Raw genomic sequence first — 144,179 nt, 5'->3', positions numbered from 1 at the left:
GTAACAAACTGTTATGTCTAGACTATTCCACAAAGACTGGCAATAGACTGGATTTTTAGCTCTTTTATTACGTGTCCTGGAATAAAACGTAACCGACATGAAAATGAACACTAAGGAAAAAAATCCCTCAGAAGATGTTGCAGTTTTAAGGAAGAATGATAAAAACATTTTAAATAGGAATCAAGAGAGAAGCCAAACTGACAGAACAGGATGAAAAAAAACCCTTCAGCTTAGAAAATTTGCAAAAAGTCAAAAACTGAGAAAATTATCTGAAATGCTTTCGCAGTAGAAAAAAAATTAAATAAAAAACATTTAGCGAGGTAACAGCGAATAGCAGCTCTATGAGTTAGCAATTGAGCTTGGCAGTAAAAATAAAAAGCTGAAGTGATATACACTTGTATACACTGAGATTCCAACTGAGGTTTTTCATTATGAGAAAGATTTAAATTAATGACAGCAGATTTATGGAAGAATAATAAAACTTGTAAGTGAACTGATACAAATGAAAGACCACCAGAACTTTGAAAAAAACCTCAGATATAGACACCATAGTTTAACACAATTATGAATAAATCGGGGGGAAACAAGTACTGCCTACATATTTTTAAATGGTATAAATATTAGTGTTGAAATTGCTGTATTTAACTCAATGGGAGTTTTGCCATAGTCTTTATGGGGGCAATGAGTTGACCTAGAGAGAAGTATGAAGAAATGTAAGATACAATCAGAAACTAGCTTCAAGTTAGACTTGTTAAATTTGTTGAAAATAGGGCATTTTGAACTGAGAAAGCTACTTAAAAGAAATTATGGAAGCTTCAGCACATGTGGTACTTAAAATAGCCTGAAAAACAGCCTGGAAAACACATAGCAGGTATAGTCCTATACTGTCAACTGAATTAAATGTTCTCAGTAAATTTCTGTGGCATGCAAATTCACCAATACTGCTGCAATAATTTAAAAAGTCAATAGAGAGACTGTCCAGAGACAAAGAAAGTTCATATCCACAAGCACTAATTCTAATAATAATCATAGTCCCATAATAGGCTCTGCGCTTGTGTCAGTCCTTATTCTATATTCCTCGGACTCTGAGTCACCATCAGATTCTGTTTCTATATCCTCCTGCTTAACTTGGATGTAGATTGAGCTGGTATTAGACAGCAACACATGGTACAACCTAGTGGAAACTCTTAAATGCTTGTTAGTTCTGCAACAGACTTCTGTAAGATCTTGGTCTTGTATTACGGCATGTCTACACATCACAACAAAGCACGGTGCACAGGCATTCAAGTTAATATTGACCGAACTACTGTCACAGCTTGAATTTGGGCCGCTAAAGCAACACAACTGCATCCTCAGAGGGATCTGTTCAAGCTGAAATGCTCTACGAGAGCCTCTTGCTACGAAGGCATGAAGACATAGCTTCCAACACTGGAGCTAACTCAAGTGGGACTCAGGGCCTCACCATACCCTACTCTTGAGAACAGATGTGCTCTAATTACTCTTTTTCAACAGAGAAATAAAATTAGACTCTGAGATGTCTATGATGATGTTTGTATCACTGCGCTTTCACCCTAAAATTGGCAACAAGAAAATTCATAAAATAGCAGTCCAGAAGCTCTATGCAAATAATTTACAAGTCCTCCCCTCCCACCCAAAAGAGGATGTGTCAGTGCGAGTAGAGGGAAACAAGCTATCTGCAGAAGCAAACTTGAGGAAAGTGGCAGGTTTTAAGAAGTCTCACGCACTTAACAGAACACAGAAGAAAAGCTGTAACAATTACACTTACAAATGTACACGGAGCTAAATTCACCACAAGTTGAACCCTGCAGAGCTACGTTATTGTTTTTATAGGTAAAGGATGCCAATGTCCTTTCTAGGATGCACAACAATTTATGTCTCGTGTCACTACTGTCAGTGGATCAAGTCTGGGCATTTCAAGGACTACAGAGAAGCAGACAGTAATTGAGCTCAATGCGGGATTTTTATACTTAAAGTAGAATTACATGTACTTACATCACCTCTTCACCTGAACCAGGCTCATATTTACAATCATGGTGTGAAAGACACCCTGCCATCTGTGATTTTTATTGAAAGAAAATACCAAGCCATAAGAAGCAGCTAATACTAACTGCAGCAGCTGTGCACTGTCTCCAAAGAGAATTATGGGACATGCATTGAATGCATGGCATTGCTTTGTAAGGATTTGATTAGATACAGTTTGGTAAGAAAAAAATGTTATCCATCAAATAAACAGTCTGCTATTTTAGAAGTTAACTTCTGTATGTAGAGCCTAACACATTTTCTTTCCTATATTTCAAATGTAGGGTAATTCCTAAATCTACTTCACTAGTTATAGAAGTAATTAATTCTGTCTATAGAATAGAGAGTGAAGCTAATTACAGATAAAAAGTATCTATAAAATGAATTAAAACTCACAGGAAAACATTACTAAAGGCAGTTGACCATTTATTTTTAATGCTTTTAGGAGCATCTGCTCTTGAAATGAAGAGCATAACAGCATCTAGCAAAAAATTGTTTTGAAGAATATAATTTTTAAATGTGGAATACACATTGTAACTGCATTTAAGATGTTATCCTACAAGTTCTCAAGCTACTACTGACACATATGGTACAAATTCTGCTGTCTTTGAAGTCATAAGCTGCCTATAACACAGTGGAAGTATACAGAGGATTTAGTTAAATTTTAGCTGTACCTACATAAAATACTAGAAAATACTGGTTACTTCTGACTTTTGTTAATTATTTATATCTACTTAAGGTGTTTTAACAGAAAATAAATAAATGATTGTGCCACGGGAATAAAATTCTCATCTACTACAAGCACTACACTTAATTCCTACACAACTATTGCAACTGTATATTAGGGAAAATCATGTTACACCCCTTATGATGTAGTTGAAAACTCAGCCCCATTTACTTAAGAGCTGACAGTGATACAATCTCTCATTCTGACTTTCCATCATCTACAAAACCTTTTCTGATGCAATATTTCATGCACCTGTAAAACTTAATGAAGGAACACAAAATAATGTGCATACATTTTCATTGCTTTCATTGAGGTCTACCATCCACGTCTTTTTCTTCTGTTAATAAAGGGAAAAGATTATTCTGCGAGATTGATTCTGCAAGTTTTTGAGAACTGTCCTGTTCTAACAGACATACCATAACTTGTAAGAATCAAGGATGCGGAGCTTTGTTGTTTTGTTTAATCACAATATAAAAGGGAAGAATAACAGTCATTCTAATTTACATATGCAACCATAATTTTTTGGTACGTGAGAATGCATGACGCTCACTAATTATCTTGAATGGTAATTTTTGTTCACATGACAATTTTCTAAAATATAGGAATAAACAAATGTGAGAAAACAACACGCAATAAACAAATAGCTGTTCTTTTCTTACAAAGATTTTATACATCAGTGGCTTGAAATAATATGGATGCTATTTCCATCCATGTAAAAATAACTCATAGTGTAGTATTTTCTTGTTACTATTGGGGGTGGGAGCAAAAATAGCTTTTGAAAAGAATATTTGGCATAGGAATAGTGTGCTATATTTTTTTAAATAAAATATCTCATGACACCCAGGCATTTGCAACTCAAGAACATGAAAAAATCAGCTGGAACTCTCACACCAGTGAACATTACAAAATGCACCTTATATTCTCCCAAATTGTTGATATGCAAAGATGCGGGATTGTAAATATTAAACATACTGCAACAAGCTGATTTATAATAGCAAATAAAAACATACTATCGGGCAATTATCATATTATTAAGTGTAGGTTTACTATCACGAGGCATCCATCAGTGGAAATAAACTTCTTCCATTAGGTCTTTATTGGGCCCCACCAGTACGCTTCTACTTCAAGCCCTCTTAACTGAAGGACATTGTTAGATCCTCACCTGGTGCAAAATGAAAGAGCTCCCCCACGGTACTTCTTTCTAGCAAACTCATAGCATTAGAAGGAAAACAAACTGTACTGGCAGCAGTTTATTAGTTGATGATCAATCCTGACTGAAGCACTTTCTGCCACACTTCATTCTCATCCCACTACTGGATTCTTCCCAAGTATGTGAGCAAATCACCTGCACCCTCTGATACACCATAAAGCTAAAAACGTTGTCTTGGGTTATCAAAATGACTCAAACTAGTGCAGCAAAGCACCGTAAACAGCTGTCACGTGGCTACACACAGCGACCCAGGAGGTCGTTCTGTAAGGACAGTGTGAGCTTAAAAAAGATCTAGAAAGAAATAGGAAACTGAACCAATAACCAAAATGCTCCTATGATCTCATCCTTCATTTTAAGAGATACTGTAGTGGCAGTAAAGAGAATATTAGGACTATTTTGGCTTCAGCTATGCACGGAGGATTGGTTAGCTGTCTACAGGGAAATACTGTTCTTTAAAAATGGTCACACAGCTTTTGAAGTGAAACTGTATCGTGGTAAGCAAATAACAGCACTCATTCAGGACCCCAGTTTCAGACAGTCGACATGATCATCTCCTGATGATCTTACCTGGAACTCAGAGCAACGAAAACACAAAAATCTTTCAACAAATGTAAAAAAGCAGCTATGTCCGTAGTTCCTCAGTCTCCCCCATACACAAACATACACTATTTGTCATTTAAAAATATCATTAGCTAACATTTTTCATGGAAGTAGTGCATTCACCAGCTACAGTTTATTACAAAAACTGTTAAGTATTTTATTTGGACCTATGGTGTGGGCTTGGCGTAGCTCTGAGGTACGGAGCTAGGACAGTGAATGGACACCTGGCTAACTGTACCTCTCTTACCCTGCTGAAGGCAAATCCCAGCCCAACACTGACTCAGGTGTACTGTAACATACGCAAGTTGCACAAAGTATTTACTGCACCTATATGCAGGGATCCATGGGGTACGGACCCTCTGTCCTCCTTTCATTCCTTCTATGACCAGGATGGATGGAGGTGCAAAACTTGGGTCCATGTCCCTCACTCACGAACTCCTTTCACACTTTAAGAAATCATCCCTCAAAGGCAACTGGAATAACGCAGCATCAGTAAAGTATTATTTTTATAGTCATATTATCTGTTCTCAAGTTCTAGCTATAACCCCAGAAAGGACTGGCCAGTTCTAAAATGAAATGAAACAAACCATCCACAATATCAAGTATTCGATGCAAAGCCAAGACTTGGGAATTGCAGCAAAGATGTTCAGATGGTTCCTCACATTTATGTCAATACTCAAGAATGCAAAGGAACACCACCTGCATTTTAATTATTTCATATTCCTCCTCCTCCGCTAGATTTCTGTAGGGCAACAGTTTCCATTTCTCAGTTACTCATGTAAATGTCTTCTCACTTTGTTCCATATCTCCATTGCTACACATAAAATACCTTACTTCTAACCCGGAAGGCATTTTTTCTTCAAATTTGCCCTTAAATCCCACCTCTATCTCTGATGCCCACAAGAAACTGCCAGCTGATAATGCTTAGATAGCTCAGAGGATGGGGGATTTGGGGGTCTACTGAGTTCATGGGCATTTTGTACGACACAAAGGAAAACTAGTTTTGTATGAGGAAGTGTAGAAAAACGAAATATCCCAATGGAGCTCAGAGAATCCTGCTTCTGGCAACTGGTCACTTTTTTGTTTGTTTGTTTAACATACTGACAACAGATTATAGATATTATCAACTGCAAAACAGGGTCCATATGGCAAAAGTTCACCCTATTTTGTAATTGACACCTCAGAAAATATTCATAGCTGCATGGCCATGACTAGAGTTTTTGTTGACTATAATGGGATTTCCAAACTCTACACATTTAGGAAATCTAAATGCGAGTACCTGCCACGCTGCTACTAACTCAGTATGTTGTAAGGCACGTCACAACAAGTACATTTTCCTTAAATCTGCAAATCCTAGAGTCATGAGATTAAGAGAGAATTTGAGATGAAAAGAGAAATTTGAGATGAAAAGAGACTTTATGTTTCCAAAGCATTTTTTTCCAAAGTAAATAGCTCAGGAAACAAGGGGGGGGGGGGGGGGGGGGAAGATTAAAATACTTGGTCATTAATACAAGGTAAATTTCCTTCAGCCACACCCAGTGCATTGGCATGCACTGCACATACTGAGAGCTGCTCCTCTTCAGCGATGTTTCCTGTGCCAACAGTGACAACGGTTCATGGTGGGAAAGGTACAGGACAGCCTGATCTGCTTTGAGTCCTTCACATAACATTTTTTTTGCCCCTTGCTTAAACTGTGAACTCTTTCTACAGATGTAGTCTTTCAAATGCCTGTGATATTTAACACAAAATGAAACCCAAGATCAAATGACACTTTTGTAAAGCACTCAACAGGCAGCAGCTTCTGCACGAGTACTTCAATTTTCCCTTTGCAGATCCTTCCTTCCCAATGAAGGTGGAATACTGATTAATTTCTACAGTAACTATAACTGTGTATAGTGGACTCATGAAAAATGTTCTTACGGAAGGTTAACTTTATCAAAACAGAAAAAGCCACAATAAAAAGAAAAACTTTGTTACATGGTTATAGCAGAATTTATCTGCCATTTTCTAAGCGTTACTGACAGATGTAGAGTTGCACAGTACTCATAATTAAATCTAATGGAAGAAAAGAAGAGAAGAGAAGGCTGAGGGGAGACCTTATTACGGCCTACAAGTATCTCAAGGGTGGGTTGAAGGAGGATGGAGCCAGGCTCTTTTCAGGGGTTCCCAGTGACAGGACGAGGGGTAATGGGCACAAGTTAGAACACAGGAAGTTCCGTTCAAATACACGGAAACACTTCTTTACGGTGAAGGTGACAGTGGAACAGGCTGCCCAGGGAGGGGGGGGGAGTCCCCTTCCCTGGAGATTTTCAAGACCCGCCTGGATGCAGTCCTGAGTCATGTGCTCTGGGCAATCCTGCTTTGGCAGGGGAGTGGGGCTGGATGATCTCTAGAGGTCCCTTCCAACTCTGAAAATTCTGTGATTCTGTGAAAAAAAGTAATGCTGTGGACTTAAATTTTCTTCTTATAAGACAGCTCTGACTTCATATTCTATTCTTAATCCTTAATTAATAATTAAAAATAATTATATTATTAAATAATAATTCATAATAATGATGCTAATTCTCAATGATTCAAAGACATTTTCTTATTTAACTATTTGCATCCTGTACCTAGTAAGAATCGATTTTAGTGACCCTAAAAGTGACTGGTGCGATTGACACGCCTGAGGGATGGGATGCCATCCAGAGGGACCCGGACAGGCTTGAGAAGTGGGCCTGTGTGAACCTTATGAGATTCAACAAGGCCAAGTGCAGGGTCCTGCACCTGGCTTGGGGCAACCCTGGTATCAACACAGGCTGGGGAATGAATGGATGGAGAATGGCTCTGCTGAGAAGGGCTTGGGAGTACTGATGGATGAAAAGCTGGGCACGAGCTGACAATGTGCACTGGCAGCCCAGAAAGCCACCTGCATCCCGGGCTGCATCCCCAGCAGCGTGGCCAGCAGGGCGAGGGGAGGATTGTGCCCTCTGCTCCACTCTGGGGAGACCCCCCCGCAGTGCTGCCTCCAGCTCCGGGGGTCCCAACAGCAGAAGGACATGGACCTGGTGGAGCAGGGCCAGAGGAGGCCCCGGAGATGCTGGGAGGGCTGGAGCCCCTCTGCTGGGAGGACAGGCTGGGAGAGGTGGGGAGGTTCAGCCTGGAGAAGAGAAGGCTCCGGGGAGACCTAATTGCAGGTTCCAGTACTTAAAGTGGGCTTATAAGAAAGATAGGGACAAACTTTTTAGCAGGGCCTGTTGCGATAGGACAAGGGGGAATGGCTTTAAATTTAAAGAGGTGAGATTTAGACTAGATATAAGGAAGAAATTGTTTACACTGAAGGTGGTGAAACCCTGGCCCAGGTTGCCCAGAGAGGTGGTAGATGTCCCATCCCTGGAAACATTCAAGGTCGGGTTGGGCGGGGCTCTGAGAAACCTGATCTAGTTGAAGATGTCCCTACTCATTGCAGGGGAGGTGGATTAGATGACCTTTTAAGGTCCCTTCCAACACAAACTAGTCTATGAGTCTAAATTCCTCATTAAAAAAGCTAGACAGGACTTGCAAGGAAGAGAATATACGTTACATCAACTGATATAATTGACAAAAGAGACGGATTTGGGGGCACAAAGCCCTTCTTCAGGTCAGGAGAAAAACTGCCATAGAACTTTTTATATAGCTAAAAGCAAATTTTTCTGATTTATTCCTGGACCAGCTCTTGGAATCTGTTCTCCACTGATCAACAAAACTTCGCATTTTAAGACCTCATGAGAAAGACAGTGGACCACTAGTCCAAATATAAGGTCACAAATTTTCTTCTGAATTTTAGAAAAATGAAACTTAATTTCTTCCAAAGAAGCAAAGAGAGGGCGTTTTTAGTCTGACTAATTGTTTGATGCAACTCTTTCTAAAAAAACCAGCAGGCTAGTCAATTAGGATTGGCAGCAAAAGCCATATCATAAGCCTAGAGATATACCAAAACCTCAGCTCAAAAGCAGACTTTTTAATCCTGATTTATAGGATGTTTTGAGGCACAAAGCTTTGATCATTTTTTTAATATCACAAAAAATGGTGAGGTCTTGTGAAATACTTGTGATACATTATGCGAGCCGTATATCAACAAAGCAAACACAAGTTCAGCCACCTCTAACCTACAAGACTTCTTGCTGTCACAAACACACAGACACAAGAAAGAAACCAGTGCATATACAAACACTATGCAAATGTTTCCACCAATCTATCGTTACCCTTAAGGATGTCAATCGCAACATCAGAGGCACTATCAAAACCAACATAAAAATACTAAATTTTCCCCAATTTAAAAAAGAAAACCACTGAAAACATTATATAATATTTAGGCATAATACCTTTTGAATAGTAATCAGGGGCGCGAGAGAGCTTACGAATGACTAAATTCTCACCAACTAAGCAATGGCAAACTTCAGCATTGCTACACGTATCAAGAAAGTACCCCAATAACTTCAAGTACGGCAAAACCTCAGTTTGAACTGCCACGGACTATTACACAACTGCTGTGCTCAATGCCAAAGGTGGCTGCATTTCAGCAACGAGAGAGTGAGTCATAGTTTGCACAATCGGCAAAACTCTTGGGATGAAAAGTACTGTACAAGTCATTCATAGTATCACTAGTGTTCCAGCACTGAAATTGGCTACACGCAAGAAAACACTCCCACTTACTGAAAAAAACAAAGCATGACTGCCAAGTGTTTGGCTATACATCCTATAGCTACTTACACCTGTTATCTTTGTTATTTTTGGCAACAGTGGTGGAGGAGTCCAGTTTAAGTGTAGATTTCACTACAGCTACAGCACACTCTTCAACCTGTTGGCAAATTCAATCAAGCGGGGTTCTCTGTGCTTGCTGTCGCAGACAGAAAAGTGCAATACAAAAGAACACATGAAAATTGGAGGGGTAAGCCCCCGTTATGATGCTCCCCACCAGGATGATGTGCAACTGTAACAGAAGTAATCAACGGGTTGAATTCTGCAGCGCGCCCATGCTATTTGTATTCTCCAATCGGTCCCAATTCTGCTGCTCCTTTGGAGTCATTTTCCTCTGGCTATGTTTAAGTAGACAAAGAAGAGCTTAAATGAAGAATAAAAACACTGAGCTGAAGACCAAGGACTTTGGGTAGATTTTTACAATACGGAGTGGTAGCAACAAAATTCAATTTTTTTAATGTTTTTAGTGATGCAAGCAAAGATAAACCATAAAAATATTATATTGCTGATGGACAGCCATTTGAGTCTGAATAATGTTCATCTAACACATTACCTGGCTCCGGGTGTCACCAAGGCCCATAACACCTCTGTCTCCTGCAATGAGCCATTTAGGATCTTCCTGAACGGGAGTCTGTACCCTGAAGAGTTATTTTGTGTGTTTTTTTAGGGTTTTTGTTTCACTTCAATAGCCACTGATGGCAATTTAAAAATCTATTCATGCTTTTGGCCTCCACAATCTCCTGTAGCAGCGCATTCCAAAATTTAATTCTGTGCTATTTAAGAACACTTCACATTTGTATACTGCCTATTTCTTGTATTACGAAAAATGATGAAAAATTATGTTCTGTGCACCTTTCCCACACTATTTGTGAATTCCTAGGCCCCCTCCATAACTCTCCATTTAGTGTTCTCTTTGCAAAGTGGAAAAATCCTAAACAATTCAATCTCTCTTCGCAGAGCAGTTGTTTCACAATTTTGATCACTCTATCTCCTCGCTGTGCCTTCTCAGGTTACTGTCTAATCTTCGTCAGATCACGGTGCTGTTTTCAATAAACCATTGTTTCGCTAGTCACAGTTAAAAATCACAGTAATAGTTAAAAAACAAATCATAAACACAGCTAAAAACCACAGTTAAAAGTTCTCTCATTCATAAATGTAGGGAAAAATGAGCACTCGCAAGTGACTACCAGCACTATATCATTCACATGCGATACATTGGTCCAAAGATCTCTCGCATAAAAGTTTTAAACCTTGGGGTACTGCCTTAAAATAAAAAATCATAACTGATGTTGAGCAGAAAATATGTTTCCTAACCTATACAAAGATTTCAACGTTAAATTTGCAGCCATCAACCTTGCCGTGAAACTTCCCCGTTAACCCCAAGTCAGCATTGGAGCTTTGTGACTGGAAACTGATGATTTCTTGGTAGCTACCAAGTAGGTTTCCTACTGCATGACAGAGAGGAAGTAAAAATACTGTTCTGGCTGCCTCATAATTCTCTTCTCTAGTCCTCTCGGAGTACCCAAGAGGGGCAGAATGAAAACTCTTACCATCACCACCAACGAGGAGCAGAGAATCTAACAGTTATAAAAAGGCAGATTCTATCTGTCACACAGAGACTGTATGAGAATGATGCTGACCATGTCTAGAATTAGAGAAAAGCAGCAGTTATATACAGGTAAACCCTCAGCAGTATAAGGTTGTCACTCTGGGTAGATATACACTGTGGAGAAATACCAAAGAGAGCATATGGGGCAGTAAATCAGGCACTGGGCCTAAGAAGATCTCAGACAGGCAAAAAACCACAGCAAGCTGAAACAGCTGTGCCCCAGGAAACAGCAGAACTAATGGATTTACTGCCTCCTGACTACAGCGATACCAATACCTCTGTAGAGAACAGCAGGGCAAATAAGGGAAACCGAAAACTGTAAGTTAATTTATTTGATAAACAAGTTATAAATATCCAAAACGCTGCTTCATTTCAGTACATAAGATTGTGTTTTGCTCAGAAAGGAAAATATAGATGACTAACGTTAACAGGATAATGCTGATATCAGACATTGAAAATTGGGTGCTATGTTTCACACAAGCTAATGTTACACAGTACTCACCAGTTACAGGAAAGACAAAAGTATCTGCCTTTCTGTAGTTCTAGTTACGCTAAACAATGCAGTGCAACTCTGAGATACATGACAAACTCTGAATGAGGTCGTACTTTTACGTGGCCAAGAGCATCGCTGTGCATAGATAGCAGGGCAGGTCTTTAAGGTAGTACAGCTGCTTCATTGTAACTCAAGCCAGTTCATGAGAAACACGATAACCCTAATGCAGCTATACTGCTTTCAGTTCGAGAGAGAAGTTTCGCATTGATCTGGGTAGCTCAACTTGGCACTGCATTGCACACAATGAGCGTACCATGACAGATCCTCTCTTCTTAGTAATTTCTGTGCTATAAAATAGATAGGATGGTCCTGTATCACGGAATTTGAAGGTGAGAGGTGCTGAGGCAGAACGGCTTTCCCCCAGAACAATTAACTGAACATGGCCAGCGCACACCCCGTAACGCTCTCGGCAAATTCAGTGTGGAACTGTGCAATAAGCAGAACTGGGGTCTCAATTCAGACCAACTGTACAAATCCATAGCCTATAATGAGATATATTTTGGATTCAGATGACTGGGTTAAAAGATCACTGCCCCTGGCTGGAGGCATCTACATTACCATCTTTATTCTCCCTGAAGGACGTTACCACCTCTCCCATCACCTACACGAGTGCATAGGCAAATGTCCTCTGATTCACCTGTATAAAAAAAGATTCCATCTACCATAAAGTACACCGTATGTTAATAGTTCAATTGAACCTCAGCCATTTTGACAGAACTGGATTAAGAAACTACTCTATGTGCAGTTTTGTCAGCAGCTTTACTAGCTTCTGGCATAAATGGAGGGATGAAGTGTGGAAGTACCTTTTAGTAAGTCTCAGTTGCAGCTTGAACAGTTCATCTGGCCACAGCAGTACATTTTTGCTGCTTTTACAAAAGTAAAAGAAAATTAAGTAGAGCTTGATTTACAGTTTATCCACCCAAATTCATTACTGGATTCTACGTTTCTGTGTGCTGTAGGAGAGGTATTTCATTCTAGGCATCACCTTGTTACCGTGAACATTTGGTGAAGACATCTGATTAGGTTTTAATTAATTCTTCCAGACTTTTTGACAAAGGCCTGGCCTACAGAATGATTATAATACTGAGACTTGTTGGTATGAGGTGAGAATATTTATACTATTTTATTTCTGTAAGAGGAAATAAAGTAACAGATTAACTTTAGCTTTTAAAAACATACATGAAAACCCTAAAAAATGGGGAACAAGAAAAAAAAAAAGAGAACAAAAGAGGCTGTAATAATGATCTAAAGCTGCTTACTACAAAAATAGACAAGACGCCATCCAGTATATTTCAAAAACCTGTTATTAACAACTGTGCAATTTTCAGTTGTTAATGACATTGGGTTACTGTGTCCCTACCTATAACTCAAGGCCCAAACTGTCATATTTTTGCTAAATTAGAACTTCTTTCATTCCAAAGAAGATTTTTCCTGAAAAACTACTGAGAGAGAAAAGCTTTCTTACAGTTGGAAAAATATAAAATGGTATTTTGAAACCATGACACCAAAGACTCAAAAGACCTGAAACAAACAGTTCAAATTAATAAACTGAACTTAATTTTGAAAAAGCACACAGGGATTTATTCCAGATTGGCATATGCATTACAGGAAACTAAGATTTATTTAAAATAATGAAACTCATCTGACAAGCATTTCTTCTGAAAAAATAAACTAGAGGAAAAAAAAAAGAAAATTAGTACTAAGGACTAAGTTTACTAACATATTAGCATTCTGTGGCACATAAAAAGAAAATTGCATCTCCCATGAATTTTGTTCCCAGAACTGTTTATTAACAACAAACAAAGAAATTCAAGTTAAAAAAGGAATGCTATCTTCTCTGCCACCATCTGCAGTGGGAAACCATCCACCAAAAATATTCCCCTGAAAAATATCTAACTAGTATTGGATATCATTCTCAGAAAAATTCCAAATCCTGCTGAACACCATCAAACGCTCTCGTTTTCATTAGCTGAATTAGTAACGCTGCACAAATCCCTCGATTGGCCCATGACAAGTCAAACCAAATCAGACCTACAGTCCTCGAGAGCCATTACCATCCAATTAAACGCCTTATGGCCTGTGTGAAAGAAAAGGCAGGTGTCCTAACAAAAACTGGTAACACAACTGGCTCGTGACTGCTCTCAAAAAGGAGGTAGAAACTGAACTGAGGTGAATATTACAACTGTCTCACCTCTCCAATTCAAGGCAGAAACACACTCACCACTTTATATATTTTTTTTCTATTTTAAAGATGTTTTCTGTTGGGGAGGTATAGCTACACAGTAAAGCAGTGATATTCAACAGATCGTCTATGCTTTATAAGGCTTGGGATGTGGTCGAACAAGGTTGATCAGCAACATGAGCACATGTGCCCCAGAACTAGCGAAGAACAAGCACAGACAGTAATAGCGATGGCATTAATTATAATGTAGTTTTCGAATAAAAGTGCTTAGTTTTACCCTGAAAAGAATAAACTGCTGCCTATTTTTTTTGATCCACATCTATAAATGATATACTGTTCCCTTATTAAGCATGATCCTAATATTGAAGGCAAAAAATAGCCATTATTTCACCTATTCAACATTCTCTAACAGAGACCCTCAAGTTTCAATCAATTGCACTGAAACTGACCTCATGAAGGATATTTAATGACTGTAACTATGTTTAGACACAAAAAAATACTTCCATATTTATCAAAAACAACATTAAGGATTTAACAGGTCTCCAAGATACTGTGGAGAGTCAGTTACACATTAAGATTGATCATAAAATGTTTAAAAAAAGTTTATTCATTTGCAGTTATCATTGGGAAAAGGGATTCAAATGAATCAGCTTAAATAAATTTCAAATTCTTCTCCAGCCCAACCATTAAAAAAATGTTTTAATGCACCTAAAAGATTGTAAGTATTAATATATGGCAAAAGAAATTCAAACTGAGTATTTCTGTATACCAAGACTGCATATTTCAGAACTGAAAATTTCCTCCACTGTTCTATTAATCCATTTCAAGCAGAAAACACAGTTGAAAATAACTAAGTCAAATATAAGAAATGATCCTCCATGTATATTTTATTTGGTCTGTAATGAGTGTTTTTGAATGCTTAACTGAACGTTCATGATAAGGTACAATGTAATTAGACTTTGGATTTTCAAGTTGATTTTTCAATATTTATGTGAATCACATGACATTATCTTTTATATCAGGTGCTGACTATCAAAAATGACTAAGAAAGATTAGCAACACAGCAGGCTTTCTGTTGCTGTGTCTTTTGAATTCAGGTGAGGCTGAATCCTTAAATGTTATCAAAGCACTCCCAGTTTACTTTGAAATCTAAGCAACCTAAAAATAAGCTGAAAGAGTTTCTGTAAGAAGAAAAGTGTATATTAAACTTATTTTAAAACAGAAACTTCATAGCAGAACAAATAATCTCTTAGGCAGGAGATGATGGATGTGAAAAAGAATGATCCGCCATTAGAAAAGCTTCACTTTAAAGTATGTATCTTTTAGAAATATGTAAAAATATCTTTTTTCTTATTTAGAAGAAAAAGGGATTAAAAATAGTCTGTTCTGCCGATGATAACCTATTTTAAAACTAAATTCTATTTACTTCCTGTGTATGCTATCATTGTTTACTTTAAGTGGCTTACAAAGATGCATAACAAAAAATAGCATTATAACATTAAATTAGTAATTGTTCAGTAGATGCACTGCATTTTCTTTTCCTCAAATTACCATTGACTTTTAACAAGATCCAGTTGTACTACTGGATTTTTTACAGGAAAGACTGTGGGAACTTTGAGGTCCCAAGAGCCTTCCAAAATGATGGGAGAGGAGGAAAAAGTGGAGTTCTGTTTCACCGTGCACCAGAGCCAGCTGGGTGCAGAAGAGGAAGTATGTTGTGTTTCTAAAGGATGCATTCTCCTCCGTGCCGGTTAATTCAATGGGAGACTGAGATGTGAATGGGAGACTGTGGCACCATCCTATTAATTTCACTATCTGATTTCTCATTTCTTGGGGTGAGGATTATTGCTACGCTTTCCCAGCTAGTGATAATAGTCCCTTCCTAAATAATACCACAGAGGCAGATGAAGAAAAGAGAAGCAGCATTAATAAGAGTGTTTCAGATGAAATGAGTAGAATTAGCGCAAAATAGTCCAAAATAGAAAAGCAGTAGACCACAAGATGAGACTTGTTTCATTATCTATAAGTAGCACGATGTGTAGGAGCATATAAAGTGTGGCTACATTTCAAATATAAAAATATTACCATGAGGCTTCTCCCTCCCACTCTATTATACTCTCCAAGAGAAAAGAGAGTAGGTAGACAATGAAATTCTTAGTTCACTGCCAAGAATTCCAGTGCAAACAAATTATCAAGAGAATCAGATAAGAATAATGATGTGATATTGATAGAGAAAGCAGAAGCTCGGTATAAATTAAAGTTTAAAATAAACTGTAGGAGTGACAGAAGGAAAAGGTAAAAAGGCAGGCAGAGAAAAAGATCTGTATTTTGATAAAGAAAAGGGTATGTACATCCTGAACATACTACCGGTAACAGCATGAACGAACAGATCTCGCATTGTAGGCAGTCTCCTCCTTAGATAACAAGAGCATCAGCAACGCAAGACACTGCTTATGTAAAAGAGCAGTATGCAGAAAATAGTTCCTAATTGCCACCGTTAGTCACTTGGAAAATAACCTGCACTAGACTGTACTAGTATCTGTACTAAACAATGAAGAGCAAATAGGTTTATTCTACTGTTTCAAAGTAAGTTTGAGATTTTAGTAGCTCCGGCCATTTTGCTTAGCTTGTGGGAATATTACCATAGTCTCCTGAATTGCAACACACAAGTAGAAGTATTTTTACCCTGCCTGACTTACTTTCCAAGGTTATCAAGTCTGAAGTGATCAGGTATGAAATCAGAATTCTCCTTCACGGGTCTTCTTGAACAGTCTCAGTGATCATTTCAATTGACCTAGTTTTCCTCCTTCTAGATACTCATGCTTCATGGTATCTTACTCTGATGTATTTGATACAATTCTGCAGGGAATTCCCAGGAAGATACATCCCCACTCAAGGACACAGATTTACTTAATCTGCCATAAACGTACGTATCAAGAAATGTTGATCACTCCACCAAAGACAGAGATAAAAAAAAGTATATGGAAATCTGCAAAATTATAAATTATGATATGATTATTTTGTTTGGTTGCAAGTCAAATTTAATCAGTTCAATGAATTGGCAACAGTATTGTGCGTAATCACAGAATCAGCATTAAAAGAAAATTGTATCAGAAGACCCAAGGGAATTCAAATGAATGACTGTTGAAAGGTGGAGTAACTTTAAAAAAAAATGAAAAAAACAAGGGAGAATAGGATGCTTTATCAACACATGGGAATGCCTAAAAACTTACAAAATGGAAACACTACAGTAAAAGGCAAAAGAGCTCACCAGCAGACAGTCGTGCAGCCATTTACCGAGGCAGTCAAATGCTGATTCAGCTGACTATCACCTAGAGAACTGGCCATACACACGCTCGGTTTTAAGAAGGAACAAATCACACCTAGTAAAGAACAGTTATATTGAACTTGCTCCAACTTAAAGATGCTCCAAAATGAAAAGTCAAGGACTTAAATAAAAAATATCTCCCAAACTCCTGAAAATAGGAACAGTACTGATTAAAACATTCTTTTTCCATACAAAAGAAAGTTCTGCCTATAGAAATGATGTGCTTTCCAGCTCTATAGCTGGTTTATTATATGGAGAAAAGTTAAATGGCAGTATAGCTTTGACCTTCATTCCTAACCAAGACAAATGATTGGAACTGAAATTAAGCCATTAACATGGATACTTTTGAATGTTGCCTTAAAACAAAAAATGGGGCAAATTAAAAAAAAAAAAAAAAAGTTTTGCTTTGTATATAGTAATGAATCCTAAAGGAAAAAAATCCATTCTAACTGGAGAAAAAAATATTTTAAAATGATGATGACTCTTTCATATTTTACACACCTTAACACACAAAAAAAAAGCATGACATGAAGAAATTAGTAACTCACAAAGGCAAAATTTCTGTTACTCAAAGAAGACATGAACTAGATTTCATAAAGCCGGGAAGGTCTTTGCTACCATTTATTTCTCTATGCTTTATTTTATATATACTGTTTTATTGTATATAAGGGGTAGTATATGCTTTGAGATACAATGATAAGGTGCATATATGCATGCAAGTTGAAGTTTACTATGGATTTAAGTATTTGAACAAAGAGAAGCCTTAGAAAGTGACTTGTCCAGCTCTGCAGCCTTTCTAAAGGCTGAAAATACGTACACCACCTTTCATACTTCTTCCTCCTCTTTGCTGGACTGCCTGTAATGCTTATACATTTTAACAAGCCTTATTACTATCTGGGATGATTCTCAGTGCTTACTGAACGTTGAAAATTAGATTTTTTTTATCTGTAATGGCCGATAGATCCATGATACTTCTGAACAGGACACTGCTTCTCAGGCCCAAACTAAATATAACAATATTCATAAAAGTATTTGTTTTAAATCATCTGGATTGCTACCATTGCAAACTCATGCTTATGTTTATTGTACCATATCCTCACAGCCATTCACCTTTGTCTCATTTGCAACTTCTCGTTAATACGAAGTATTGTAGAATATCCTCGAATAAACCCCAAATAAAGTTATTTGTTGATACTTTCATCGAAAATGTATTGATTTTCCCTGTCTACATCAAATACTACAAAATGAGCGAACATAGTCACCATCCTCTACCACAGCATAACAAGTTAATTGTAGAGCGGTTGAATCTTTACCATGGTCATAGCCATAAATAAAACCTTCCTGAAAATATTAAATATATATGCTCTAATTTTCTTTGCACATGCTTGTGTTTCACAGACAACAACAAACAAACAAACAAAAAGACAAAAAGAATGATGCTGAAGCATTTTAGAGTTTTTGGTTCTCCTATGCTAATTTGACCTGACTTGAAATCTAATTATTTAATAGGTATAATGGTGGAGAACTACACAGGCAAACATTAACACTCTTATTTATTTTGATAAGCAGGTCTACTGGGGTCTTTCTGGGAAACGCTTGAATAAAGTATGTGTGCACCAGGTAGGTCACAGTTTGGCTTCTGAATTCATACTGAGGAATCATTTTACAAAACCTCCTACAGATACTCAACAAAACTTGAAATTAAGGGAATAGTAGATTTACATATCAGTCATAGATTATTTTCTTTAAAGAAGTAGTAACTGTAAGATCAGGAAACACAAAGGACTTTGAAGTGAAGTCTTATGTCCACAGAGCAAGTGGGTGAAGAACATGGCTAACAGTCCAAAGTCCTCAGGTGTGCTAGTAACGATATAGTTACAATTGTTTTCTATGAGCCAGTCCATAGAAAGAACATATTGAAAAGCACCTTATTTATGTAAAGTATTTGTCATTATTGTATAAATGGAAATTCTTGGAGCTACATGAGTTGGGTGTCAAGTCCTGTTCTGTTGCAATAGGGTCAGTCTACAAGTATCACCAGACAGGGTACCTGTGTTAAAGTTCATGGAATTCCACATGTCTATCTTGGCCCATGCTTGTGTCTAGTTTTAGCTGAAGTATTCAGCAATTGCATTTACCCACATAATGCAATTAAATCTGAATAACCTAGGTACAGTCAAATGGCCACAGAAGGTAAAGATTTTATGTTAGCTGTTTCTCAAAAAAAAAAAAAAAAAAAAAAAAAGACAAAAAGGTCTGAATCAGCTGTGTCAGCTGTCATCAATGTCAATAAAGTTTGACATAAATGTCTTGGAACTCACGGAAACTAATGCTCTAAACAGTCTTACTAAGAAGAACTATAGACGCTGCCTCATGCAAATGTTACATGTATTTATAAAAATAGTACTCAAATACTATTACACTTTTAAAAATAAGAATGTAACATACCACTAATGTTTTACACCTATATGCTACTTAAACACAGAAGTTATTATACAATTAGAGAGTAGTACTGAAAGTAGGATAGTAGTATAAAACTTTGACTCTTTCTATCTAATGGCACCAGAAATGCGAATTGTTCTTCAGAAGTGTCCACATTAAATTAAAGGGTGTTTAGGCCAAGTTTTTAAGCATTGTGTTTATTACATAATTTGTTTTGAAGGACTATACTTTTCTGATTCTTTAAGCTCTTTATAACTCCCCCATCTCATTTGCACGGCTGGAGATCTTTAAACCCACTCTCTTCATAGTTAAAAACAACGTAACAAGATTAGGCTGAGAGCCAACAAAATCAACTGTGTGCCAACCAGTCTTCTGAATTCTAATTACAACATCATTTGTATTAACCTCCATTTTTCCAACATAAGGACAATACTATTATTTCTATGATTACATCAGTGAAGTAATTATCTATTCCAGGAATATATTGCAAGATAGAAACAATAAAATGTAATTCTAATAAGGCAACTTGTAGAAAGTTATTAATAGGCAATTATTGCAGAATGCTATATATTAATGTAAAAATGTTTAATATAAATGCAATAAGGAGATAGCCCTTCATAGTCAAGAAGAATTTGATAAACAAGAGTACACACAAGAGTATTTATGTTCTAATCTACTGAAAAATCTCTCTAGCTAGGCAAGCTGTTACTATGCTTTCTATTCACCTTTTCTAACTACCTTTACCATCTATATCAACTTACTCTAAAGACAAATAGCTTTTTCAGTCGGCCTTGAAAAATATTTTATTTTTTGACTTAAGAATGCCCTTTTTTTATTCATTGCTCTTTTTTTATTCAATTGTTAGCACGAATCAGGTTAGCTAGTCTTCATGTGTTAACTATGCGCACGTACAAATAAAATAAATGATCACAACTATTCTATATATAACAGAAATATGTATAGCCTCCTATTATTTTTGTTTAAATAAGACATTAAATATCTCTCATTAACAAAATAAAATTTTAAAAATTTTCATTAAAAATCCACTCACATAGATTGGAAATGTGGTCTAGAAATGGAATTAAGAGCTTGTTACATATACGTTGTATATAAACCCTGTATACCCCAAAAATCTAGTTAGCCACTGACTAAACACATTCAAAGCTTAAAAATGCTTTCCTTACGTTAGATCAAGTATGCAACGTCTATTCCAAATGTTGGTAATGCTGCTCTCTCCTGTCACTTTGCACATCATCCCATGAAGTGTTCTTTTCCTAATATTTCATGATCAATCTAGGTGTCAGACAGATGTCTGCTCGTCTCTAACCTCTGTCTCCCATTCACAGAGATCTCCAGAGGACCTTTCCAACCTCAACCGTTCTGTACAATTCTGATTCCCTCCTCCTGCCTACATGTACCTCTCCAAATTCCTCCTACATTTTTGCTATTGTACTTTTTGGGTTAATCTTATAAAATGTATTGAGACTGCTTACCCAATACATTTGCGATGAATTTGGCTTGGAACAGACCAATTTGTCAGATTTTAGGTATTTCATATTACTATGTGATCCATAACACTGAGACATCAAGTAAAGCATTTTTAGTACAAGGTAAACTTTGTAGAAGGATATTATTTGGTGAGTGATCTCTTCAAAATCCAACAAAAGCCTCTAGAATACCAGCCAGACCACTTTTTCATATAAAAGAATAAATTTTAAAAACAAAACCAAAGCATAGATTTTAATGCAAAAATTGCAATATCCTAATGAACGCACAAGAAAACACTGTGACTTAAATCACGGATACTGTTATCGCTCTCTTGTATCAAAGAGACCTTGAAAATCATGCATTGAAATAAATATTAAAAATACACTTACAGCAATAATTCACCTTATTACAACTGGTGAAATTAAAATAATATTCATATTTTCAACAGAAAATAACTTAAGTATGTGTATTACCAATGGGTATATATACTCATTGAAACCTATGGCACTCTGTGCAAAATAAAACTAACACAAACCCAACAAAATTTGGGGATGTATGGAATGCATATATTTATCATAATACATATACCATAGTTGAATCACATATTAACATGGATTTCAAAGTGTGAAAACACTTATGGTGCATTTTTTAGCAGTTGTTTTTCAATGTACATGCTATTTTTGCACCTATATGAAGACAAACAAAAAAAATGAAATTATAAAAATCCTGCTAGATCCAATATTTTAGAACAAATGAGCTAAACTTCTAACAAGACAGGTCAAAACTTTCAAGAGATTACTAACTGTGCCTCAAATTATGGGTGTACAGTTTGGATATTTCCACATGGCTTTGATCAATACTGCCTGAAAAAAAATTAAGTTCTTCACAGGACATCTCAAGCTGAGCACCAGAATCATTTATCATGTCTGAGAATATAAGTACATATTTTGTTTGCAGACAGAGCAGATAAAAGTACTTTGTGCAAGGAAAGATTTCCTGTAAAAACAGTCATGAAAATATCTTTGAGTATTATATAAACTAATTTCTCTACCACATAATTTATTATATAACATAAACTCATTTATATAATAATAATTGCACTACGCAATTGTCTATACAAAAGTACAAGAATATCATACCTGAAAAACTAAAATACAAAAATTGGTTTCACAATCTCAATGCCTGATCTGCCAATAAAACTATAACATACTTCATGATTTTGATCTCGGATATTGAAAATATTCCCCATCTATTTTCAAGGAAACATCACTTCATAGCATAAACACAGAATATCAGCTCTATCCAGGAGCAGGATCAACAGAAGCAATGAGAGCAAAAGGATGACAAATTTTTACTTAAAAAAAAAAAAAAACACGAATAGAATTTTACAGTTAGCAAAGTAAGGCTGAAATGCAGTTCCTTTATTCTAATACCACGAAAGACATGATTACCGAATATTGTTACAGAATCACCTCTTTATGTTTAAGGATTGGTGGGTATTACCTCATATTCAATATTAGAGTCCTATACTTTAAAAAGTTACTTTGTTGTCTTTGGAAATGAGTACCACAAGACAAGATGTACTGTAATAAATATGCCGAGACAGGTACTGAAATCATTCTCTCCTAGCACTGGTCCTCACACACTTCAGTGAGAAATGAGAAGTCACGGAGTAAGGAGCAGCCACCTGCAGTACTACAAGCAAATCGAAGCAATTTCAGCATTTCCAACGGGCCTCGGCAATTTTGCCGGTTCTTGCTGAAGGCCTGTCTCCTACATTTACACACAGCGTGAGAGGTCAAGAAGCAACAACTACCTCTGATATATCTAAGACTCTCAGAGACTTGTTTGGGAATCAATCTAGTAGAAAATTCTCAGTTTCTTTATCTTGCTCCTCCGTTTTGCAGAAGATTTTATTTCCTTGGGAATTTTTCATGAGTTAGGAGAACAGACACTGGAAAGACACAATGAGGGAAGAAAGAAGGGTAGGGAAAAGAAAGGTTAGGAAAACAAAGACTACAAGTTGCAGGCTTAATAAGACTGAAAGAAGAGGCTGCAAGGAAGAAAAGTGGGAGGATGCTATAGCAGACAAACCAATCCTCTTCTACAGATTGCTGTGGGGAACCCCAGAGATTGCGTCAGCCAAGTGGTAAATGCATATGGGAACTTTTTGCTTATGGTTTAATCAAGCCCAGCTGTAACAAAAACTTTTTCAATTATTTTTAAAGCCTTTCAGAATTTATAATGCTTTGGTTGGTGTTTTACAAGTCACTGGGCTCAATTTCATTTAAGAAGTTAATTTCTATTTTTGAATAGACTTAAAAACAACCATATGACTGGAACTTCCACTTGATTCTCCCCAAAAGTATATTGCCTCTGCAGCTTATTTTAACACTGAGCAGAGCAATCTTACATTTTAATGCATTCAGAGCTAGGTAAAGTTCCTTCCACAAGAAAATATGATTGATTGTTACAATGACAGTAATTGCATTTTAGTAAAAGTAACCATTATGGTAATTTTCCTCTAGAAAGAGACATTTAACTAACTTAAGTAACTTGTTACTTTTCAACACATTAACTTTGGCAAATTTAACATTACAAACGTACAGAGTTCACAGACACAACAACGTGCATCACTTAGGGAGTGTGCACACTTTTTTCATTCTATAGATCAAGTAGTGTTTCCAAATAGTATATGCTAAAAAAATGTGCATACATAACACAGCATTAATTAAACTGTTAAGAGCAGATACAGTACATCTATTGCCAAGTCTCCTGTTTAAAAATTCTGACTTCAAAGTAGCAAATGTCAGCTCATTATGAGATATTAATTCCTAAGCATCTACAAAGATAAAATGCCAACTCTGAGAAAACCGTAATAAAAGATCCTGGTAAAGCACAGCAGATCAACAGTAACTCATGACACACCACTAAGAGAAGTAGGCGGGTGAATGACAGACACAGAAAAGCATTCATAGTACAAGAAAACCTGTACAGAACCCTATAGCTATAGATCGCAACACACAGGGAGCACAATTTCTGTGATAGACTACCTGCTACATCACAGTAATATCTGTAAGTTACTAAAAAATAATATTAGCATTCAAGTTCAGGTATTGCTTCCAAGCACCACTTGTATACGAGTTAGAAACTAACCCCTAAGAAGTTGGTAGCACTGCATGCATGGAAGAGGTGTATTATTTTTTCCAACCTGCTATTTACAAACATATCATGCGACAGGTTGTAGTACCTTCTTCTAAAAATCATGGTTTCTGATAATTAAGAACTATATCATAAAATAATTTAAGCATCCAGTTTTTGTTTCATACTACTTCACACAAGTTAAAATAAAAAAACCTCCAGCTTTACTTTAAAGTTGCTTATGATAATAATCATTCCTTCTGCTTGAAAAGGCTTCCAAACTGGAGCTGGTTGAATTTCCATACTACTGAACATTTTTACACTAGAAAAGAACTGAAATTAGTCTTTCTTTAAATGGAAATATTACAAATCTTAATAAATTAGATCTAAAATTTTCAATTCAACTTTCCTTTTTTCTCTGCAGAAAGAGCTTTTGTATCTCTGGCTCCTTCTACCCCTATACTCTCTTTGAATTGCATAGAATGTTTACAGTGCAGAATTGTGTGTTTGCAACGTGAGTTTTCATATATGATGTTGCAAGGAGAAGTAAATCCTTAGTCTTTCCAATAATTTTTCCTCAGTCCAGTACCCTGTTGGAAAACTAATCTTCTCCTCTAGTTTTTCAAACCTTGCAAATGAAATATCATTAGCTAACTCAACATAAGAAGGCACTTTTTTTTTTATGTTGTTTTTTTCCCCCCCTATCAAAGGAATACTATTATAGCAGAGGCTCCACTTCCACGCTCGCACGCTGGCAGGGCTAGACTAACAGGTCCCCTCTATCATCAGCAGTGGTACACACTCCTCGGCTTCTGAAAACTGCTGACCTTTCAGGTATGTTAATTCAACTATTTCAATTTGAAATACTCTATTCTATATTTTAAGAGTATTCCTTTAAATTGATTTAGATTAAGGAGCTCCAGTTTAAACTGATTTAAGTATTTAGCTGGAACGATCAGTGGTTTTTACCCTTCTCTTATTTAAAGATCCCAGTTATACTTTTAAGATAAAATAACATAGATGCTATAAGGAGAAACTAGAGAAAATTACAGAGAAGAGGGCTAAGAAATAAAAAGTTAGAGTATTAATCTGCTGAACGGCTTTTTCAGCAGCAGCTTTCCAGATAATTTAAGAGAAAACCTTATTTTTTCTTTTTTTTTTTTGTAATTTTTTAAGGAATTACATCTGTAAACTGGTGAATTATTTTTTTTCATCTTCATAATTGAAAACAACTATTAGGTTGCAAACTCTTCATGAAAGAAAAGTCAAAATCCTTAAATAATCAGAATGAATTGGAAATTCACACAGTTCAAGAATTCCTTCTTTTACATATTTTCAAGATTAAAATCTTTCCACTACTGTTCATCTTCTACTACATTACAATGAAAGAACATTTAAGAAAATTTCAAAAAATAGATTGGTGGTTCAAAGATAAAGTGAAATTAGAAATAAATCAGTGACTGACACACAAATGGCAATAACCTAGGGCACATGTTAAGAGCTTACTAACACCCATTCCACCATGGAATTTTGTAAGACTATTTTTATAACACAGCGTCCTAGTTACTTGTGAGAAGAGAAGGAAACTTACAGTTTAGACAGAATTGGTAGTTGACCTCTATAATCTGTCCTTTATCTTTTCCATATCTTCTAAATTTCACGTGCCAAGCTACATTCCTGAATTTTGCTTTGTAGAATGTAGGAGTTAATTCTTCAATACTAGCTGAAGAAACTAATGATTTTGTAGTGTCTTCGTACACCCAGAGGTTATGTGCTTTAGTCGATGCAACTCAGAATAATGTCTTGACCTTTGACCAGATGTTTAGGTTAACTGTTAAAAAGAAACACAAACAAAAACCCCAATCAGTGGCATAGTGCAACTTTTCCATGCCCATGCCCACACAGTGCCTATGACAGAACCACTGCCCTTTTCCTGGAAAGAAAGGTGTATGCTGGTCAGGTCACCTTAGAGGATCTCCAAAGAGAGAATGCAGGTGGGAAGAGAAACCTTCCAGTGGAGCTCCACTGAGCAAAGGGACACCTTTTACAGCTACGGCAGACTGCTATGCAGCATCACAGTGTCTTTCCATCCTTTGCTTCAAGCATCTGAGGTCAGAAAGAAGCAGCAGCTGTGGTTCAGGCTCACAATGTATTAGATAAAAGTGCCAAGCAGGCAAATACAAATTGGGACTTATGTGAATAACTCTTGCACATAATGCATTAAATTTGGCAGGCTTACGGGGAAAGATGGGGAAAAAAATAACATAACTAGTATTTGCATTGTACTAAAAGATTATTTAAATTAAGGAGAATTTTTCTCAAAAAAAAGGCATTTAATTTTTATTGAACTAGCTGTAATTGTCTCAGAAATTACAAGAAATACAGAAGTATGCATAAGTACTACATAAGACCTGTAAGACTAACGAAAGGAGTTGATGCAACTAACCATGATCCATAATTTTATTCTGATGTCCAACAATGTAATAAATGAGATGTGAATGTGTTTTCTAGTATGTAATTTGCGATGAGCGAAACTCTGTAATTCTTTGTAATCCAAACATAAAACACTTATGAAACACACAAATTATCTTAGCACAGTTTTTGAGAAAAGGAATGAGCTACTTAAACTGTCAGATTATAATACTGACAAGCACAATTCATCTGAGTCCAGTACTTTTCTCCAGTTGTTTTGTTGCATAAATACTAAATGTAACTACCTAATCTAGAAAATATCTGTTGCAAGAGGTTGTTAGAGGGTAGAAAAATATTTTAGTGGGTGTGGAAACGTGTTTTGGTTAGACACAGTTTGGATCACAGAAGATACAACTTGAAGTTCTTTAGACAAAAATGGTTAAAGGTGATAAAGACAGAATTGGTCCAAGGCCACACCCTGGTTTATATCCGAGGTGTGTCTTGGGAGTCAGGGCGTAAAAAGATGACCATTAAACCTCCTTTCACATATCTGGCTGTTTAGCAAGGAGCACCAATTTAAACTACAATTCCACAAACCCTTTAAAGCTGCCCTTGCATCCCAGAAGCAGCTCCTGTTTTTCTTCACACTTGTGGTCTTAACACCAGGAAAGTGAAGACCTTCAAGCCAGCATAAATATTTGTGAGGCTAGGAATGAAGTGAGTTCAGAAACTAGTATAAAGCTAATGTTTTGTTTTCATTTGTTTGCTGGGCTAGTTTTAACCCAAATCAGTTCCCCAATCAATTAAGTGTGCAGCTGCAAGAACATTTGTGCAGGGCAGGGCAGCATCTCTTGGCTTATGCTGGCTTAAAGTGTTTGTGGAAGTACAGCTTGAGTGTAACTAAAGATCTGCTATAGTCTAACACTGCTAATAATCCACAAATGCCATTCCAGAATACAGGAATAGTTAAAGCTTATAAATGGCCTTGCCATGTGCCTTGCATAGGGGCCTAACAGAGGAAAGCTTAGAAATTGCTCTAACAGCTTGAAAAATATGTAAGGTTTAAGGTAACTGTATGTTCCAATAGCAAGGACAAAAATCTGATTCCCAACTCACTTTCATCACAGTATGATTGATGATAACATGATAAATGTACTGACCAGACCTCTCACAATGCAGCTTCTGTCAGAAAGCTGATGACACACTTCTTGCATTCTTCCCACCTCTCTAACCCGAACCTGTCCTGCCATCATTTCAGCCTCTTCAAGCCTCTCTGTAGTATGCAACTTTCCTTCTCTAGAATAAGGCCACTTTTAAGCCTTTCAGCCTCTACTTAAAATTTCCAGTAACGCTCCAAAGGTAACAGAACCAAACTGAAAACTTACTGCATCAGTATATCCTACAGTGCCTGGTCTGTTTGAACAGTTTATCTTCATTGCTATATTGACAGAGCAATTCCACCAAAAGTATTAGCTATTCCAAGTATTAGAAGCTCTCTAGCAGAACCAGTATAAAAAATTATTTCATGCTGACTGATTTGCCACCATTTACACATAATATTCTCATTTTATCTACCTATTTTTAAGAAATTCTTGATAAAAAGGTTATAATTACATTCCAGTTAAAAAAAAAATCTCCACCAAAAAAGCATATCTTTATCTGGTACAAATCTGAAATAGAATTTAAGCAAAGCTAACCTGCTAACATATGTACATGGACATACATTTTATATTTTGCATATTTTACGAAGTTTTTCTCAGGTGCAAATCAGCTATTAGGGCTTAAAGATAGTAGCATGCTATTATTTAAAAATAATAGCTAAAAAAGGGTTCTTTCAATATTTTAGAACTTGTTTGCTAAGTATTTGACAATAAGTCTTCACTACAGTCTAGAAAGCAAATCTTGTGCATGAGAATAGTTTTTCAACTCATATGTAACTGATGTTAGGCTGCTAGAAGATGTGCAATGCTGATGATCCTAAGAAGACCCACAAGTAAAGCAGTTATTTATACAATTCCTAAATACAGCTGGATAATTTCCATTATGAAAGTATGAAAAGCCACAGCAAACAATCAATTGATAGCATACTATGTACTATATATGGCATTGAAAAATGCTCCAACAGTTGCATGAAGTTACTGCAGTTCAGTTACGTTAACTTCATTAAACCTGCTTCAGAAACTATGATTAACTGAATGCTTCCATATTATTTATTTGGAAAATGAGAGGGAGAGAGTCTGTTCTTACATTCTAATTTGGTTTCTCCCATCACTGCTACAAGAGGCAACATGGTTCTATAAAATTCTTCCATGCTAGCTAATACAGACGAAACATCTGACCACATTTTAGCTGTTCCCTCCAATAGCACAGCTGGTTAGAGGACTCAGTGAATTGCCTGATACCTTAATGATAATAAAACTTAACCAGTATAGATTGGGACTATTAGTTGTAGCAGATCATTAAAAGAAAAACATGAACCAAACAAGAAAAAAACCTGCCTCTTCCCTTTCACATGCCTTAGCCAGTGCCTGAAAACTTCCATGGCAATGTCCATTAAACTTGGCAAGAAGTGTTATCTGAGCTTTCTCAAACGTGAAGCACTCAGCATGACCTGAACATTCAAACTTTGAGTATGCTTAATAAAAAAAGTAAAACTAGGTAGTGCCATGCACAATTGCAGGAGAAAAAAACCCCGATCTTTCAACCCAAATTGCAGCCAAGCAACTGTTCCAGTGGAATAAGCCTTCAAAACCATGGGAATCTCTCTCCTGCGAGCTGTTTAAGCTTGCTTAATGCTCTTAATCCACCTTGATATTGAAATGCTAGACACAGTGGCACCCACCTTCCAACTTCCAAATAGCTGGTCAAGTGTCTGAGAGTTTCTTTTGTCTCAGTGCAGATCCTGACAGTCTTTAGGACATGGGCTAACTGAAGTCTTGCACAACTGTGCTTGTGGCCTTCAAGATACACCTTACTGGAAGTGAAAACCTCTCACAAACTTTGAGAAAAAACAGACGATGATAATGGTGAAAGAACTAAATAAACCTCTCTGGAAAAGAAAGACATTATTTAGGAAATGGAACAGAAGGAAGGGCCTCTAAACTATACTGCCAGCTCTACTGGCTATGCCATTAATTAATTCATCAGTAATCATGGTAAAAAGAGGAATGATGGTCTTCGGGCTGAGGCAATCCCTGTCTGTGTATGAATCCTAGGCCAAAAAGGCCCCACTTTCACTTCACACCTTTAGAAATGTCATTGTCATACCAACAAATGTTTAATAACTACTAAACCACCAGTATACTCATTATCAGAAGTGGCTAATAGTTTCAAAATGGTGGTGTTCAAAGGGAATAATTCTAATGTTTTGGGGCAAGTATGTAAAAAAAAAAATCTAGTATCCATGTGTGTGCACTTCAGCTTCCCTACCTCTCCACATAAAAATACTTTCTTCTCTGCAGTTTTATGAGAGTTAATTACTTGATGTTCCTAAAACAGGGTACATGCACTACCTATCACTAAAAAACAACCTTAGAAGTATCCTTTCATTGCCTAAAGAATTTGAAAGCAAAAAACGAGCCTTTATATTAGAAAGGTTGACTGTTATGTACAATACTTTCTAGTTAAATGGAAAAAATGTGTTTATTCATTTTAAAATAGCCTGAACTGAAAGAACTTCTCACTATAGGGGTTAAATGGAATTTTGTCATTTCAGACATTAAAATATTATTTGTTCAATGTCTGCATTGTATATATTATAAATGAATTTGTAACTGCATCTATGCCACAACTATTCAGCAGTAGAAGCTGGAGAAGGATTTAGCAACCCTGGCCAACGAGTTGCATATGTAACTGCAGTAGTCTGGGATCTTCTGCTGGTTGTAGAAGCATGGTAATAGGGTTTAACTTACAGAACTTCCCATGGCCTCGGATTGGCTCACCCCATCCATCTTGCCAAAGGCACAATCACCAGAAAGAAATGTTACAGTTGGATTATCTTCTTTATAAAAAAAGAAGTGGACAGCTAGTAGGTGTTCCTTAAGAGACTTCTAAGGCTATAAACATGCTCTGTCCTTCTTTAGATCTGAAATAGGTCAAATTTGGGAATCTTCCACACTCTTTACAAGGAAACCTGCAACGTGCCAGATTTTCAGGAATTGCAGCACTTGGGGAGAGGTATGCTTTTTGTAACAGTGAACAGGAACAAAGGGGTGTCTGCAGGCTGAGCTCCTGTTGGCAGGATTATTTTAATGCTACTTAAATTCTGTGCAGAAATTATGAAATCCCTAAATCACTGATTATGGGCTGAAAACAAAACACGTTAACTTACACCAATTCATATCTATTAGGCAGCACTGTCCCAGTCACACTTCAGACTTCCTCAGGATTCCTGCTACATTTCTACACAACTACCTTTAATAAAAAGTGGTGCTTTTTACTTGGTAGGTCAGAGAAGTGAGGCACCACTGTGGGCCTGAGGAAGATGCAGTTTAAGATGAAGCACTGAGAGGCAATAGCAGCTCTCACCTTTAATGTCAGATCTCATTTCTTGGGCACTGATGTAATAGATTTTTCTGCTACCCATCATTTAGAAATATTTCACTGTGCTACAAAAAATGCAACCCACAATAAGTACAACAGAAACACTGGAAGCTCCCCTTCCCTCTGTAATTTTACTCTATATCAATATTTATTAGATGTAGCTGTTCCTCTTTCACAACAGGAATTGTAACCATCACTATTTGCTACTTGAGTCAAGTATGCAGCTAACAACAGGAGCTTCAGACACTACGTTTCTTTCAAGGAAGTGAGTCTCAAATCATATTCCATTTTCCTTTGCAGGAAGGCTTTATTAGCCTAAACTGCTGCCTCTAGAAGCAGTTCAACCTCTTCTGCCATATATTTGTAAGGGTTAATTCTACATTCTTCAGTTATTAGCCACAATAAAACACACAATTATTAGTAGGTTGTTCATGACCATGGATTTTCACATTTCTTTTCTAAAATTCCAAATGACCAATTTGCAAAACTACTATCTGCAGATTTTTTGATAGATACTTGACTCCCAGGTGCCATGTCTTTCTGAAACCAGTTAATTACATTTTGGAACCTCAACTTCTTAGCGTTTTAGCAAAAACAGTAACTAACGTTTGAGCTCCAGTATCCTTCAATCCACCTGAATCCTCAAAAAGTCCACCTCCTGTTACTGTAACAATATCATTGGGAATTTATTAAGGTATCTGTTGAACCAAAAACTGGCACTCATTCATCTTCCCCAGCACTCACCTTGTCTGATGTTGAACTGAATCAAATAATACTCCCAGCAATGCCATATTTACTGAGGTTTTAAATTACTGAAGTGTGATGACAGGAGCTCTCTGATGGTCAGACTCAGAAACAACTGTAAACATGTAGTCTTACCCAAGGCCTCTCACTCCTCTTCCTCCAGGCAGCTAACTTCCATTCAGACCTGCAAACCTTTGATTCGCTTCTCAAAGCGTTTCTTCAGCTAACTATCACTAGTCATCTCTGCTAGAAAACTCTAAAATTCATTAATACATATTTCAAGGGTCCTCTATTTCCTGAAAACCTGACTTGTGACAGTTCAGCTACTTGTAAGCTGGCTCATCTGATCATTCCTAACTCAAATTCTCCCAATAGAATTTACTAACCTATCGAGACCTTCTAATTTGTTCTTCCAAGAGAGAATTCCATAAGACATATTTTTTAAGATTTCCAGCTCCATCGTTGGAACTTTGTTCTTCTTTCTAATTTAAGTTGGTTGACTGTTAACGACCTATAAACTTTCCTGCTACAAAAGAACTCACATTTTAACACTCAGGGCTGAAATGAAAGGGCAAAGGACAAGCTCCATTGTCAGTTCTTTTAACAAATACTATGCATGTATGCAGTTTGTTGCTAAACCTTGAACGCAAACTGCACATCACAGCTCTGATAACTAGCCCACTCTCCTAAAGTTCTCCACCCTCACCCCTGAGGGCACTTTTCTATGTGTTTCATTTTGATTCAATGAGCAAACCAGATCTAATTTTCTCTAGAACCTAGGCTGCATACTTGCCACTTGTACTACGCATTTCATCAGGCTCCCATAAATTGTTTCTGATACCAAGAAATAGATGCAGACTTCGGGTACACTTTTGGTAAAATGTCTTTGGTGTATGAAAAACATATGTGCATTGTATTTACTCGCAGCATTGCCTGTGATGGTGTACTTGACTTTCTTGTGCTCCTCTAATACTGTTAACAAAAATAATATATATCTACAATTTGTGATTAAACTCTGAATTTAGACCACACATCACAGCTTCGAAAACTCTCCTGATCCCACTCTTCAGTCATTACAGAAACTTCTAGTATATTTTGAATGACATTATAAGTAATTACATCTATTCAAGTACTTTCCTTATTTCAAAAGGACCAAAAGTCATATTAACAAAATAATTCTAAAGAGTACACAATTTCTTACTCTAAATATCTGACAATCTCTCCGCATTTGACCCCTTTGCCCTCCTATTTCTTACGACTATTTAATTACAAATTGCCAGCCTAAAATATGTAATTCTTTATCAACCAATGTATATACATCTAAAGACTTGCTAAGTAAGTGTGAAAGATATATTCTTTAAAATCTACTATCATTGTCAGGAGACTGTAGCAGAAGAAAACACTCGTCACACATTTTAAGAATTCATCGAAAATAACGGTGAAAACATACCGGTTTTGCTTTCTGTGACAAACACAGAGTTTGTTTGTAAAGGGGTAAATAAATTACTGTACTATATTCTGAGAACAAAAATGTCTACACAGACCTGAAGAACCATAATGAAGATTAGGGTTTTAAGAATTCATCTTGGACTCTTCATGCCACTTCAAAAAAAGGATTGCATAGCATAAATGAGAACCATAGTACAATATTTAGAAAAATTAGTTTTACTATGAAATATGTATGAAATCATATGCAATAAATGCCACAGTAAGAAAAAACTGTGACACAACAAAGTGCCTCTAAGAGACAATGTAGTGTCTGAAAGCAACAGGAAGCTCTAGTCGGATGATCTTTATTGACAACACAGTGCAAATCCTAGAATGAAACATCACTCTGTCTTCCAAGGAAATAGGTTAGATATTTTTTAATCTCTGCACAAGAAACAGAAGTCTGGACAGCAGATCAAGAAAGAAAAGTAACCACTGATATAAAACTAGCCTTTAATGGAAATGACTCGCTGGAGATTGCATTTGTGGTAATTTCTGTAAAATTGTGTACCTACCTATGTGTTTGTTTTCAAACTTGAAGCAGGGAAACATTCTTCTTAGTGTGGGTCTACAGGCTCCATCTGATTACATTAAAAAGGAATTTGTCACACAAACTCGCTATAGAAATAGCTTTATATAACACGATACAGGCCAAATCCTATTAATTTGTAGTTATTAGTGCTGCTCACATGAATAAAATGAGCACGCTTTAGCCAAACACCAAAATACCTGAATCAACAATACAGCTATGATTTCAGCATGTATTTTACTTTGTCTTTCTGGATATCAGCGTGATTCAACAACTGCATGGAAAATTTATAAGTTTGATTACAAGCATAAAAGGAGAAAATTCTCATGGACATGTATACTGACCCAATCCAAAAGCTTTTAATTTCATTTCAGTTAATCAACATTTAAAAGGAAGATTAATTCTACATGTTCTCATGCTTTATAGCTGTGTTATCCATATAACTGTATAGTACCTCAATAGATTTGGAACAGAGGAAAAAATGCAAAATAATGAATAATTTGTAGTAACTTTATTGATCTGTCCAGTACACTAAAACTGAAAATTTGTATTAAAACTCTTTTAAAATATTCTGAATTTTTCCTAAGTTATGCATACTCTTATGAAATTAAAGATAACTTTAATGCACTTATTTTCCAATTAAAAAATAAAATTAGGATGTCCTCCAGTATTTGCACTTTCTCCCACAGCATGGAAATCTAAGCTGGCTGGTAAAGAGAAGATCCAAGACAGAGATTAATTTGTTGCTGGTTTGGTCATTTTTCTTTTGGGTATGTATGGTCAGTGTCTGAAACCTGGTTCTCTTCCTTCAGAGTTTCACGTGAGAATTGCTTAGAGCGTGAAGGAAGATTAATGAGATTATGACAAGGGTTATATCTGTCACTCCTGATATTATAAACCCCATGTTTCCCACTCTACATTTTAAAAAAGCTTGTATAGACAGTATGAATGAGTCTTGCACAATAGCTTCTTACCTATAATGCTGTTTCTGAGTAAACAGTATTGATTCAGTGGTAAGTGTGGAAATAGCAAAGGCACAGCTGAAATCCTCTATTCCTAGCAGGGCTCTGAAGAGAAAAATGAGACATTGCTGGTTTTTAATTCTTCTCATTATTCCCTAGAAGGAAAGTTATATTTGTGCTCTAGGCAAAGTACCATCCCACATGAACGAAAGAATGACACTAAGATCACATCCATTTCATCTTGCTGCTGCTACTCCTGCACAGAAGCTCTCCGCAGATGCCTAAGTCCCTGATACTGTATCTTCAGTGCTCATATGTCACAGTAAATGATTCATTAAAAATGCATAGACAGATTGATCTTAGAAGAGGGAAAAAAGATCTGGAGTTTAAGGCGACAGGAAAATAGAAATGAAAAGCAGAAAGGTAGAAAAGGGAAACACCCCCAAAATTCACACAAGAAAGGCTCGCAAAAAGACATTTAAAAATAAAGAGGAGACAGCAACTGTGTTGACATTTAATATGTCTACTTGGGATAAAACTCATCCTTTTGCTACCAATAAAAGCAACAGCCTAGAGAAAGCCCAAAGTCCTTAAAGTGTTTTGCATCAAGTACCTCACGGAAACAGTAGGCAATTTCTGCTAAGGTCTGTATAATATTTGGACCAAACTATCTAATTTAGTTTTTAAAACTGTAATTAAATGGGAGCAACTCCCTAATGCAGCTATAGCTCTATTGATATTGTGCTCATAATGACATAACTGAACCAATATTAAGGTGCTGCATCCATGCAACAAAACAATTTTTTACTGTTTGCATACCAAAAATGAGGGTATTTGTACCTCTCCTTATTTTTTTTCTTTTCACATGCTACATTAGGTAGCTCTGCAAAGGATGCAGGGCTTACACGCAGCACCAGTGGGGTTGAAAGCAGACTGACTCCTATAATAATGCTGATGCTTCTGGAGTGGAATGAATGTCTGTGTGGGCTCCCTGTTCCTAGTCACCAATAGTCATCCTAATTTGTATACCGTTTGCCGTGGTCCCATTAGGCCTCAAAACTGGGACGGAAACGAGAGAAAGAAAAGCTTCATTCGTGATTCCTTTGGTCCTGATAAACACGTGATTGCCAAGACTAACCCTATACTGTTACTGTTTTTGTAATATTTCCTGGATGGCCAGAAGGCTTTACCCTGCTCAAGGGATCCTGCAAGCAAAAAAACAGCCATGCTTAAGAATAATAAGCTACTTGAGTAAGAGACACCTCCTTACTATGACATTCATCCAAATGGTGCTATATAGATGACATATATGTTCTATTTTTATTAAAAATAATCGGTAAAATAAAAATATGGACCATAATTTACATTCTGTCAGAAAAAAAAAAGCCAAATACCTACAATGGGAAGTATATATATATATTCACTCTCACGCGTACAATAGCAATATTTTTAGCTATAATTTCCTACTCATGTGGCAACATGACGAGCATTTTGAAGAAGCTGAGCCAAGTGAAAATACAACCTGCAGAACAGGTCACGTTTAAATATTCTGCTATTGAAGAATATTAAAAACTACAGATTAAGTAGGAGTGTTGTAATACTTGCATTAATTAATGCTTGTAAATCATTCTGAAATACTTGGATAAAAGATGGCATAAAAAGTGTTGCCACATGTCTTGATGCTTCTAGATGTGCCTAATCCCATACATCTTGTTTTGCTTTTTGGATGTTTCAAATCATCAAAAATATCATCAGTGGGTGAATTTTGTGTTGGTAAGTGTTTGAACATGGCAGAGAAACACCAAGGATGCACGAATCCTGATTAAGAACTCTAGGAGACACCTCAATATAAATAGGCTGAAATAACTACGTTTCTTCATGTCTGAATCCAAGTGCTAGTGGTGGCTCACCAGGTCTAGTTACTGAATGCCTCTGTTGATAGTGAATTAGTACGGCTCAGACAGCTTGGCAATGTTACTCAGCCTTGACTTGGCTGTATATTCACATATGTGAAATATCTTCTACACAATATTCCTTCTAATCTAGTACCACCTAGTACTCACATCACCAAAAAAACTTAGACCACACCATCAAGCAGTCTGAAAAGGAAGGTATCTGGAATCACTCAATACGTGTCTATGGTTAGTGAACAACATAACCAGTTTTCAGAGAACTTGGTACTTCTTGCCTATGAAACACAGCCCTTTATAAAAACACAGAAATCAAAGGCGAGCATTAAGACCCTTATGGTTTCCTGCATTGATCTCCAGATCTAAGAAACATCTCCCACTACATTCAGATATAGGTAACCTATTTTTTGGCATCCATTTAAAAATAAAAAAAGTGTAGGGAGTGTCACTAAACGCATGAAGGAGCAGAACTGCTGTCCTTAAGGGGGATAATTTAGTGCAGAAGTATTTTATCTAGAGGGACACAAAGGACCACTAATATACACATCTTCCCAGAAAGGTGAGAACACTAGAAACCATTCATCTTTCCTGCTCTCTCCCTCCTCCGCTCCAAACCACGCACATGTGCTGCTTCATACCCGCATTCTGGCGCACGGACCGTTTGTTCTGCTCTTGCACAGCACGTAAAACAATGCAGTGTTGTGCCCGTCCCGGGAACTTCTAAAGGCTATCTCACGACAAATAAATACTGCAAGCTGCTGGCCTGCATCAGCCAAAGGACAAACAATGATAGGAAACAGAAGTTTGCTATGATTCGGAAGGAGGCCAAGCAAGCCGCCAGAGGCAGGAAGCACGGCCACCATGAGAGCAGAGCACCCTGTTCTTCAGGGCCACCAGCGCAAACGTAATTAATTGCACGCGATAACGCTGCATAGGTACAACCACCTATTAACATCGCATCTCGGCGTGGCAGCGGCGCCCTGAAAGCAAAGGCAGGAAAACACACTCTGGATCCTGCAGCAGCAGCAGCCGTTGCCCTGAGGAGCGTGCCCGCCATGGGGCCCACCACCACACGCCCCATCCCCGACCAGGGAGCGGGTACTGCTCTACCCACTCCTGTCAGGGAGCAACAGTGGCCTTTCAGGCCTGAGGGCGAGGCAGAGGCCTCACAGCGGTTTTTACGTCATTTTATTTTTCCTCACAGCCCTCCATCACCTGAAAAGGGCCGCGGCCGTGCCCCCGAACACCCAGCACAAGCCCCCGTGAAGGTGAATTAATAATACCGAGGGGGCTGTGTGTGGAACAGGGAGGCGCCAGCTCTCCTCCCCCGGCGCCGGTAGGCCCGGGCGCAGCCAGCAGGTGCCGGCGCGGGCCCGTCCCTCACACCTGCCGGCCGGCCGTGGCACGGCCGGCCGGCCTCCTCAGGGCGGGCGCCAGCAGCGTTACCGAGGCGAGGAGGCGACAGAACCCGGCGCCCCCCCTCTCCTTCCCCACCGACCTTCGCTCCGGAGAGCGGGCAGGACGGCAGCGGGGCGGAGCGGAGCGGGGCGGGGGCCGAGCGCGGTAGCGACGAGGCGGAGCGGAGCGGGGCGGAGGGGCGCGTGTGCGCGCCTGTGAGGCGGCGCGCGGGGCAGGTAGGGGCGGAGCCGGCGGGGTGGGGTGGGCAGGAAGGCGGGGCCAAGCGGCGGGTGCTGGGCGGTGAGTGGGCAGGGCGGCTGTCAATCCGGGGCGGTGCGCGGCCGCCGTGCTTGTGGGAAAGGAGGGGAGGGTGGGGGAGGGGGGAGGAGGAGAGGAAACAAAAACAATCGTCCGGGCGCCGCCATCTTGGGTCCGTTCTCCACGCCACACAAGTGAATGGGTAGATATGAAATTACCACAGGGGAGCAGCAGCAGCAGCAGGGTACGGAGGGCTGTTCCGAGCTGCCGGTTGGACTCGGGAGACTCTAGAGACGGCTCCTGCCGCCGCCGCCGCCCTGAGAAAACCCCCGGGCTCGGCCTTTTCTCCTCGCCAACCCTTAAACTGCACTCCTGGAGGGACAAAGTTGGTCTCAGCCGCGCTGCCTCCGCCGCCAGGGAGACGAGAGAGTTGGGTTCGGCAGCGGCTTCTTCGGAGCCGGGAGTGAGCCGGGGTCAGAGTTAAGGGAGAGGGGGACGAGGGGATCGCTCCCTCCTCCGCCCTCCGGCCGGGGCTGGCCCGGTGCGCTGTGTGGGAGGCGCGGGGAGGAGGCAGCCGGAGCCCGGCAGGCTTCTCCTTTCCACCCCTGCTACCGCTTATTCCTTTCTCCTAAAAGGAAAAAAAAAAAAAAACCCAACAGCAAAAACCCCAACTGGATCGGAGGTGTGTGGGGGGTGCGTGTGTGTGTGTAGAGGACTGTCGGGGGTCTCGGTTTGATCGGCGGAGGTGCGGCGCGGGAGCCATGTGTGGGTGAGGGAAGTCGGGAGAGGCGCCAGCCGGCTTCAGGGGAGGCAGAAGGCGACCTGCCGCCGGCCCGGCCACCGCCGCATCCTCCCCGCGGAACCCCCCCCCAGCCTTCCCGAGGAGCCCGAACTCTCCTGCAAGCGCGGCAGTCAAGGAAGGAAGAAGGATTTGCCACAAAGAATATATCACCCTCCTCCCCAGCGGCTGGATACTGCATTCATTTTTTTTTTTTAATTTTTTTTTTTCCAGTCACTCTTTTGTGTTTAAATACCAAATATAGCCTCTTGGGGGGGGGGGTTGGGGGGATGGGGAGGGGATGGAAATCTCTTAGAAGATTTTGAAATCTTGCTGGGATTCGGGAGTGCTGGTGTTGGGCGGACGGGGGAGAGGAGATGTGCGGCTCTCCCTGACTGGCGGCAGGACTAGAGATTTGCCACTTTTTCGGGAAGCCCGAAGGTTGGTTTGTTACCAAACTGTTGTTTCTCCCCTTTTCCTCGTCTGGGTCACGCTAAATCCTTCAGCATTATTAAAGAAAACCGAAGCGTTGCCCACGTGTAGCTAGCTGGTGGCTTGCTTTTTTTTTAAGGTAGTTTTCATCAAGAAACTGACAAAACTCCCTCCCTTCAGCCGGAGGATTTTGAGGTTTGAAACTGAAATGGAGCTGCTTTTCTCCCAAACACTACATGTTGTATAAGGGGAGCCAGGACGAAAACATCGTGTTTACCGATTTCGATACGACTCCCCGACTCTCAGCACCCACGGGGGATGCTTCACCGAGCTTGATGTAGAAAAGCAGACTTGGAGCGTGCTCAAGAGACTTCGTCGTGTCCAGCAGCTTAATCGTTGACTTTTTTAAAGTGAATTCGTAGCATACTTTTATGAATTAAATTTTGCCACCGTTTGTACAGAAGCCAAATGACACGTGTGTTTTGAAACACGGTTCCAAATATATCCATCCCTCGACCCGGATCCTCGCTAGAAAGAACCGGAGGGAGATCGTCAGTGTCTAAAGAAATCTGATTTTACTGTTTTACGGACGTTATCTGCTGCAGAAATGTTGCTATAGATTGCTTTATAACGGTTCGGCAAGAAGGGAGATTTTCCAGCTTGCAGGACCTAGGAAACTGGATACTTAAAGTCACTTAAATGTTTTAACAGCATTGGAAAATGGGAGCTGCTACTAAGTTGGCGTTCGCTGTTTTTCTTATCTCTTGTTCTTCAGGTAAGTGGATGTTCTTGTTTTTGTTGCTTCAAACGTAAGGCTTAGGGGTCAGCACTTGAAAGCTTGAGGTAACTTTGTTGATGAGTGTGGCTGAGGAGAAATCTTTACTTTTTTTCAAATGGCAAATGTTTGGCCGTGGCAGTGATTGTGAAGGCAGAGGCTGTTTTCATCGTTATTCTTAAAAATGTATAATGTGAGCACTTCAAACGCGTGCAGCGCTTGGATTTCAGATCAGTTGTGTGGAACAAATGTGAAGACACAACCGCCTAGTGTCATGTACAGTAACCTGGCAATGCAATTACTAGTGTTTCATGGTGTGTTTTGTTTGTTTGTTTTTAAATGAGAATAACCCAGATGAAATATTCTTAACTTCAATTAGATCTCTTATTCTGGAGAATTCACTGGTGAATGGCAACATTCATTAATGCTTCATTAGCTTAGAATAGGCACTGCTCTGAAGGCATTAGCTCGTCCTTTAACGATAGCGAGGGGTGTGCGCATGTATAGATGTATGCACAGAATTAGGTTGAAAAGGCAAACTTTCAGTTTCTGAGCAATAATTTGTAATGCTTTGTATTTTGCTACTCGACACCTCACTGCTGCTCAGTGCAAAAAAAATCTACTACTTTTCTCTTCAAAACAGCAGAAGTTGGTTTTCAAATGCCAGCTCAGAGTCCTGAGAAGCCAGTGGGGCGTGAGGACTTCCCCACGCTTCTTTAGGAGGAAAATGGTAATGGTAGCAACCAGTGGTTGGAGGAACTGATGGAGCTTGAAGCAGAAATGTACCATCAGTTTCTCAAAAAACCTATTATGAGCTGTGTAACTGATCTAATATGTGTTTACATGGTAAGCCTGGCACTTTCTGCTTATGCTTTGAATGGGTATATAGTCCTGTGTGTGGGTTTAGGTATGCTTTTTAGCGGTCTTGCACTGTGTGCAAAGAAAAGCTATCAGACAAACACTCAGCTTTTCAGTGTAACTGGTGTAAGGTAGTAATGAGATCTGTATAACAATGCCTTTTAAAATTTCAGTGTTATAATGTACAGGATTTTGCTGAACAGGACATTTTCTTGTGGTTAGTAAATGGATAGTCTAGTCTTATGTCTGTAGCAGTATTGATCAATTCCGTGTGTGCTAAATGTGCTGTGAAAAGGCGAGCGCTGCCAGAAATAAACCAAAAAAAAATCCTTTCTGTTTTAACCAGATAAATAACAGAGCAGGTTAAAGCCAGACAGAGGTTTGGGTTTTTGTTTGGTTTTTTTTTTTTTGGTTTTTTTTTTTTTATTAAGGTATACCATCTATTCATTTCTTGAAATAAAACAATTTCTTCTGACAGTTTTGTCTTGTGGTAGAAGACATGTTTTTCATCTTTTCCTAATACCTTGTTATTAAGTTACTTGAGCAACATAATTGATTGAGGAATATTTTCTGTAGGGAAACTTCCCCCCGCCTCTCACTGACAGTTTCTGAAATACTCAGTGCCATCTGCTCTTCATGACTGTCTCTCCCTTCCATGTCCTATTAAGATCTTTTTGCCTAGAGCACAGAATAGTGATCTTGTTGACGTTACCAATCCTACTTATTACAAAGAATGGTTAAGCAACAAAAGCTGTCTTTTCTTTACCATTTCTTACTCAGGTTGATATTGGTAAGGCAAAATGAATGTTTCTCTTGCCTGTGAAGATGGAATTAATCTTAGCTAAATGAGCAGGAAACTGGCTACAATTTGGACTGCGTCTCATGTTAATTACATTGTTTTGGTGGTTATTCCAGTATTACACATTAAGTGTTCCGGTATTTAACAATTATTAAACTGTTTTCTATTCACCTAAAATTTTGGGGTATCTGCTGTCCTGGTGTAGGTCTAAAAATAATTAAATTCAACAGCAAGCTTTTTTTTTTTTTTTTACGATCAAAATGATAAGATTATGTAAGCTTTTAGCAAAGAGTACAGGCATTTGGATAAGTAGCATTTCTTCTCTTCACTGTGACTTGTTTCGGTTAAAATCATACCTGATCAATTGAGTCTAACATCATCGTCACAAGTAGTAGCTTCTTTTCCACTCTTTAGTCTAAAAAAGTCTGCCCAGGCTATGTATTTAAGAATATTGGCAAAGGCTGAAGAAATCCTAGAGTTAAGGTGTAAAGAGGTCTCGTTTGTCTTCAGTATGCAGTCTTCAGCTACTCTGAGTGTGTCAGGAGTGGGGGTGTTGGTTTTCTGTGTTTATTTTTGTATGCAACTATTTTCTGCAGTTGTTTTTCATAGCCAATTAATACTAGTGTTCTTTAAATAGGTGAAGATGTTGTAGGTCTCTTTCCGTGTGGTGGGTGTGGAAAGTAGTCTTTAGGCTGAAGGCATTTTATTTTACTATCTATAAACTGCTGTATGAAATCCTGTAAATGTACTTCAAATGGATAGGAATTTCCAGTGAATCTAAAAATCGTTGCTAAAGGAGTGAAAATTTTTTGCCTTTCTGACTAAGGCATTTGAAAAAGAGCATCTGTGTTATGTTATTAGGCTTTAAAATATTTGTAGATGCTTGGATAAAAGTGGGTGTAGGTTTGCACCCATTTGTACTAATTCAAGAGAATGAGATGAATGCCTGTTAACTAAACATGAAAACAGAGTGCCCGGGTCAAGGTTCTCCTTGTACTGTCTAATATAGTTTATATAAAAACTTGTGTGTATTTTGATTTGATAAAGAACAGAAGATCCTGAGGTAATAATGAAATACTTAGGAAGAATTGAATATACTTCCTATGCCTCTGCCTATGAGGCAGATTGTAGGTGAGCTTAAAAAAGAAAAATAGTGAAATAGCTCGTTCATCAAAGAACACTTCTCTTTAGATATTATCTATGTTCTCCCCTCCCCCAAGGAAGTGTCTTTCTGTGTCCTCTAGTTTTTGTGATTGCTGAGTTATACTTTATGAACTGTCAGGAACAGAGAATGCATACTTTCATAATTTTCTTCGGTGCCCTATGCAGCTGAAAATGTGAGAGGTGTTGAAGCAGCGGATTGTCTTTAACCAAAATCTTATGTTGTGGGGTCTATAGTTTTTAACACCTCATGGTTCCTTTTGTTACTTTTACACTCCATATCTCCTAAACCATCATTTCTTCTCTGAGCTACGTGCTCTGTCTTTGCTGCCTGGGCAGTCGGTCATCAAAGTAGTTCTGCAGCTTTAAGTCTCTTACAGGGGACAAGACCCATACTTGTTAAAACTCACTTAAGCTCCATTCATGATAAAAATCACCTAAGCAAAAGGAAGCAGATCAGAAAACTCTTGGTCCTTTCTTTTTCCTAATGCTTAGATCGTTCTCAAGCCACTCAGAAGATCTTGAGTAATTTTGCTAAAGGAAATGCATGTCAAAGATACCTTTGAAGTTGAAGTAGAATTGTGAAAATGCATGGGGAACATTTTATTCTTTGATTTTTTTTTTTTATTTTATTCTTCTCCTGTCTCACACCAATTATTATGTTTTTTTTTTTATTTTTTTTTTCCCTGAAGAAAATCCAGATAGAACTGTAAAGCCCAAGACACTGCTATTGCTTCAGAAGCTGAATGGTTAGGTGTTCTATAGGAATTGAGGGGTGGGAGTGAGACTTTTTCTTTAATTCTAGTAGTGTAATGGGTTTTTGACTGTGCTTTCGTTGTTAATTTGATAGCACTTGAAAATCCTGCCAAAGGTTTAGGAGCATTGTTTGTGAAATTGTTTCTGCCGGTATGTTCTCTGCAAGCTGTCCATGATTGTGCTTGGACTCTTAATTGCTTTATTGCACAGGTAGAGCAATAAACCACTTCAGACTTAGTACTTCTTTTGAAGTAAAATCCTGCTCAAGATTCCTTTTTTATAAGTCTATGCTTTTTTGTGTTAAGTGTGTTATTGTTGGGCAATACCCTAGCACTTTTGATGTATCTGTTGAGAGCAGGACTTGTAAACCTACTTAATACTGTTTTCAAGCACAGATATATGTTTACATAGATGTAAATGTTACATAGTTTACAAAGTTTGTGGCTCCAGGTTGATAACTTTGATTACAGATCAAAATTCTGTTGCTATTTCTATGTAATCTGTTAATACTTAACAAAAGTTACAGACCCTATACCTTCTGGGTTGTGAAAAATTGCTGTACTTGTGCTAATGCAATATTAGAACATGTAAGTGTAGTTCTAGTAAAACTCTGCTTGGTGAATCTTTCCAGAGAGATGCTGCTGTCATGGGTTTATTTGCAAATGAGGACAGACAAATACTTTCTCCCCACCCCCCCCACCCGCCCCCCGTTTAACTATGGAAGTTTATTTTTGTCATATCATTAGTTTTAGGTAGGGGAGGAAAAATAACAGTGACTCCGCTGTTGTTCATTCTTACTGATTCTACCTTCTCTTCCAACTTCCATAGCTTATTTCTCTTTGGAATTGGAATGCAGTTTTATTTCAGTTCATCATTATGAAGTTTATCTGTATAGCGTCTGGATCTCTTAAAAGATGGTAGTAACATTTGCTTTATTCACAGGCAAATGTGGTGGACAGTATGCAAAAGTAGTCTTTTGGAGACCTATATGATTTGGAGCTAAGATATAGCAAGTCCTGGGTACTTATCCTTGGGAAATCACTTGGAGAATAATCATTATAACATGGGCTGTAAAAAGATAGAGGTTGACAAGGAATCTGATTGTGGAAGAGATTTCTTGGTGAAGGGGAGATGCATTTCCACCACTTAATTAACAGAAAGCAGATTAATGCAAATGTCTGCTATAGCTGGTTGGTAGAATACATGGTCTGTTAGCTATCTGATGTTCCTGAAAATGAGAACTCTTTAAAAAGATCAAGAAAATTACGAATTTTACAGCCAAGTTCTTGTGTGATGAAATCTTAATGTGTTTTTGTTGCCTTGGTGCTTAAAATTCAGCACATCTTATTTCCTGTTATTTCCATATGGAAATTGAAGTGTTATTGGATGCCAGTGACTTTATGTGGCATCTCTTATCTTTTCTCCCCTACGCTGTCTGTGTGGTGGTGGAGGTTTTTTTTTCTCAGAAACAGTTTGTGACTACGGTGCCAAACAGCAGAGCATATTTAGGCTTATCCCACAGAAAATGAATATTTACTGCCATATTGTTTACATTGGATATCTTTGTGGCTAAGAATCCCAAACGTACGTTAGATGCATCAAATAGTTCAATTGTTGGTGGAAAGAGAGCAGAGAAGGTTTATCCACTGCAGTAATTATAGCTAAAGCACCATTCCTCATTTGTTTCGCAGTAAAGTAACCCTTGAAGAGAAAGGTCAACATTCATGGATTTTTGTCTGAATTTCCTAGTCAAAGCTGTAACTGGAAGCAAGTAGTCTGGTTAAAAAAAAAAAAAAATAGACAATTCACTTAGTAACTGGAGGCATAAATCTTTGGTTATGCGGTTAGAGGTATTTGAAAAACACTTGGAAATGAGGGAACTGTTTGTGGGAAGACTACCTGTTCCTGCAGCCAGAAGCAGCTGGAGGTAGCAGTAGTGGTGGTGTTAGGATGGGATCTACTGAGGCTGGGTATTGGAGGCGTGAAATACTTCTTTGTACCCACCTCCAAATTAATCCCATTTTCAGACTTACAGTCAAAGAAGGATGAGCAGGATGGTAGCCTTTACCTCTCTGTCTTTGGAACTTTCTTTGTGATGGCCCTCCTAATGAACTGTGTTGCCCTTGCTTTCAGGCGGGAACTTCATTATGGAGAAAATGAGCAGGTGACATACTTAAAATGGTATTGATGCCAGCAGAGGTCCAAGTGACGGCTGTGTAACCTAAAATCTTGGTGACTTGACAATGTAGCAGTGGAAGACCAGGAATGTTCGTGTATATTGCCAACGCAATGTTTCATTTATTTATTTATTTTTGAGGGTAGATTATGTATTGCTGAATTCTAAAAACTTTGCTTGTAAAAGTACCGGTATTCTTGTATTCTTCTGGTATTTCTAGTTAAATTGGTGCAAGATAATCTATTTCAATCAGGACGCAGAACCAGTCCAAAATTGTAATTAATTTCAGTGTAATTCTTGAGTTACTCACTAAGAAGTCTTGTTAGTAACTGTTAAACTACATGGACTTGGCTTTCATATGATGTTGAGTACCTCTAGTTGGCAAGAAGGCTAAGTGTTGTTGAAGTAATTTAAATGGCTAGATATCCCCTTCTGAGGCTCCTTATTTTGTTAAGATATAATTCCTATTTTTAAGGATTTATATGAAGCTGTAATTAGGTGGTAATTCAAAATGCTGAAACCTGAATGTAATTAAAAACAAACCCCTGTATACTCTTAACTGTGGTGGGTAGGTAAGAAATGCCAAAATACATGTTGGTTTTTTTTTTCTTTTATAACACTTTTATTACATGAGGGAAACATTGCCTATAGTTAGTGAATTGAACTGACTGAAAGGCAAGGTACTCGGGAAGAATCAATGTTTTATAAATGCTAGATCTTAGCTAAAATGAAAAACGAGGCTATTTCTCAAATTCTTTTGTTTTCCGAACCTCGAGATAGTTATCAACTAAACTGAAATTAGTAAAATGAACATTGTATTTTGCATTTACAAACAATAGGTATAGCTTCCTAATCTAGTTTTGTTGTGCACCTAAATGAGGCTGTTCTCACAGTTGGGAAGATTCTGCTGTCTCTGTAATGGTGGCAGCAAATGAGTTAAGTTTTACGGTTTTAATTGTTAACATTGACACAGTTTAAAGCTAATACCTGAAAGGTTACTTAAGACATCTAATTTCATCTAAAGGTTTTGTTTTCAGAAGGTGTTTGTATAGTTATTTTTAAAACTGGGAATAAGAGTCGGTACTGCCCAGAATTTTGTTGCTTGTCTACAGCTATAACTCTGCATCTTCCATTCCTAAATGGAGTGAGTTCACTGTATTGTCACTTCACCAGAAAATAGTTTTTTATAACTGAAGTTGCAAAGCTTCTTGTGGCAGACCGACTGTTTAAGTTGGATGGTGTGTCTGTCCTTTTTAGAAATGGAGAAGGGAGAAAGTGGTCAAAACTGTTTAGGATATTGTTTCTGTATTTTCTGAAAGATACCAAACTTTTCATGAGCTAAGTCAACATGGAGCTTTTACTGTGGAAAAAATGGAAAGGGATAAAGCAACTCAGTGATTTTATTTTATTTTTTTTTTAAGAAACAATAATTACATGATTGACTGTAGGTTTGAAGAATGTTTTAGAGATGATCTGTGGCTTGTCTCTTTTGACTGTTTCTAAACTTCTCAGTGAAAGGAGATTGCAGAGTGAACGCAAATACTGTTTAACTACTAGTGCAGTCCTGATAGTGTTTTAGCGTGTGCCAACTGGTGTCTAATGAGGCGACATGCAAGCAGAGTTTGAGGGATAGCTCAGGCAGGGGGCCAGTGCCAGGAGGCAGCACAGACAAGACAGTAGCAGAATTCCTGCACCTTCAGCACTTCAATATGCCCTCATCTTGTATCTGAGGGGGTGGAGTATATACCGTCAGTATGCCATGAAAACATTGTGATGATTTACGCTGGGTTAGAGCTTAGCTTTTGCATTATTTTGGATGTTCAAACTAAAAAACTGTCCCATTTACAAAAAAAAAAAAGAAAAAAAACCAAACAAACAACAAACTCCAAATAAACTAAAACAGCAAACCAACCCATAACCTGCTTTAAGGCCTGAAGAACATCACATCGAGCCATGAGGAGGAGCTCCATGGTCAAGTGCGAAGTGCTCTATGGAATGGACGTGCTTAAGTCTATGACACGTTGCCTAAGGGCTAGTGAGCAGTTTCTGTACCTGTTGTGATCTGCAGTATAGATACACGCTTTGAATAAAAAAACGTGTGCTTTGAGTTTAAAGATTATTTCTATTTTAGATGAGTATTTGAAGTTTTGATGGAGCAACAGTGCCATTGGTGGTTACTATAATCTTGTAGTCTACCCATTTCTTGATGCCATTTCATAATAAAGGCTCTGAATAGAAATGGTGGTTTTGTATTTGAAAGTACTTTTTAAAATTGTAGGAGCATACTTTCATTTGGATTATCAGACAGTCTTTTCTAACATCACACTCAAAGCAGTGTATTGTCCACCAAACCTCCAGGCCCTTTTCAGCAGACCTGCTACCTAGTCTGACAGTCGCCACTTGTACTGCTGCAGAGGGTGGTCTGCCCATAAGCACAGGGCTTCATATTTGTTCTTGTTGAATTTCATGGGGTTCCTGGTGGCCCACCCCCTAGTCTGTCTAAGTCCTCCTGAGTGACATCCCTGCCATTGAACACCCCACCCTCTGGCATTGTAACGAGGAGTAATGGGTACAGGTTATTCCTGGAGATATTCTGATTGGACACAAGAGGAAAAAAAATTCATAATAAGAACAATCAGCCATTGGAATAACCTCCCCAGGGAAGTGGTGGATTCCCCAAAATTGGACACTTTTGAGATTCAGCTGGACAGGGTGCTGGGCCATCTTGTCTAGACCATGCTTTTGGCAAGAAAGGTTGGGCAAGATGATCCTTGAGGTGCCTTCCAACCTGTTTGTGTGTGAACTCAGTAAGGTGCCTAACACCACCTCCTCCAGCCTTCAATAAAGATATGAAATGGGGTGGGCCCTTGGGGGACTCCGCTTGTGACACTTCGCATCCCACTATGGATGGACGTGTTCCTTACAGGAGTGGTTCTGTGCCAATTGCATGCCGGCTGTATCTCAACCTGTATTTGCTAGCTCGCGTAGTTGATTTTAACTTTGTTTCAGCAGCTTCCTTCCTTTTGGTGGCTTACAAACTTGTGATTCAGAGTTTTTTTTGTAACTGAAGCTGTAATAGCATGACCTTATTTTTTCAGGTTCAGAGTTCTTCTCTCATCTAGATAATGCTAATCTCTAGTCTTTAAATACTGTCTAAACGATCATACTGATCTTCATTCTGTCAGCTGTATTTTGAATACTTGGATTTCAATATCAACGTGTAAGTTGAAATTTAATCTGTTTTTAAAAGCTATTTTTAAGTATAACCAATCATTTTATCAAGCCTTCTAACATGAAAAACTTTCCTTCTAGGAATTTGGTGAAAGATCCACATAAACAGGGAAGTGGTTTAATTTTGTTGTTCAGTTATAGTGTTAAGTGTATGAGACAAAATTAAACTTTGCAGTAACTGTTAATTTTAGAAATTTTTGGTAGTGTTTGTCAGGAGAGGGTACAGATAGTTCTCTTTAGCTCATAGCAATTACATGATGGAAGAGTTTTCTTTAAATATTTCCATGTTTCAGGGTTGAAAAGCATTTAGGCTGTGAAAGTTGCAAAAATTTTAAATTGCACACAATTGTTTGAATTACTGTATGTTGTATAATAAATCAGATTGTCTATTTTTCATCATTTATAAAGCTACTTTTAAAGTGGCTTTACAGAAGACCGCTGGTCAAATATTTTCATTTTAATTCTCTGATCTTTAATTTTGGAAAGGGTCTCTTTTGCAAGTTATCCCTATCCTAAATTTTGTCAAATTTAAAAAAAAAAAAAAAAAAAAAAAAAAACCCAAAAAACAAACAACTGCCAAAAAGGTTTTCTTAAGTGGCTCTTAAACATATTATGGTTTGATTACATTTTGTTTAACTGGGGGGGACAGACCACTACAAATTAAACCTCATCTAACGTTGCCCATTTAGAATAATACAAATCAGTACTGAGATCTTAATTAGTTCTTATGTGCCATATATGTACTAAGAGCAAGACTTGGAACTGTGAATAATTTGTGAGAAGGTTATTTAAAACCACAAGATGGTTTTGCTCCCATTCCTGTCCCCAAATAAATTCCCCTCTCCCTAAATAAAACAACAGCCCCAAACTCACTAGTGAAGGGTGACTTACCAACACTCTGGAAAAGCCTGTATGGGGAAAAAAAGCTGAACTTGACAGTTCGCTGAAAGTCTTCTGTTTCTGTTCACTTGAAAAAATACTGAATCTCATCCCATTAAGTTAGAGGCTTTCATAGAAGCCAAGAGTGCTCAGGTCCCACTTCTTATACCAGTGGAAATGGAGTGGATCCCTCATGAAAACTCTTGATGCTCCAGTGTGCAGCTGTACTTTTCCAGTGACTTAAAAAGGTTCTGATGGATGGCAAATAAAGCAAAACTATTTTCGGTTGGCTTTTGTCCCCTCTAAATGAGGGAACTGTACTTTTGACAAATGGAACTTAAATCCCCTTTTGTCTCCCCCAAATGATGTGTAATTATTTCTGTAAAGTATTATTTTAAAAAAAAAATTTTTTTTTTTTTCTTAGTAAGATAGTTGGAATGATTCAGAAAATATATTTGAATGCTTTTTGGACCTATGGCAACAGGTGCTCTGGAGGTCTTGTTTGAGGAAGGGGCAAGTTTTCTCCTATCCCTTAACCTGTTGTGTCCTGCCAGACTGTGCGAGGGCAGAAACTTTTGTTCTTTCCTAGCACTTCTTAATATACTGACTATGTTTTCAAGAAAACCTACACAGAGGCTGTATAGTAGATGATTTGCAAAAAAAACATCAGTAATCTAGCTCTTCAAATTAGGAAGAATTATGATTGGAAGAAGAATCTTCTACGGCACATCCTAAGGAGAACCATTTTCATGAGGATTCAGTCATAAAACAAATTCAGTTTTTGTTGTTGGGTGGATTTGGTTTTGTTGGTTAGGGTTTTTTTTTGTTAATCTTGAGTCTAAAGAGTGATGGGAATATGTACCAAAAAGTGATGGTAGTGATATTACTTGAACTATGTGTGAGAACAGAAAAGGAATAATCCTGGATTTTCTGTAATCAATGATGAGTAAAGTTTAGAGTTGGGTGAAACATGTTGTCTTACAATTTTGGAAGGAGGATGGTGCCTGATACAGTGGGATGAGCTTTTTAGTTGGTGATTGATGAAGATTTTCTAGAACCTTGCTTTGCCAAAATATTTCTTCTGAAATTTCGTAACCCCAGAAGTGTTTTTGTCACCATTGTTATAAATGTTTTGGTGCTGGAAGCTCTTTCATTCAAAGTGAAGGTGAGGAATGGGATCTGTGTAGAAAACCTGTCTGCATTTTTTTACTTCAGCATAATCATGTTGAAAGCTTCATACTTTCACCAATAAGTACTGTATAGCACATCAACTCAGGCAGTTAAAATCTTCCCAGCTGAGTGCTAGCAGACTTCAGTATGTGAGAGAAGAGGCCAATGACAAGCTCATGTTTCTTCATATGTAAGACTTAAGATGTGTGTTTGAGGTTGGTTTTGTAGACTTTCAGGATATTTACATGCTGCCAAATATGTTCTGGGGGAGCTTCAGTTGACCATCTGAACTCTTCTCCCCACTCTCTTCCTTCTAGCCAAAGTCAGTCTAACATTTTTCTAAGAGAGGAGCTTGTTTGTGGCCTCAATGCTTGTTTGAGAAATCTATTATTCAAGCATGGATTGATACATTCACCATGCAGTAGGTCGTAGACTTTGGTAGAAAGTCTTGGAACGTAACTAATAAACTGCAAAATCCTTGTTGCAGATAACAAATGGGTTGAATGTCTAGCATGTATCAGAATTTGCTTGGTTGATGTTATCATTAGACAGGATATTTGAACAGAGAAAGTAATTTTGAAACAGAGGTTCAGTAGTGAAATAAAGTTTTAAAAGTAACGCAACAAAGTGCATGCATTTTAATTGTTCCTCCAGTAGTTTAGGCAGCTTCATAAAACAGTTAATTAGCTTCTACTTGTCCAAAAGGGTTATTTCAGTTGCACCTATTGTTAAAGGTGACAGCCAGTATCTCTTAATGTAGCTGTTCAGGGCAGCTTGTCCTTCTTTAATCAAAACCGGGGGGAGGGGGGGGTTCCTTCCGTTGAGAAGTCACTGGTATTCTCCATGTGGCAGAAAGTTATGTATGGTAGGAAGTTGAGTCTTTCCCCAGGCATCTTTGAAGTGTCACTACTTAAAATTTCTATTGTATGGCACTTTTAGATTACATTTCTATCTTTAAGCTAGCTTCTCTATTTGACACAGTGTGAAGAAGACTTTACAAATTATATGTAATGAAAAATATTACATTATAGAGTCCTTTTGGTGTTGGTATCTTATAGTACTGTCAGCTTTGATTTATGTAGGGTATTTAAGAAAAACTGATTGGAGAACTGGGAGATTGACAGTTCCTCTCCTCTGTATCCTCTTCCTTATTAACATAGCAACTTCATGGTGAAGTTACACTTTGCTGTTGGTTCAGTCCTCTCATATACCAGTCCTCATGGCTGTCTGACATTGTGCTGGGCTGATTCAATTCAAATGAAATAAGGGTTGGGTTGAAAGATAATAGGACTAAGGAAAGAGATGGGTGGAATAAGGGCTGGCACTGACTCTGCGTTGAATTGACCTAGGAAATGAATTATCAAGGGAAAATAACACAGTCGGTGAATAGAGCTGTTCTGTGTACATATTGGGTCAGAAAGGAAAAATGATTAAACTAGCGATCATTTTTAATAACCTCTATCTTCAAAAAGAACTTGCTTCTCTCTTTCAGAGCAGTTCTGAGGATCTCAGTGCATGCCTGTTGTCACAGGATTCTTTTCTCTTCCCTTGTTTTATAAATATCCTTGTGTCACATTATTCTCTAGGGGCCCTAGGTTAAACGTTTCCAGGCAGAACAGTGGGCCACTGCCTGTTGCAGCATTGCTCTAGTCAGTACCTTTGCTCATCCTCCATTTCACTGGTACAGAACTACTGGGTTTTTTTGTATGGATGCATGAGGCTTGCATATGAGAGAGAGCAGGAATCTAGCACTGAAAAGCCTTCATTGTCATCATTCACTTGAGCGACACCCTCTTCCGTTGCACTTGTGGATATTTCACAGGTAGTAGAAGGCAGAGTTCCCATACTTAGGGAGAGCATGTCACAAACTGCTAGAGCTGGAACCTGTGTCTGTGGAACCCGATTGAAAGGAATAGGTGAAAAAAATTTACTTTTATTTCCCAGGTTCATCCAATTACATCCCAAGTTTAAGAGAACAGTTTGGAAAGACTTTGCAACATAATCTTAGTAGTGTCTAATTTGTGATACTTGCATTTTAGCACCAAGTTGTCCTAGAAACTTATTCTGAGCAGGTAGGCATAAAAATTTATGCAAAAACTCTGGAAAAAATTCAGATCCAAGCAGAGAATAGACAGCACTCACGGCTCTAGGAATGATGCGGGAAGAATGTAGGAGAGGTTCTTAAAATAATGAACCTCATTTGGTAATGCCTGAACGTACTGAATTCAAAACACTAAACACAGCATCAGTAAACACGTTTACAGAAAATAGCTGATCTGATGATTTTTACATATCAGCTAAACAGCCATGTAGCAGTTATGTCCAGGATCCCCATCTCCCCCAGTCTGAGAGCACTCCATCTCGTGAGTATCTCCCAGTTTCTAGGGGAGCATGTAAGAACAGGGCTATTTGTCAGGAGCTTGTCATGTTGTTACCATTACAAATATGAGTGTCTCTAAGCCATGAGCAGGCCTGTGGAACCAAGGCAGTCAGGAATGCAGAGCAATTATACAGTGTCATTGAGTTGACAAAAGCCATAAACCAGGGAAATCTTCCAGGCAGCAGGGTACGAAAGAAAAGGTGTGGCTCTGACAAGTCAGGATGAGATTTGGTACTTGCAGTTCAGTTGCTAACCAAGTGTTTAGGGCACCTACCTAAACTCATCAGCCTTTTGTTATACTCTAGGGTGAAGTGAGCCCCAGGCTTTTCTTAGGCTTTGTTCAGACATCGTGTTGCTGTTAACCTTCCCTGAAACTCTATGCGACGACTTCTGTATTAAAATCCACGCATGGGCAGCAAAAGTGAGAGATATATTAGTCTCCAGTAGCAGTATTCTGAAATTCTGAAGAAAACATAACAAGAAGTCCAGATCAGTTTCAAAACCATGGAGGAATCTCAACTGAGGTGTTATGTGAAACCTGTCATCTTTCTATTTCTTCCAGGCCATGGTCTTCTCCAGCTCAAAACCTGCTTTCCTTTTAGGGAAGAAAGAAACTACTGTTCCAGGCTGCTGTTTCCAGCATCCAGTTCCTTTGTCTGCTTCCAGTTAATGATGATGTTTAAATTGCTTTGTGTTTAAATCTTGAGGTGATGGCTTCTGCTGAGGGCATCTAGGTTAATGCAATGACGTACTGCCACCAGAAAGCAGAGGCCTAAATCTATGTTAATTCTCTTTTCTGTCCACCTTCCCTCTAGTGTGACCGTTCTTCTCCTGGGAGCATAGTGTTCCTTTCTTATTTATCTTTGCCAGCACACCTTTCTGTTAAACTCCACAAAATCTCCACCCCATCCCCCAGTCCTCCTAAAGTGTTTTGTTTATTTGTTGCTGGAGTAATTTTCTGCAGTTTTAGGAACTAAAATGTCTCATGGAGAAGTCTGGTAAGTTCTGGAGGAAGGACAAGATAATGGCAGTGGAAGCAGAGAGACCGATAAGGTGCTAGCGAGACCTCTGGCTCTCACACTTTTCGTATCCTTTTCCAAGCAGATTCAAAATACTACAGACAGAAAGCTCTCTGCCTTTTTGTTAGACTAGTCTTCAGCCAGCTTGGCACATTGGAACAGTTTATTTGTACCAGAAAGGAGACAGGGCCCTGGTGGGATTGATGTGGGCTGCTGTGGAACTGCAGCCGCAGGGAGGCTGAGGCAAATGGAGGTGAATGACTAAAATTCCCTGGTCAGATGATCTTCAGCCCATCATGGAATCTAACTCCTCTGAGGCTTATAAGGTCATTGAAGCCTGGGCCCCCTCCTCTGAACTGCTGAGCTTTTACACAAAAAGCTTTTATGCAGAAGTTCCAGTAGCTGCCTTATTCTGGAGAGTGAGCTCTTCTCTAGTACGTGCATTCCTTTTAAAAAAAAAAAAAAAAAAAAAAAAATACTGGTAATCTAAGTGGATGGCCTCAAGCCTGGGAAGGATGGACAGGGTGGAGGCATCAAATCTAGAAGTTTAACTTCTGTGAGCAGGAACTTCTGTTCATGTTCTGGGTCACCTGCTGGTTTGCTTAGGGCAACTCTCCGTTCTATGGTTAGGAGTCCCATATTTCTCCACTGACTGTACAGGGAACTTGGGTACCTAAGTTCGTGGGGTTATCAGTCTTTGTATCTCTGCATAAATAATGATATAGTCAAATAGACAGTGTAAGAGAAGAAACAAAGGCAGCTGGAATGTTACATCTACCTTAACTATAGAACATTACTCTTAAGTATATTCAAGATGAAGGTTGGTTTCAGTTTCTTGTTCAATTTGTTTTTCAGGGAAGCTTTTGTAATGGAAAAGTAGCTGAGAAAAGCCTAGGATTCCCCGTATTGTCTCTAAAACACCAGTCTTGATGCTCCTGATAGGACAGAATAAACCACTTATAAGAGTGCTACACAGAAAAGTTGAGTCATTGTTACTGTTTGGCCACTGATTTGCCAAATATATTGGCTCTGGTGACTACCTGTAGGTAATCATTGTCCTGAAAAAAAACCTCAAAAATAGAAAGCAAACAATTTTTCTTCTCATTTGAAAAGGCTATTCTCCTGTTGATCTTAGTGATACTGCTTTTTATGTGCTAATTTAAATATTCACTGACTACTGCAGAAGAAGCACCTTGAACAGGCAAAACATCAGAATTCTTCCATAGCTGGTTGGTTGGTTGGTTTTTTTTTGTTTGTTTGGTTTTTTTTTTGGCAATTGTGAAGCTCTGGTGTTCTTCTGGACTGCCAGGAGAATTTATTGTGGAATGAATTCCTCACTTGTGACCACAAACACCTGTGGCTGCCTGAGCAGAAGCACTCCCCCATCAAAGACAACATCTGGCAGTAGAAGCCCTTAAACTTCTGTTTAAGACTTCCCTTTAGAAGTTCTCTTGAGAAAGTAAGCACCAGCATAGTGGGGATTGCTGGCTGTCTTAAGGAAAATACAGCACATCATCATTCTGTCCTTTACCTTAATACCTGAAGAGGCTTTATTTTACTATTAGAAATTAATTCTTTTGGATGTTGATTTTTCTTTTTTCAATAACTAGGAATAGAGAGTTACCTAGGAGCGCATCTAAACTAAATGTAAACAACTCAAAATTTGCTTAGTTGTTTTCTGTTCTCTTGGTGTCCTGAGAATTCCAGGCATCAGACTGGAGGATTCAGCTTTTAAGCATCACTCTCTTAAATCAGCTTGGGAATTTGAAGTTTATACCCTAGATGCAAGTACCTGGCAGTAACTTCTCCATCCCAATCCACGCCAACATGCTACCTCTGTCTGGTAACTACAGAAATGCATTTAGGTGTGCTTTTGGGGCTGAGTACCCTGGTAACTTGTCTTTTCTTCCTCTTCAGCCTGCTGGCCAGTTGCTTCACATCAAATGCAGTGAAGTGATTGATGAAGGTACTTTAAACAGAAAAAGTACATTTAGTAATGATGAGTAATTAAACTGTAGAACTCACTGTTTCAGAACATGTGCAAATGAAAAATGGTCTCTCAGATGGACAAATTCAAGGAGGATGATTTGTTCAGAGGTGCTTAAATGTGGTCTGGATGGAAGCTCCAGATCAAATAATGCCTGATTGCTGAATACTCTTGCCATAGGCCTTTAGTTAAACCTACAGTTAATGTTGTCTGATGCTTTTGAAACATTGTCCTCAAAAGGGTGTTTCTGATGAAAACTAGGTAAACCTGCTGTTTTTTCCTGCGTGTGTTCTTTTACTGATGTGGCATCTTATTACCAAAATGCTTTACAACAGTTCATGAGCGATAGCTACTGTAGGAACACATCACATTTGTTTTCTCCTCTCTTTGAAACAAAAGAGTTTTAGCCTCAGTGCTTGCACTTAAGAATATTTCTAAGTATGTGTCTTTGAGAGGGTGACATTAAAGAAGTGTTCCTTGCACTCGTGATGCCCTTTCGCCTCACAGCTGATCTTGTGTAACTATTGACTCCTGCTGAAAAGGGAGTGGTGTGTCCCCTCCCTCGGCCAGGTTTTCACCGCCTGCCTCGTGCTGGACCCAGCAGTCATCTGGCACAAGGCAGGGAGTTGAATCAGCAGTTAGTCTTGAGCAAAGTTCACTTTGCTTCCATTCACCATATGTTTTTGAAAAGTTAAATTGTAGCTCATGTTGTAGTTGTGATTCTGGAGTTTTCTTTTGTATAGTCCAGAGAGAGTATTCTTTAGGGCATGAAGGGCATCAGAGGGTGCAAGTAAGGCAGTTTCTGAGCAGTTCAGTCTGTGGTGGTAGGTTCGTAGGCAGTGCTAGGTAGTTGGTATGCCTCTGAGTTTGTGTTATCGATCATCCTAGGCGGGGTTAATATCTGAAATCTCTTCAGTCTCCGCATGTTTGAAGCATACAGGGTCAGTGTGTTCAGTATAATGTGCTGCTTGCTTTAAACTTGCTTATTCTGGGTGGCTTTAGTCATAGTGGCAATGAAGACCAAGGCCAGGCTGGACAGGACTTTGAGCACCCTGGTCTAGTGGGAGGTGTCCCTGCCTGGGGCAGGGGGTTTGGAACTAGATGATCTTCAGGGTCCCTTCCAACCCAAATCATTCTATGATTCTGTGAAGTCATTGCAAATGATATAGGCTAATACAAAGTAAGTATCCCAGGTTCTTTTTAAGTTGCCTTGATGTGTTGAATCCTCTGCAGCATCAATGTTGCTTGAGCAAAATGGATCAAAACTAGTTTGTGTATAATATAATAATACAGTCTCTGACTTACACTCCTGATTCAAGTACAGATATCTTTTTTCCTTGTCCCAAGAATCACACATTTTCAAACTTTTTTTGGTTAAAAAATCTGGTTTTCTAGTTAACTCGCCGAGATCCTTGACAGTCTGAAAAGGTTCTTCATCCTTTCTACTGTGTGCAGCTATTCAGGTGGATATTGAAGGAGTTCTGTTGCCAGCTTTGTCAAAGCCTTAGTTGCTGCAGGGTAGTCTAGGCTGGCCTTATTTTCCAAAATACTATGAAACCAGAAACTTAGCATTAGCCCATGTTACAGTCCATGAGGAGATAATTTTTTCCCACTTACTTATGTGCCTTCATGTGCAGTGGGTGGAATGCTCTCGCTAAAGAATCTTGTGAGAAACTGGCATTACTGTAAGCAACCATCTAACTTCTACCATGGCTTAAGGTATAGATTGGGAAATTCTGTTGAATTTGTGCTTGCTAGAGAACAACATTAATAGGCACAATTATAACTTAAACTTCTTTGTTGTCATCTTTTGTACAGCATAACTGAAAAATTGTCATTTTCCTCTCCTACTGAAAGTGTCTGATATTCTGGTAATTTCTTAGGAGTGTTTTTGAAGACATCTTAGCAGATAACCTGTCCGCTAAGTGCTCTCAGAAATAGACTAGTGGAGTATACCTACAGTCTTCTCTGTCCTCATGTTTGGTAGGCGGGAGAGGTTGGTACTGTTGCCTCTGGGTAAGGGGAATATCTATGGAAAACATGTTTAAGGAATCCCACTTGAGACTTTTATTAATATGGAATTTGGTGTTTTAATCATCAAATTTAAGACTGTTACTTTCTCAAAGTGTGGAGAGGCTTTTTAATATAGCAACAGCATTCATGTTCTGGCTTTCACTCTGTTCTTGAATAAGAAGAATAAGGTCAAAATCATATCTTATAGTGCTTTCAGGATTTCAGGTCAATAGATGTAATTTTCTTAATTGTTACCTAAATTTAGAAGACAAATTAACTTCTAGTAGCAAGTGCAGTACTTTCACTTGGAAGCTTTTGTTTGTGTTGTTGTTTTCTTCTATCACATACCTCCCTGATTCATCCATGGACTTCTGGATTTCTTTTTTCCACTCACAGCTTGATGATGAGAAGCATCAAAACCCGAGTTGTCTTTATATAGCCACACTGATACTTCTTCTAGGCAAGTGGTTGATTCCTTATTACACAAAAAAAGCAGAACAGTAATTCTTACCTGTCAGTGAGGCTACCTTTGCTGGGTGAATTTGTAATACAAAATGTGTGTCCGTGAGATTCTTTTAGTAAATGTAAGAATGTAGTTCCTTCATGTCATGTTACTTAGATAGAAGGGGCATGTACTCCGCGTTAGGTGTCTGCAGACTGTGAGAGTTTCTGAACAGCAAAGCTTGTCTTCTGAAGTGAACAGCAATTCCCATTGCCAAGAAGTCACATGGGTCTGGGGGAAGAAGCCGGAATGACAGCTCTGAGCATGTTATGGCCAAGGCAGCAGGTATCTCTGTAAGTTACATGGGCTGTTGGGTACAATTACTACCAAATATGCTGGAGTTGATAAGTACTTTACATAAACAGATCACCATGCAGTTGCACTCCAGAAGAGTGAGCTTTTCCTTCTTTTCAGAAACTTTCAAAGGTTAAAGTGTTTTTGAGATTTCTGGGGGTACATGTTAATGGCGTAGCTGTATTTTTGTTCTGACAGGAAAAAAAAAAGTCAACCAGATAAGAAAAATTGAAGTTTATATAGCTGAAGTATGATAGAAACTAAATTTTGTTTACTAGGGACAAACCAAAAGTAGTCTGTCTAGTTTTAGTTATGTCAAATTTACTTAATGAAAATTAAACACAGCAAAAACTTTTGCAGCCAAAACCAATCCCATGTTTTTGAAGATAAATAGCCAAGCTCCAAGAAAACCTCTGCATGATCTTTCAATACTTTTAAATTTCTTGCTCTACTTAATTTTTTTTTTTTTTAACTTACAATATTGTGGTGGAATACATCAGATAAGCAAATTGAACAACTGGCCAAAAAATAGATTGTGTTGCTGTGGCAATATGAGGTGACCCAGTTAAATAACAAAATTTATACGCTTTATATTATTGCACACTCACTGCATATGCCAGTCTAATCTGGTTTGTTTGATGCTTTCTGCCACCAGCCCATTGCCCTGGCAGCTTTGCAGAACTCTCCTGCTAACTCTTGCCTTCTCTTCCTGAGGAAGCAATGAACTTAAACCACAATGTATTAGGATATTTTTCAGAGCACTCTGTTTTCCACGGGTGTAGGAGTTTCAAATGGTGTGCAGAATATCCCTCTGTTAAACTGCATTTTTTAGGAGGTTTAAGTTAGTGTCAGGAAAAAAAAAAACTGTTGTCAGTAGGACTAAAGATAGGTAATTCTTTAAATAGATCAGAGGCAAATGAACTACAGCACCACAGAAATACCGCAGAGCTTTAGGATGCTACTGCTGCATGTGCAAGAAGAACAAAACACAGGTGCTTGCCATATTCACTTCAACGAAATGTTAACTGCTTTATGCAAGATGGTATTACTATGGCATTGGAGAGAGATTATTGCTAAAAAATATCCAGTTTTGAAGTTTCGAATTGAAAAGTGAAGTTGGAAAATTGGAAAGGATTCAGAAAAAAAGACCTTCAAGAATAATATTTTTGTCTACAAAGCTTGTGTTATTGAGTGGCTAAGAAATCTCAATCATTTAATTTAAGAAATAGTATGATGACTGACAATTACCTACAATGAGAAGGGATAAAGGTCAGAAAAAAAATTGATTAAAAATCAATATTTTCAGTGAGTCCTGATGAAGGTGAGACTGCATACAGCATCCATTTTTAACGGAGAAATTTAATGCTGAAATTTTGAATAAGGCTCATAAATTTTGAATTTGCTGCTGCATTTCATTAGATTTCCTGAGGGATGTGGGGTTGTTTAAAAAGTTGCGAGCTTGATGCAGAAGTTATCAGTGGCAGTTCTGTGCTCCTATGGGTTTAAAATGTTATAAATTGTCTCAGCTGTTGCCTTAGGTTTATAAGATGATGGATTTTTTTGTGGGTATGTCTCTCCCAGGCTCTTGCTGAAGGGTAGGTCATATAAAAGCTTTGGGAGGAGGGAAAACTTTAATGCAAGACACTTTTAATAAAAGAAATTAAATGAATGCTAGTGAGTATACAAAATCATAAGCAAGAACAGACCAGAACTTAAGCAGAATAAACAAATGTGCATAAGGAATAGATTATTTTTGTATTAAAGGGCATGTATTAAATCACATAAATGTTCCTTATGCGTATGTGCAATGCCTCTCCAATTTTTAATTCCCCTAAAAAAATAGGAGCAAGATATTTTTTTTTATAGAAAGAAAATTAAAAGGAAGTTGATTATTTATGTTCTCAAGTCATTTCCCAAAGCTAGTTTAAGAAAACTGTGTATAGAAAATATCTTTCACTTTATTGCTGCCTGCTGAGTTATAGTCTTAAATGCAGAAAAGCAAATCAGAACTTAATTCAATATTTAGAGAATTCCCATTTTATACCAGCAGTGGAAAAATAATTCTGTTGTTGTTCAGTAGGTTTCCTTAGCAATACTTCCTTCTGGTCCTATATGTCCCCAAATCCTTTATCCAGGGAACTGTGTGAGTGTATTTAAAATTACATTAGCTTTTTTCAAAGTCAATATAATAGCTTTGTAATCAGTGATAAATATCTAATTTAAAGATAATTAAAAATGCTTGTCATATATAAGCATACGATTTTTAAGTAAAAGTTGTTTCTGCTTGCTTAGGAGGCGATAAGATTGTAGACTAAATGTGATTAATGTTCTTTGCAGATGTTGCTTTATATGCTTAGGCTTTCAGAAGTAAAGTAGTCTAGACTGTCTGTCTGCATTCTCCTATAGCTTTGATCTTGATTAAAACTCGTTGTGTTACATTTATCATCTTCCTTCCTTGAATGCCAGAAAGTGTCTTAACTGGGTTTTTTATGTATATGTGTTTATATAGAAAGATACTGAGTATCTTCTTTGAGTACTGTAGAAATTACACATTTGGATCTGTTCAACAAGTAGCAAAAATTGTTATTTTGTATCTTGAAAGCCATCAGGCTATCACTTGGCTTATTTCAGATACAGCAAATGTTATTCCAAATGTTAGTTAAATTCATAGGGAGTGAATGGGGTTAACGTTTTTAAGTGGTTTTTTTCCCCTCCTGCTGGATATACATCTAAAGATAGGTGGTGGCTTCTTTGATCTTCTTGCTGCAGTCATCTGTATTTCTGTTGGGTCTGATATTAGTGATCTGCTAATATCTATTTCATTTTACTAAACGAAGATTTTTCTTCCCAACCATCACCTTCACAACTCAGGATGATTGAACCGGAGTGCTTCAAGCCCTGAAAAACGGTCAAATGCAGCAGTGACATGTAGAGTACCTGAATAGAATAAAATTCATCAGGGACTGGTATGTGGCCACTACATGGCAGAGCAAAAGGTCTGAAATCAGTGAGTTTCTTAAATGTTTGTTTTGGTATTAAATCTTTCAGTGCCTTGGGAGATCATCAGTGCCTTATTTGTGCTGACCAAGTACAACTAGAACAATTTTTCAAGATTTGGAATAATCAGATTTTCTGTTTATTTGCTTATTTATATCAACTGAAGATTGTATAGGACTGATCTTAGAACTTGATGCATTTTATGGGGAAGTTTTAAGTGAAGGGAATCCTTTTAATACTAATAAACTATCTGATGGTCACTCAGTAAAACATATTGGGTAGCTCCATTAAATATTAAAGTAGATGGGGTTTATTTTCTATTATAACTTTTGTTGTTGCCGCCACTGAGTGCTTTTATGTAAGTCTGTTGGTTAGAGTTGTTTATGAAATGTTTGAAGCTTCTGGACCACAGTGGTGTCTTAAATCCAAGTTTGGGAACATGGGTCCGTGTACTCATTAAGTATACAAAACGGATGGAGAGGTAACTAGTTAATAAGTTAAATAATACTTAGCTGTCATTAAACACTTGTAAATCCATTATAGTAGGCAGTGAGTTGTACGTTACTTTGTACTCTACCATTACCCAATTTTTTTCTGATCCTTAACTATACAGTGCTAAAATTGTTTTGGTTTTGTTGTGTCTTGGCAATGATGTGTGATTTTTATTTATTTATTTATTTCTGTAACAAAATTTAGTATTTTTGTATTAGAGCATGGTTATCATTATGGAGGTCTATAATCTTGCCTGAACGTTAACATAGCAATCAGGGGAAAATTAATTAAAATATTTTAATACAAGTCTCACTCAGCAAATCTGGATTCCCCCTGTTTTAAAAGCATTACCCAGTCCGTAATTAATGTGCTGGCTCAACCGGAGTTGCCGTTCTAAATGTAAATACTATTGTAGTTGAGAACTGTGTAGGGCTTGCATACAGACCTGGGCTTCCTGAGAGTAATTTCTTAATAAAATTCTGGTAAGTTATCTTAATACCTTGAATTAGCATATTGAAAACTTAACACTAAAATTTTTATACAACGTTTTGTAACAAATGGATTTTTAAGGCCGCCTTGCAAAGTTAAATGAAGCAAAACTGGCTTGATTGAACATCTCAAGGCAATTTTTTCATAGATTTGCATGCTATAAACTTTAAATAGTTTTGGATTATTGTACTGTGTCAGATGTGGGCTATATCAGGGTATGTAGTACCAAAATTCAGCTTGATCATGTGTTATCAAACATGTGATTTGCTAAAAACAAAAAATCCAGTAGCAGTAAGTGTTTTAGTGTGGATTTGAATACTTTTCTGAACAAACATACAGTGAAGGGTTATCCTGTTGACTTCAGTTTTACTAAGCATATGTGCATGCTTCTTAAATGAGAATTTAATTTGATATATTAATTGTCAGATGTTTAGATGTTTAAAGCTTTTAAAACATGCCTTCAGTATCTTCACACTTGGAGATAATTACAGCAATAATTTTGAGTTTTGTACTTTTTTCATAGCTTTTTTGTACTTTTTAAGTGACCCGTTGTAGACTGACATCAAATTTTTGTTATACATAACCACAAATAAGAATATTCTGTTGTGGTTTTTTTTTTCCCTTAGTTGGATTTTTTCCTAAATTACTTGATGTTGGTAGACTATAGATGTAATCTTCCAAATATTTTTACTTGTGCGTTTTGGGGAATAGGGTGATGATTTACAGGTTACTAGAATTGAACTGGTATTCACTCTAATAAGGGAAAAGAGGAGTGATTCCCTACTGTTCTTCTAACTTTTCCAGTGTATGGGTTAAGTTATAGCAATTCAGAAGCATTTTTCTGGTGGAAGAATAACAGCGATTTTCATCTACTTCAGAATTTCTTTTGAGAAGACTTTCTGGAGAGATTAATATATTTTTTGCCACTTTATCAGGGCCAGACTCGAGGAGCATATGTGTAGTTACCTTTTTGTACGCAAGAAACTGTTGTAGCATTTATTTTGAGTTAGCTCATGTATCATTGAGTGCTCATATTTTCAAATATCTGTTGGCTTTGCTTCATACGGGACATCAAACAGCCTTAGAAAAGGCTTTTTTTGATTCTCATGTTAGATCAGTACTGGTTTCATTAAGGCAGCTGTTGCAGCAGTCACTGCATTTAACTGTTCTAGTGACAATAAATGTACTGATTGTGCAATGTGTAGCATATTCTAAAAGTCACTACTACAGAGTTATCCTCTAGAACACTGATAAGAGTTTTATGAATATATTTTTTAAATTACTTCCTTCTCCAGTCAGTTATTCTTAAAAGTCTGACAACAAATACAAAATTATTTAAGTTTTAGTATGTAAAATCCTGACTTTAATAACCTCCTTTCAGTTTTGAAACACCTTTTTGGATTTGTTCTTAGAGTTGTTGATCTTACTCTTCTGGATGCAATTAGTAATAGTATCTAAAAAAAATGACCAGTGGATAGCAAAATCTGCTCCATGAGAATCCATAAAGATTTAAAAAAAAAATGGAGCAGAAGAGTAGTCTAATAGTGAGATACATGAGAAAATTGCTTTGTTGTTTGATTGCTTTTTTTCATCTTATTGTGAATCTTAAATACTTGACATTTTTGGCAGTTTACCAGTCGCTTATATCAGAATTTATTCTACATAAGGACTGGCATAATAATGATTTCTAGTGAAGTTCTGTCAGTTCTCACTTCCTTAGAGAAAGCTCACTTTGATGTAGTATCTTCAGAGTACAGGAACGTGCTGATGGGGGTTAAAAGTAATGAGAGTATTGAAATCATGAGCATTACACATGGTGAAAATGTTTACTTACTGAGGACTCCATAAGATAGTTGGACTCTGGATTTCCCTGATCTTCTGTAGAAAATAAGTCCAGAACTAGGTACTTCAAACAAAAAATCTTAGTACTCTTCCCTTCCTTCCTTCAGACAGGACCCAGATCATCTTTGTTGAAGATGAGTGTTGGGGTTGACAAAAAAATTGAGCTGCAGCTGAGGTGGTGTGTAGCTGGAACTGCTCATCGTGGTGTTTGGAGCTTGAGAATGAGAGTTGACTTCAGAGCTTGAGAGCAGCGTTCTTCTTGTCCATAACAATATAGGTTGTTTCAAGCGATGTGAGTGGGATTTTTAACATAATCTTCAGATTACAGTCTGGTACAGTGAGCAAAATAAGGCAGCCTGAGAAGCGGACAAATAGAAACCCATTTCAAGTGACAGCCAGTTTAGCCAGAGGTAGAGAGGCAGTTTTGCTGGATTTTTTTTTTTTTAATATAATCAATACAGATTTTAGAACAGAAAGACACAAATTTTAAAATTCTTTCAATGTAGAAAAGGTTTGGAATTTACATAAATCAGACTGGACAGTAGAAATGGAATTAAACAGATACAGTAAAGTTTGAGGTCATGCAGAATTCATTTTTTTTTTTTTTTTGCTTTAGGAAGAGGGTTCAACAGTCAAAAACATATTAGTGTTTTTATGATGATAGGCATTTACTCCAATGTGTAATGCTGCAGTCTGACATTTATTTAAGTTTAGTGGCTGAAGGAAGGAATTACTTCCCCTTGCTTGTGCCAGTTCAGCTGTTTGTGAGGCTGTACAGCAGGGTCTGCTTTTCTGATTGCACTACAACTTAAAAATGTATTTCAAACTCTAGTATTGCATTATAATAGATACCATGAGCTACTAATGTGATTTGGCTGTGATGCATCCGATCCTAAAATGCTTCTGGAGGAGTATTTCCTAGCGAACAAAAGCAATATTGATACCAGACAAGTCTTTGGAAATGTCTTAAGTACTGACTGTGGTTCTGGCCAACCTGTGTAAGAAAGATGAACTTGGAAAGGCCTGCTGTTGTGTTGAGGCAGTGAGATGAAAAGGGGAATGAAAACAAAAATACAAAAAAGCTCCTGGATCATTGTGTGGAATCAAGACTGAAGTTAAACTTGGTGATTTTCCATAAATATGTTGGTGAGTTAAAATAAAGGAAAGGTAAAGAAGGGTTTCTGGCTCAGTTGAATGGGTGAACCTTTAAAGTCTTGAATTTTTCAGTACTGGATCCCACCTTTTCTCCACCATGTTATTCCATTGTCATGCATGTCCAAGGTAATCCCTCTCTCTGTTTACACAAATCTGGAAACTGTCTTTCATACTGTTTAGCAGCCATCTGGACGAGGGCAGCTGTGGCTTGTCTGGATCCGCTGGTCAGGGTGCGTGTACTCATCAGCCGGTCAGCAGGCCAGACAAATACCTTAGCAGTTTACAAGTTTTCTGGTCCAGTTTTAAGCAAAAGAATACAACTGATGCTTTAAAAAAAAATAAATAAAGGAGTAAAAACAGGTTGTAAGTATGTTTAGGTTGGGATCTTGGTTGTAACCACAGAAAAAATTGAAGTACAGCAATGGCAAAAGAATTTGAATTGAAATAAGACGATTGATCAGCATAGGGAAGATAACTGTGTAGTGTTTTTGCTTGCAATAGCACAGAGTGGGACACAACACCCACAGAGAGACTTGCTTGAGATCTGAGTTTAAGACAGAATCGCACTGGTCCTGTTGTCTTTTAAGTAGTTATATAAGGTCCTGGAAGGCAGAAAAAGAAGTGAGGGTAGGATGCATCACATGGAGGAGACATCAAATGTGAAGCTGGATGCTTTGCCTCAGAAGTCTTGACTACGTTTCTGTTAGACTTGGTGTGTGGTTCTGTTTTCCTTGCAGTCAAACTGTTAAAAATTTACATTGAACTTGACTGATTTGGAAAGCAAAAGGTATAATAAATTTTTGTAATTAGCCTGATTTAGTGCTTTGCATATTTTTTGAGAGGTCAGAAGGGATTCTCCTTGGAGGGAAGAGGAGACACTCCTTATTTCTCATTATATTTACTGGTGAAACGTTGATGTTGGTCATACTCAGCAGGATTCTGGAAGATGCGTGAAATAGTACAGGTAAAGAGTTGGAGAAGACTTCATTTACTGATCTTGTCTGTCTTACAATCTAATCAGATAAGGAAACTTAAAGACAAATAGAATTCCTGTGAAGCTGTTCTTAGAGTTTTTCATTAAGTGATTAATACGTTAGAATTTCCCATCTCCATGAGGTTGCAGGGATTTCAGACTTTTATTTTAGAAAGTTCTTCAAAATGTTTCATAGTTTATGGTTGGGAAGCTCTTACAAAGTTTCATAGCTCAGAGAAAAACTTCTACAAATATCAACCCTGAGAAAAGACTGTTTTGATCAGAAATACCATAGATTCACAACTGGGTGTTATGGAGGTGTTGCTCTGACCAAGGTGGGAAGCAGACTAAAATTGGGCATTGGCCATAGATGCAGGATGCTGTCTGTGAGAAGTCCCCACTTTTTTACCATTATCTGCAGACTGGTTCCCTCTTGCTGCATGGAGGGTTTAGATTGTTTGGTGCAATCTGTAGAGAGGAAGTTCACATGTATCTTTAAGCTGTCAAGATAGCGTTTATTTGAAAGTAAATACTTATTATTTTTTTTAGTTAGAATTCTCTGTTGCCCCTATTTTATCTTTTGGAAAAATCTAGCATGATAGAGAAGGGTACGAAGAAAAGCCAACTGTTATCTCCTGAGCTGTCCTGCTCATTAGATGAATGCTTGTGTAGAGGCTTTGAATGGATGTGCAGGCTCTTAGGAGGAAGGGAACCTACGCTGAGACTTCTCATATCTGGTGTGCTGCTGCACGTGCACTGGCAGTGAAGCGCTGCAGGATTGCACTTGCTTTGGGACTCTCGAATCAGATAAACAGCTATGACATGTATCTGAGATCATTGCTGGGAAACTCCCTCTCAGGCCTCAAAATAGAAATTCTGCTGGTTGCCACCACCAGTGTGATAGTCATCCTTCAAAACGATTCATATCTTCCTAATCTAGTTTTGATATCCTTAGGTGGTTTATTTAGGGTTTGGTCTGGGAGTATGCTTACCAGTGAAGTGAAGCCTTACTTTTTTTAGTTTAATAACAGCATTCTAAGACTCTGGGTGGAAATGGTGTTATTCATATGTGTGCAATGGGAAAGCATCCCTAGCTACTTCATGAGCAGCTCCCTTGCCTGAGCTTCATCCGAAGACAGTTGTAGATGATACCACCTAGATGGTTGGGGTACAGCAGAACCCCAGTTTGCAAGTTTTTCATCTCAAACTGAATCGAGTTTTTATTTGAGTTTTGTTTGTACATTCAAACCTGCATACAGTATCGAGGGCCAGTATTGTTTGAAGGAGTGGTGGAAAGGGCCCCATTAAGCATTGTCCCTTTCATCTGTGCCATGTCCCTTTTCCTCACTTCTGTTTAAATCTTCACTGATTTGAAAAGTTTTTCCCTTTGAGGCCAGCTATTGTGATTATTTTCTGTAGTGATTGATATTTTTTTTTTGTTTGTGTTTGGGCTTTTGTGCTGGGGAGAGGAGGGTAATCCTAATTGGAAAATGTGTATTTCCAGCATTAGTTCCTGTTTGGTACTAGTTTTTTTTCAGCCTCTGAATTTTGTAGAATTTAAACTCTTCTGGTGAGTAGAGCCCTGTATTATGTGGTAGATTTTTATCATCTCGTAATACCGTCTCTCTTGTGTTGGGAAGGGGACATTTGACCAGTAACGTGTATAAAAGCTACCAGCATGTGTGATGAGAGTGTAGTCCCAAGGCTGTGCTTCAAAAAAACAAACAATTTACAGAATCTTTCAAGCTTTTTTCCTCCTACAGAATCATTAGACAGTAGATGAGAAAGTTTTTCTGTTTTGTGCTGCTAACACTTTGCAGTGACAGGAATGGCATGTTTGAACTTGAAAACATCAGCCTGTGTTTTAGTGTATTCCCTTGAAGTCAAGAAGTGTGAAAAATAGCACTTATCTTAACTTGAAATTTCTGGAGATTCCCTGAGGATGACAATCTTTATTTCAGAGGTAGCTAGCTGATGCTGTAGATACCAGTTGTGCCATCACTGGCACCTTAATTTCTACTTAAAAACATTAATGTCACCTGACACTTTTTCTCCATTTTTTGCCACGTGCTTTGCTCTGAAATGATTTTGGAAAACTTGGACACCAGACGTTTGTTTGTTTTTCCCACTTCCTGAAATCCAGTCTTAAATAAGATATTCGGAAGTACAAGGCAGAAAATGGAAGTTCCCTACAAAGTCCTATTATGACTTTATTCCTTTCTTCTCACAATCAGGCAAACTGCTTGGAGGGACTGCAGTGAGGAACACATATTGCAAAAGTAATTTCAGCTTGTTTTTTTTTTTTTTTTCCTTGAGCAAGAGTTCAGCAAGATTTAGATGCCACTGTTACGCTTCCTGCAGTGGTGTATTTCCAAGTACTCCATGTATCATGATTGTCCCCTTAATCCCATCTTCTTTCATCACTCAAATAGAGACATTACTTTGGATGGTACCATGGAGTCTCTCAAACTAACAATTGAACTAAGGTTCCTCATCGTTACTTGCGTCCTTTTCCTTGAATTGTGGCCTCACCCTTTAAAGATGCTTTCCATTAGTTCGGCCACCACCATTTCTGAAATCTCAGGTCTCTGAAAACTGTAGCTCTTTGTTTAAATTAATAAAAAGTTTAATAGCCTCTCAAATATTCTTCTGGAGAAGTCATCAGACTGAGTTCACAGTTTTATAAATGCACAGGTTTCTTCAGTGTGGCTAATTACTGAAGCTTGAACTTCAAAAGGTCAAGTGGCTGCTTTTTGCATAGGGATTCACAGGTAAAGAGTTTAATCTGTGTTAGAAGTTCAGCATGTTTTAAGGGCATCTCTTCTACAGATTCCAAAATCCTAGTTCTTTCATTTGATTGTATCTAGTTTTGTGTTGCAGGTAATGTATGGGTAGTATATTTTAGTCTGAAGTGGTGTTTCTGTTCAAAAAATTGCACAAGTTTTATGATACTTAAGTCTGCCAAATCTCTCTTATTAGAACTCCAATATTGCAGTGCCTTTAAATATTAAGTGGAACTTAACTGTAAAAATGAGGTGTTGATGAGGTTAAGAATGTCAGAGTGGTTTGGCCCATGGCTTGCACCCTGAGGAGAAACGGTGATCTACTCAAGCCGTGTATACAGTTCTTCAAGTATGTGTTAGTTCTGTAGCTCATCTCAGAAAGGCTGATGCATTTTACGCAGGCTGTTAAATGTCAGAAAAAGGCTAATGAATGGTCCAACTCCACCTTCCACTGCCAGAGCACACCAGCCTTTGTAGCTGTGTCAAAAAGAGAGACCAAATACCGTGCATGCTGTCTGATCGTTTGTTCCCAAAGTGAAATACCTGATCCTGTTTTAGAAGCTCTCTTGGATCCAGGAGTGATACCTAACTGTTTTTGAGTTGCCTAACTTCAGAAGCAGATAAATGGTTCTAGGCAGCACAGACAATATATTGAACCTTTATTCACAGTCACTATATTTTTTTTTTTAATAAACCCAAGATATAGTATAAAATAACAAGTGGTTATAGCAGCTGACTTTTTTTTTTAATCTTCTGAACTGATATCCGTAAATCCAGAAGACACATTTCTCATAGGGAAGTGTTTGTTTTCTTGTTGCTGTCCATCTAGCAAACAAGGGGTTGCAAGGAATTTTTTAACAGTTTAGTAGTGGAGTGATATTCTTCTTCTCCCCCCACCTTCTTTCTCAGTTTTATTTCTTGTTTGTAGATCACATCATCCATCCTCCATAGTTTCCACTGTATTTAGGACCCTCTGCTCTTAAGGCTTAGAGTAGTGCCATTAGGTAGATCATTCTTCAGTTCTTCAGCACTGGATTCTTCCTCTGGAAAACTATTTTTCAGAAGTGTTCATCTCAGCTGGAGAATTTCGTACTTCCAGGGCAGGCTCATCTGTACAGGTTTCCCATTTTGGCAAGGTGTGAAATGCAAAAAAATTGAAACATTTTCAAAGTATATGATGACATATCTAAGCAAATAGAGCTTTCCTGATATTCCTCCCCACCCCAGTCATACTATAATCCTGGAGAATTAAAGTTTAATATAGCTATTGTTATACAAAAAGCTAAACTAAAACTTCCAAGTTTACTGTAGGACCTATGTTGAGTTGCAGACTCGTTTATTTTATATTTTAAAATTTTACTTTCAGGGAAAAAAACAAGCCTTTCAGAACATCATGTCAGTTTTTAAATTTTTGAAATTAACCTTTTAGCTTCTTAAAAAGATCTTAAGTCTCACAGTCTTCTCGCAGAGCTGCAGTGCTTTGGTGCCATTTCTTCATTCTTCCCCAATGACTTTTTGGTTAACTACAATGCTGGCTTGGTGGAACATGCTGAAAAAGAGAGTGATAATGAGCAATTCTAGCCTGAAAAGATATTCATCTTCTGAATAAAGCAGTGTCACAACAGTTCAGGTGATTTGTTGCTTTGCTGTCTTGTTTATCTTTTTCCTGATTCTTGCATTGCTTGAGTTAATTGCTGTTGTGTTTGGATTTAATGAATGTACTTTGGCTCAGTTTATATGAAGTACAGTCCTTGTTTGACCTGCGAGTATTGAGAACAATGATAATAGGACTAATACTTGTCTAAACGTCAGTAAAATATGTTTCGGGACATAGTGATGTGTGTAAGGAGGACAGAATAGGCCCTTTCTGTTGTAACTCAGTTTGCTTTATTAGGTTGAAAATAACCTTTTTTATTTTTCCTTTGAGAAGCATTCCCCTGGGTCTTATCAGAGAAAATACAAAATGATAAAAACCCGCTTCCTGCTTGCAGAAACTTCAAAGCTGGGCTTTTTTAGTATATATTTGTAGTCTGTTCTTAGATATAATTGTGGGTCTAGAAAGCGTATATGAGATCACTGTGGAAACAAATAGAATAATATATATAGACAAGTACTTAGAAACAGCATCTTGAAAAAACTTAAGTTAATGTACAGTAATCTTTTTCATCTATGCTGCATTTTCTGTCCTTTGTTTGTTCCCCTACAACAGTGCGTTACATCTTTTAGGGAATGGGCTGGCCCATCTGCTAAGCAACTCGCAACATCCAGTCCCCATGGTGCTTCAGGCCATTCTGCTCAACTAGTTTATACTTGTAAACTACTCTGTTCCTTATACGTTTGTGGATCTCAGTGCTCAGAATGAGTTCAAATTCATCTCAAACATAATACAATTGAAGTAACCTCTCTACAATTATGATAGGTAGCTCCCAGGCTGAACTTTACCCTGTCATTCCTTTATGCACTAAGTTTTCTAGTACAGGAGGAAAAAAAAAAAGGTCCTTTTCTATCATGTGAGTATTCCTGCATATAAATCCTTGCTAATGCTGCATTCGTGCTTATGATAGAATCAAGTTCAAGTACAGCATAATGGACTTGTCTGGGTTGGTTGTGCAGCTGTGAAATACAGATGTGATTACTCTTTCCAGACTTCAGTGTTGCCATTTGCACCTCAGGCTTGAGTAGGTACATCTCGGAAACATACTGGATGGGAAAGAATTGTGTAGTTCTGTCTAATGCTGGCAGACATAAAAAGCTTTTGAAATTGAAATTTTAGTTCCTACTAGTTCAGGATGTGTTAGGTGCACGTTTGGAGCACCCATCAGAGCAATCTACATACACAGACTGGCTTTCAGAAGACTTGGGGATTTTTTTCCCCCACTGATGTTTTAGATCTCAGCACCATCAAGCTAATCTTTTAGCCTTTTCGCCAGTTTTCATGACTTCAGCTTAAAAATTTTGCTACGTTTCATAAACCAGCAAGGAACCACAGATTCATCTTCCCTTTGACTGGAAGCCTTTATGTCTTCTCATGGTGTCCCCCACCAAATATGCTGCAAAAGCAGTATGTGGGGGTGGGAGTAGGACATGGGGGTGTGTGTGTCTGTTTTGAAGTCTTCTCAGGGAATGAGGGAGAAGATCATGACCATGTTTCAGACATTTTATTAAAAATGTCACTAAACCATTCCTGTGTTACAGACCAATAAGGTTGTGTTGCTCAGTTTCAGGTTTACTAGCTAGACGATAAACTCCCAGAAGTTTATATCTCTCTTTTTTTTCCCTCTGGGTGTAATGTAGTGCTATATGCAATAGAGAATTCATATTTCACCCAGTGTCTTTTGCCAGTAATCCTAAATTAGGGCTGTGTTAGTATAGTCCTTCTTATTAGCTATGCATAGATTTCATTGTTTGCCTCTTTCTTTAATTAAAAAAAAAATGGCTAGAATTTTTTTTCAGGCATTCGTGTAGCTTTCTGCTTGAAAAAATGGTAGCCAGTCGTTCAGATTCCTACTGAGGTGAGGTTTTCCAGACTGCACATGTACACTAGTAAAATTGCTTGCTGTGCTGCTAACAATTACACTGTATCCTGTATTAACAGCAGTTCAGAAGTTCAGTAGCAAATGTTGGGTTTCTTTTCTTACTGCAGCTGTTGTGGATGAACACAAATGTATAGTGATACAGCAGCACACTCACTGCAATATGATAACAGCATATATTAAATGTGATCTGTCTTAACATGCTAAAACTAAACTCTATTACATACTTGGATATTCTTTGTGTTTTTCAATGTGTTTTCCTCTCAGAAGCTGTCAGACTTTACGTTCAGTCCGTAGGATACTCCTGGTGCTTTGCTCATGGCTTCTTTCAACAGCAGCATTTGGCCTTTTGAGATGCAGTAATAGATATCCCGAAGACCTGACAATTTCCTATGAAAACAACTTGTCAGCACTCAAAATGGGTGTAGGAGTTTTGTTACGGACATACTATGCCGAAACTGGGACCCAAGTAATTTTGCTTTTGTTGTAAATGCCAGCTGCCCTTCTCCTCTAAGAGCGTGACTCCTGCGGAGAGGGTGGCAGGGCTGGTTGAAAGCAGATGCCTCCTTTGTGCAATGGGCTCAGGGCTGCCGTCTTTGTGTGGTTCTCCTTCGTTTCTTCCCCTTCTTCCACCGCGTTCCCGCTTTTCTACTTTGGAAGGTTAAGCCAAGATTGTCCTGGTAACTCCATACATCAGTTTAGTCTAACCAGACCTCTTGCAAATGTCCGCTCAACCCCTGGAGAAGGCTTTAAGGTTAGATGCTCCAGTCAAAGTCACTAACCCAACAGTGTGATTGCTGGCTGGTTGGGTAGGTTGAACTGATTCATAGCGTTAATGAATAAGAAACCTTGCCTATAGAGAAGATGTGTGAAGAAAACATTTGTGCAAAGTTAGTTTTACTGTGGTTCCTGAATTTTATCAAATTCAGCTTGTCTGTGGTCCTTCAGAGCTAGGCTTGGCAGCAGAAGAAAAGGAATGGCACGTACGAGAGAAATCCAGGACTTCTGCTTTATTGCACTGACAGAACCAAATTGTTCAATCTGTTGCCTCATCTGTTTCTTGCCATAGCTGGGAGTTGTAAAGGTCAGGCCATCGCAGCGCAAAGAATATAATAGTTAACATGCTGCATCTCGCAGTGTTACCAGCTGGCTAGTGCATTTCTCCCATTGAACATCCAGGCTCTTTCCCAAAAAGCGTAAGCAGCCATCCTCTGCCTATTTTGGGAATGCGTCAAAGTCAGAAGTTTCTGAAGGTGGTAATGTGGGATGACCGGTATGGTTAGCGCCGTGCTCGACTCTGACGTCCAGTGCTGCGCTTCAGGAGCGCTGCAGCAATTTTCAGTTCAAAATAATCCTCGTCACCCTGAGAGGTGCAACTTTTTTGGGTCCCTGTATGGTCGGGTCTGTTTACTGAGAAAAATTACCTTCCTGTCAGTTGTTGGGTAGAGTCCCTGAGTGAGAAAGATTTCATCCCACAAAAGAAGTCAGGGTTATAGCTGCTCTGCTTGTTATACCCTCCTGTAGGAGAATGGGAAGTGTGGGTATGGCTGCAAGGCAATCGCTAGTGTATCAAAATTACTGTGCATGTATGTGAATAATGAGGTAATGAGTGATAACTATTAAACATGCACAAAACTCACTGCTATGGAAGACCTTTTTGTGTTTAAATCTGATCTTCAGTGTGATGTCGGATGTACCTGTCTCTCTTGAAAATATCCGATGGGTGCACACGCAAAGTAAACGTGCTTTGTCATCCTCCTGACCCTTCCTCAGTTTTGAAGTGAGTCCTCTGCCTCTCTAGCTCTTCCATCTCTCTCTGGTTTTCCCTGTTTTTTTAATACATGTTAAATGATGAAGCTTGCATGAAGATTAACGACACTCTCTTGGCAGTATTTGACGAGATAAAAACAGAAGTAGAAGCCAGTTATTCCTCCCTTCCGGTATTTTTGTTAATGGTTTTGCATCCTAACAACCCTTTACCTTTACAGAAACCAGATTGGTGCTTTATATCACATTAAAACTGTGAAGTTAGCTCCACGTTGGGCTGCCTCAGTCTGTTAATATTTGCTGGGGTTTGCTGTAGGTTGTCAATAGGCATCGATTAATCAATTCGATTTGGAATTTAAAAGACAAAATTAAATTCAAAAAAGTTCAGATAGTTTTATTTTAATAATACTGGGATGGCAAAAAATGAAAATCCCGTGGTATCAGGGTAGGTTAGCTGGTCTGCCAGTCTGTCCTGGTTCGCCAGCGTGTTTAATAGAGACCACGTCAGTGCTTTGGCCTCCAAGCACCGCTTGGGTTTTATTGCCTGAAACCTGCACGCCAGCCACTGTGGTTGACCCTGCTGTGGACGTTGGGCACCTGCTGTGGGAAGGGGAGAGGTGGCCCTGGGCCTCCTGAGAGTTGGAAGCACCTGGTTATTGAGTTACGGCAAAGACCCAATGTCTTTTATGTTGCCCCTGATTGCCTGGATGGGACCACGCAGCAAAACAACAGCGCTGTCCTTGGAGATTAGGGACCGTTGCCTCACACCTATTGGTTTCGATTCCAGTTCCTCAGTTGGCAAATCAGAACGACATAGAAGATACTATTTTAGCATAGCATGTCTTATACTTCAGTGCTTTTTGTTAAGAAGCTGTATCGCAGATGAAAGCTAGGGGAAAAGATGTTGGTGGTTTAAACTGAATTTATTAGTTGCGTTTAGGTTTCTAAGACATACTCACTGCTTTTTGGCACATGTAGCAAGATAAGAGACAAAAATGCCTTCCAGTAAATTCTACTAGCTAAAACTTCTTGTTCGGCTAATATTACAACTAAATCTTTACTGTTCAGTATTTAAAATTTTCTGTTATTGCTATTCAGGGAAAAGCATTGCCATAAATTGTTCTTTATTTCTTCAAATCTTGAAGTTATCCAAGCTGCTATTTGAGATCTTTGTTTTATGTTTCAAACTTACTTGGAATGCTTGTGAACTTTAAATCTGTTCTTTCTTTATTAAAAAAAAAGGAGGGGATAGGGCATGTTGATGCACGTGGTGTATGATATTTTAGTACATTCTGGTTTTGACTCTTCATGTGTCTCATCCTTCAGAATGCTGTTTAATTGTGATTTACTTTTCATTCCTAAAAGGTGCCATACTTGGCAGATCAGAAACACAGGAGTGTATCTATTACAACGCTAATTGGGAAAAAGATAAAACAAATCGCAGTGGTATTGAACCTTGTTATGGTGATAAAGATAAAAGACGACACTGTTTTGCTACATGGAAGAATATTTCTGGATCAATTGAAATTGTGAAGCAAGGTTGCTGGCTAGATGACATCAATTGTTATGACAGGTAAGTGAGTTTTCCTATAAATTCTAAATTTATTTGTAATTTTAAACTATTTTGCCTGTCTATAATTTATACATCCTACCCTCTGCAAACAGCGCTTGAGACAAATGATAATGCAGTACTCTGTGAACATTTATCTTGTTTTTAGATGCACACAGGCATTCACACATGCTTTTTTTTTTTTTTTTTTTTTTTCTCTCACTTACCTGTGTTTAGGGACCCGACTTCATCTAAGTACTTTGTCTTGTTTGCAGAATAGCACGTTTTACATTCTCTTATTCACTTATATAGTAAAAACAAGTATTTAATTTAACTCATTTTTTAGGCCATTAATAATAGATTTTCTAATGACTTGTTATTGCCAAATAATGCAAATATTGAAACTAGAATGCAGAATTCTATAGTTCACTTTTCCAAAGTCTTTGGAGTAGAAGTCAACACTTTGCATCCGTTCTTTACTTAAACATGGAAGTATTTTGCCGATTTATTGAAAAGCTCACCTCAGGGGCAGCTCTGAGACATCGAATATTCTAAAATTCCAGTCATTTTTTTTTTTTTATAACAGATGGTCTAGCAAGTACCCGTGAGCTGTAACAGCAGGACTTGGGGTTGGTTAGATATTGGCTGAATAAAGGTCATGACTCTGTTAAGAAATGGTATTATAGTTTTTTGAAGTACTGTACTAAGTTTTATTTGACCAAAACAGTTATTGTTTGGAAAGGGAAAGAATTAAGAAAATAAATGCATAATAGATCTTCATTAAAATTTACTTAGAAATTTTTTTAGCAATATTTTAGAAATTATTCCTTTTGTGTTTCTTAAGTGTTGAATGAGTAGAAGAAATCATTATAATCATTTCTACCAAATTAGGTTTCCCCACATAGTAGGATGTTTTCTCCTTTAATGACAGCTTAAAGCTAAGTTGAACAGTAGTTCTGATTTATCTTTTTCTCAGAAGTAGCAAAGCATCTGCAAGCTCGCTTGCACAGCATGATTGAAATTCAGCTATGCTGGAAAGCGATGGACAATTTTAAAGAAATCTTATTTCTTGCTACTAGTATCTAGTAACTATAAGTCGCTCAGGATGGGAAAGTACTTTTTTTAATCCATTCTTAGGTGTAGCTTTGTACAATTTCAGAACTAAGTTTATTTTTGCTAAATGTTATACTGTCAGGACAGAATGTTTCAATTTGGAAATAAAATTAGGTTCTCTAGCATTGTTATCCCACTAGTTCCACACGTATCTTTGAATGCGCTAAAAAAAATATTAAATTCTCCCTTGAGCAAAGAAGAGACGTTGAAAGACGAAATAAAATGCAGGAAGCACGGTAAGGAAATAGTTGAAAACTGGATAAAAATCTGTCTGGCTCTTAGACTTCATTAACTGTAGCTTGTCATAAGAATGCAGGCTGCCTTGTTTGTCTAAAATATCCATTAAACAAAATCTTATCTCTGGGAGTGAAGAGTAGTTTACTAAACAGGGACTTACAGTATGATGAACTCCAAACAACAGCAGATTAAGAACATCAAAGAACAAATGTTTTATGGAAGTTAGAGTACAGTGTAATTTTAATAGCTGTGTCTATAAAATAACCCTAATTTTTGAAGATCATCCCGAAACTTTTTTGGCAATCTTCAGCTGTATTTAAAAGTCTCAACTATTTCTGCAGGGTTTTCCAATTCTTCTTTCTGCTGTCAAGTTGTCTCCTGCATGATGCCTATGTTTCTTTCCTGATTTGAGTAATTTCAGCTTATTTGTTAATAGAACTCCTTTTCTGCAGTTAATTCATTGAGTGAGCCCTGAAGTGAAATAAGCCCCGTCCCTAAGCATAATGTAGACAGGGGAAATTGTAGAAATGTCTTTTTTTTTTTTTTCCTTAAAACAATATAAAATTTAAAAATTCTCATCCTCACTTATCTCCAACCCATGCAACCCTGTACTGTGATTTTACAGCTAAACATTAGCTGTTTGATCATGTTTGCCCTGTTTAAATCTGGATCGTGAACTGTTCTGCAGTCTTCAGTTGGTGATTTTCTTTAACTTCGTGTTGTTTCAGTTTCGATGATATTTAATTGCAATATAAAATAACATACTACCCAAATAAGAGTTAAATTTGAAGAAACAAATTAAAATTTTGTTATCCTGAATGATTTAATAAAGTTCACTTTAAATTTTAAATATGAGCATATGTTTTCTCTTGAACAAAAATAAGCCCAACTTAAGATTAATAAGTTTATTATTATCTTTTATAGGAATGACTGCATAGAGAAGAAAGACAGCCCTGAAGTGTTTTTCTGTTGTTGTGAAGGCAACATGTGTAATGAACGCTTTTTCTATTTTCCAGAAATGGAGGTCACTCAACGTAAGTTAGATTAACGCATTTATGAATGAACTGCTTAGCAGAGTTCAGAAATATTTAATACTGTGAATGTTCAGGAGATAAGACTTCTCAAAATATTGTGGTCAGTTTTTCCTGCCAGAAGGTTTCTGATTCACGGGTGATAAGAGTGCTGTGTGCATTCACATAAAGAGCCTAGAAAATTGCCAGTTCATTTCTTCAGTTTTGAAAGGTCTCTATGCTATAAGTAATTTAAATTGATAAAAGGTACTTCAGCTCTTTTCTGAGGGTGAGAAGGGAGGATAATCTGAAATAATTGGCTGTTTTAAGATACAGAAGTTACTGTCAAATCTTCCCTTAATTGTATAGTTAAGCTTCTGTAAGTGTCTATAAATCATTGGGCTATCATCCCGATATGCATGTAGCAGCCTATGAATGCTCCTCTTCTTGAAACAATGCTCTTGCTGTTTCTTTAAACTAATTGGACCTTTGAGTTTCTCTGTAAATTGACACAGTAACCTTTAAAAAGGGGGAAAGAATTTCCTCCCAGGTCACAAAGAAAATTGGATAGCCAGACTTAAATAATTGTTTTAAAAAAACAATAACTAAAAAATTATTTGATTATTCCTGCATATCTTATTCCAGTCAAGAATCTAATCTTTGTTGGAAAACTGAATAATGTTAATAACTGAACTGAAAACAGCAAATGTCTTGTGTACCAAATAGCCAGAGGAAGTTGTTTATGAAATTAAATAACATTTTCCATGCAATCAAAATAGCCTTTGTTGACCCAAGAGATATTCTTGTCATTTTTATCAGTGATACTGCCAAGGCAATAATCGACATTCTTCTTCACTCTCATGAAACCTCTTTTGCCCCAGGGGTCTGTGGCTGCCCCTGTGCCAGCTCCCTCAGAAGCAGGGCTTCTCCGGAGCCTTTCTAGAAGTCCTACGGCAGTGTCTTCAGCTAGAGAACTCATACTTTCAGCAAGTCAACAGCGCATAGAAATGTTGGCAGATTATTTTCTGGCCTGTTCTACTTATTAATGACATCTTATTGTATACATTCCAGAGACTAAACCTCTGTATTGATTCTTTTTTCATTCACTAGGTGATGGCATTCTTGCAATCTTTTTTAAAATACAAACACCTCTTGCACTCTGTAGATAGGCAGAGCTTAAGAGCTGAGTTAACTCTGTGCTTTCCAAAATGCTGCCTTTTAAATATGTATCTGTTAGAGTATGCTATGTAGTCAAGTATTGTTAGCCTGTTGTGCTGACTGCAAGAATTTTTAGGAAATTGGGATGCTAGACATTTCAAACGCTGGATGATTTTTTGTTTCTTAAAAGCTGTGTCCTTTTTTTTTTTTTTTTTTTTTTTTTCCTTCAGCAACTTCTAATCCCGTTACACCTAAGCCACCTCTGTTCAATACCTTGCTTTATTCATTGGTGCCTATAATGGGAATTGCAGTGATTGTGCTCTTTTCATTTTGGATGTACAGACATCACAAGCTCGCGTATCCTCCAGTACTCGTTCCAACCCAAGTAAGTGGCTGCATTATGATTTTGATTTTTTGAATGGTAAAACCATTTTGTGAGGAGGAGAGAAAGTAGTGTGCATCTGTCACGTCGCTGAAGTCTTCTGTTACTTTCCTGGGTTAGAGGTGCTAACGCTCGCGAACTGCAAAAGCAGAAAATTAAGCTTTACTTAAATAGCCATATCTCCTTTAATTAATTGGTCTTTAATGAATGTATGAGCAACTACTTAATGTTTGTACACATCTGTGTGTTTGGGAGGAGAAAAACTAAACACAAAACTTCAGATGGTGAAGAGGCACTATTGCTGGACGGCTGTGGGAGGTGGGTACTCCCTGGTGGTTAAAAGGACCACTTGTCTGAAAGTCATGTACAGCTGCACTCAGGTGCTTACAGTTGAGCTTTATGTAATGCTTAGCTTAAAAATGAAGGAGACGCACTAATTCATAACAACAATTTGCAGTGAATAGAGAATGGTAACTAGTAGAAGCTTAGCTACTTTAAAAAAAGCATGGAACTGGGACACAGGTGTCAGTTAAAGGGAACATAAAGAAAGTCTTCATTTGAAGCAGAGTACCATAGGTCCGCTCAGCTCGTGGCCCTACTGTGATTCCTGTCATCTTTTTCCTCTTCCTTGTTTATATATTTTGTTGTGTCTTAAAATGTTTCAGTTTTAGTAGTGTTTGTGTTTTACTTAGAAAATATTATGATGTTGTGGTCTCCAAATTTGAAATGTAAACTGCCTGTGCTGCACCAAACAAACGTTTTTGGCTGTGTGTGCATAGTTGCTGCTGTTGTTGTGCTCCAGCTGATTCTCTAGGTGTAATTAATATTAATACTAGAATTCGTCTTCCTTCAGTTATGTCTAGAGACTTAATTGAGATTAGAAGGCCTTTATGAAAAGAGTTAAGGGGGCAAGTTCTTCAGACCAAGGTAGGAAAGATGAACAAAATGTGGTAATGGAAACGGAGAGAGAAGGGACTTGCCCAGGGTCCCCAGCGCTTGGGTTTTGCAGCAGGAATTGACCCTAAGCTCCCCATTCCAGTGCAGTGACCACTCTGAATACACTGCCTCTCATACAATGACGGTATGCCGATGCTATTTACGATTAAATAAAATTAAAACAGTTGTTATTTTTGGTACGATTGCATTTTAAAAGGATTGATACGCATTTGCTCCGTACTGCCAGCTTCTGTGATATGTACAGTGTTACTGCTTGACTTCAGGGTGATTCAGGAAGCATTATCTCCTGTGGTTGATAAATAAAATCATTTTGGTTTCAGTATTGTAGTAATAGATAAGAAGAATTTGGGGCGAGGCAGTGGGCATATGTTCTTGCCAAATGCAAAGAACATAATTTAGAGGAAAAAAGTATGTTTCCTGTCCTTGCAGAAAGTATTGCAGATCCTCAAACTTCATGCAATCTGTTAGCATAATTATTTCATCCGTCTCAATTTTTATGTGTTTGGGACTTTACATCAACCTAGTCATCTTCCCTGTAAGATCAAACTCATAACTGCTAGTTGTGTGAATAAATTCAGCATGTGATTTCCTTTCTAGACTTAAAGAAATTAAATAAGTAATGGATAAAATGATAGAAAAGCAAGCAAATTTTAAATACTTGTGAGGTATCAAGAACTTGAATTTTGGTATTCGTCCTCTTCTTTTACTGCCGTTCTTTTCTTACATGGTTTATGTTTGGTACAGGAGTGGACATGTCATAGATTTTTAATAAATAGGGTAATAGCCTGTTTTGTTAATGCTCAGATTGTATCTGTTGGGATAAGTATATGTTGGTGCTTGAGCTAGTTATGGTGTAATAACACTTTCTTATCTTGTGGTGAGTAGGCATTAAGGTTTGATGTGGAAAGTCAGGAAAAGCTACTTCTACCTGAAAAACTAAATGAAATTATTATGGAAATAGAATGTGTAAATATTCTCCCATATGCAGCCGAGCAGTATTTCCCACTTTAAATTTGATTAGAGCTGATTTGAACAGGAGGCAGAGGAAGCAGGAAGAGAGGGAAAAGTATTAGTAATTTTATAACCACAAAACAAACATTTAAATATTTATGCAATTAATATATTAAATATTAATATTTCATTTAATAATTAAGGCATGAGTAGAGTTGGTAGCCGAATGGCTTCTTTTCTAAATCTGTCCATAGCAAATGGTAGAATGGATAGGTCAGATGTATAGCAGATACTCATTAGAAAACAGGGATTTCTCTGTAGGAGATACAGATAAAGGTTATCTCATTTTATTGGCTTTATTCCGGGTGGACAGTGGGAGTACTTGGGTGCAGTACGCCCTGCTACTAATTTCTCTTTCTGTAGAAATTAAAGGATAGATAAGGAATAAGCAAAAGATAACAATGAGGAAACACTGAAGAATGAGACACTTTGAAGGAATGAGGAGAAGGGATACGTAAATAAATCAGAGAGCTAAAGGGAAAGAAATTGTTTGGAATATTTCAAAACAAGGAAGAAATATGCTAGAAGAAATTTTTGAATGTGTAGTGAAAGATAAAGGACAAACATCTGAGAAAATATAAACAACTTCATTTTTCTTTTGAAAGTAAAATTGTTTCAGGGTCCGTGTGTGTCTCGGGCAGTTCCTACACAAACTGAGCTCAGTTCACAGCTATGTGGATTAACTTAACTTTATATTCCCTTGGAATGTACAGATATTTATTCTAAAGTTTCATGTAGTAGAATTACTTTATCTGTTTGGTTTAAGACTGGAAACAGTAGATATTTTTGTTTGCACCTTACGTGTTTCATTCTTGCTTTCTTTCAGGTATTTGGCTAGAGGTCAGGGGGGTCACTAGAGTAGGGAACTGCTGAGATGCTCCTTGCCGGTGTTGGAGTCTGCCGTGCTCAGCGGGTCCTGCGGCGCATGGCTGGGACAGCCGGCGCAGAGCTGTGTGCTCCCAGGTGCCGCTGCCAGCGCAGGGACCCGTCCCCGCTCCCGCTGCTGCCGTTAGTCTTGGCTTACCTACTGCTTTGTCGCTGGGTTGTGCTGTTAACTGTATGCCTCACTTCATTGTGTGGGGTGTTATCTCATTAAAGCTGTCAGATTTTATAAAGTCTGTCACTCTTACATTTGTTAATAACTCATTAAGAATTTAAAGTTTGCTAAACACATATGTGTTTATGTAAAACAGTTTGAAAGGACTATTTCATTTTCTTATTTATATTTGGTGTAATCATGCAGCAAACATTCATATGACTGATCAAGTTCACAAAAAGAATGTATCAGTATTTTAAATACTTGAATCTGTGTATTTTTATATAAAAGAGAGTTACTCTCACCTGGTTAATTTTCATTCACGAGCACCAGAGACACTGAAAAACTCTATCGTCTTTGCAGACAAAGGCTTTCACTCTCAAATTAGGCGTAGCTTCAATTTCCCCACAGCATCCTACTAATATTCCTGGTAGAACTATGAATGCCGATGGCAGGGAGTTGATATGTTATGCTCATTTATTTTTTACATCTCTTGAGCTTGGGCCAGAGTTGTCAGTCAATGCTAATTACAACTGTGGTGTTACCACTCTGTCATCCGATAGATAAGACCATAACCTATTTTATAGCATAACTGACACAAGTAACACTTTTGGTGTTTATCAGTTCACAGAGCTGTGGCTCCCAACATTTTACATCCGTACTGTGCAAAGAGAGATCAACCTCTTGTACTTTTTGTTGAGTGCCCGAGTTATGAATATCTTACTGGATCACAGAGTTGCTTTTTTTATTTTGTGTTGTTTTTAAAAATAAGAGTCATATGTTGAGAGGGTCGAAAAAAAGCTTTACAGATTCACATAATGTCATTTTTCTTCATAACCTATTTTTGTGCTTTATCCTGAGATGTTTGAAATTTCCTTGGGTCGAAGATGCTTCATGTTTGTTAACACTAAGCACAAGAAAGCCCTGATCTAGGCCTGTTTGGCACTACCAGAAATTTAAAAACTTGGAATGGACAGATCCTGTCTATTAGAGTGTCCATAACGTCAAGCTGAGTTGCTAGGAATTGCCATTTCTTTCCCTCCTCAGAGAGGAGGATTATGTAGTTAGTTGAAAAATATGACTGCACCTTCTGCTTTTAACATCCTATATATCACTTTGTTTAAGCTATTCTCTATATTGAGCACAATAATCTTCTGTGTCTGTTATTTTTGGGGTTTATTTTGCCCTGTATGGGTGAACCTCACTGGTCCTATATAGACAGAGAGCATCCAATGTCTTCAAAGTCATGTGCTATGTGAACCAAGGATTAAGAATAATTAGTGCACACATATCAAATGTAAAGAGAGATGGATCTGATTGTCCCTCTGGTTTCAAAAGTTTTTTGAGCATCAAAACCCACTGTGATTTTGGTTGATGGCAATTTTGGTACATCTACCTTCCCTACCATACCATGATAGTCTTTCTTCAGTGTATCTCTTCCTGAAGACACCCAAGTATGAATAGGTCTTTGTAGCTATGCCATGGTTTTGATATTTCAGTGGTTTGTAAGAAATTAGAATTAAAAACAGTATCGCATAATGTGAGGTGAATAACGATGGAGGAGAAAAGTCTCTAGCAGTGATACATGCAGGGATATTCTGAACTACTTACTGGAGGTCCGACTGCACGTACAGCAGTGGAACAACAAATTCTGTGTGGGAAACTAATAGGAAAATAACATGTAACGAAACAAGCAGTACTCTTTGCAATTTTTGACGTCGAACATCTGGTCTTGGCCACCAGTCCTGTGCCAGGGAGTTGAAAAAAAAAACATGAAAGTAGTTGGTAATGAGAAACATTTTATGGTTGTCATTGGAAAATATTTCCATTTATTGTTTTTAATCTCTAAATCAACTTCTAGCACATCTAATAATCTGCCTGGTGCATTTAAAATTTCTGTGATAATCTTTATCCCTTTGCCACACTGGGAAAATTACAGTTCGTTGCTGAAGAACAACGAAGAGATTAAGTCAAGTGTTCAGGTGTGTTCCAGTTTTGTCTGCCACGTTTTTCTCTTGTTGGTACAGATATTTAATAGCAACATTATAACACCTGAAAAATGAAGAGTAAGAAAGGGAGAGGTGTTTTTACAAGGACTTATTCCAAACCTGGGAAGATTTATAGCTACTTGGAAAACGTGTGGATGAGAAGCCAGGTGCCTATATGAAATGGGAAGAGAGATTGATCAACCAAGAAAAGCTGGAGCTCAGAAGGAGGAAGAATTAAAAGAAAAAAAAAAAAATTGTAAAGACTGAATTAGAGCTTGTGGCTAGCTAGGAAGGAGTTAAGTCTGGGTACATTACAGTGGTTAATGAATGATTAACATATAATGAGTGACAATGTTGGTGTTAAAAAGGAATAGCTGAGTGATCTCAGGATTTGGCTTGCTAGATGTGTGCATGACCTCACGTTCTCATATACTGCATTTCATATCTTCAGGACTGATAAGAACTTCTATAATTGATTCTAATCAATAACTAGAATGACATAGGAGAAAGATTTCATGCTATCCTTAGATTGCGGTACTGTGAGGCGCAACCATGATATGGTTGTTTAAAGAAAAAAAAAAAAAATACAGGGATACTGTAAGAATGCAGTAGGAAAGTTATTACAGATAAGGAGTCCTTAATGTGTAGTAGGTAAATAGTTTGGAACTGTGCCTTGGTTGTTTTGTTGTTGTGTTTTTGGGTTTTTTTTGTTTGTTTTTTTTTTTTTTAAAATTCATGGGCTATTACAATACAAGTAGTTCCTTAAAGTCTTTAAGAGAGGGAAGAATTTGTAAGACAAATAATTGAAAACCAAGTACATAAAGTGATGCGTGCTTTTCTAGTGCTCGGTATACAACCAGGCATCCAGACCTTTGGTTTTAAATCTTCAGAGCTTTTAAAAAAAAAAAAAAAAATTTCCAATTACTTTCCTGAATTGTCAATTTGTTTTCAGAATGAACTATCTCAATTTAAATAAACAATAAATGCAGCTTTTTTTTTTTAATCTTCAAGAGGTAAGAACATAGAAATCCAGACTAAATGTATTTTACCCTGAATGGCAGCCAAAAGGAAACTTTAATTATAAAGTACAATTAAAATTAAAAAAAATTTAAAATGTATTTCTATAGTGAACTTCAAGTTACTTTGTTCTTTGGCACTGATTCAAGCAGCATTGTCTTACAAACTGTATGCTTTCGGTACTGTACCTTATTCCTGGCTTATTAAAAAGTTGGTTTAGTTTTAGGAGTAGGTATGTGCAGAGTGGCTCCAAGAGGCTGGAGCAAGGCAGTGTGTATCCCAGCTGGTAAGGCTGGATGTAGGCAGTACTTTGCATCTTTGTCTCATAAATGTTGACTTGGCATGTATGCATTTAACAAGTGACGAGTTGCTGAAGGCTTTTGCAGTGCTATATTTAATTTACCTTGAAGAGTTTCTCTGTTGTTCATTCCTTGTAAACTGTAATATTCAAAATTATCTACATTATCAAGACCACATTTAGATTACAGTCTTAGTGCTTTGGAGCAATCGTAGGAAGGCTGAAATACTGAACTCTGAAGTTTGCAATCACATACTCTACTTTCAGGAGCTTTTTAATTATTTTCCATAATAAAGTCCAATTTGCTGCATATCCTCAGATACGCTCTCCTGAATGTTTTACATTGACTTTTTTCAGGTAATGTTTTACAACACTAAATGGATGAGAATTACACATTTCCCAAGGTAGACAGAAGTAATTCATTTTACCTTATATTTTCCAAAGAGACTGAGGGGCTCTGGGCAAATACGCAGATGTCATATTTAGGGTACTAGTTAGGAACAATGAATGAATCGGCACAATAAATTTGCAATACAACAATTTGCATTTATTTGGAACACCATGTTTATAAAGGTTTTTGTGACGTGTTTGAAGTTCAGAATAGGGTTGTGGATAAGCCCACGTTTTGGAAAAGACCACACTGCTTGGGTTTTTTTGGTCTAATGGGTTACAAATACTGCAAACGTTTCCTTAATCCCTGATAAAACCTTTAAATTAGCTCTTGGGCAGTATAAATAGGAAGCTGGTGTGTTTATAAACACTTGTGTGTATGTAATAGCTATTTGGGGTGTGTGTGTGTTAATTGCTCCCAATTTTTATTTATAAGAGTTGTATTTTTTCCTGAGAAAAGAACCCTGCTTTTCTGTAATAGCCTAATATTGCTTAAACTGACGCTACTTCCATTTCTAATGAAGTCTGAGGTGGGGGCCTGTAGTCTGAAGGGAAGGATGATGATTTTAAAATCGGGTGGTCTGTGATGTGCATAAATCTCTCTTTGAAAATTTTCATGCATGTCTAATTCATTAGTGTTTGGGGGAAGCTGATTACCTTAAGAGTGTAGTGAGAGGCATGGGAGAGGACTCTTATTTCTCAGAGTTTCATGTTTGCAGTTTCTCATTATGGTAAGAGCAAAAAGGTTGGATTCGTGTTTGGGTTTTTTTTTTCCTCCTTATTTCTGGGGAATTTACATAATTCCCAGGAGCTGGAGAACTGTAATAGCAAAAGACCTGAAAAAATGGCTAATAAATTTTTTTATAGCCACAGGAAAGAAGTTTGTTGTATAACTGTTTCATACAAACAATGCTTTTTAAGTTTTTTTAAGAGTTTTTGTCTGTTCTTTGACTGCTTGAGTTAGTGGAAATACGAGCACACAGATATTTCTATTAGTCTGTTCAGTAGCCATGCCCTACCAGAGTCACAGGTTGAGTAATACTTTTATTTTGCTTGGCTGCTGTTTCTGGCGAAGGAGTATGAGGGGCTTGGAGGAGGAAGTTTTTCCAGTAACTGTGCTCGTGGTTTGTGGAGTTGGTGCTGCAGAACCTTACTTGCAGGTTTTTTTAGTATATGTGGAAGAGCTGTCATTCTCGTGGACCACCAGCTCCCAGAGATTTGAAGGTGAAGATGATCAGCTACTCTGAAAACCAGTTTAAGGTGATGGTTTTGTGGGTTGGTTTTTTTTGTTTGGTTTTTGGTTTTGTTTTTTTTTTTTTTTTTTGGAGGGGGTGTGCTTTTTTCCTTAGGAAGTGCCCCAAAATAGTTACAGGCTCTACAAGTCCTGTAAGAACCAGCTTCAGACTCTCAGTGTGGGTGTTATCCTCATCTCCAGTGGTCTGCTGACTGACAGCAAGAGAAGGAGTGATCCTGTCGGGCTCCAGCGTTCTTGAGTGCTCCGTCGGTGGTGGCAAGGTCTACTACAGTATTTATAAATCTGACTCCCAACTAATCTAGCCTTCAAGAAATACTTCAGCCCTTCTGTTATTAATTATTTAGATAATGCTAAGTGTGCGCTAGACAGTTTTCAAGCGCAGAGAAAAGCCTCTTGTTGGCCCTGTGCTTTGTAGCATCCTAAAGAGTGTAAAGACAAAGGGTGAAGAAAAGGATGATTGCTGTTACGTGGCAGCTGAATACTTTTAAGTGTTTGAATTTCATGCTCTTGCAACATCTGTCTGACCAAATTATAAAGAACAAAGAAAACGGCTGTGGCAAAAGTACAGGAGGAGGAACGAAGGTGTCTCAGTGCTTCTCTGCTTGAGTGGCAATGAGATTGCTCAATAAAAAAGAGATTAAGGTAGCACAGACAAGCTTGTGTTATTAAAATGTGTTTCTAAGTTTCAGTAACAGTGCTCTGGGACTTAGGTTTTTATAACGGATTTCATTCCACAGCCTGTAAACTCATGTGGTTTGTTTGAAAGAATCTTTAATGTTGTAATCTCCCTTTTATATATGGTGGATGTAGTGTTTTCAAGTTCACTTGTTCTAGTTACACCTCTAATGTGCCAGATATATTGATTAAATATAGCAATATAAACCTAATATATGATGATCTAGTTGTTTAAAAGGTTTAGTTGTAACTCAGATATTAAAAAGTTTTCATTTTCCACATCTAGCTACTAATTGCAGTGAATTTTAAGTAGTACAAGGCTGCCCTCTGCTGTACAGTTGTGAGCATAACCAGAAATAAGTTTGCATAACTTGTGTTTGTATAGATGCTTAATTTTCTGCATGTGTTTACATACTGCTTTGTAGCAAGATGACTGTTAATACACCTATAATTGGCAATTCTGGTTTTAATTATAAGATCACTTCAGCTAAAGGTCTGTACAATAATCTATTTTTGCCCTTTTTTCCTTTGCTAAGATATCAATGATGGACTTTTTTATTTTAAATGATCTGCTATTAGTACAAGAAAGTATTGCTATCCCCATGAATATTTTTGTTGTTAATTCACAGAAAATTAGTTTTGTCTCTTTTCTTATAAGCTGTTTTTTCATCCCATTCTTGGTATAAATAGTAATTTCTTTTGCCTGTGTTTTTTCCCCTCTCTACAAGCACGCCTTTCATATAATGATTGAGGTAAGATGCATTGATGTTTGTTCATGATTATGGAACTTTCTGTGGACATGTAAGAAGTTATTTTGGTATGAATTACTTTCAGTATTTTGGACAAGAAATTTGTAAGCATGCGGGGTTTAAAAATACAGGTTTAGTCTGCTGTTTGTAGCTTTCTTAACATTTACTATAGCTTCTCAGGCTATCGAGTTAAACGTCTGCAGGGATGGATAATGGAACACAGCAGGCATAGCAGATTCTTCATCTGTAGACGAGCTCGGTTGTGTCACTTCCACCCGCGTGCCGCTCTCTGGGTGTGGTGGCGAGAGCTCTGCTGGTGCAGCGTTTGCAGTGGGGTGGGGGGGACCGTCACTGGCACTGTACTGGGTTGTCTGGGAAGCAAACGGCGTGTCCTGCCCACTTCTGTCCTGTCTCTGGCTCTCTCTTGTCATCTCCTGCCTGTGAAACACCTATAACTGTTTGAGCTGTGTGGTCTTCGTGTTGTGATTCTAAGTGATGTGATGGTTTTTGGTGTGATTCAGGAGCTCGGAGAAACAGATTACCTGACTATAAGTAACTGAAAGTTGTTCATTCAGAAACTTGGTCGTTATTGCTAGGCTCTTACATTGAATATTGAAAAAGTCAAGATTTGAGTTGCAATATGAATGCTCCATTTCTGTTGTCTCTATAGGTCTCTAATAGCTGAAATGTCTTGTAAATGTAATTTAGAAGAAAATAGAGTGGTGCCATTTAAATATTTTCCTGAATATCTTGCATCGGTAAAGGGGTGTCAGAGTTCCTTCTATTTGTATTATTGTTTTGCTTCAAATGACATAATTTAAGTTGGGGAAGAAGCTGAAGTATCCTGCCTACAAATAAATACTTTGCAAACATATTCCCCAAAGGAATATAAACAATGTAGAATAAAATAGAGGTGGAAAAGAGAAAAATTGTTGCCATTTAAAAGAAATGTAGTTTGATACAAGTCATAGAGTCAATTTTAGAATAATTACAAAATTTAAGAATTCTGACTCCTTTTACTGTATTTGGATCTTAACTTTACAGATCATCTGGTTGAAAATGAACCAGTCCCAAACTAGAAGGGGAGGAAACAGCCAAGATAGTCATCAGAGCCTTTCAATGAGAGCTTCTCAACTGTATCCACAATATAAGCTGTAGAGTAAATGTAACCAAGCGGAAATATCGCACTATTTAACAAAGAAAACTTGCATGTGCTCTGGAAGTTTGAGAACTTGTTTATATTTTAGAGTCAGGAAAGAGAAGTGCGTCTATGTACAACCCTGTTTGGATAATTGGTCTTTTTTTCCCTTTGTTGTACATGATGAATCGCCTGATTCCGTCGCCATACGAGAGACATGACTGGAGATAAACTCAAGTGCTGACAGGCTGTGGTGGGGCAGGTCTTTAAACAATCTGTTCAGTTGGTCATATTTTTTAATGGATTTGTAGTTTCATCTTTGTTAAGCTTCTCTCTGATCTGAGAATCATTCTGGAAGATGCTTAAGGAAACCTATTTCTGGAAGTTACCATTCTTTAACAAATACTGTTTCCTCTGTTCTTTTTCCGGTACGACTGGTATGCACTACCTGACAGCTGACTGCAACTCCCAGCTATAAAAATCAGAACAAAAAGCCCTGTGTGAGATTTGAAAACCTTACTGTGTACAAGATAGCTAGATGTCCCCGATTTTCAGATCAACGTACAACCCAAGCTTACAGTTTTAATGATCAGTGGCTCTGAGCTGTAGGAAGAGTTGTCTGAGCATTATGCATTGTAAGACCCAGTCGGTTCAAGTAGTTCTTAGCTACTTCTCCTTTTATCTGGCAGTAGATCATTGTGCAGCAGGAGCATTCTGCTGCCTCTAGCAGGACAGGCTGAGGGAGTAGGGGGGTTCAGCCTGGAGAAGCGAAGGCTCTGGGGAGACATTAGAGCCCCTTTGAGTCCCTAAAGGGGCTCCAGGAGAGCTGGGGAGGGACTTTTTACAAGGGCATGGAGTGATAGGACGAGGGAGAATGGCTTCAAACTGGAGGTGGGTAGACTTAAATTAGATCTTAAGGAAGAAATTTTTCACCCTGAGGGTGGTGAGCCACTAGCCCAGGTTGCCCTGAGAAGCTGTGGCTGCCCCATCCCTGGAGGTGTTCAAGGCCAGGTTGGATGGGGCTTGGAGTAACTGGGCTGGTGGGAGGTGTCCCTACCCAGGGCAGGGGGGTGGAACTGGATGATCTTCAAGGTCCCTTGAAGGCTTTGCTCTGCCTTGCCGTACTTTTTGTGTTAACCTGGACCTTGCTGCAAACTGATCCAATTTGCTAAATTATCAGAACAAGAACCCAATTTTAAAAATAAAAGCTTTCTGGCAATCTGGCGTATTGCCCTGATTTGCTGTGTGGTCAAACAAGTGCCAAAATCAGTCCAAGGGAAGGGACAGGGAAAGCTCGGGAATGGGAAATTGGGTCCTTGTATTTTTAACAGCTGTGGCAAGCTGTTAGACTAATATATCCACATTATATCTTTACTTGCATTATATCATCGTTCTTGGCGCCACAGAGATGATTTTTAAAAGCCACACAAAAATAATTATGCCTGTGGCACGTTAAACATTTTTGCTTAGAAGTAGAGCAAGTCAAAAATATTGTCAAGGAATGTTTCTATGTAAAAATAGTACCTGTAGTTTTAGAGTAAATGCCTGTTGATTTTAACAAAGTTGTTTAGAAAGAAAAAAAATCAGAGGAAAAAAACCTGGAAAACTATTCTTTTTAGTTATGTTAACAGAAGGCAATTATACTTTCCGTTTTAAATCAGGATTTGTTTTGATGTGTGTGTGGGTGTGTGTTGCTTCTTCATAAGAACGCCGGAAGTTTTGATTTCATAGATGTGTTTAAACATGAAAGGGAACGTGCAGGGAACCACAGGAGGTTGCTATATAAGGTAGTGGTAAAATATTTGGAAATGCCAGGATTTTCTAGGAAATATGAAATTCAGGTGTTGTGGTCTAATGTGAAAGTCAGAAGCATGAGTGGTCACTGGCCAGTTCTTACTGCGGAGTTGCTGCCTTCTCTCTGGTGATAGATGCTGTCTTTTTTTTTTTTTTTTTCATCATGGCTTTGGGAAGTATTAAATGGTCAGTGTGCTTCAAAATACTGACAGTTTGTTTGGGTGGAGGGTATGGAGCGGAAAGGGAGATGTTCTAGCCACTACAGCAAACTGAGATCTGGGTTTACTTCCCACAAATTGTTCTTTTAATTCAGGCAAGTCAGTAGGTTCAAAAATTTAAAAACTTGTCTGATTGCGTGATGTTAAATCACCAGATGCTGCACAGTGCTCAGGATTCTTAAAAATCACAGGGTTTGTTTACATGTTAAAGTAGGCTTTTGTGAGTAAATTTGGGAATCTTGTTTCTAGTTTCACCTGTAACTGTTACAAATTGAGGACAGTGATTTCCCTGGTGCCTGAAGTATTCCTAAAGGGCTTTGGCGTTGAATGAAAGGCAGCACAGGAGGGAAAACGTAACTCTTAAACTTCATTTTTTCCATTGTTGTTTGTCCAGTTTAAACCCAGAAACTTTGGTGTAACGACTTTAGGCATCTATCGCTGTCATATTTGCGAAAGGATTTCATACTTTTTCAAGGATAGTATTGTAATTTAAATTTCAAACATATTTTCTCTTATTTATTTGTGGAATTAGGTTACAGTTTCTTAACATTGCCATAAAGCTGTATCTCTATGAATCTTGTTCTTTTTGAAGGATGTATTTGTTGCTTAATAAGAAACAAGAGAATGGTTATTTATTCCTGCACATAAACTACTCGAAACTTGTGTTGGATACAGAAGCACTTGTCTCCATTCTCACAATAGCAGAGTATACTTAAAACCACGATCATTCAGAGCATGTGTCTTTAACATGCACAAGATTTTTATGTTGCTCACTGAAGTGCTCAAATACTTAACTATTGAGTACTCTCGTTTGTTCTGTGGAAGCAACCACTCCAGTGTTTTTCATTCTTTCTCTTTAAAACAGCATTACAGCTGTTACTGGGGAAATAGGGAAGCCGAGCGTACGTTTTGGAGGCTTTTTTGAACAGTAGACGTTAGAGGTTTTTTCATTTTGTTCTCGGGGTGGATATCCTTTAAAAGCGATACCTACCTTTCATTTGGATGTTTCTTTCATGTGTAATATTGAGACTTGTGGTACAATTTTGTGGTCTCTGTAGACCCACACTGCCGCTAAAAGCAGCCCTTCACCCTCGTCCCAGCTGTACCCCCACCCCGTCATCACTGCCGCTGACATTTGCAATTCTCTGGAGTAATTTGGACTGAGGAACAAATTGTGGTTTAAATCAATTTGGGGGAGAGTGCGGAAGGAAAGGTGGAGTGGTAGCTGGTGGTGACAGTACTGGTAATTCTGCTTGGTGACCATTACACACCACAACTTACTTTACTGCAGAAAACGGGGATCAGACAGAAGAGATCGTTTTTCTGGGGTTCTGGGCATAGGGTAATGTTCTCAGAGGCAGAGGCATACATAAATGGCTCTGCTGCATTTGTTTGTGGTAGGGAAGACCCTTATGTAGGGTAATCTAACACGGTAGATTGGGGAGAAAGGGACAGCCCAGAAAGAAGCACATCTTTGGCAATAAAGTTGAAAATCTACGTGTTACATCCAGATGATGTGTGATACAGAATCTGTAAGAGATGTAGAAAATATAAAATACAAGATTATCCATAGGCTGTCACATTTTCTTTCCCAGAAAGAGAAATTGTTCAAATCTGCAGTAAGATCGGTCGTTAGACGGGTGTGGAAGCTGCGTGAAGTGCTGTCTCACATGCAGGTGTACTTCCCAGCTTCTGCTGTCGTATTTGTGAAGGAATTGTTGGGCTGCCCCTCAGTAAAGTACAAATACTGCAAGATATGACCAGATAGTATCTTAAATTTAATTCCAGTTCTATTTCTGGGCTAGAGCCAAGTACTCACATTCCAGTAACATGTTGGCGGTCTACATTAGGAGAAGCTGGGAGCAGTGGGAGTGGATCAGTATGAAGCACTGGTGCTGTGGTTCATTTGCGTGGCTTGGAGGGCTGACTGTGGAGATGGTGGTGTTTGGTTTCCCATGCCAAATGTCTGCACTGTGCATGTGGTTCAGTGGTTTTTCAATGAAAAAAAAAAAAAAAAGTTAGTTCCGTCCTGAAAGACCTTGTGGTGGTATGGCCTGCCTACCTGTTGGTTTGCAACCTTATGTCCCCAGTAAGCAGTGGAGCTTTTGAAGTCGAGCTGTGCTGGTATTGACTCGGTGGCCTGTGAGAACCGAACCAGTGCGTGGTAACTGCAGAGCGAGGGGCTTTGCGTCAGCTCGGCACTGTTGCCCCCAACCACATCGCTGGCGTAGACATCTTCTGCTTCCCGGCTGCTGGCCGGGGGGATGCAGCGTTAGTCGCGTGGAAAGGGACTTTGTGGCTGTGTAGGGTCAAGTCACCAGACCACTGAACAAAAGGATTAAACAAGTCACGTGTATGTCAAACAAACAAACAAAAACCCCTTAAATGTATCAAGGGTGGCTCATTTTAATTCTGTCACTTAAAAAAGCAACAAGTAAAGCTTTATTATTCCCTAATTTCTGCTGTGCTTGTACACCGGGTTAGACAGTTCGATACTGCCACTGTTGTTATGCTGTTGCTTGCACATTAATTCTGAGCATGTTTCACAATCTCATTTTTCTTTCCTGTGGAGAAGAGTTGCTGTTTTGTTTCTGGTTCGTTTGGGGGAATTTGTTGCAGGGGGTTGGGTATGTGATACCAAACCTCTTTTGGTTTACGAGCCTTTATTTCTAGTGCTGTCATCACAGATAGCACATATATTAGCACAACTAATTAATGCTTTTAACCTGATTTCAGGATCCTGGACCACCACCGCCTTCGCCGTTGATGGGTTTGAAGCCACTGCAGTTACTAGAGATCAAAGCTAGGGGGAGATTTGGCTGTGTGTGGAAAGCTCAGCTACTAAATGAGTATGTTGCGGTCAAAATATTCCCTATTCAGGTAAGCAGAAGTTCTTAGTGTCCTGTGTTGCCTGTAACATCATGACATTAAACCAGCTCTTCTACCTGCAATAGAAGGTTTTTATTTTAGAGAATTTTCAATGTATACTGTAAATCTAGATAGCTCAAAGAAATTCTTAAATGCAGGAAATGTCTTGAGCTGAAGCGTGCAGGTAGATTTTTGTTGAATTAAACTAATTATTTTAATGCAGCAAACATATTATTGAAACATAAATTTAAGTTTATGTATGTTTCTAGTTATAAAAATACATTTTTGGCTTGAACAGCCAAATGTGCAGCTCTCACGCATTTCTCCATCAGTTGAGAAGAATTTGTTATTTTTTAAATTAAATTGTACTTGGAAGGAATGTCCTGAAATGCAAACCCATAAGGTAATTATTCCAATTAAATATGCCTCAATTAAGTGAAATAATATTTACTTCCGAGCAAGTACCCTTTGAAAGCCATGTTTCAGAATAGGTTGTACTCATAATTTTAAGATCCAGTCTAGTTAAAGAATACAAAGTGATCATACACAATCATATTTGGATAGATTTTAGATTAATTAAAAACACCCACTGGTGAAGAAATGTGATCGTGTTTGCTGATGATTAAGCGAGTGTTGACTTGCTGAATAAATACGTCTGTAGGTTCTTTCTCTGCTAGGAGAAATGACACGTATTTAGGGTGGTTTCAGCCATCAGCACAACAAATCAAATCTTTTGTTCATTATTTTTAATGAAAGAAATCTAGTTCTAGTTCTTTATGGAGTTCTTGTAGATCAATAAAATACAAAAATTGAACCATGCTCTTAAGACTAAAGCAATTGTAATGATTTGCAGTATGTAGAGTCCAATCCTAATGTACAGCTTTGTGTTTCCGCAGTTCCTGTCTGTGATGGTTGATGACGTTTTCAACAGTTGATGTTGGCTCACAACAGATTTAAGCTTTTCTGATGATTTTCCACTATAAGTGAATATGTAATATATGTGAGGAAAGACAAGACAGGTTTTCCTATTCTTGTGTATGTTAGGTCAATAGTTTGTAGCACAAATATTGTTATTAGGCCAAACATTTGTAACTTCAAAATAATCAGCTTCATAATGTTAACAGTATACACTCTGCTTTCTTTCATTTAGAGAGTAAATCCTGTATTGCCAAAAAAAAGTTTTTACTCATTTTGACAGGTCATCTACAAATGCACAGTAAATTATGGGAGAAAACTCTGCCAGGGAAAGTACCTCTTACTCTCATGATGATGGTATTAACTTGGTTTGCTGTGTTGTTTTGTTTACAGGACAAACAGTCGTGGCAGAATGAATATGAAATTTACAGTTTACCTGGAATGAAGCACGACAATATCTTGCAGTTCATTGGTGCAGAGAAACGAGGCACTAGCATTGATGTCGATCTCTGGTTAATTACAGCATTTCATGAAAAGGTATGTTTAGTTCTCGATGTAGGTTCTTTTTTCTGTTATTGTGGTGGAGGAAGGAACAGCCTTAGGAATTTGTCACAAATGTGAACTTGAGACAGTTAAGAAATAAAATTTAAAATAGTTTTTGCTTACTCTTAGCTTGTTTCTTTTCATTGGATGTGAATTCATTTAAATTTGTTTTCAGTCAGCTGAGAAAGTTGTCATCAGTCTTTACTTAATAGAGGAGCTGTTTTAGAAAACAAACAAATTTATTCTACTTTTTTGCTTTTTAGTGGTTTTGAATATCCCCCATCTAAATCTGCCTGGATTAAATAAGCTCCATCTTGCAAAGATTGCACTGTTTTATTTTTGTTTTACTTGTGTTAGCTGATTTGTGTCTATAAGAATGGAATAATATGTATTGATTGTATTGTGACAACCACAGTAAGACACATAAGTATATGTAATTAAGTATATGTTCACTGTTTTACTTTGTCCACTTGGTTTGGTTTTTTTTTTTAATGCAAGTAACTGTCACAGATGTAAGTATAAAGAGCAAAAACAGCCCCGAACTTAATGCCTCTTTGCCAGTGCTAAATTTAGGAAGATGTTACCTGTAGCAGATTTGAGAAAATATAAATCTGTATAATATGGATATGCTAATACATCAAGGCGAGGCCATAGATTGTATTTCTAGGATCAAACATTACATTCTTCCTTCTGACATTTTTGTCCCGCTTATGCCTCTGCTTTAATAATTTAGAAGACTTAAAGCTATCCAGCTAGTCAAAATTTTTGACAGATTTTCACAATCAATTAGATAATCTCAAACTAATTTGACTTTTGAGAGTTTATTGCCATTTTCTTATTTATTTTTTTGTCTGAGTTTTAAAAAACTTGTTACTGTTAGAAAGATGGCACCTGAGATGACTCTGATGGAAAATACAGTTTTTAATTTTTAAAGTGTGGCCTCTACACTGTGACAGCACTTGGTTTATTTTTCTCTTTTGTGTTGGCTTTTGACACAGTAATGTGACACGATGACATCTCACAAACTGGATAATATGCAAATCTGTGAAAATGTGCGTATAGAGTGGGCTATAGACGTGAGTTGGAAGAGAAGAGCTTTATGTTGACTAGACTTTTACTTTATCTCTTTATAGTTACTCAGAGTATGCAGTTCACTCTGCCACTGAATTGTGAAACTGGTGTTCACTGTTGCTGGTCCATAAGAAAAGATTTAGACTATCAATTAGGTCTTAGAGAACAGACATAGACAGTTCAGCAAGATTCTTGAAGGTGAATCTAACCTGTAATTTCCTGTGCCTGGAAGATTATGAATCACCCTCGTAAAAGCGGGGTTGTCTTTTAAGGAACTTAGATATCTTAAGTCTAGCTCCCATTTCTGACACTGAGAGGCAAGCGCAGCTCGCTGGCAAGTGTGCCACCCAACTGGAGTTCATTGCGCTGCTTGGTTGTTGAGGTGATGTGTAGGTGCATCTTGATTCTGTTCATGCACTAGAGATGATGCAAAAGTTAATTCTGTGTTGTTTAACCCAGCAGTTGATTGCGTATGTATATATGTAATTATATGGCCTATCAGAAAACGGAGAAAGGCAGACAGGCATATCGTGTTCTTTAATGACGGGAGCCATCTAGAAGGTTCCTTTATGAGTAGATGAGAATTAAATTGATCTTGTAATTGTTTGTCTTTTTTGCTGCGCAGGGTTCATTAACAGACTTTCTCAAGGCTAACGTGGTTTCTTGGAACGAGCTATGTCACATCGCTCAAACTATGGCTAGAGGCTTGGCTTATCTTCACGAGGATATACCAGGGCTGAAAGATGGACATAAGCCTGCCATCTCACATAGGTATAGTATACATTGAATATTTTCAGGTGATTGTTAATATTTAACTCTGAGCTGTGAAGCATGGCTAGATAGGAAGTATTCAAATAATTACTCTGATACCTTCCTCCCAGAATTATCGAGAGCCTCATAAGAAAAATCTGCTCAGCTTAAGAAAAAATCTGGCCGATGGTTTATAGAACTCGGTGTGGTGATTGTGCTTAATGTCATAAATCCTTTTTAATATATATTTAATTATTTAAGTACTGTCTGCAGTATAGGAAATAATTGACATTGTAGCTATTTGAAACAGCTTAAACCCTTATATACATAAGTTTAAGTAATACTGAATGCCTTCAGACAGAAACATGTGCTGCGTTATGTCTGTTGTTGAGTGTAATTGCTGGGTTTTTATGAGGTGGGTATAGAAAGCTATTAATAGAAGTAGGGAGCTGAAATGATATGGTAACCAAAATAAGATAGGCATATAGAGTAAGAGAAAAACAATTTCTATAGAATTTAGAATTTCCTGACTAAAACTGCTTTACTGATGGTAAAATGGGGGAGGGGGAGAGGTATGCACAGGACAGATGGGAATACCTGGATCGAGTCCATTATCTTTTGTTTCGGCAGGAAATCATGTATCTCCTTGTTAGAAACAATCAAGACTCATTTTTCGAAGTGTTTTGTTTCCTATTGTTTAAACAAACAAAATGTATTTGTAAGTAAAGTATGCAGTAACTACATTTTTGATGTATTTTTGTATCATACATGCTTATAAATCTATATGTATTTTTAAACTAAGCATAAAATGATAGTTCCAGTCTCATATATTTCCGTAAGGATAAAGGTGTGCAAGTGTAGAATCATAGAATCAGTGAGGTTGGAAGGGACCTTTAAGATCATCAAGTCCAACCATTAACCTACCCTGATAAAAACACCACCACTCCTAAACCATGTCCCTAAGCACCTCATCTACCCTTTTCTTAAACACCTCCAGGGATGGTGAATCCACCACCTCTCTGGGCAGCTTATTCCAATGTTTAATAACCCTTTCAGTGAAAAAATGCTTCCTAATATCCAATCTAAACCTGCCCTGACATAACTTGAACCCATTTCCTCTTGTCCTATCACTTGTCGCCAGGGAGAAGAGGTCAGCTCCCATCTCTCTAAAACCTCCTTTCAGGTAGTTGTAGAGGGTGATAAGGTCTCCCCTCAGCCTCCTCTTCTCCAGGCTAAACAACCCCAGATCCCTCAGTCGTTCCTCATAAGGTTTGTCCTCCAGACAGACCCTTCACCAGCTTTGTAGCCCTTCTCTGGACATGCTCCAACACCTCAATGTCCTTCTTGTAGTGAGGGGCCCAAAACTGAACACAGTACTCGAGGTGAGGCCTCACCAGTGCCGAGTACAGGGGGATGATTACTTCCCTAGTCCGGCTCACCACACTATTCCTGATGCAGGCCAGGATGGTGTTGGCCTTCTTGGCTGCCTGGGCACACTGCTGGCTCATGCTCAGCCGGTTGTCCACCAACACCCCCAGGTCCTTTTCTGCCAGGCAGCTTTCCAGCCACTCTGCCCCCAGTCTGTAGCGCTGCATGGGGTTGTTGTGACCCAAGTGCAGGACCCGAGACACTTGGCCTTGTTGAACCTCATACCTAGGCTTTATTCTTGTGTTGTATAAATGGACTGCTGCTTTATAATTGTCTTGCCTTTCATATTATAATGTTCTTTGGTTTATTATATTACTTTTTCCTTAGAACTGTATATGGTATTTCATGTTCTAGATCACTAAGTTGTGGTTTGTTTTTTTTTCCTTAACTTGAAAGGGACATCAAAAGCAAGAATGTGCTGCTGAAAAATAATCTTACAGCTTGTATTGCTGATTTCGGTCTAGCTTTAAAGTTTGAGGCTGGAAAGTCTGCAGGAGATACACATGGACAGGTAAATACCTGTTTATTTGCATAAATGTTAGAGCTGTTTACTGCATGTGAATGGCAATGGATAGTTTAGGCATTCTTCACGCAGAGGATACTGTATCATCAACCCTCTTTTCAGTGACCTTTAAGGAATGTGGTAATTTGTGCTTTCTTTTCTCAGGCTAAAAATTAAACAATTCTTGAGATAATTACAGACCACAGCCTTTCTCCCCCATCTCGTTACATGGCCTCTCTCCCCTCTTATTTTCATTCTTACTAGAGGATTTGGACAAGAAAGAGCAGTCTTGCTATATTTTATTAATTGTTCTGAGGTGCTGTTCAGAAATTGGAAGTACACTGGCAGCCGGTTTCTAACTGTCTGACCCAGCAACAGTCGCTTTCCTGAAAGGACAACAGCGTTGTGTGGCATTTGTCATGCCACAGGGAACTGGTTTAGTACCTCGGACTTCTAAAATAAGTTTGAGCTTAAAGCATTACAGTTTCTGGAAAAGTAAATATATTTAATTTTAGGCAGAGCTTCACAGTTTGTGGTTGAGTGACAAAAACAAAATCCATACAATAAAAGCATAAAACCCTCAGTAAGACTGCCTCAGAGAAACATAGCTATTGCTGTGAAGGTTTAAATAGCGAAGTAGATCTTGTTCGGGCATCACATAAGTTCTGGTTTATTCAGATGACATAATTTTATCATTGCCTGTGGTCAAAAAGGAAGGGTATCCCCAAAGTTTTCACTTCGTGGCCAGTTTTGTGTAAGTGATATCACAGAATTTTCTCGGTATAAATTGCACTTTGGTAGCTGGTTTTCTTTTGGTATTTTTATTACTGCTTCTGCCATGGGGAAAGAAACAAAAGCAAGTTTCACATCCTTATGTGAAACTGTAATAATTCTTTTGACATGAAAAAATAAGAATAGTTGCCTTCCTGTAATCTGGAAGAAAATAAGGAGTGACAGTGACAAATACGTCGAATTGTTATGCAAATGTGTTATTTTAAAATATATTCCGCTTTTCCTGCTTCATAAGTAGCCTTTATAGGCCCCAGTCTATACGATTGTTTCTAATTCCTCTTACCTACCATTGGATATAAGAATAAAAGACACTTCTAAGATATAATCCTAAGCGAGGATAACCATGGCTATTTTTAATCTTTCACAACAAATAGTTCTGGTCTACAGTATTACTGTAATCGGCACCAGCTAGAGTGGTAATTATGGTAATTGTGGTTGTGTTCATGCTCAGCGTACAAATTTTTATGCTTTCCTGTCTTTCAAGGTCGGTACACGAAGGTATATGGCTCCTGAGGTACTAGAAGGTGCTATAAACTTCCAAAGGGATGCGTTTTTAAGGATAGATATGTATGCCATGGGATTAGTCCTCTGGGAATTGGCGTCACGGTGTACTGCCTCAGATGGTAAGTAACATATTTGATCTATGGAAATATTTAATTAATTTGTGAGAGGTGTGTTTAAAGTAAAAAAAAAAAAATCAGAAGGTCGATTAAATGTGTGTAATAACTTAATCAGGGTGGTAGTCTTGGGGGGAAACGAATGGAACAGCAACATCGTGGAGTCACTTTATAATTTAGTGCCTTTGATATTTGGCATCCCACGTAACAGTGTTCTGGTACATGGCTACCTGTTGCATTTCTTCTCTGATCATGGTAAAGAAGAGAGAATTTCTGTGGAACTCCTAACCTAAACATGTTTGATTCTGCGTTTGGCCCAACATTCTCAGTGCCAATCAATTAATCTTAAAGTATTGCTTCCTTTCTTAAACAAATTCTCAGATTAGATCAGCCTTGGTAACAGAGATACCCCACCGGCACCTGCTGAGAAATTGGTGTCTCCTGCTGTACACCTTAGTGTCTGGACAACGACCTACCGGCCTTTTACTGCTGCCTGTGGAAGATGTGCGTGGACCCTTACTAGTGTCGGGTCTGTTCCCAGTGTGGTTGGGGAATACAAGGATAAGAACGTGAAGAACTTTCATAGCTCAACATTTATTTTATTACACAGAACATCGACGCAGTTCATACTTTTCTAGCTGCTGGTGAGCGTATGCAGAGTGCCACCTTGGCAGGTCTTGAACCACAGTGAACCGCTCCACAGTGCGTCAGGAGGTCACTTGTCTCCAGTGAGACATAGAAAAGTCTCTGTTTCTGGTTTACCTGCAGGTGCCAGAGTGAGATGTGTCATGTGAACTCAGTGCCTCCCAACCCTCTCTTTCTCTTGTTGTCCCTAATGGGAGATTAGTTCAGGTCATAGTTTAGGGAGGTGATTCTGCCCCTCTACTTTGCTCTGCTGAGACCCCACCTGGACTACTGCCTCCAGCTATGGAGCCCCCAACATCAGAAGGATATAGACCTGTTGGATCGGGACCAGAGGAAGCCATGAAGAAGCTGCGAGGGTTGGAGCCCCTCTGATGGGAGGACAGGCTGAGAGAGTTGGGGGTGTTCAGCCTGGAGAAGAGAAGGCTCTGGGGAGACCTTACTGTGGCCTTCCAGTCCCTAAAGGGGCTCCAGGAGAGCTGGGGAAGGACTTTTTACAAGGGGCATGTAGTGATAGGACGAGGGGGAATGGCTTCAAACTGGAGGAGGGGATATTTAGATGAGATATTAGGAAGAAATTCTTGGCTGTGAGGGTGGTGAGCCCCTGGCGCAGGTTGCCTCGAGAAGCTGTGGCTGCCCCATCCCTGGAGGTGTTCAAGGCCAGGTTGGAACGGGGCTTGGAGCAACCTGGGCTGGTGGGAGGGGGGGGTGGAATGAGATGATCTTCAAGGTTCCTTCCAACCCAAACCATTCTATGATTCAATGATATACATGTTAGAATTTCTAATTAATAGTTAATAGCTTAGAGATGGGAAACAGAGCAATGTCTGAGAAATCTGCAGCTGATGCTGTGTTAGCTAGGGGTCCATCACAGTTGTTGTTCTCATAAAGCAAACCGTTGGATTCAATTTTTAAGCTATCAAGAAAAGATACCAGATACCCTGTTTCAAGTATGAATGCTATTCTTTAAATTTAGTAAATAGAGATCTTTTCTGGGTGTCCAGAATAAGTCAGGATTAATCAAGAATGAGACAAAAGACAAGGCTCAAAAATGTTTGGGATAAAGTTACCTTTTTAATACAGTCTTTAGAGCAGCTAAATTCAACTGAGTAAATAGGACGGTTTCACTTGGGCTAGGGATGCCATTTGTCATCAAGCTCTCCTGCAAGAGCATGGTGCAGCTGCAGATACCTACATAAAGAGCCAAGATGTATTGGAGATCTCGGCAGATCAGCATGTAGCTGCACGGCGCTTTTCTGCTCCAAGCAGTGTTTTTCTGCTTCAAACATTCCTTGTGGAGTAGAAGCCACTGGGGAGATTTTACCCTTTTAAAAATGTTAAGCTGTTTATAACAGGATCGACACAATCTTGCACAAGTCTCTGAGGCAGCCCCACATTCTGTATTGATTTTTCATGCCTCAGTGTACTGTAAAAATACGTACCTAATGCCTGCTGGAGTGTGGTGTTGGTCTCTGGCGGGTGGGGTTATTATTCCAGAAAGCGAAAGAGGCAGCGGGGAAGGAAAGCGGCCTTCCCAAATCACAGCGTTCTGTTGCTCTAGTCATGGCACCTGGTTCTCTCTCAGCAAATACGTGGTTGGTTTTTGCTTTATTCTTTTCAGAAGGCACCTGGTGTGTCTCACCAAGTGTCATCGGCCTCATCTGTACCATACCCTTCATTTCTTCTGTCTTCCCATTCCTCCTTTTTCTTCAGACTTCTGATCTGAGAGCACAAACTGTGCGTTAGGATAACATATAATTGTGTAATCTGTAGTTCAGCATACAAAGCTTGTCCCTCTGATGCCGTTACACAGAATCCCAGACTGGTGGGGGTTGGAAGGGCCCTCTGGAGCTCCCCCAGTGCCACCCCCCACCAGAGCAGGGGCACCTCCAGCAGTGGCACGGGATACATCCAGGCGGGTTTGGGATGGCTCCAGAGTGGGAGACTCCCCCCCTCTCTGGGCAGCTGTGCCAGTGCTCTGCTGCCCTCAGAGTAAAGAAGTTCCTCCTCAGGTTTAGGTGGAACTTCCTATGGTCACGTTTGTGCCCATTCCCTCTTGTCCTATCACTGGGCACCACTGGAAAAAGACTGTTCCCATCCCCCCGGCACCTTCCCTGTAGGTATTTATAAGTATTGATAAGATCCCCCCTCAGTCATCTTTTCTCTAGACTAAAAAGACCCTGTTCCTGTTCTCTAAAGTCCTGTTCAGGATAAATATTCCACTTACCCTTCCATATAAGTACTTTCACCCTGTGCTACATGGACGGGAGGAGGAAACGCGTGACGTTCCCAGAGGGATGTGGCAGTCGCTATTGCAAGCTTTGTTTTTTGCAGCGCACGTGGTACGCAAGTGGTCACAAGCGGCTCTCAGCGCCTGCTTGGTAGCCAGACACCAGGAGAGGCAGCCAACTTGGACGCAGGATGATGGTTTATCTTACCGGAGCTCCACGGAGTGGGAGGAGATGGGGGAGAAGCTGTGCGTTCCTGCACCTCCCTCCACCCGTGGGGTTCGGAGCTTTTGGTGGAGGGAGCGGGGCCGGGAGCTGCGCGTGGCTGCTGTGTGCAGGGGAGCAAAGGCTTCTGCCTCTGGAAAGTGCCACTGCTGCTTAGTTAAAATCGTAGTCACCGATCGCTGCTGACCTGTCACAGGGAGAGCTCTTAATGGAACGGAGTAAACAGAGTAATCCCCATTTCTACGATACCACTTATTTCTTTTTCCCTTTTTTAAAAGCGAAATTTGTGTTTTAACTATTTTGTTGTCTGTAGGCCCAGTAGATGAGTACATGCTGCCATTTGAAGAAGAAATTGGCCAGCATCCCTCCCTTGAAGACATGCAGGAAGTTGTAGTTCACAAAAAGAAGAGACCCGTTTTACGAGAGTGTTGGCAAAAACATTCTGTAAGTAGTTACGCAACGGAGTTCTTCAAAGTTCTGTCATGATTTGAATTTCAGATGTTGTTAATCCTGTGTTGTGGCCATAATATTGTCTTTTAGGAGGAATTTAGTAATTCTAGTAAGAATTAAATGGACTGTAAACTAATATGTTCTTAAAATATTCTTTCTCATCTCGGGTGATTTGGAAGGGAGTGATCTCTTTCACTTTTTTGGTGAGAAGATATTCTTGAGAGTGACTTCTGAATGCACATGTTAAAAATATATTTACGAAATAATAGTCTTGATTTACTGCAGGAATGCCACAAACTGAACGCAGTCACGTAGGTTGAGCAGTGTCGTATGAGCAATTCCTGGGATCGGTTTGGGAGGAATTGTGTGCTTTCCTGATGCGATTCATGGCCAGAGATTTGCAGTAAAGCCATTGCTTATTCCCGGCACTGGCTTTGGGTTGGGTTTTTGTTGTTTTTTGGGGTGTGTGTTGTTTTTTGTTTGCTTGTTTGTTTTTTTTTTTTTTTTTTTTTCAAAAAATGGTCTTGTTAGAAACAATAGATGACACTGTCTGCAAGAAAAACAAGCGTGTTACCCGCTGCTCCTTGTCATTAGCATCGTGCTGTATGAGCTCAGCGTTACTTTGGAGAAAAGTGAACAGCTGTCAGATAGAAACCCCCTTTTCTGCTGTTTGGTTTTTCATCGAAGGTTCACTTGATCACTGAAGAACTTAACCTCTTTTGGTGTGAGATCTTTAAAAATACCACGATGACTTTACCAGCAGACTTCAGCTTTGCATGGTGAAAAGGATTTGCTGGCTGTTTGGTATATTGTTTAAATAGCGCAAAATAAATAAGCCGTGAGGCCTTGTGAGACATGTTTGTCTTCACAACAAATTCGGCATAGCTCCCCGTTTGACAGAAGGGTTAAAATTTGGCAGGGGCACCTTAAAATGCAGTTTGCTATTAGAATTGCGAGGCGACCCTGCCTTCCTAAAACTCGCTGCAACTCCGTGTGCCGTGATTTTTCACTTGGCTTTGTTTGCTCGCAGGGAATGGCGATGCTTTGTGAAACCATAGAGGAGTGCTGGGATCACGATGCGGAAGCCAGGCTGTCGGCGGGGTGCGTAGAAGAGCGCATTATTCAGATGCAAAAATTAACTAACATTATAACGACAGAGGACATCGTGACTGTGGTCACAATGGTGACAAACGTTGACTTTCCTCCCAAAGAATCCAGTCTATGATAGTTGCACTGGTCACGTCACTGACCGCCAGGACTCTTCACTGGAGCTGCTAAAGCTGACGGGACTGCTCACGGCATTACTGTTCTCTGTGTGAAACGAAGGGTAAGTCTCTCTGGAACGTCACCAAGAGGTGTTTTTCCTTTATTTCCCCCTTCCTCCTCTGCCTCCTCTTCCCAAACGTGGATCCGTGAGACTTTTTGCATTCCCTGCTTACACCTGAAGGACACGAGACTGAGAAACGATAACGTGCTGTTAAGGAACTGAAATGAAGAATATGGACCTGTACCGGCTAACCAAGCGTTTTAAAAACTGACATCAGCTTTCTTAATACCTGTCAGAAGAGACTAATTCCTTAAATGAACTACTGTTATTTTTTTTAAATCAAACATTTCATTTCAGATTGAAAAAAGAAAAAAAAGGGTAACTTGTTTTTATTGCATTTGCTGTTGTTTATAAAGATGACTATTGTAATGCCAATATGACACAGCTTGTGAATGTTTAGTGTGCTGCTGTTCAGTGTACATAAACAAAAGTAATCAAGTGGGATATAGCAAAGAGGCTTCCAAGTATTATTACTTAACCTCCCTCAACAAGGTATACCTCAGCTCCACCTCTGCTAAATTATGAGATTGACAACACTAACAAAATTTGAATAATAAATTGATCTGTGTTTTGTAAATGATGTATTTCAAATTCACTGTGTTATTTAAAAAGGGTAAGCTATGCTTCATGCCAACAGTAAATGGCCATTCCTAAAGCAGTGTTTTTAGCCTTTTCTTGTACTAGCTTGTTGTGTATAAAAAAAAAAAAGTGCTGTTTATTGAAACAAAATTTTCCTTCCTTTTTTAGTTTAAAGCTTTTCTCTTACCTCCATTTCCCAGAGTATCTCATACATTTATTTAACTGAATACTATTTAGGTTTGCTGTGTCTGAGGAATATTTGAAAATCTTAAGCATGACTTATTTTTTTCCTATTAATTTTCTGTGAGCTATGACACTGGAAAGCTCTGAATTCTTGTTCTTTTTTTAAAAAAAGTCTTTTTTCTTATTTATGTTTGTGAAAAGGTCTGCCTAGCGCGTGTTCTGTTTCACTAAGCAGTATGCAGTGGGTTCTGTAGCACTGTTTCAGGATCACCTCAGGAAGCTCATTTACCCCAAATTCTTTGCCCTCTGCTTTGAGATTTGCAACTTCGCTCTACTTAAAGCGTGGTGCCATCTCACGGGAGTACTAATTCATGTCTGTGATATGTAGGGTTATCCCAAAATCGCTCAGAAAATTCTAGCCGCAGATTATCAATGCTTACAAATTTCAGGGATGGTTTAGTTACGCTTACAACTTAAAATATGCAATGACTCATTAGAGGTAACGAATACCAACGTCCGTAGCACAGACTTACAAAAAAAAAGGAGAAAAACCAGTGGAATCGCTTTCAAAACTCCAGCGTTCTTTTCGAGTTTCGGGAGTCATGCCTTACATTCGGATTACAAAGTTGACTGGTAGATAGGTGCCAAAGTGCTTCTCAGAAGTACTGCTTCACTGCGTTTATTTGATCCTTTACACAGATTTCCCAAGAAAATAGATTTTTATCAACCTTTAGAGTACAGAACCGACACTGGCTGGTAGTCTGCTGTGTATTCTATCAGTGTTTGTCTTTACGCTGTGCATTCAATGTCTTTTGAAAGAAGCTTTTAATGTTGCAATTAGGAGCTCGCTGTGAACGTTTTGTCTTGACGGGTGACCTGTACAGCCACACGATACCCACAGTTATACCTGTACGTGAACTTCATCTCTGGGAACAATAAGAGACATTAGGCATAAACGAGACCTGGCTGGGCGTGCTCGTGGCAGGGAGGGGAGGAAGGGTACAGCTGTGCCCTTGTGGTTGGTGTCCTGCTGGTGGTGCCCAAGGTTCCAGGTAGCGGGAGGAACTCTGCTCTGAAGGGTCCTTGGTGCTGTAGGGCACAGCTCCGTGGTGGACAGCTTGGCTAGAAAAAGAAAGAAAGAAAGAAAAAAATCTGGTTTGTGGCCGCTTCTTCAATTGACACTTTCATTTTGCTTCCACTTTTAATCCAGGGACATGACTTTACGCACACAGCAGGACATGAACGTAGCTGCTGAGTTCTGAACAAATAAATCCATTCATACTTCACTGAAGATCTCTGTGCTCCCAATGAGCTGTAACCCTTTTACTGGCAAAAATGGGGTAAATACAGATGGCTTCAGAAGGTGTTGTTTGAGATCTGATGCAAAAATTGGTCATGTGTAAAACATGTTGTCTGTGTGTTACCCTTTAACCTCACCTCCCGCGGGTTCTCCCAGCGAAGTGGGGGCAGCTCTGGTGTTGCTCAGAGACTTCGTGCTGCCGACAGCACAGGGCACTCGCGCAGCCTCGCATCAGGAATACTGAGACAACTTATCTGCGTCTTTTAAAACTGCCTTTGGCTGTCCCCCATTGTTTAAACATTGTACTGCTCCGAGTTTCCTGATTTTTAACAGCGTAATTCAGTGTCACTTGAAAAGGATGTCAGTAGTTTAAATGCTTCTTAATTGGTACAAACGATACACCCGGAGCTGTTCTGGTACAAGTGTGCTCGCAGGGCATTTTGACCTTTACTTTTCTTTTACTTGTAGAGCATTAATTGTGCATGCTGAGGAGATGCCCGAGCCAGCAGCACTTGAAGTGTCAGCGAGGGCAGGGCAGGGGGGGAGTGATGGTAGTGCCAACACTCTCGCGGTGTTTACTCACAGGCAATGGGCAGTGACTGTTGTCCCTTTAGCGCTGTAGCCATGCGGCGGGTGGGTAGGAGCTCTGGGGGGTGGCCCTGTCCTGTGGCTCCCAGGAGCAGCTGCTCCCTCGCTCTTGACTTCAGCCGCGGCTGCTGAAGGGCGGCGGGCAGCCCAGCTCCGCTCACCCCTTCTCCATGTGGCCACAAGTGTTTTACCTTGGGTTGGAGGGTAAGAAGTTTGTGTAATGGTATCCTGGGAGACTGTGGGTAGGACTGCAGGTGCTGTAGTGTTTCAGAGCGGAGACCGTGCCCGGGAGCTGCGGGAGTTGTTGAACTAGCGCTGTCAGTTGGGGGGGTATTCTGAAACTGCACCGTGAGGACTGAAATCTGCCACTTTGTACCCTCCGTTTGAGATTTTAAAAAAGCAGGTGTAGCTTTCAAATACCGGCTTTGGGTGTGCTAACCTAAAACGTAACCAGAGAGTGGTAAGACATTTCCTGTTCATATTAGCAGTGGACAGAATAAATAGGGTTACCGGTTTGCTCTTTTTTCCAGCTTCTCCTTTTTAACCTTTTTTTAATACATTTACTTTTATTAGGAACACTTGGTACAAAACGCAGAAAGCTGCAATATAATGTTGAATGGGCAAAATGATTCAAGTAGCATCCTTGATGGAACATCATTTACCTCAGATACTCAACCAGCAGTACTACTTTTTTTTTTTTTTTTTTTTCCTTTTATTTTATTTTTTTAATGCCGTTTCAGTCCATATACTATTCGTTACCTCTCAAGATTTTGGTAAGCAATTATTTTAACTTTACTCTTTGTATTTGTCAGTGTTTTGGGCACAGGTTGTTGTACTACTGTCAAAAGGTACTTGCTGTTTTTTCTGCAAGTACTGAAAACAAACCAACCCCCCCTCGCCCTCAATAAAGTGATTGTTAAATATTGTACAAATAAAAATGTATACTCTTTCTCCCCTATTCCCCCAAAAAGTTAAAATAAAAAATGTGACTACTATGACTTGCATATGCCTTTTTTCAAATTGCAACACGGTGGGAGGAGAGGCTGGTGGCGGTTCCTGCAGGTGCAGTGGTTCCCAAGCTGCTGGGCGGCTTTTGTGGGGAAAAAGAGAACAGAGAGGCCGTGCAGTTGGAACTTGGCAGAGAAGCAAAGGCAGAATCTGCGTCATCTTCAGCATTTCTTATGGAGAACTCTGTCCCTCCTGGTCAGGAAGGGGTATCTCACAGTGCTGTAGACAGGGGTCTGGGTTCCCTCCTGAGCCAGGTTAAGGCACATTACTGAGCTTTTGTCCTTTAGCTTAAATTAGAAGCCATCACCTTTCTTCCTCCCCAAAATGTTAAATTTCATCAACCAGACCTTTACAGATCTCTGGATATGATGTAACCGCTATTGGAATAGAAGTGGATTATTATTTTTTTTTTCCAGCTTGGGTTATTGCTGCTGCCACAGCCCGCACAGCAACTGTCCCTTTTCCAGCGCACGGGGTCACTGCTGTCCATGGCTGGAGCAAGGCTGTGAGCGAAGGCAGGGATGGCAGCAGCTGCTGCTCAAAGTGCCTTAATCGCTTATTCCTGATCTTCCTGAGCCAGCAGGTGCCTTCAGCTGTTGGCTGCAGCTCCTTCAGTCAGGCACTGCAAGTGCTTCTGCAGAAAACCTTGCAACACTTTTTTTTTTTTTTTTTAGTTCCAGTTGCAATAGTGTTCCATCGTAACGGTGTCAGGGAGGCTGTCCAAGGCATCGCTTACAGAAGTAGATCATAAAGTTATCACAGTCCTGTTTTGCTGCTTTTCAGTACACTGCTCTGCTCTTTGAGATGTGTGGTTGTGTAGACAATTATCTTTATGAAGCAGCAAAGGGTGCAAAATAAATAAAATAACCCTTTGATAAAAAAGAAGGGGTTTGCATGAAACCAGAGCAAAGGAGGCCCCATGCATGAACAACCATCACTGAAATGTCTTCAGCTTTTTCACAGGGTGACGCCACGGGGCTGCTAAAAATGCAGATGACATCATACAGTCATACAGGCTTTAAGGTAAGCATGAGCTCACTTATTCTTGACTGGGGACAGAGAAGGCCATGGGCCCTACTGCATCGCCCTTTCTCACACACATCAGCAGGGCTCAGTCACCTCGTCCCTGTCTTAGACTGAGCAGTGTGGGACCAGGCCAAGGGCAATGCCTGCCTGGAGAGGAGCATACTGCTGAGCTATACATACTTCCAGTATACATTATTATATACCTTCCATACATATCTGTCCCTAGAACAGCTGCAAAACCAATTCCTCACCCTGCAGAGTTGATGACTGCAGGTCTGTGACAGCCAGGGCCGTGTTTCAGAGCTGCCCGATGCAGGGAGACGCCTGCCCTGCTGTCAGCCCAGGCAGGGTCAAGTCACCCCTCAAGCACCACGCTGGTCACTGCAGGAACCAGCCGAATGAGCCCGGAGCTGGGTAAGGGAGGCTGTTTTGCACAGAAATATCACTTAACAGATAAAGCCAGTTGTCATTAAAGGTGTAAGTCAAGTCAAATTTGAGAAAAAAACATACACTAAGCATGAGCTTTAACCTGCATTAGAGATGGCTCTTGCAGCACAAGACCCAGAGCTGTTGGTGGCAGTGTGCCACCACAGCGGTGTCTAAAGCAGTCAATCCCAGAGTGAGAAACCCCACAGAGCTTTGATTTCTACAAAGCAGAGGTTGTGTGTGAGAGAAAAAGCAGAGAGCTGAGCTAAACTGACTGGGCATTTCAGTTAGTCACATTTATGGCCATCAGAAGATGACAGGGTTATAGTTCTCCTTAAAAAACAAAATCAATCAGCAAAGCAACCTTCTTCCAAAAGTTTATTAATTTGAACCCTGCTGTAGGCAAACATTACATCTCTTAAAACTTACAGTTAACTCCAAACTTTGTGATGTAGGTGAGATACTGCAAGTTCCAAAAAGTTCATAACCAGCTGAGTGAGGACGCTGCCCACTGCTTGACATCTGTTGGGCAGTTGGGATACGCCTGCAAAGCATCCATGATTTGGTTATTGTCCAGCAGCAGTCTCATTAAGAGGTACTCTCTCTGCACACGTACAGATGGTCTCTCTATAGGTTTTACTAACTCCAGTTGTAGTAAATGTTCAAATGCCTAAAAACAAAAGAAGAAAAAAATTAGGAAATAGAAGATGATAACATCATTCTGGGCTGCACCACTCATTCTGAATGACCTATGAGACACTGACAGGCTGAGAGAGTTGGGGTTGTTCAGCCTGGAGAAGAGAAGGCTCCAGGGAGATGTTATATAGCTTCTTCCAGTATCTGAAGGGGACCTACAGGAAAGCTGGGGAGGGACTTTTTACAAGGGCACGTAGTGATAGGATGAGGGGGAATGGCTTCAAACTGGAAGAGGGGAGATTGAGATGAGATCTGAGGAAGAGCTTCTTGCCTGTGCGGGCGCTGAGCCCCTGGCGCAGGTTGCCCCGAGAAGCTGTGGCTGCCCCATCCCTGGAGGTGTTCAAGGCCGGGTTGGACGGGGCTGGGAGCAACCTGGGCTGGGGGGAGGTGTCTCTGCCCAGGGCAGGAGATGGGACTGGATGATCTTTAAGGTCCCTTCCAACCCAAACCATTCTACGATCTCTGCAGGCAGACATGAAATCCCAGCTCTGCTTTACCTTACGTCCTTTTGCACAGACAGCAAAGCACACCTACCAGCACCGCGAGCTGCAGCAGAACGCACTTCTCTTATTGAAGAAATAGTATTTGCAGTGTGATGTACATATATACAACTGACTGGGAATGACTGTGTCGTTCAGGGACACAAACTGGAATAGTCTATTACAAGTGCTGAGACAGCATTGCATCATCTCCAGTTTAAGTGCAATTGAATAGTGTCGAACCAGAAGCCAAGGCTGCTCAGCTCAGGCATTGCAAGACTGGAGGACAGCTTAGACTACAGAATTGCTGGTCCTTGGGTTGAGTCCATGAGCTGAAAACAGCACCTGCACGACCCCTGTTTGCTGGCTACACCACAGCAGGATTATGCCCTACCACCAGAGCCTGGGAAAATGACGTTAGCTGAGTGACAGCCCAACAGCTCAGAAAGCCAACAGGGAACAGGTTTGTAACCAAAATACTAGTTTTCAATTTGTACTTCAGGCTGTAGTTGGTTGAGGCAAACCCAGGCCTATTAGGCTATTATGCCATGTACCAGTCAGACCTACTGGGACTTGGATTAAGAAAAGCAGATTTTTTGATGTGGTAAGATTAAATTAAATTTTGGAGACATCACTTCTAAACAGCAGAAGTGAACAAGCAAGCTGATGATACCTACACACAGACACTCTCTTTTTGGAAGCCATTTCTGATACTGTCAGTCTTGCCGAAACCCAGTCCTAAATCAGTTACGCTTACTTGAGAGTCCTTACCCCGCTACTAAACTCCTCCAAGTGTGACTGGTGACCAGCTTGGCCCAGCCGTGAGCTCCCCAGGGAAGACAGGGGGTGCGTGCCCAAAATCCCCGCCTTGGGTGCCTGTTCCACAGAGGGGGACGGGACACTCTTGCTGCCCTGAAGCACCCACTTGCTGTTCTACTACTCAACCCGTGCACCAGAAAAAACCCCAACATCTAAATACTTCACAGAAAAAAAAAAATTTTACATTTCAGGCTTACCTTCATGACAACTGGTTTTTCAAAGTTGTACATACAATGCGCCTTCCTCTGTATGAACTTCTGGAATTCTGCACCAGTAACAGGAAAAAAAAAAAGTTAGTTAGGGGAAAGTAAGTGATTTAGTGTTTGTAAAGTTCATGCATTTCTCTCACCATTGTAAACCATCTGGAAGTTAAATGGTTCTCCTTCATAGACATCATTTAAGTGTTTCATAGCTATAACTAGGCAGATTTCCAGGACAGACAAACCTACAGGGAAAGACAAGAGCTCTAAATATTTCTCTTAAGCATATCAGAAACGCAAGCAGTTCACATACTATTTTTATTCCTCTATTTTTATACACTGTAAGCCTCACCTGTTTGTGTTATGTATCTCCCTAATGTAAAAAAAGAATAAAAATATATCCATAATTGGAGAGGCTGGATAAGACAACATCTGTTTTCCAGATATTTGAAGCAAGAATGTTAAGAAATGGGCCTGCTTCCATGAAAAAGCAAGAAATTTAAGTATAAAGAAAAAACATCCTTGCAGATTGTATGTCATGATGAATTTTTAGCAGCACCGAGACAATCTCCGTGCTACTGTACAGCATGTCATGAAATGAGAGTTTGAAGAGGTTATTTGCTAGTCAAAGCTAAAGAAGTGATACAGGGAATTTGCTCCACCGTACTAAGGAGACACTGAGAATCACAGGGCCAAGCCAAACCAAAGCCTGTAAAATCTGGAAGCCATAAAGAAGCAATGGGCTAAGGTAACTTTTCCTGATCAGGGAAGCAATTCCTCCTGTAACTACATTCGGGCTCCATCACCAGGAGACATTTATTTCTTCTCACTGTTTGCACAGGTTCCAAAATGCTTATCTGAGAAAACTTAAGCATAGTGCTCAGGACATCCCGGCTGCTGAGGTTCAGAAAGGGAGAGCCCCCGGGCCACGCGAAGGCCGCAGCAGCAGCACACCCAAACAAGTTAGAGGGGTCAGTACAGCACTAACAGAAGCACAGTTAAACACAGGTAAAAGCATGCCGCTGTAGTTCTGAGAGTACAGAATTCAAGTACACACTCAAATTTTGTACATATGCCAGCACAGACTATTGCAGTTCTTGGAGGGTTTCTTGCAGCATCCCCCAGCTCCCGGCGCTGGCAGGAAGAGGTCAGCATCGTCCCTTGCTCCATTACTTAAACAGGCCAGAGCCGCTGCCCAGAGCAATGCCTCTGCCCAGGCCACCGCTGCTTCCCTGGCGACACTGCAGTACCGCTGCCTGAGCTCCCCGCCTAGTAGGATTTATGTCAACTATTCTGTATCTCCATTTCTGGTTCATTCGGCGTGGTTACATCCACACACGTGTATGAACGCAAATTAGCTGGGAGCAGACTCCATGGGCAGATGGATTTCCCCATGCAGCTCATACCAACAGGGAACACAGCGCTATACAGAAGGATTTCAGGGAGGGCCTTGACACGTTCCATACTCCTAAGAAACATTTGGGGGGAAAATGCTGAGCTTTACCATGTACAATATTTGCTTTTGAGTCCATTCTGATCTGCTTGCTTGCTTCGTGAAGATCTGATGCAGCGATAAGTGGGTGACGCACAGTAACGTTACTTACAGCAAGCGTCTAAAAATAAAGCAGAAGAAATTTTTCATTTACTTACTAATTACCAGACATACTTTCTACTTGGAGATGGAATGCAGAAGAACACACTTCCCCTGGAGTCACCTACTGGAAACATTAATGAACTAACCCTACACACAGTAGGCCCATACTGAAACCCTTGTAAATAGCTGGTAGCTACAGCTACATTTTGCCAGGAAGGTTTTCCAGGCTTAAAACTTTAAAGCCTCCTCACCAGAGGAGATGATAAACACTCATTAACTCATTTACATTAATTTCAATGGATTAGCATACTTCAGTGATTGCTGTGAGAATGACTTACAACTATTTTAAACATACCTTCGTACGCAGAGCTAAAGCATGCTCACGTCACTCACTGAAAGTGCTAAAAAAGCGTCTGAAGGCGCCTCTCAGTTTACAGAATACGAGTCGCCCCTCCAGAACATTGTTAAAAGTTCAAATTGCAACTAGGCGAGACTTTAGCCAATCTTCAACTACCTGTCACAGGCAGCGAGTTTTGAACAAGTGTAAGTTAATAAATACATAGTTAACTGACCTCCTCTGACACCACTCCTGCAAAGCTATCGATTATCCACAAGCCTTTATACAGCAGCAGGCACGCTGCAGTGACCTTCACTTGCTCTTCAGGGCTTTAAATATCTGCCTTGTAGATACCTTGCAATTTAATATTAATCCACAGAAAAACTGGCTTTTACTGACTACCTCTGACTTTTGCAGGTCTGTGTGATGAAAAACTATTTATTTTGTCTGTTTAATTGAGGCCTTTCTCTGAGAACATCCAATGCTATCTACCACCAGTCTTTTCCAGTCCTCTTTGTCTCCTTATAGATGTCAATTGAGCAGCCTCAAAAAGCTGCACGATCATTCAGACTTCCAAAAGTACGGGATGAGGTTTTATACTAGAAAAGCTAAAGGGAATTCGGATAGGGAAGAAGGGGAGGGGTGAAGAAACAGACAAGCAGAGGGTTCAGAGGCAGGCAAGCAGCTGATTGCAAAGTCACCCACATGAGAGAAACTATAGGGAAACTGCATTTACCGACAGCAAAACTAGATTTTGCCAGCTGAGTTATGAGCTATCTAGTTCTACTTATGTAAAAACTTACTTATTTTGCTTTGCTAAAAAAAAATAACTTGTTCAATTCTTCCAAGCTTTTTGAGGTTGCGCACAATGCCATTGAGGGTACTGCAACATGAAACAGATACTCAGTTTCCAGTGAAAACCCATGTGTTATAATGTTTAAATTACATTTAGTTCTCCCCGTCTGACAATGCAAAGGGAGGGAGAGCACCGAATGTAATTTAAAAATTGCTGGTCATTAAAATCAAGTCCTTGCTACTGAAAAGCAGGTAATTAGCAAGAGTAGCTCCAATCTCACTGCCCATCACAAAGCTTCTTGCACCAGCTCAAATGGCAGACTCCCACAGATTTTCAAAACAAAGGAAAAATTCATTCCGCAGGGAAATTAATCCACGCTTCAGCTAATACAAAAGAATTACAGAAGTGCTACAATCTGTATTATGTACTTTTATGAGCAAGATGACTTCACAGACTGAAAAAGATCCTTTTCTAAAGGAAAAATTCAGAACATGCTGCAGAAAACAATTAGGCACTCCCGCCTCAGCTCTGGCACACCTTGGAGCTATTTAGATACCCACCAGCTCTTTTTCTGGCATTCATTCAAGCAACAGGGACCAAATTGGGTGCCGCTAAACTACAAGTAATCTGCAATCCTGTTACAAACTCACATCAACAGAGGACTACCAAAAAGAGGTCTCTGAACACGCTGCGTGTTTCAGAACTAGAGCAGGAAGTCTGCGATCTAGTTTTCAAAGTGGCTATAAACTCAGTGTTGGGAAAAGTTGTCAGCACCAAAGAGTCCAAGAACAGCCCACCACAGAGCTGAAGGTTAAAATCTGAATACTTGCACAACACAAGATACGCAGGTATGTGTAGTGGGCTTTTCACACCGACAGATATTTTAAGACAGTTAAATAAGTGTTACTTATCTTCTGTAACAAACATTATTGCATTCATGTTAACTGTATTAAAAAACAGGAGTGAGGGAGGTAGATTAAAAAAAAAAAAAAAAACCAAAACCAAAAACAAACAAACAAGAAAAAAAGGAGACCTGACCACGTGTTAAGCTTTAGCTCATTTGTTGTGCTAAGAGGAAGTTCGCTGTCAGCATTACCTCCTACTTACTGAATACAGAAGTCTTCTCTCAGAGTTAACAGGGAGGCAGCAGTCTGAGTTTTCTCCACACAGTGAGGAGGCCTTCCTCCTTCTCTCCCTTAAGATAACTGGGAAAGGTTGAAGCTAACAAGTAAAATTCTAAAAGCTTCCTAGGGTCCTTGATGCCAATTAACTTCTGTCTCAGTATTTCTAGGGATTAGTAGCCTCAAGCTTCCAGCACCTCAAGATTTAAAAGATTAAGATTGCATTTCCTGGACTAGCATCACAGTAACAGACAAATTCAGGACAGCATCTGGGCTACCTGAATTGCTCCATATGTGAAACCAGCTCTGGAAAACAAAGTGGTGCCTAATCATACAGTTCATCAAGTGATTTTATCTGATACTTTGCATAAGAAGAGATTGGAAGTGATAAAAGAAAACAAAAGCATTTCCTCTGAGTGAGTAACAAGACCGTAGATACGTGGGAACTCTCTCACTGAAGAGGTATCCAGGAGCAACTAGTCCAAAAGTGCAACTCGTCTGTACTCAGTAGCATCATAACAAAAACAACTCTGATTTAGTTTAGGAAGAAGAAGGAGCAGAAAGAGGGATGACAACAACAAATATTTTAGCTCTAAGTGACAGTTATTCCAAATGCAGCATCCTGTGCTTTTATGTCAAAAGTGCACAAACCTACACAGAGAGTTATTCAAGAGCTAAAGAAACAGGCAGGAACAGAGACAAGCCCTAACAGTGTCCAGAGCAGAACAAAGTGGAGAGCGTAAGATGATGCAAGAATACAGTAAGAGACCACAGTAAAAAAATGGCACCAAAATTTATTGATCTTTGAAGATGACAGACATTGATGAAGAGAAGCAGGTTTAGTATAGTGACAGATTTAGTGAAAGAGGACAAATGGAGGAATATTTGGCTGCAACAGCAGACTTAAAGGTAGAAAAAGTAGGTTTTAGTACAAGCTGTTTTCAGGATTCACCAGCAACCAAAAAGAATCTCAGAAAGGAAAGCATATTTGGAAAGTATTTCACCTACAGTTTTGCTTTATAAATGCAAAGACTTGGCAAAAGTTATTTTAAATACCAAAACCCCATCATCATTTTAATTAAACAGTACACCCCTACAACGTAACTGCTACAGAAATTGGAACTACTCAAATTCATTAATAAAACGTGAACTGATAAAACACGCAAGAAACCAGTGCTGTCAAAAGCCCGCTGAATAAAAAGATGTTTCAAGTAAAGCTCAGATCACTGGCTTGAAAAATAGAAGTGTTGTTTGCAGATTACTGTAAATGAAGAAGATATTATATACATATCCAAATACATACCAACAGCAAATGAAGTGAGCGCAGATCTTTGGTGTAGTGAAAAAGATTCTGCAGTGTGTCTTTCACAGTTTTATCCTCTGAGAGACACTAAAAAAAAGTTTAAGTGGTATTTTAGTCATCTCAGCAAATCATTTCAGACTCACCTAAAAAAAAATACCAGTTAGCTAACTTTCAGAAAGAGCTCAGCTTACACTTGACAATACAATTTTTCGTATCTTACCTTAACTATCTGGTCTTTTTTTTGACACTTAATTTTATCTCCAGACTTCAATAAGCAAAGATTCTCTACCACAATTTCATTTATTCTATCTCAAACTCAAATAGTGAAAGGAAATACTAGTCTTAGGTAAAGGCTTTACACTTATAAACTGGTCTTACTTTAGAAGTTTTACTAAAACCAAGTATAAATATCTTTAAATACCTGAACATTACTATTCCATTTTTGTGCAAAAGACTCATCAGGAAATTCAGAAGGAAGAGACAGCTGTTCCTTGAATATCCTAATGTATTGTTTAAAATCAAAGGAATTCATCAAATATATCTGTCGGTGAGAGAACCTTGATTTTACTCTCTTCTCTAAGAGCTCCAGGATATCCTTGGAGGGAAAAAAAAAAAAAAAAAAAGAAAAATAATAATTAAAAAAAGCAGATACATTTAGTGCATTCTTTGCTACAATAAAAACTACAAGAGAAAACACCAAAGTAAATTGTGTTAAAGAACCCAATTATTAAATTCTCAGGCTTAAAGTGTTCTAACAAGACCTTTGCTAATTATTATAATTTATGTGCCTTGAAATGCCTAACAACTAGCCATTTACCCAAATCATGTGATGCACTACATCATACAGGATAATTAGTTGCTAGGATACCCAGAAAAATTTCTCCATAGATTATGTAAATATTTCAGTTACTTAAGTCAGCATTCAAGATGTTTCGGCCTATCACAGCTCTAGACAAGCTGCCTGTTTAGAAGATACGTAGGTTGGCAGCTGTCATTTCACGTGCCTTTTGTCAGACTGAAAGAATTCAGCTTAAAAAAAAAAAAAAAAAAAACACAACAACCTTACGAGCCAATACTTACCTTCTAAGATTGTCACACAGAACTAAGCAAGTCTGCCATCAAGTTGTTGGTTGACGATAATAGAGAAAAGCTTACTTTTCTCAGAACAGATAGCAACAGTCTGGCACCATAAACAAGCTGTGGGATTCATCCATTTAAAGAAACACAGTACTACTCCCCTACCTTATAGTGGGACAGAATGATTACACTCCTCGTTTCTAGGAATTTGGGGTGGGTCACTTTTTCTCTAAGGGTTTGTTGTGTGTTGGTTTTGGTGTTTTTACTTGCACTAAAAAGAGGCTTAAGAATACAGAAATTCCTCACCAAAAAGAGAGCGATAACATTAAATAGAGAGCAAACAGTGCAAAATATAAAGAACCCTTTCGAAGTCACATGCAACAAGGACCAGTAATTTTAAAAAAAATAAACAGCTATCACTACAACCATCATACAGCCTCTGAAGACTCTACCTTAATTACATTCAAAAGTAGAGCAATATGGGGTTCTAAATAACGGGCGATAAGGATACCAGAGTCAGAACAGTAATGAAGTAAACGAAAAGATTGTCATTTACTAAATCAACTACTAACTATTATATTAGCTTCTAAAAATTTGCTCATCTAAATATCACGTAAACCAAATCAACCCCAGATTCAGGCTTCGATGAAAGATTTTAATTATTATTCTTCTTGTCATAACCTGGTTATCTTCATCACCAATCCAGTTAATTGAAAAAACAGTAAAATTTTTATGAAGTATTAGTTTCCATAGTGTTAGCAAGTAATTATTTCAAAGTATACACATAATCTGTCCACAGTTCCCTACAATGTCATTGTAAAAATCACAGCAACTTTAACATGAATCTTAAATCTATTTTGAACATACAGATTTTATAGCAAAAGCAAAGTGTTTCCTTAAAAAAAAAAAAAATTTCCTTGTCCTCAGAACAATGATTTAAACACAGTAGGTTAATACAAGTCCGTTCTTACCAACTGCTGACCAAGAAACTGAAATGCCCAAGAGCCTCTCCAAAGAGTGAACAACAGCATAATAGAAAACAGCCATGTGGATAAATGTGGCTCTTCTGCGGTAATACAGGACAACAGCCTTGTGTCTCCTTAGAAATGTAAACCTGCTCCTCTAGCAGTAAAACTGAAAGCTTTGCCTTTTTTGGTCATTCAAGTTTGCTCTCAGCACAAATTATATTTTTTGTGCCCCCCACCTCCCTTTCAATTCGAAACTCAGAAAAATGGATAGTTGAGAAAAGTCTCTTAGTAAATTAAGGAAGGTTCCAGGAGAGACAAGAAAACATTCCAACTAAGACAGAATTCTCTTTAAAACAGCCTAAAACTTTGAATGAGCAAGCACAATTTCTTACCTGTCTACATGTAAGTCCAATAACTGTTACTGGAGTCTGTGCTGACTGTGATATATCAAAGAGGTTATAGAGCAGCGTCTGATTCTTGTGATGAACAAACAAGTCAAATTCATCCAGTATAAACAAGACTGGACAACTGCTAGTTCGATCTCCTGAGACAGCAATTTTAAAAGTTAGTAACATCAGCATCAGACTTCCATCTCCACAGCTTTCACATTTTACGTATTTTCGTTTAGCTTTTCACTAAACCCTCCTTTTACGTGTGCACGGTTACAACAGTAAAAACAAAAATACACTGAAAAATAGGTAAGGTTTTGTAGTATTCTGCCAAGCATCATTCCTGGTTCCAAGGGAAGAGAGACTTCTCTAGCAAGTTTAAAAAAAAAAAAAAGCCAAACAAACAAATCACAAAACACTATTTTTAATAGCTTCAATCTGGATAAAAGAATCTGTCCTTTATAGCTGACCATCACATGCAAGTCTTTATGGCATCAGTTATGTTACATATATGTTTGTTTAATATTACATATTTTTTTTACATTATTTTGTAACCATGATACGTTCTTGGGCTAGATTTCTTCATACCACTTGTACAAGTAGGTGCACCTATATGCTAACTTTTCATTCAACTGACAAACACACACAACTGTTTCAAAAAAAGGGGCTACTAGTGTTTACCTTTCCTTAAAGCCTCAAGAAGGAACACAAGATTTTCAGCAAAACTGCCCTACGCAAAGAAAAAAAAAAGTTTACAATAGATTTTCAATGTCATTCTCAGAATTGTGTAACTACATCAAGTCCAGGCATGTACTGAAGTCCATTTCCTCCTAAACCCCTCCTTTCAAAACCAGTGCATATTTGAAAATTTACAGTGTTACTCCATGCTGTATAATCGTAACTGCTTCAGGACAAGAAAACTGATAGTTAACTCTACACTTACGTACTTATTTCCAGTCTGAAAACCCCAAATTGCCTCAGACAGGCAAAAATTAGTGATTGGAAGAATGCCTACAATAAGCTAAATTTACAAGTAGGTTTATCTTTCCTTAAATGCTATGGCATACTCATTTTCCATCTACACACATGCAAAAACTGCCACCTAACGTGTTCCACTGAGAATGATCAGTATGCCATTTTTTTAATTGGCAACCTTATTAGACAGATGAAAGCATCAAACATTCATGACAGAAAACAATGGACTGCTATGATCATCCTGCTTCAGTTACACACACATTCACACACTCTGAAGCACACAAGTTGCACGACAGGAAATACCTATCAATGAAGACCACAAGCCCTATAAAAGAGGGCAGAAAAGCCAACTTAACTCTCTAAAGGTGAGCTGCAGAAGCTAAGGAAAAGATTCTATGGACAGAAGTAAGGACATTCCTGCAAGTCAGTATGTTTCCATGCCTATGTGCAACCGAAGGGGTTAAACGGCCAAGAATTTAAAGTAGCACTCCACAATATCTTAATGGGGAAAATTATAAGGGAATTAAGCATATTTAAGATCAGATTTGCCTCCAGCATTTTTGGTAGTGGAACCGTGGACTTTGAAAGGTTGTTCTAGTTCTCTGTTGAAAAGACAACACGTTCAAACAGCTATGCTGAAATCAAATACTTGCTATTTCCTTTTATTACTGCAGCTGTATTTGGGAAAATTTTAGCTCACTACCAGAAAGGGTTTTCCATTCTCTGTATCTAAAATTCATTTGGAATAAGTAAGAAACCAAAGCACAGCCTAAGAAGCATTTCCAAAAGATAATAAGGCCTAATAAATACTATCTACACTTCATCTTGTATTCCACACTGCCTCTAACCTAGTTCTCTGGTTTCTCTTCAGTATCTTTTTAGTTTTCCAAATGCAACTGATGAAAATAAACCTCATTTATTGAGATTTCACCTTTCTCCCCTTCTCATAATTCTGCTTTAGCCAATTGGATCAGTATTACCTGTGACTCAACTATATAACCTCTGCCAATCTCAAAGGTCCTATCTGAGAGCATGGAGGACATGATGCTCAGAAGGACCTTCTGTTGTACCAGAAGATGGCCCCTCAAGAACACTCACTGAATAACAGGCAACAACCAGGGCGGCTCAGATCACTAGCCCAAGTTATTTCACATTCAAATGAGTGAAATTTAGTCTGAAGCACTTCAGTTATTCTCTTTATTACTGACTTTAGTACAAATGTAAATAACTTTATCTTTGGGAAAAGGTCAATACAAGCAAATATTTTAATATAAATTCTATGCAAAATGAGAGCTCTAGGAAGCCAGGATAGATTTCCCCATGGTTGCATATCTACTAAAGATACTGCTTTTTGGCTTGTTAACTTGCTTACTCTTTGTCTTGAAATGTTAAAGCCAGTGTTTTCAAAATACCATACCCCTCTAAAAAAAAAAATAAAATCTCTTCAGAATGCCTGATGTGCGTTTCATTTAGAGGCTTGAAGTAAATGTTAAAAGACTTCCCATTCTTCCTCCTTCTCCAAGTCAAAGCTGATGTTTTTTGAAAAAGTATCAGGATGCATTAATATCGCTCAACTAGCAAAATGTAACGTTCGGCACTTGTGTAGAAAACAAGTATTTGTTGGCATGCTTGAAGTGTTTGTAAACCAGGGTCTTCACAGGTAAGTGCTGCCACAGTTCACTCCTGCCATCATTAAATACTTTAAAAGAAAATGCTTTGAGAAGACTGAGCTAATAAGTTAATAATTTTTGCTAATAAATTCTTAAAGTCCATTCAGTCTCATCAAGCTGCATCCTATAAAGCTAGTTTTCCAAGCAAGGATTTTTTGGGGAGGTAAGCAAAGAGTATAATAAAGTTGATACTTACAAAAACTTTATCCCCAACCACATTTTCCAGGTGCAACTGTCTGGTGATCTCCTTCAGGGCCACCTTATCATTAGTCTGCAGAAGCCCTGAAAGAAAATGTTTTTTCATGAAGAACTGGCAGTTCTCATTCACTCCAAGAAGCCACATCTACAGTCACTAGAAACTTATCCAGAAGCTTCTCTCCATTTCCAGCCTTTTCAAAAATTAATACTAGACAGTAATTTCCCATACGTATTAAGTTACTTAAAGCAATTCATTCACAACTGAACTGATTTTTAACATTCTCAAAAGTCATTAGAAGCAAATGAGTTCTCTTTATACAGAGAGGTACATTTTGGACCTCACAGAAAATGTGTCCATAATCAAGGCTAGATAACAACTGCCGAAACAAAAATTTTTTGTTCAGTACATACAATATATAACAACTGAATATAACATAACACCCGAATAACGCTGTATTACTTGCCATTCAGATGAACTTCCAAGAGGTTCTCTCGAACTTGTTTCATTTCCGTAAGCTCTTTCAAGACATGATTTAATAACTGGGAAAAAAAAAATACGTAATTTCTTTACAAGAAAATTAATGTATTAACAGTAAAAGAAGTGTACAAATGGATTTATCAGATAGGAAACTGTGCAGTTTCATTAGGTAACACTGGTTTTGAGTATTTTCAAGACTAAAGTACTAAAATGACAACTTCGCATTCACTATGACTGTAGCGATTACATTTGTTCATTCTGCTGAATTATAAGGGGAGGAAATACAAAAATAACTCAAGTATTTTAGTCACTAATTTTTGGGGGTAATACCTAGGGCTTTTGCCTTAATCAAAAAAAGCTTTAAAAGTTTGACATGTGACAGAATTTGTCTCTTGAGTTAGTATAGTATTCAGCTTCATTAGATACTGTAGAACAAAAATCTTTTCCTCTTGAAGTTAGAAAGCAAGAGAATTAAATTGCATATAATTACATCAATTACTGCTTATACACCTTCGGGGTCCCACATTTACAGTCCCTCAAGAACTTGTTCTTAGTAAAAGTCATAAGTAATGTGTATTAAAATACATATAAGTAGATAAAATGATAACTTTTTGTTCACTTGCTTGTTTGCTTTTGCTTCCACAGCTGAGAATTTGCAGCTCTATGTGTACGTATACATACATATATACTTGCATTCACACACAGATAGAATTTTCTTGTCTCCAGCAGTCCTTTTTTGAGAACTAAAATATTTCACTTGATGTAGAATAAGAAAATAATTAATTTCTCATGCATGATTTGCTTACTTAAATCCTGACAGAAAGGATCACAAATTTTCATTCTTAACTATCATTATGTAAAAGGTTCTGAAGAAAATTTAAACTTTAATTAAATAATAAAACTAGTTTGAGTTTTGGTGAGAGAAGTAGGTAACCATACTGACTATTTTTGAAACGCAAAACAAGAAAGATATCAACAAATTGGCAGAATGATTGGTGTCAGCTGTATCAGATATGTTTACCATCTATTAATTTATTTCTATTCAACTTGAGAGCTTGAAGGCCCCTTGCTTTAGCACTTGGGAAGACTTCCAAAGTAATTTGTGTCATTTTTCAATCTCTAGTACTTTTCACTGTAACAGCCAACCTATTTATCACATTATATACTCATGTAAACATAAAAGACTTAGGTGTTTGCATAATACTAAAGTATGTAACACTTAAGTTAGCTGTCCCTCTTTCACATGCTTCAACTAAAAGGAGTTCCTTTAAAATACAAAGCCTACACTTGTTATGAACTACCAACTACTACTATAAAACTACCACACAATATTCTACCTCCTAGCAATTTAGGTAACAATATTCTCTGACATGTTTAGAACAGGATTAAGATACCTTACCATTCTCTACTTATAAACAGCTATGTAGAAATCCATCGCTTAGTCTACTTCTTTTCCAGTTTTTGGATGCCTTTTCAGTCATTTTTACAGCAGAGGCCCAACAGTAAGAGCAGGTTAACTTTCAAAGACTAAGCAAAACATGGCTTTAATTGCAAAGATTAACTCCTCTGTGGCAAGAACCATCACAGAATTGCAATAGGAGAAACGCTGAAAGGCGGCAGAATCTATGATGTAGTCAGATCACTAAACAACAAATCCAACTTGTTCTGATAAAATTATTTCCATTTAACATGTTTTGGATACCTGTAGCATGTCACGAAATCCGGTGAAGATGCGCAAAGTATTCCATACATACTCCTGCAAGTCATTGTGAGGATGGACCAAGTACACGTTTTTGTCAACTGCACATGAAGCTATTATATTTTACAAACTCACTAGGAACTCAGCATTTGAAAAGTTTCAGAAGACTGTTAGGAAACCAATTTCTCTACATTGTTACTCAACAGAATTAGCTCACAAGAAGTCCTAGAACCTTTTGAAATTCTACATAAACAGTTAGCAATTTTCTCTTCAAAAACAGGCAGAGATGAAAATTTAGCTCCAAAAGCTCCCAGGGCTTCGGTGAGGTTATCCACCTCATGCTTAACTTGACCTTGTATAAACTTTTAATACATGTTTATACCGCAGTCTTTCCTGATCCTCGGGGTCCAATAATGAGGGCAGAATTGCTTTCTCCATGAACTGTAGTTCGTTTCAGCAGTTCCAGCAGATGTCTGCATTGACAACAGCAATAGGTTAAAAACTTCAAACCAGACAACATTCACTGAAACTATGGAAAATTCAAAGAATCTTTAGAACATAAGAGAAAACTCGATACATTTCAAATTGGTCTCAGAGCCACCACTCAGGGCATGCAAAATGTAATGCAATAAAGTACAAAAGGCTGAGTGATCAGATCTCTTAAAATATTTTAAAATATTAAAACATGCAGAAGTCAGGAGTATCACTAATTCATAAAGTACTACAATTCTCCACCATGAAAGAACAGACTTCAATAATTATTTCTTTCTTAAAAAAAAAAAAAAAGATTGCTTTCTGTGATACCACTATAGCTCATGAAAAAGGAAGACTGGCAAACATTGAAGACAGACCCTGACACCAGTAAAAAAAAAAAAATTAATAATCTAGTGAATATATTCATTTTGACAATATTCTTAAAACTGATTACATACTAAATTTAGGCATCCAAAGCTTGTGAACGGTAACAGCAATACCAAACTTCAAGTTCATATTCTATTCCCATCCAAAAGAAGGAACAAAGAATAACTCTAAATTATCTCCAGATAGACTTATCACCTAGGACCACATTTAAAGTACTTACAAGAACTACCGACGCTTCCAATTCCAAAATGTTTACAAATGCATACATTTAATATGCTTTATTTTTACTTAGAATATTGACATCATGCAATTGCTTCTAAATGAGTAATAGAGTCCCCATGGAACAGGCGCAGCAAATGCATGCGTTTCCGCTCACTATTTGAGAGCTATCTATAGACAAGAGCCCTGATAAACCTTGAGAAGGAAATACTAAGAGTTGGGAAGTTGATCGTGTTTTCTCTCCAGTATAATTCAGCAACAGCAGCATATTAAGTAAAAGCCAATCTGTAAACTGTTTTTCAGAATTCCAATGCAAAAAGGGGAGGCTTGTTTTGTAGAATACTAACATCACAGAAATACATTTTCTCACGACAATAAACATGCCTATGTGAGCTCTGCAGGTATATTACGCTACACTTTTTTTAATAACACAAATTATATTTTCCTTCTTGTAAAGGAAAGGAAACTAATGCTCACATCAGGTGATTCAACTTGCATAAAGTTACTATTGGAAAAATTGATTGTTTAAACCAAGTTCTTCAGGCACGTTTGTCATTTTCAGAATTTGACCTGCATTTATAAAAAGATTAATATTAGGATAGTATTATTGTCAAAACAGGTCCCTTCTTTCTAACTTTAACCTCCGCATCTGGATGACCCCAAGAAGATTTGTTTTAAATATGGGTCTCTACATCAGGAAACATGATGTTGGCACCCAAGGTTTAAGATTTACTTTTAACACAGCTTAACAATAAACAGGAGAAAATCTGAGCTGGAGTGCAGGGAGCTCTGCCTGGGGATGGAAAAGGAGCCAACCGAGAACTTATAGGTCAAGATTAAAGGGAGGGCAGGGACAGGGGATGTTACAGTGGGTGTCTGCTACAGGACATCTGACCAGGAAGACCGAGTGGATGAAGGTCTCTCTAGACAGATGGGAGGAGCCTCATGTTCACAACCCCTAGTCCTCATGGGGGGCTTCAACCGCTCCAATATCTGTTGGAGGGACAACACAGCAGGGTATAAGCAATCCAGGAGGTTCCTAGAATGCATTGACAATAACTTCCTTCTCCAAGTGATAGAGGAACCAACAAGGAGTGGTGCCATGCTGGACCTCGGTCTCATCAACAAGGAGGGGCTGCTGGGGAATGTCACAGTCAAGGGCAGCCTTGGCTGCAGTGACCATGAGTTGGTGGAGTTTGAGATCCTTAGGGTGGTGAGGAGGGTGCACAGTAAGCTTGGACTTAAGGAGAGCAGCCTTTGACCTCTTCAGGGATCTGCTTGGCAAAGTACCATGGAATAAAACCCTGGAGGGAAGAGGGACCCAAGAAAGCTGGCCAATATTCAAGGACCACCTCCTCCAAGCTCAGAAACGATGCATCCTGACAAAGAGGAAGTCAGGAAAAAAGGCCGGGAGGCCTCTATGGATGAACAAGGAGCTCCTGGACAGTCTCAAACAGAAAAAGGAAGCCCACAGAGGGTGGAACCAAGAACAGGTAGCCTGGGAGGAATATAGAGAAATTGTTTGAGCAGCCAGGGATCAGGTTAGGAAAGCTAAAGCCCAGATAGAATTAAATCTGGTCAGGGGCTTCAAGGGCAACAAGAAAGCCTTCTATAGGTATATCAGTGACAAAAGGAAGACTAGGGAAAACGTGGGCCCTCTCCAGAAGCAAACGGGAGACCTGGCCACCTGGGACATGGAGAAGGCTGAGATACTCAATGACTACTTTGCCTCAGTTTTCACTGGGATGGGCTCTAACCACAGCACCCAAGTTGCAGAAGGCAAAGGCAGGGACTGGAAAAATGAGTTACCTTGAACCTCAAGACCAGCTGAGGAACCTGAAGATGCACAAGTCTATGGGACTGGATGAGATGCATCCATGGGTCCTAACGGAATTGGTGGATGAAGATGCCAGGCCACTATCCATCATGTTTGAGAAGTCATGGCAGTCTGGTGAAGTTCCCACTGACTGGAAAAGGGAAAAATAACCCTCATTTTTAAAAAGGGTAAAAAAAGAAGACCCAGAGAACTATAGACCAGTCAGTCTCACCTCTGTACCTGGCAAGATCATGGAGAAAATCCTCCTGGAAACTCTGCTAAGGCACATGGAAAATAAGGACATGGTTGGTAGCAGTCAGCATGGCTTCACTAAGGGCAAATCGTGCCTGACAAATTTGGTGGCCTTCTACAATGGCGTTACAGCATTGATGGGTAAGGGGAGAGCAACAGATGTCATCTGCCTGGACTTGAGTAAAGCATTTGACACTGTTCCGCACGACTCCCTGGTCTCTAAATTGGAGAGGCATGCATTTGACCAATGGACCACTTGGTGGATAAGGAACTGGCTGGATGGTTGCACTCAAAGAGTTGCAGTCAACAGCTCCACGTCCAAGTGGCAAGCAGTGACAAGTGGTGTTCCTCAGGGGTCGGTACTGGGACCGGTACTATTTAACATCTTTGTTGGCGACATGAGCAGTGGGTTTGAGTGCACCTCAGCAAGTTTGCCAATGACACCAAGCTGTATGGAGCGGTCGACACACTAGAGGGAAGGGATGCCATCCAGAGGGACCTGGACAGGCTGGAGAAGTGGGCCTGTGCAAAGCTCATGAAGTTCAACAAGGCCAAGTGCAAGGTCCTACATCTGGGTTGAGGCAATCCCACGCACAAATCCAGGCTGGGCGGAGAATGGATCAAGAGCAGCCCTGAGGAGAAGGACCTGGGGGTGCTCATTGATGAAAAGCTCAACATGAGCCAGCAATGTGCAATCGCAGCCCAGAGGGCAAACTGTATCCTGGGCTGCATCAAAAGTAGTGTGGCCAGCAGGTCAAAGGAGGCGATTCTGCTCCTCTACTCCATTCTTGTGAAACCTCACCTGGAGTACTGCATCCAGCTATGGAGTCCCCAACATAAGAAGGACATGAACCTGTTGGAGCGGGTCCAGAGGAGGGCCACAAAGATGATCAGAGGGCTGAAGCACCTCTCCTATCAAGACAGGCTGAGAGAGTTGAGGTTGTTCAGCCTGGAGAAGAAAAGGCTCCAGGGAGACCTCATAGCAACTTTCCAGTATCTGAAGGGCACCTACAAGAAGGCTGGAGAGGGACTTTTTACAAGGGCATGTAGTGATAGGATGACAGCGAATGGCTCTAAACCGGAGGAGGGGAGATTCAGATGAGATATCAGGAAGAAATTTTTCACTATGGTGGTGGTAAGGCACTGGAATAAATGGGCCAGGAAGCTGTGGCTGCCCCATGCCTGGAGGTGTTCAAGGCCAGGTTGGATGGGGCTTGGAACAACCTGGTCTAGTCAGAGGTGTTCCTGTCCATGGCAGGAGGGTTGGAACTAGATGATCTTTAAGGTCTCTTCCAACCTAAACCATTCTGAAGCAAAAATAGAGATTCACAACAAGAGAATTTAACTTTTTGTTTGGTCAGGTCATTAAACATAGCCTTAGAATATGCACTAAAAGTAACTCTCAGGCTCAAAAAAACAAGTGTTTCAGAAATTACAGATTTGAAACAAGGACAAGAAATCCAAAACTCAGAGCCAGACAAAAAAGCAAGCAATGATTGTATATAAACTCTTAAAATCCGAGGCAAACAATTTTTAGAAGCATTGCACTGCAAGTCATTTAAGCCTGTATAATTTAGAAAAACAGAGGTAGCAGAAAGTTCTGACTTCACCTGATTATTTTTCTACTGTGTTTAAAGTAGAAATCCCTTAGTATTTGAGTCTGATTACTCACCTGTACTGACGTTCAATCCCGAACAGTTTTCCAGTAGCATAATGGTGACAGAATCTTTCACGTAAAATTTTTTGCACCTGCAGATATAACACAAGACAAAAAATGCTTGGTGCTTCAAACAAGAACGCACCAAGCACGTAACTACTGCAATAAAATAGTAAAATATGCACGTTTCTGTGGTAATACAAGTACTCTGTAACATGTAAGTTTTAATTGTCGTCAATGATGTAGGGGTCTTGAAAGTAAGAATAAAGTCGTAGTAGGCAGAATATTTAAGACTCTTGTAGCAGAAATGAAAAAATTCAGTTCAACGATAGCAACGTGTCTTTGGTCCCTTCTGCTAGTTTCTTTCATTCACCCCAAAGGGATGGTTACATTTGTCACCAAAATTACATCAGTAGTTCATCTAATTCATAGTTCTAACTTATTGTGTAATACAGACAAGAAAACATTTCCCAGCTAACTTAAAAAATAACTCAGTTATCAAATCTTCAGGGGGTTGCAGCCTACTACCTTCAAATATTAGGAAGTATCAAATCTATAGTTTCTTTGAAGATTCAGTTCAGATACCCCATTCCTAAAGTTTGGAGGGAGGGACAGGAAGTAGTATAAAATACGACTAATATAGTAATACTGTATTAGTATACGGTAATGCTAATACATTGCTTACAAAGGATGGAATAAAGTCTGCCCAGCTTGATTACTAAAGTCCTGAAGCCCTTCAAACTGCACAGTGAATACAGTTATTTTAGATGTATTGCTTGGGATATCTCCAGATATACATCTGCACTGACTTCTATTTTCCACGTTAAGAACTGTTACTTCAAATTGGATCTGCAATTCCCAAACAGCCAACCTTCAGCATCATAGAAGATTTCTTCCTACCACTTGATTAGCAGCACACAAATTGGCCAATACCATTTTTTATAATTTTATAGGACTCTATACTACTACTTCTCCCTGTCCCTCATTTAACCTATCCCAAAATACCTGCATACTCCATCCTTTTATAACGCTTGGTGTCCAATTGTCAAACAATTCCAGAGATCACCCTGCAAACTGTGAATGAAGTGATCTTCCTTTAAAACCACATTTGAGCACCTTGCCTTTCAGTCCAAGTGAATGACCACTTGACCTAAAAACTAACTATACCATTATCATGCACATCTGTGTCATTGCTTTTCCATTCTCTCAATCTGATTTGGCTCATCCTCCCCCTGTAATTTCCCTTTATGAAAGGAAATATTTTTTAATATAAGCTGTACTTGTCTACCTAATTTTTAAGGTATTTATTCTTCTACTAAAGTCAAATGATTTGATTTCCAGAATTATTCTATTTTAATGAGCAATCTATCTGAACAGACAGCATTGTCAATTCACAAATAAAAAGGTTTTCCTCCTATAAAAGGATTTTGTGGGTAAATGAAAGAAAGATATTAGAATATAAGGAATCACTGAACCAGAAGTAATTCGCTGCAAGTTGTATCACAGTTTTTAAGTAGCCACTTTGAGAAACAGAAAATTAAATTGTAAAAAAAAAAACAAAACAAAACTTGAAAACCAATTTGGCAGCTGCTGTCCTGCCTAACCTAGGCTGTTAAAAAGAAGTCACCTAGATTCTGATTCACCCTACAAACTGGAAGATAAAGAAACTGATTAGATAAAAATAGATTTATGCAAATCTGTTGCCACAAATGGCTGTAAAAGCACAAGACCATCCTCTACCATTTTTGTTAAGAGTCCAAAAAGTAGATAGTTACTGTAACACTTGAAGCAAGCAAACATCAGGTAGGAAGCTGAAAAAAAGGACAGAACATAACTACAAAAACCATTTACAACCCTAGAAATTACATCAAGTATCTGTAAGTGCCTTTTTAACTGGTCTAGTAAAAAAACTATAGAATGGCGTAGACGGCAGAGGATGGTAAAGTTTCACAACTTAAAACCAAAGTCAGCTAATGAAGATGTCACTAACCTGTGAAATGCATTCTCCATCTGCTCCACTGCTCTCCTTTGACTTACGTTTACTCATTGCAGAAGTTTTCAACTTTAAATAAGAAAGGAAGTATAAAAGTTATACTAAATTACTGTTTTCCAAATAATTTTGTTAGTCAGAAACTCTACTTAGATGTTAGTAAAATAAACTTAGTACAGCAAACACAAGGCAGTTGCTCATGTGTAAGAACTTAAGTTGTTACGAGCATCACTTCTTAACTGATAAAGATGTGGCAGTTCGCCTTACTAGTGAAATAAAAAACAAAACCCTGAAGCATTTTTAATTCATTTCTGATTAATTAAATCATGTTTACATACAACTTCTGAACAGCATTTGCTTTAGGATGCTTTTCAATGCAATGCAAACAGTACTTAATACAACTGATATGAAAGTTTTTCTTCAAGTTTTCTTCCAAGTTTTTCTAGCAAGTTCTTAACGCTGACATTCACAAGTCTCTGAAGGAGATGCTATGTTCTGCTAAGACAACACAGCCACGCACAAGCCAATCTCGCACAGAACCAGGAGCGGCACAGCTCACGCATTTACACTTCAGATAAATTACAGTGAACAACTAAAACAATACTCTTCAAGTAAGTTCTACTAATGAGTGACATCTGAACACCTTCTCATCCGACCAACCACCCAGTGTAATTTGTTACTTTAACTGGCTTTAAGACAGGTTGAAACAATGCAGTTATGTTTCTGCAGTCAGAACAAGCTACTGGCATGTGGCAACATGCTAAGTCATGACAATTAAGTTTTTTAAGAAACAATTTGCTATTCATGTGTCATGGTTTCAGTTGCAATAGAGTTAATTTTTTACTAGCAGCTGGTGTAGTGCTATGGTTTGGATTTGGGATGAGAAATACTTTTGATAGCGCACTGGTGGTTTTGGTTTTTGCTGAGCTCTCAAGGCCTTTTCTGCTCCTCACCCCACCCCACCAGCGAGCAGGCTGGGGGGCACAAGGAGTTGGGAGGGGACATGGCCGGGACAGCCGACCCCAACTGACCAGAGGGATGTTCCATGCCATATGGCATCGTGCTCCGTGTATAAACCAGGGGGAAGAAGGAAGGGGGGGACGTTCAGAGCGATGGCATTTGTCTTCCCAAGTCACCATTACGCGTGCCGGAGCCCTGCATCCCTGGAGATGGCTGAACACCCGCCTGCCCGTGGGGAGCAGGGAACGAATCCCTTGGTTTGCTTTGCTTGTGTGCGCGGCTTTTGCTGTACTTATGAAACTGCCTTTATCTGAACCCATGAGTTTTCTCCCTCTTACTTTCCCAACTCTTTCCTCAACCCCAGTCAGCGGGACCGAGTAAGCGGCTGCGCGGTCCCAGTTGCCAGCTGGGGTTAAACCACGACATGTTTATACCGGTGCAGTATAACAATAACCACAGCGTCTCTCTTAATAAGCAGCACGAGTAAAAACCAATTCTCCTTCTTTCTGCTCACAGAAAGCCTCCAAGACTCGCTCCGCAACAATTTACGTTTATTTTACGACACCCGTTTCCCCTCTTCTCCCAGTTTTGCTCCTTCTATCGCAAGGCCAGCACCGTTCAGCCCCCCGGGCACGGCAGCTCTGCCTGCAAGGGGCGAGAACTGCTGAGAAAACACGCACAGATGAAGCGGCCACCCGAGAGCAGACGCACCGGAGCGCAAGGCCCGGGAACGCGAGGCCGACCCCAAGCCGTTAGGTTAATTAAACCGAATTAGCAGCAGGACCACCGGACGAGGAGCGTGCCCCTTCCCGTTTTCTAACCGGGACTCAGAAAGTTACACCGAAGCAGCGGAGCCATCAGGTGCCGCCCGCAGCCGCCGCTTCCAACCTAATCCCCGAGCCGCGCCGAGCGCCCGGTGCGCTCCGGAGAGGGGAAAGACGCCACTCCCGCCTCAACCCCGCGCCTCAGGGACAGCCGGCGACGGCTCCGCGGCCTCCACAGACCTCAGCAGCCGTTACACTCCCCCTGCCCCCATCCCCACAAACCAAACCTCCGGGACGCCACCGAGGGAAGGACGGGAAAGGGATACGGACATCCCTACCGGACTGAGGCGGCGCGGCACGGCACGGCACGGCACGGCCCCACCTCACGGATCCCGCCGCTCCCTCACCTGAGGCGGCGGCCGCCGTACGCCACCGCGCGCGCGCTCCCGCCCCGCCCCGCCCCGCCCCGCCCCGCCCCGCAGTACTCCCGGCAGCCCCCGCGCCGCCCGCCCAGCCTCTTCCCCACGTGATCGCGGGCTTCCCCCACCCCGCCCAGCCGCCCTTCACTTCCGTCCCTCCCCGCCACTTCCTTCCGCCCCGCCGCCGGATCTCCTTCCGGGTGCGCGCGGGGCCCTGTGGGAAGGCCCGTCCCTCCCTCTTCCCCCCCCTCCCCGCACCCCCCCCCCGCGGCCTCCCGAGCTCCCCCGGGGCGCATGCGCAGTGGCTGCCTCCCCTCTTCCTCCCCGGCAGCGCCGGAGCCCCAGCCGCCGGAGCAGCAGCAGCAGCTGATGATGAGGAGGAGCGCGGGGGGGGGCGGCGGCGGGGGGGCCCGTTATTTATACCGTTAAAGGGACAGGCCGCTAATTCCGCTTGACGGGGGCGGGGGGCCGGTGCCAGGCGCCCCGAGTTTCCCCCCCCCCCTCCTCCTCCTCCTCCTCCTCCCCCCCCCCCCCCCAGCCCCTCCGGAGGAGTTTATTTCCCCCCCTCCCCCCCCTTCCCCTCCCCGCTGCGGCGGAGGGAGAGCGGAGCCGGGAGGCGGCCCCGGCGGGAGGCAGCTCGGCGGGGGAGCGGCAGGCAGTTGGGCAGCCCCCACCCCCCGCGCTCCCCTCCTCCCCCTTTATTACCCTTTGTGTGCGTCTCCGCCTGCGCCGCTCCGGGGCCGGCCCGGGCGCCGGGGGGGGCCGCTGAGGTGAGTGTGGGGCGGCGGCGGGGCGGGCGGCCGGTTGTTTACCTCAGGGAGGGAGCGGGAAGGGGGGGGGGGGGAACCCGGCGCTCGGCCGCGCTGGGCCGCGGGCGGCGGGGAGGGGGCGCCGGGCGGCCGCCTGTCACTTTCTGCCCCCCGAACCGTCCGGCCCCGAGCTTTGTTGTTCGCCGGGGAGAAGCGGGTGATGCTCCGGCCCCGGCCGGCCGCGTTCCTCGCCCCGCCGCAGCGGGGGTTGCCTTCTTTCAGGCTTCATTCCCCCCCCCGCTCCGGGTCGGGGGTAATGTCGGCCGGGGCGGCCCTCGGCTGGAAGGCGCCGTGTTGTGTGAGGAAAGTTGGGGTGGGTGCTGAGCCCGAAAGTGTTGGCTGTGGAATGGGGTGGGTGAGATAACGGCGGGGTGCTGAGGAGCCCTCGGGGTTCGTTCCCTCCCGGTTGGGCTCTCTGCGGCGGGTTCAGGCCGTTATTTGACTTATTGAAGCCCGGCGGTACAAAGACCTGCTGGCGAGCTGAACTTCCAGGGATCGTCCAAGAACTGGACTCGATGTTTGTGAGATCGGGATCGGCGTTGCGTGTTTGATAGCGGTACGTGGTTATCGTTGGTGGCTGGCTATATTTGGTTGATGGTTTGCTCAAAGAGACGTATGTCGTGATCTCTTTTTCCATGGCCTTCTGCTGGGAAGGCCAAACGTCTCCATCCACGCTTACGATGTTGGTGGTTCGTTAGGTCAGGTACTGCCGGTAGGCTGATCTGACCGTTTTTCCAACTGATTACAAGGGAAGTTACGTGTCAAAAAGTCTGAAATAGATTAAAATGTAAGGGGGCAAACTAAATGCCTAACTCAAGGAAATACTGGAAGAAGCCTTCTAGAGAGCTGCAGGAATCCAGAAGTAAGAGTTTGGGCATTAATGTCAAGTTGAAATGAGAGTACTCTACATAAGTAGGATGTTTATATTAAAATTGCTGTTGTCTGCTTGTTTCTGGAGCTTAATTATGTCCTCCGTAATTTTAAAAAGACGGTTTGAGTGCTCAGTTTATGAAGCACTGTGAAGCACGCTGAACCATGAAGTGGGCCACGAGTATGTATTTCAATGGGGCATCACGGTTAAATGGTGGTCAGCAGAGAGCGTGTGTCATCTCTGTCTCACACGGGAAGGATACCCACAAGAAAGAGCTCTCCTGAAATGCTTTGGTATCTCCCGTTTCTAATTTGTACATACGTGTCTTGTGCGAAGCAGCAATTTTGTGATCAAACTGGAAAGAGTTTGAGAAAGCTGTAATTTGATGGGGTGGAAGGAATGAGGAGAGAAAAGGATAGTTGGAATGATACTTAACAATATTGCGAAGAAGAATTGAAGGTAGCAGCCATCACTGTAGTTCTTTCTAATAGTTTGCCATTAGTTTTCTGTTAGCTTGTAAAAACAAGATTACTTTGGTTTTTAACGTGAAAAAATTCAACAGCGATAATCATCATCAAAATTGGCAGATAAGTGTATAAAAACCCATTCTTTAAATGTGTAACTCTCCTTTTAGTTAGTTTACTATAGGCAGGAGATGGACAGCAAAAGACTTTCCAAGAGTAAAGGACACTGATTTTATTTTTTTTTTTATGACAATGCTTCCTTTCTCAACCTGAGATACCACTCATCTACTTTCATCTGTACATGCAAACCTATAGCGGCTTCAGGATTACACTCCCAATGTATGTGGAGCTGCAGATCTGCCTGCAACTTTCATGGCCTACAGCTGATGAGATGTGTTATTTATTACAGGGATTTAATACTTTTGTGTTAAAAATAGGTATGATTTGATTTGATATGATAGCTCAGTAAAATACCCTAACAGAATTCTAAAGCTGGGCAGAGTAATTCAGGGTCTTCTCTTACTTTAAATCCTAGAGATAAAATTACTGATAAACCCTTCAATTTCCATAGGGCTCCAGCTCCTGCAGCCCAGTCTGTGCTGGGAAGACAACCACTGATTTGGGGGCGGTTGGGTAGAGGAGGTCCCTCCTAAGGAGCCAGTGTTGGGGCTGGCATTTTGAGTTGTGTTGGAGGCAGTTCCTGCAGCACCTGGCACAAAGGGGTCTAAGGCTAATTTGGGGCTCCTGGCTGCTGTCACAACACCCTTCTGAAAACTGAAAGAATTAACTCAACCTGTGTTAAGGAAGACTGTGCTTTATCAACAGCTATAACTAAAACTCAATACCGTTTTGTTTAGTTTGGGAATTTGATCCCAAAGTAGTAATTGTTTTTGTGTATTCCAGGTTAATGGCTTCCCATATTCTAGGTCAGAAGAATGGGTTTGAATTAGCGAGGAACCTACCATGGCAAAATGTAGGCTGTGCTAGACATAAAGATGCTGTTCAGGCCAGACTTATATTTGTCTTTAACAGTCTTTCCTTGGAGTTTGTTGTCTTACCTTTCTTTGCAGATGAATGTGTTCATTTCTATTTAGACTAGGTAGGCAGTTGTTTGAAGAGAATTTTATGATGCAATACTTTCAATAATTTAACTTTTCTTCACATGAGTCTGTCTGTTCCTCTTTGGCTGTGGAGGGATCAGTCTTTCTCCTTGTTAAAAAACACTGAAGAACTTAGCTTAAGTAGCAGTCCACTCAAAAATGGAACACCTTGGTTTTCAGCTGGGTTATTTAATTCAGTTTGTCTGTAGTTTTGGGGTTTTTTTACCTACGCGTGGCGATTCCTTGTGTGTAGAGGATCAGTAACTTGAATACGGTCCATAACTACGAAATTAGCTTCTGAATCAGCAGCGAGTGCTTATTGTGGATGTTCCTGCTGGAAAGCAGTAGACCAGGTGGGTGGCCCCTTGTGCCCATCTGGAGCCCCGCTAATGTCAGTGTGTCTTTCTGTGGGCTTAAGAGACCACATGCACAAAGCAGCTTGCAAGAGAAGAATCTCATCTATTAATGGCTTGGGAAACAAATTTTGAAAGTGACTGAGCTTCCTTTTCAAAAATACTGTTAAAACTTTTGAAAAGTGGTGAGTTTGGCGGCTTCTTTTGGGCTTGCTCAGTTGTTTGGGAGCTTGGTTTTGTTTGTTTGGTTTTTAAGGACCCCATATTGGTTTCTGTTTTATTACAGTGGAAGTGAGTATCAAAGTTACCATTGATTTCAACAGTAAAAAGATACAGGATATATTTTTGAATGCTGTCATGTCATTAAGGACCTGGTTATTCTTCTTTTTAGGAGTTATTTGAAACCACGGGCTTTCACTGGCTTTCTTTGTAATTATTTTTGGAACTATTAGGTGGATTAATACTGTTCAATCAGTTCCAAATAAGCCTGCACAGGAACCAAAGCCTATATTAGGAAAAAAGTTTTGGAAGAGCTTTGGAGACAGATAAAAATTAAAGCAGCCTAAAAGCTATGTAACTAGAGTTAAACCAAGTGGGACACTAATAAAAAGCAGCAGTTAAGAAATTAAGGTCTTACTCCTTTCCTCTCTTCAAATTCCAAGTTCTTTATTATAGTGATACCTATTTGTTTGATGGGTCATCCAGGCTTTGCACTATTTTTACCTTGAGGTAAAATTTGTCAAAACCTCTTAGATTACAAAGTTATATACTGTATGAGTACATATGCGTATATGTTTAGCTATGTACATAAATGCGTGTGTGTATATAAAGGAAGTGTTAAAAAAAGATACTTTAAAACAGTACTTAAAATTAAAGTGACTGTGTGGCTCCAAAGATCTGTATTTTGAGCCTTTTAACTCGTAAGTTGTTGTTTTGATCTGGCACATGGCAGCAGGAATCAGTCATTACTGTGAGATGGCTATTCATAGACCTTTGTGATCATCTCAGTTTATCTGCAGCTTGACAGGTGTTACCATTGCAAAAAAAACCTCATTACCTCCTGTCCTTCCCATGGGAATGACTAAGGAACAAATCATGGAGCGTGGCTTTGAGTGTTGGTGCGTTGGGTTGGAGCTGAGGAACGTTGGAGAGGGCAATACAGAGAGACAGAGATGCACAAGGCACATTTGTCACCTTGTTGTTTGTTTTTCTGAATTCTTCTGTTTCTGGAGTTTTAAATTTACTTTAAAAGTGAAATGGTAAAATGTCTGGGAATTCTTTTTGAGTTTTCTAGTAACTTTTGTTATCAAAGAAAGAATAAAGGAGGTTAAATTCTTCAATGTGCTGTTTGGGGATTTTTTGTATTTATTTCTTCTACAGGAAATACCTTAAAGTAATCAAACAGTATTTTAAAATCCATTATCTTGTCACAATATCTGGTAACTAAGACCTATGGAAGCAATATATTAATTACATTATTCCTATATGGGGTAAAATTGAAGCCCAGAGTTAATTTTTTTTGTCATAATTTTTGATTAATCTACATTTTCAGTGACAATAAATCCAAATTTTTTTTTGTGACTTACTGAAGGAGGAGTAATCTGAAATGTAAATAGCACCTTAAATATTAGGCCCCTTGGTTTGCAGCATCAGTAGCGTGGCCTCGCTAAGAAAAATTCCCAAGTGAGGGAACCAGAACAGTTGTCAATTGTTTGCACAACAAATCCTGTTGGATCAAATGGTGATATTCTCAACATTTAGATAAAGAGAGGCTTGCGATAATGTTGCCTTGTACCCCACTGCCAAAGGAAACAAATGCAGTCTAAGTTAGGAGAAAAGTAAAAGTCGGCCAAATGGAAGGTAGGCCGACATATCATAAATATAGATAGTCTAATTTTTCCATTCATACTGCCTACTGTTTCAAAAACATGTAAATTAAATTTCAATTTACCAAATTTAGACTTTTATTTTTAAGCTCTGGTAGGTCATTGCCAACACGTTATTGAGGGTTATCTGTTGTGACAAACTAAACCCCTAATAAAAATGTGTAAAACATTTAGGTTTGGCTTCATCCTTTGAGCTTTTATCTGTATAACCCATTTATACTTTTCTACATCTATGTCTACATATGCACGCATATTTATACACATGTGTGCACCTGTATATGTGTGTGTATATATGATTAGCCCCACTAGAATGAGTATAAATTTCATGTGCTTTGGTAGGACTCGAGCTGTAGCACTGATAAGAACAAACAGCTGGCATTGGCTTTATATTTTGACTGTGTTTGCACCTCATCTATTTAATTTTTTGCTTTTAAGACCCTGCAATAAAGATTTATATATCTATTTAATTTTTTATATAAGCATACGGTTGACTTAAGGAGGTAAATTTTATTTATTTTATGTGTATGTAGAAGACAAGCACTAAAAAAAGTTTTTGCTGGATCCTCTCATCCAACCCCTAGATGAGAGGAAAATTTTTTTAGTATCTGCTGTTTTTGTAAGAAAACACTGCAAAAACAGACAAATGACATCATTGATTAAAGAAACAAAGCAGTCAGAAATCTGTAGCAAGCTGATTTTTTTAGAACAGAACTTCCTTTTGTCTTTTATAGGCTTGGGGGCAGAAGGGGAGATACGTTGTCCCCTCGTAATCTTTATTGGGAAGAAGCTCAGCTAAAGCAAATTATGAGAAGGATCAGGTTTGGGCGGTAGATGTGTTGGTATAAATTGGTGATGCAACGTGTTTTTATGATGTTCTTGAGCATGGCTGCTTGAAATGTGAAATCAGACTGTAAGATCTGCTGGTATTTCAAAGTTCAATAACTTTTCTTCATGCATTTTGAAGTCTTAAGAGAAGAAGCCTTTGGAACATATCCTGTTTTTCAACCACTTGTTTTAAAGTTTTCTGGCTTTTTATTTTTTCTTGAAGGACCAGACCATGTTTCTCAAGGATAGTCCTCTTTGAAAACTTAAAGTAATTTTCCTCAGAAGACTCCCATTCATGCTATCTTAGGAAAGGTTAGGCTTTTTTAAATACACTCTTTCAAAATAGTTTTCCTCCTTTAACATTTTGTCGCACAGGAGTTCTTGCTGAAGGGATCCTTGGCCGTTTTAGAAACTGTAATCTAGTTAAAAGGTTTGTTTATGCTTCCCATCTCTGTTCTGCTGATGGTATTAGAGTGCGGGCCAGAGCCAGGCAGCTAACTGTTTATAGCAGTCAAACTTCAAATAAAGCTGCAGCCTTCAGTTTACTAAATACCAATATGTTCATGGCAGCTGCAAATAATTGCAGAAAGGATGAAAGTAGAGTGGTGGCCTATGATTTCTCTCCTCAATAAATTTTTTCGCTTATTGTTCTTTTCATATTTAGAATCCTGCATTCACTTTCAGATTCAGAAATGCTTGGCACTTTGAAAGAAGCTGTCTGTGAAAGACGGAGATCTATATTTGGGACTGTGTCTTTTCGAGGCAAAACAGTCATTGATTTCAGTGGAAGTTTTGCCATAAATAAGGGCTGTAGAGTACGTTCCTCTGTATCGGAGCAGGTATCAAAATTCTTCTACTGCAACTGGTGCATAGGCTGTTGTCCAAACTCAAAGTACCATTGACTTTTCTCTACTAAAATAATTTAAATGTTGAACGCTGTGAAGTCCCACCATCTCAGGGTAGCAAGAATGGGCTATATTTAATGGACAATAACTCAAGAATTTGTGTGTTTTTAAAAAAAAAAAAAGTGAACTAATAACATAGATTTCATTTAATACTTTAAACTTCAGGCTGATGTTTGGGTTTAAGGATGATGTATTTAAAAATATGTGAATTGTTGGAGCCTTTTAAAACATGCGTGGTTTTTCTTGAAGTCTGCCGTGGTGTT

The 144,179-nt window shown here is 39.2% G+C and overlaps 2 protein-coding genes across 3 annotated transcripts; one reads left to right on the top strand and one right to left on the bottom strand.

Annotated features, from left to right (window-relative positions):
- The first annotated feature begins 39,844 nt into the window (after window positions 1–39,844).
- Window positions 39,845–108,561, top strand: ACVR2A (activin A receptor type 2A). The gene is made up of 11 exons (XM_082483613.1): window positions 39,845–40,267; window positions 76,889–77,096; window positions 79,347–79,456; window positions 80,821–80,975; window positions 96,235–96,378; window positions 97,675–97,818; window positions 99,521–99,666; window positions 101,470–101,584; window positions 102,852–102,990; window positions 106,393–106,523; window positions 107,560–108,561. The coding sequence occupies exons 1-11, from the start codon at window positions 40,213–40,215 to the stop codon at window positions 107,752–107,754; spliced, it is 1,542 nt and encodes a 513-aa protein (XP_082339739.1). The 5' UTR covers window positions 39,845–40,212; the 3' UTR covers window positions 107,755–108,561.
- Window position 108,562: 1 nt separating this feature from the next.
- On the bottom strand, window positions 108,563–136,255 carry ORC4 (origin recognition complex subunit 4). 2 transcript variants are annotated; one of them, XR_014269219.1, is made up of 15 exons: window positions 136,035–136,255; window positions 134,561–134,632; window positions 132,586–132,662; window positions 128,148–128,238; window positions 126,053–126,128; window positions 125,587–125,672; window positions 123,427–123,475; window positions 122,749–122,900; window positions 120,733–120,906; window positions 120,312–120,398; window positions 116,665–116,773; window positions 115,310–115,405; window positions 115,158–115,225; window positions 113,396–113,636; window positions 108,563–109,740 (listed from the first exon to the last, which is right to left on the bottom strand). XR_014269219.1 is itself a non-coding variant. In XM_082483612.1 (14 exons), exons 2-14 carry the CDS (start codon window positions 134,615–134,617, stop codon window positions 113,448–113,450), a joined length of 1,311 nt encoding a protein of 436 aa, XP_082339738.1. In that variant the 5' UTR covers window positions 134,618–134,632; window positions 136,035–136,255; the 3' UTR covers window positions 113,331–113,447. The 2 variants fall into 2 exon arrangements, 1 of the variants encoding a protein (XP_082339738.1); XM_082483612.1 differs by lacking the exon at window positions 108,563–109,740 and having other exon boundaries at window positions 113,331–113,636.
- Between the last annotated feature and the right edge of the window lie 7,924 nt (window positions 136,256–144,179).

Source organism: Vanellus vanellus (genome assembly GCF_965231255.1).
Source record: "Vanellus vanellus genome assembly, chromosome: 5".
NCBI classification, from domain to species: Eukaryota; Metazoa; Chordata; class Aves; order Charadriiformes; family Charadriidae; genus Vanellus; species Vanellus vanellus.
This window is presented reverse-complemented; position numbering and strand designations above follow the sequence as displayed.

Bases quoted from the DNA above. Each gene is read 5' to 3' on its own strand.
- ACVR2A (XM_082483613.1), top strand. From the start codon at position 40,213: ATGGGAGCTGCTACTAAGTTGGCGTTCGCTGTTTTTCTTATCTCTTGT. The intron at 40,268-76,888 runs GTAAGTGGATGT...CATTCCTAAAAG, and splicing joins TCTTATCTCTTGTTCTTCAG to GTGCCATACTTGGCAGATCA. The intron at 79,457-80,820 runs GTAAGTTAGATT...TTTTTCCTTCAG, and splicing joins AGAAATGGAGGTCACTCAAC to CAACTTCTAATCCCGTTACA.
- ORC4 (XM_082483612.1), bottom strand. From the start codon at position 134,617: ATGAGTAAACGTAAGTCAAAGGAGAGCAGTGGAGCAGATGGAGAATGC. The intron at 125,673-126,052 runs GCAAGTAATACA...ATTTTCTTTCAG, and splicing joins CTTGGAAGTTCATCTGAATG to GGCTTCTGCAGACTAATGAT. The intron at 122,901-123,426 runs GTAAACACTAGT...TTGCTGTCTCAG, and splicing joins TCTTGAGGCTTTAAGGAAAG to GAGATCGAACTAGCAGTTGT.